The sequence below is a fragment of the Haemorhous mexicanus genome, chromosome 21 (genome assembly GCF_027477595.1).
Source record: "Haemorhous mexicanus isolate bHaeMex1 chromosome 21, bHaeMex1.pri, whole genome shotgun sequence".
NCBI lineage: Eukaryota > Metazoa > Chordata > Aves > Passeriformes > Fringillidae > Haemorhous > Haemorhous mexicanus.
In genome coordinates, this window is record NC_082361.1 from 2,565,377 (window position 1) to 2,702,480 (window position 137,104).

Below are 137,104 nucleotides of genomic sequence, written 5' to 3' on the forward strand. Positions count from 1 at the left end.
TTCAGATTAAAGGTAATAAAACAAACACTTTTCCAGCAGTGCTAATAGGTGCCAGCAGCCCAGCTCAGGGGGAGAACACAGCAGTATTCTGAGATGCAAATTTCTGTTTGTCAATCCTGGGTCACTCCTGCAGCTGGCTGTGTCAGGGAGAGCTGCATCTCACCAGGACCTGAGCACACATGAGCTGGCTGATGAAGTTCCTGCCCCTGTTTCATCACTCTGCACTGACACACCCACAGAACATGACAGCTTTCCTGGTGCTCTGACCCAACACTTAGAATGCAACACAAATAAAATTGTTATGAACACTCCAGATGAAGGAAACTCGTGAATGCCTGCAATACCCTCACTGAATCCATGGCTGATGAAGCACCACAAGCAGCTGGAGATGCTTGGCTGAGAGAACTGGGTTTGCTCAGCCCAAGACACAAAGGCTGAGAGAGGTTTTACTGCTTTCTGTGCCTCGGTGATGAGGGAGATCCATAGAGGTTGTGATTCAAGATCCTGAATATCCTCCTCTGACAAGCAGATTGAACTGGAATCTTCCAGAAGGCTCTTCCAAACTGAATTAGTCTTTGATTGCAAGCTCAAAACCCTAAGAAAGCAGATATTCCACTGTGCAGAGGGAACAAGCCCTAACAAAGCACAACATCATCATCTCAGTGCCTGATCCACCACTACCCCAGAGCTGCATGCTGACAAACTCCCACATCTGTCATTTATTTCTCTTTAAATTTCTAACTAATCTTAACCTGCTGCAGTAGCACTAATAAGCCCTCTTACCTGCCAAGACAACTTTCTGGGTCCTCTTCTTCTCTCCACCATGCTCCACCACTATTAATTTTGCCTTCACACCCACACTCCCCCTCACTAACAAGGAATGGTAAAACCCCCATGCTGGAGCTCGAGTGGGATCAAAATACAAAACGTTCAGCCCTGACATGAGGGACACAGAAAAAAAACTCTGGAAGAGGTCAAAAGAGCAGATAAAAGCAGCACTTGACTGCATTAAGAGCAGGTGATCTGACCCTCCTGCAAGGTTACTTTGGCTTTAGAATTCTGGGACCCATCTCCTCAGGTGGTATCAATTGCCCCTTCTCCTGATTTGCCACACCTGAGCATCCCTAAAACCTCCAGCTTCAGCTGCACCTCACTAGGTCAAACACACACGGAGAATTTCTGAGCAGGGAACAAAGCTGGGCATGGGACGATGGAACGTTGCTGGGGCACTGAAAATTGCCTGAAAGTCAGCAAAACAAGTACCAGGAAAGATACCAACATATCTCTGAAGACATGAGCTTGATCAAGGGCAAAACTACACAAGGCAAAGACACACAACAGAGAAAACCCGAGTTTATTTTAGAAACAGTTGCAATCAGGGAATGAAGGTGAAGAGTCTCTTGCCACAAGCAGAATGTCCCAAATCCCACGTGGCAGGGCCGTCCAACAGGCCACAATCTCACGTGTCACATCTGTCCCACAGGTCACAATCCCTCGTGTCAGGTGTGTCCCTTGCTGCCAGGATCTGGGGGAGCTTCCCCGTTGTCCCCCTGTGCCAGCTGACCTTGGGGCCCGGGCTCTGCTGGGCTCTCCAGCAGCAGCTCCAGCGCTTCCTCCCCAGCCACACGTCTCACCTCCTCCCCTCTGGCTGCCAGGATCTCCTCGATATTCCTGCACGGGGATTTGAGAACCAGCAGTGACACCACAGCAAAGGCCCACTGCACTCTGCCCTCAGCACTGACACCAGGCAGGGAATCACATCACCAGGAAAACCACCCAAAATTAACCACATAAAACCACCCAAACCTTCTGGGACTCCTCTCATCCACTAGAATAAATGATTTAGCAATTACAGCTAAACAGAAGCTTTTAAAGGTATATTGGGAAGTTAGAAATCACTGGAGTTCCACAGCAGATCAATCTACACACTTGAAACATCCAAGGAAACCCAGCAGTGAAGTGATAAAGCCTGAGGAGAACAGCAAATCACCTGCTGGCACCACTAAGGATGTCTGTGAAGTTTCTGCTGCAGCTTCACACCAATTTATTTGGATCCTAGACAGCAACAGTCAAATTATAATGACTGAAAACAGTCTGTGTGTTTTAATGAACTGGATAAAACTTTGTTTTTAGTATGAGCCACATTTGAAAAAAACAAATCACCGAAACAAGGCATCATCTCAGGAAGCTGCAGGAGGGAGCAGGGTGTGAGGAGGATGCTGCTGGCACCCCTGGGAGCAGGGTGTGAGGAGGATGCTGCTGGCACCCCTGGGAGCAGGGTGTGAGGAGGATGCTGCTGGCACCCCTGGGAGCAGGGTGTGAGGAGGATGCTGCTGGCACCCCTGGGAGCAGGGTGTGAGGAGGATGCTGCTGGCACACTCACCTCTTTCCCTGCAGGTCGGAGAACCAGCCCAGGTTGTCGGCGATGACATGGTGGTTCCCGCAGCCGGGGCAGGTCACGATCACCACCCCTCGGTGGTAGGCGGCCTTAGAGATGGATTTGGCTGAGCGGGTCTGGCACACCTGAAAAACAAAGTGGGTTTTATGAGCACTGTAACTGCAGCTCCTGGGACTTTTCAGACAAAAATAATTCTGACATTAAAAGAGTCCTCCCTCCCTCACCTAATTCTCCCCAGGTCAGCTCCATCACGTTAGGATGTCGTGAGTTCAGCCCGGGACACAAAAGCTGAGAGAGGCTTCACTGCTTTCGGTGGCTCCCTAATCAGGAGGATCCATGGAGGCTGTGGGATCTCCACCCTCAGAGATACTCACAAGACCCCGAACATCCTTCTCCAACACGGAGCTTGGACTTCAAACCTCCAGAAGGCTCTTGCACTCTGAATTATTCTTTACAAGTTTAAAACAAAGAAAACAGCTACACAGTGAACCCCAGCGACGGTGCCGTGCCCTCAGAGCGCCCCGGCCCCGCGCCCACCTTGCAGGTGTACACCAGGCGATAGTGCGTGGCCGGCGGCGGCCCGGGGGCGGTGCAGAGCGGGCGGGCCGAGCCCCAGCGCTGTCCCTGGCCGGTGCAGAGCGGGCGGGCCGAGCCCCAGCGCTGTCCCTGGCCGGTGCAGAGCGGGCGGGCAGGCCCGCAGAGAAGCCCCGGGGCGGTGCGGGCCGGACCCCTCCGGCCAGGCGGGGGGCGGCGGGGCCGCCATGACGGCGGCTCCCCGAGCAGCACCCTGAGCGCGCGCTGCATGGCACCGCGCATGCGCGCGCGGCGCGCCCTGAGGCGCCGGCGGCCATGTTGGGTGCGGGCAGCCGCCATGGTGGTGTCGGGCAATAATTAACCCGTAATTAACCAGCCCGGCCCTGTGTCACACGCAGGCATTTAAACCTGTTTATTGACCAAGGGGCCGTCAGAACCATGCAAAAGTGTCACTGCAGCACTTTTCATAAATGGGTGTTTGGATGGCTTTAGAATCTAAAGAGTCCGTTGTGAGTGAAATTGAGGCACCCTGCAGAAGCTGGTATTTCCCTCAGAGATTGGCTCCCGAGGAGCCTGTGGTGTCCGTGTGTCCCTTTCCAAGGGATTTTGGTGCTGTCCCTCTCTCAGGAGCCCTCGGTGTCGGTGTTGTCGCTGCCAGAGGTGTTCTCCCAGTCCGCCTCATGGTGCTGGTCTTTGGGCGCCCTTCTCATTGCTCTTTTTCTGCAAACAACACCACACATACAACTTTCAGAAGGTGTTTTCTGCAAACAACACCAGACATACAACTTTCAGAAGGTGTTTTCTGCAAACAACACCAGACATACAACTTTCAGAAGGTGTTTTCTGCAAACAACAACACCAATCATACAACTTTCAGAAGGTGTTTTCTGCAAACAAGCAGCATTTCATACAGTTAGTATGTATCAGCCCCCTTTGTGGTTAATTTTATGCCCTCCATGGATCAAGCTTGGGGGCAGGAAAGGGGAAATACAAATATAAATACATGGTTATAGAAATACAAATCATGGATATTTCCAGGTCAGCCCTGCTTGCTGCAGCCCAGACCTTCGGTAACGCTCAAAGCAGTCCTTCATCCTCCTCCTCTCCTTCTCTGCCAGCTCCTCGTTGGCCAAGCCACACTCCTTGAAATGGAAAAAAAAAAACAAACCTAAAAACATATGAATTTATTTTTGATCAGATCAGTGTTAACACCAGGTTGCTTCTTGCATCTGCATAGTCAAGTACCAGCAGGTTCTCTACTGTGTGTGCAGGATGGTAATGCTGCTGTTTCACACAGTTTTACTACATTTATTCCCTCAACATCTGTAATTCTGGGAGTCTGTTTTCTGTACCAACAGTAATTCTGCAGACAATTACACTGGAAAACATCCCCACCCAGAGATGAAGGGCAGAAAGTAATTAGAAGAAGATTTTATACAAAGATGGAGAAATGTCCACTGTAAATGTTTTGCTGTTCAGACCTCACACTTTTGGAGGGTGGATCTGCACTAAGTGCTCAGAGTTTGGAAAAGCAGGAGCTGCTGACATGTTTCTCCAAGCCGGTAAATCCATCATTAATGAAAATATTAAAGATCACAAACCCCAGTCAGAGTAAAGAAGAGCCCACAAAGATTCTCTTACACTTGGTGATTTTGGGGGCAGATGGCTCTCTTGAGGGCTGAGTTCCTGGTTTTGTACTTCCAGGCAATCTTCTGAAAGATAAAAAAATCACAGCTTTAGTCAGAGTTGCCATTGCAAAGTAACTTCTCCCTCCAGCAGTTCTTCCAACAGAAGAGCTGTGATGTAACTGCACAGAGTCCCCAGCAGAACTGAAACCAAGCCCAAAGCACTCAGAACTCCATCCTGTCATCAATCACAAGTCACTTCTCATTTTAACTAAGCCCTGAACCTTGCCCAGGATGGTGGGATTCCCCACCACACCCAGAGACAGAGCTTTCCACTTCCAGCTTCAGCAGGAGCAAAACAAACCTTTGCCAAGCAGCTCCTCTGAGGCCATTGTGAGAAATGTGTTAATCATTATTTTATCCATCATTTGTCCCTGCTCCCCAGGTTGTGAATATCATGGCACTTCACACCAGACCCTGTTTTGGTGAAATTCTTTCTGTGGTGACCAGATGTTACAATATATATTTTTGAACTGAGCAAGGTAGAATAATAATAAAAGCCTTTTTTGATCAGTGCTGTTTAGTTTTAGTGAAAATTCTCCCATCTCAATGAATGAAAAGATCATTTAGATCTTCCAGGAGAGCAAAACAGAATAGACCATCCTCTCCAGAGCTCTACTCAGTGTTTCCCCCTTACTTTTAGCTGTCTGTGTATCTTCATCCAGGTGACTGTGAAGAACAAGCTGTGGGGCAGAAAACAGAGCAAGAACATCAGAACTGTCCCTAGATAAAGGAATATAAAACCCAGGACATGCTAGAACCAACCTCTCTCTCCCTGTTGCTCCCAGCAGATAGCCAGGAGTTACAGATCTATTCATGGATTTCTCATCCATGAATAGATCCAGCTTCCTTTGGCCTCATTTATACTTTTGGCCTCCAGACAATGTGACAATCACTCCCTCACTGGAGTTATGAACTAAGTGAAACTCTTTCCTACAGATGGTTCCAGGGTAAGACTTATTTTTGCCTGTTCACACACAAGAGAGAAAAAGCAATTAAAAAATAACTAAATTCCCTTGATTTGCTTAGACTCAACAAATCTTGCTGACTAGTGCCAAAACTGTGTCCTACACTTAGAACTTCAGGACACAGAGGTTCTGTCACTGTCTTGCTGCCTCTGGACTTTTTGACTGAAATGAGCCTGAGCCATTGAAAACTGCTGATACTTGGGGAGCTGAGCACAGGTGAGGAACGTGAAACCATCCCAGAAGAAAGGGAAAGGTAAACAAGGAACCCTACTCACTTCCTGGGAATCTCTGGAGGAGGAATCATCCAGGTCAGAGGTCTGAAACAAAACCAGCATAGATTGATCATTCCTCATGAGCAAGGGAGGGAACATACAGGAGACTTAGAGCTCCACAGAACACAGAACTCCTACACTCCTGTCTGGACACTCAAGAAAGTACACAAGAAGCCATATTAATTAAAATATATCTAATTTAGTTCCAGAAATCTTGGCTCCCCATTTCATCCAGATGGCTCACACCCAGTCTCTAAATAGAGTCACTCTTTGGTGGTTGAGGAACCCCTCACCACCTTTGGAAATGCTCCAAACACGAACACAGGTGGCCTGAGCTTGCATCTGTCCAGCTTTTCCACGCCTGAAACCAGGGTGGGGTGATAGACACCATCACATCTTTCATTTTCTGAACTCAGCATTTGCATGGCAATGGTTTAATTAATTTTGGTGGTGGCTCAGGCAGGTGTTCACTGCCTGATGAGCTGGAGCTGCTCAGGCACCAAGGCCTGGGAACAGCCACAGTCTGACCCCATCCTCAACTTCCCAATCCATCCAGGGGAGGAGAGCTATACCAGAGTGGGCAGCTCCAGCTGCAGTCTTTTCAGCTTGGCCTCAGTGGCCAGGAGCTGGCTCTCCTTCTGGAAGAGCTGCAGCTGCATCTCATCACATCTCTCCCCCAGCTCCCGGATCTGCTTGCGGTAGGCGTCTCTCTCCACCAGGTTCTTGCAGTACTGCATGTGGAACTGCTCTCGGGACAGGAGAGCCTGTGCAGGGGGACAACACGGGGCAGTCACACAACAGCACACACAAGCTGGCACTATCTGCCCAAAAAGCAGTGAAAACTTGTGAGGAATATTTTATCACCTGGTCTCTCTCTGAAGCCACTTCCTCCATCTGCTGCAGGACAGCTTCAATACGTTTTTTGTACATCTGGGAGTCCTTCCTCAGAGATGTGCACTGTAGCTCCAGCACCTCTTTCTCCTCTGCAAACTGCTGAGACAAGATCAAAAGCACCTGCCTGTGGGCAGAGCCCGAGCCAGACTGTCCCCACTCCTGCTCTGTGCCACAGATCGCTCTGGCCAGAGCTCCAGGGGGTGTCTGAGCTGTCACCTGCCACACACGGAGTGCTGAAATACAGGTACTACAGCAGGAGCAGCAGGGATTGCTCCTGAGCAGCTGCTCTGCTGCACAGGCAGGACTCTGCAGGTGCTTCACCTGCCTGTCTGACCCAGAGCCTCAGCAGGGACTGGAACAGCAGCACCTACTTTGGCCTGGAGCACCTTGGCTCGGCGCAGCTCCTTGCGCAGGCTGTAAATGGTGTTCACCAGCTCCCGGCGTTCTTCCATGATCTGGCTGCAGTCATTCTCCAGAGTTTCCTTGGAGAGGCAGTTCTCCAAGTTCTGCTCCCTGGCAACCTGCAGGACCAAGGAAGAAGTGAGACAGGGCCACCATCTAAGTCCGTATCAGTTCTCTCTCCTCAGGGCTCTTGGGCAGCAGCTGATCCCCACAATTGTCACTGCAGCATTGCTGCCCTGGCTGCCACAAATAATCCCTTGAGTCCATGCTCAACCACCCCACCAACCTGGAGAGTGTTTTCCAGCTCCTGGTTCTTGGCCAAGAGCAGCTCCTTCTCCTGCTGGATCTCCCAAACCACCTCGTGGCTGGGGCGCTGCTCTATGGCGTGTTTCAGCTTCATGGTGTGCTTCCTCTCCAGCTTGCAGTCATCCTCAGCCTTCATGAGGCTGTGCTTCAGCTGATCGATCTACAAGAAGGTTCAGAGCTCAGCAGGACCAAGGAGAGAGCTCTGGCCTGCAAAACCAGTTCCCTGCTCCCCAGGTGAATACAGAGCAAGTTTCTCCCCAGCTGTTTTCCTCAAAGTTTTGTGCCCTGGGACCAGATTCCTGCCTGTGTGCTAATGGGTACATGTTCCTGTGCTGCCTTTGTGAGAGCAGCCTTGAGTGAGGGCAAGCCTGGTCATCATTCACAGCACCACTTGTAAAATTCAGGCCTAGGGGGCTGAGCTGGGGACCACAAAGACAAATTCTAGAGAAGATGCTCAGTGCTTCATGCTGGACTGGAGCATCCTTGGCAAAGACGAGGTGCTCAGCCCACCTTCCAGGGTCAGGTGAGAAGGGGAAGCTGTGCCTGACCTCTAGCAGCAGGTCCCTGTTCTTCATGAGGGCCGCGCTCTTCTCCTCGCTCTGCTTGGCGTAGCTCAGGGCCAGGCTGTAGTTCTCGTCCTTGCACTTGCGCAGCTCCTTGCTCAGGCTGTCCCTCTCCTCCTTCATCCTCTGGGCGCGCTCCTGGTGCTTGCGGAGCAGGCTGTCCCTGACCCACATCTCCCTGAGCGTGTCCTCCTTGGAGTGCAGCCACACCGCCAGCTCCTGCGCCTTGCGCCGCTCCTCCTGCACCGCGCTCTGCAGCTTCATGATCTCGTTCATCAGCACCTGGCTCAGGCCAGACTCACCAGCTGTGTCTGTTTGGGGAACAGGGGTCACTCTCTGCTCTCCTGGCTGCTGCCAAGGCACACACAGAGCTCAGCTTCCCCTCCATGTCACTGCGGCCAACCCTGACGGTGTGTGACAAAATTATCCCCGCTGTGCCTCTCTGCTCTGCCTTCCTGCACCACAGAGTCACTGACACAACAGGCAGAAGGAAGAATTCATCCTTCTGCTTCCTCTTCCCCAGTCCAGCCCAGGACACCAGGGCTGTTCTTCCCAGAACCCTTCCACAGCACACGTGGAGCAAGGCAGGGAATGCTCCTGACTCTGCTCAGCAGCACCAAAGGAAGAGCTGTTGTTGAGAACACAAACATTACCTATAATCATGGAGAAAACCCTGCTGGGCTCTTTGCCAGTTATTTTCTTATACAGCTGGGGATAATAAAGCTCAAGACTCTCCATAAATGCCTCAAAGCCCTTGTGTCCTGTTCGCTGAAGAATGTCCAGGAGAACACCTGAAATCATGGCAACAGGATATTCTATTCAGTTATTTCTCTCTTCAGCTGTTTGTAACATTAAAAAAAACCCCAAAAACTTCACTTCCTCCACATACAAAAGTCCCTGGGATCCACTCACAGAATAAATTAGGTTGGAAAAGACCTCTGGGATCATTAAGTCTATGACTGAACCACCTTGGCAACCAGACCATGGCACTAAGAGCCACATCCAGGCTTTGTTTAAACACCTCCGGGGAGGGAGACACCAGCACCTCCCTGGGCAGCCCTTCCAGTGTCTGACTCCCCAGACTACCCCAAACCAATGGCCTGGAAACTCCCCAGAAGGATTTGAAGAGCTCCCACCTGCCTTCCGCTTGCGCATGACCAGGCTGGGGTCGTTGAGCACCTGCTCCTCATCATCAGGGCTGAGCACTTTGCACTGCCGCAGGTACGGCGTGATCCGGGAGGGCTCAATCACTGAGATCAGCTTCACACGGAAGTTCTCCAGGTTATTCCAACAGATCTCATCATTATCCTCTTCCAGCATGTCAGCAGTGAGAGGAATCAGTGAGCAGCGTTGTCCTGTCTGGAAATAAAACACCAAAAAACCAAAGAAGCAGCCCCTGAAGCTCTCGGAGCAGTGTGGCAGTGGTGGTGACACCAAGGACGTCAAGACTGAGAATGCAGAAGTGTCCTAATTAGCTGTTGCCTCTGCTTTACGAGCAGCTCACTCTTCCTTCTCCACCTCCCAGCATGTGAGATCCCTGTGTTCTGTCTGACCACACAGACACCAGATCTAACACCCACAGGAGCTGACACTTTACCTCAGAGCTGTGAAATAAACTTTTATTCCCTGTTAATATCAGCCATTCTGTATCACCAACCTTCACCTCTGCAGTCACAAAAGATTCCTTGGTTCTCCTCCTGTGTCCTGGCTCTGAGAAAACCTGTCTTGGATGCAGCCTCCCTCTGTATTCTGACTAGAGAAAAGATAACTCCAGGAACAAAACCGGTTTGAGAATAAAGAGGAAAATACTCAGCTATACCCTGAGACAGGAAAGGGAAGGAAAAGAAAAAGAGAGATAAATTCAAAAAGCAGAAGCCAGAATGGGTGATGGGGGAGGAGAAAGATGGTAGTGGCATCGTGAGTCAGCAGCAACACATAAGCAGTGATTTTAGATTAATTGTGGTTTTGTTTTCTAATCTGTCCCACTGAAGGACCTGCTAGGGTCCAGAAAGTTTCCTTGTGCGGTGGTCAGAAAGGCTAAAAAGGATGAAAGTCACAGCCATAGGTGTCTGCAGCTGATTGCAGGGGACAAAAACAAGCCACAAAATTAGAAGAGGCTCTTCAAAGGCTTGCCAGCTGTTAACATCTTCCTCCAGGAAAAGTGGTGGCAGCAAGAACTCAGTTTCAGTTTAGACACAGGTCTCTTCAGCTGAAAAGGGTGTGATTTCTATATTGCTGGCTGTAATTTTGGGTGTCCTCAAGCTTCCAGCATAATTATGACAAGAAAGGGAAAGGGAATGAAGTCCTGGCAAAGCAAGGAACATCACCCCTGATTCCCAAATGACAGGCTGTGGCTATGGCAGCAATAAAGGAGCAGCCCAGCAAGCAGCTGGTTGTGTGATAATGCTGATAATGCCATTGTGATGATGCTGAGCATCACCAGAAGACCTGAGCCTGCCTCCCCCCCTTCCCTCAGCCCTGGAGCTGAACTCAGAACTCACACAGTGTTTTTTAAAGAAAGCCTGGAGAGCACACAGGCTCTGATGCCATGGCAGCATGACACATGTTCCCGTTAGCTTCCCACTCCCCTCTTTGTTCTGCTTTCTAAGTTTATTGAGAGTTTTTCCATCTTATCATTAGGAGTAGGGCAGAGATGCTCAGAGATTCTTCCAACCTGTGTTTCTTGTCATTAAATTAGCTTCACACTAAAAAAAGATGCAGCACCTGTGTCAGCTGTGCCCTTGCTGGAGATAATCAGTGTGTCTGTTAATTGACCAGTTTAGCCTGGGAAGGTTTTATTCTAGTGACAAATCAATTTAATCCTGAAAAAGGACAAAGCCAGCCGCTGCTTACGCAGTTTCCCCACAAATAAATGACAAGGGCATCTTTTCAGCAGCATTTGCAAAGGCCAACAATCATTTAGAGCACAGCTAACCTTTCCCACCAGTCCCTCACTGTAACAGCCTGGGCACAGCACCCACAACTCTGCCACAGCTGAATTTCCTGGAAAACTGCTATCGATAGTGGCTTATGGAAAACAGAGTACACTGCAAGAGGAGAGCCTTCCACAATCATTCCTTTTGCTCCATAAAGCCATGACACCAAATTATAGCAACACTGGAAGCCAGTGCCCCTCTGCCCCCAGCTCTGCCTGAAGAGCCCTCGTGGAAAAGCTCCAACTCCCAACTCCCCACTACACTCAGGGGAGTTCAGTCAGTGCAGTGGAATGAAGCTTTCACAGCACTTTACATTTTATCAGCTTTGCCTCAGCTAACCTTGCACCTCTATGCGAGACAGAAATTGCTGGGTTATAAATGAAGAAACAAGTTTTTTTAAAGGGATTTGTGATGTCTGTACAGGGCAGGCTGTGGAAGAATCAAGGAAGAATCCTAATTCAATCCTGCAGTTTTAGGCACATGAATATTCATTTCCCCTATTTTCCCTGGTTTTCATGCAGCCTGAAAACTTCATTTTTCTCATTAGCAATCACTCGCATACACACGTTATTAAAAGCACTATTTACCAGGAAAAAAAAAAACCACACAGAACACATCAGTAATTTTTAAGTGAGAAAAATAAAACATCTGTATTTCAACAAATACTTAAGAGTCATTTTGATACAAAATTAATCTGCTGCTTATTCCACAGTATTCAGTCAGTTACCAAGCGAAGCCACTGTCACAGCACTAAAAACCACCCAATTAACATATTCTGAACATGGATAAGCATTCACATAAACAACACAAGAAGGAAATAAATAACCACCATTGCTTGTTTCCCCACATTTCCAGCAATATTCCCCCTCAGAATCTATGGCAGGTGGGAGTTCCAAAGAGCAGGAGTCTGTGCCTGAAAGATTTCCCTCCAGCCAGTTTCTTCATTTTTAAACTTTCCCTACAGATGCATATTTTGTTGAGGGATGGGAAAATCAATCCAGCATTTTCCTCTTCCCCGGGTCCATCCAGTCAGCATTGGAAGTGCTAAAGGTGAACAGTGCAAAGATTATCTCCTCCTGCCATGCAGGAAGGCAGAGCTCATTCCAGTGACCCCTGTAACAAAGCACAAACAGCTCCCATCAGTCACACATTTCTACAGGGAACTTGCCCTTTTGGAGTTCCTAAAATGAATTTTCAAGAGAAAAAAATCTCCAACCAGTCTCATCTGACCACCATGTGAATCAAACACTGCTCATGTTCATTCCATCCAGTGCACCAAAAGCCTCAGGAGGTATCAGGACATCACCCATTTGTACCCTGCAGAAGGTGACCTGTTATAACTGCACAGAAATGAAGCCAAATAGGGGAAATATACCCCAAACCCCACCAAGTTGCTCAAAGATGAAGTATTAAAGAAAAACTCCACTATCAAGCCTGTAGAATGCTACCAACTAGGTGCATACTAAGTAGGGTTCAGGGCACGAACTAAAAGGCTGCCAAATGTTTGAATTTAATGAGTTTATATATAATTTTATTGTAGAGACATCAATTTCCCTCTCCCCAAAGTATTATCAGCCTTAGGCTGTGCTTGATGGTGGCTGCAGAACTCTGTGTACTTGGGGAACAAGAGCAGAGATCATTTCAGTCCTTTCCTGGGGTCCTGAGTCACTGTCTGAGCTGAACCACAGACAAATGTGGTTCAGCTTCTCAGAAAGATGTACAAACCACTGAGGAGCTACTAACACATCTCCTTCTCATGTCCTCCTCTTCCTCTTCCTGAAGCGGGCACTTCTCCTGCTTTGAGGAGCTCTGCCATCAGCCACAAAAGTGCAGGAGCCCAAGGCAGACTGAGCAGGGCTCTCCTCAGCCCCCATACCCTGCAACAGAAGCAGGAGATGATCAACACCAGAGAATTACAAACAACCCCTTCAGCCACCTTCCTGACTTAGGGAGCTCAGCAAGATTTCTACAACAACCTTTCATGATGCATGGGACAAGATTCCATTACCAGTGTCAGAGAAGGCACAAAACATCAGTTTACAGAGTGAAAACAAAGGCCTGACTTCAAAAAGGCAAGAGCAGATTATAAACAGAAAGGGGAAGGGAGCTTTGATACTCAATTCCGTGAACTGTCATGGCAAATTTAAGGTGCTACACAAACCATGGGATTTCATCCTCCCAGCTGAGCTGCAGAGCTTTGCAGCTGTAGAACTATGTTTATTCAAAAGGACCAAATTTCTGCTACACTGAAGAACAGTGGGGGCTTCCCCCTAGATTCCAGTGCAATATTCATCTGGCAGTAATTTTCTGCTTTCAGCCCCTGGAATCTGTTTTACCTGATTTAGTAACTCAGCAACTTGGTCTCCAGGCTCATTCCCAAGTCTCCAGTCCTCCTTTACTTTTGTTAATTCATTCCCACAGCTCTCTTCCTCAAACATTTTGTTCACGCTCAGCCACTCCTCGTCATCACTCTCCTCAAGTTCTTGCCCCATGGCTGACACAGTTGTTGTCACTCTGGGAGGAGACAGAGTTGCCAGGACAGCTGGGAGTGTGAAGGCTGCCAGGAATCTGGCTTTCAGCAGGAGGTAAGCAGGGTTATCACCCAGTTTCTGCTGCACCAGTTCTCCAATAGCATGGAAAACATCCCCAGTGCCCCCATCCCCATTGGCCTCAGAGGGCAGGAGAGAGGCTGCTTGCTCCTCCAGAGCTGTTTTCTGCAGAAGGAGCCTTGAGAGGGTTTTTATGCTGCAGAGGAAAGGAGGCAGATAAGGCAGCCTGGTCTGCAGTGGTGGCACCTGAACCCCTTGTTTCCCACTCAGCCACTCCTTCACCAGCCCCTGGTCCTCCAGGGAGATGAGGCTGAAGTCAAGGAGATTCTTCTGTGCATGGGAGGTGCTTGGCTGGGGGGGCACGTCAGCAGTCGGTGGTTTGGAGGCAATGGGTCTGTTCCTCCGTGCCTGGGCACCAGAGCAGGCAGAGCTCCCTGGGACGTTGCTGTGAGGAGCTGCAGCTCCTGGCCAGAGCTCAGCCCCTCTCCTGATGCTGCCTGGGTTGGAGGATGATCCGTTTGCTGTGATGGAGTCACTGCTCCTTCCCAAGTTGGTGAGACTGGGCACAGGCTGGGAGTCAGAGCCCTGAGTGCTGGCAGGGAGCTGTGTCTGGGGCAGCGGCATGGCACACAGGGCTGGGCTGGCAGCTGGAGGGACAGCTGGAGCTGCAGAGGAGTCTGGAGCTGTGGAGGAGCCATCTGAACACGCAGGGGTTACAGCAGAAATGCTGGATGTGGTGCATCCAGCACTCACTGGGGTCACAGGTAAGAGACTTGTGGACTGGCCAGCTGCCCTTCCCAAAGGAACTCCTGCCAGCTGGGAACTTGGCCCTTTTGTCTCTGCACTCCTGAGGTGAGGAGGTGGATTTGCTTCAGCTGGTACAGGAGTCCCTCCCAAAGCAGAGACACTGCCATTGGAAGTCACAGCTGTCTGACCCTGGCTTCCCCCAGGAGCAGCTGGCATTCCCTGGGGAACACCCACCACAGTCTGCACGGTGCTGGGGAGCAGACCCTGGGGGGTTACAACCCACTTGAAGGGCAGGATGCTGCTGGGAATCACGGGAGAAGCAGCTTGTGGAGTGACAAGAGCAGGCAGCAGGCTGACTGGCCCCTGCTGTGGCCCATTACTCTTCAGCTCACAGGTGATTGGTGTGGAAAGGGACAATTTATTGGTGCCAGACTCCAGGCCAAGAGCCACCACTGTGATCTGGGGAGGCACAAAAGCCTGGTTTTGCAACACTGCTGAAGCTGAGCTACTGGCTGTGACCTGACCATTGCATCCTCTCTGGTCTGGGGCCTTCTCTGCTGCAGCTGGACTCACACCTGGAGAAACTCTTCCTCCAGGGCTGCTTTTCAGAGCTTCCTTTTTTAGTTCCTTACTTGACTGTAGGTCTGTCCCTTGTGAGCAGCCAGGGCTCTCCCCAGTTTCTGGCACTGCTGAGGAATGGTTTTCAGGCACAGGAGCAGAAGCAGAACTTGCTGCAGAAGTCCTTGTGGGCACTGCTGAACCCTGTACTTGGCTATCTGTCCCAGCAGCTGCTGCAGGTGTGCTCCCTGCTTGTGCAGAGGGAATGATTTGCTGTGCTGGGTGCTGGATTATCAAAGGCCCTGAAAGCAGCACCTGTGGGGCAACCAGCACTGTCCTCTGCATGGCTGCCCTGGCCTGGAACTCCCTCCAACGCTTCTCTTGCAGCAATTCTGAGACAGTTTTGGGCTTATGCCTTTGGCTCTGGGCTGGGGGAGCTCCTGGCACAGCTGGGGCCCAGCTCTCCAAGGCACCAGAGGGGCTGGCCCATGCTCTCAAGGCAGAAGGTCTCCTGACAGCACTCTTTGGGATGCCCTGTTGGGAATTCCTCTGAGAACAAGCTTGGGATGAGTTGCCTGCAGAGGATGAAATGACAATGAATGAACAGTATTTCCAAAAGCCATTTCTCATTAAACATTCTCACAAAATTCCTGTTTGTGAGAATTCCTACAACACTACAGTCCTGATTTATTCAAGCCACGTCCCAACAACTGAACAAAGGGTGACTGCCCCCAGAAATCAGACATGGGCCAGGAATGCACCCTAACACCCCACTGAACTGGTCCAGAGCCACTGGTTCCCCAGCCCTCTGGGGTTTTTTCCAGTCCTTACCAAAGGGGAACATGCTTAAAGATCCAAGAGCTAGCAAAAATGAGCATGACAATGCAGGTTTGTCCCCCAAAGTTCTCCTTCAGTTAAACTGGTTATTAATGTAACAGTGATGAATTATGTGAAAATTCTTGCACATCACAAAAATAAATGTTCTGGTAGGTACCTGAAGAATTCTCTGTATTTTGGGAAGCCTGTAAAAAAAAAAGTATATTAAATTATACTTCTGATAGATTTAAGGATGATTAAAACAGCACAGATACGAATCAAACCCACATCTGCCACCTCCTGAACAAATGGCCATACAGCCAGCATTTTGTTCTGCCTCTGAACCAAAACAAACTGCTCACACATATATAAACTGTGTGGCCACACAATTAAAGTGCTTATTTTAGTCAAGATTTCAGTGGGAAAAGCTTAAAACCACAATACCTGCTGAGGGCTCCTTGCCTTAGCCTTAAGCAGCCCCAACTGCCTCTCCTTAATAATCTTCATACAGCCCTTGGTATCAATCTGGAGGAGCTGCAAGGTGAGAGCTTCATTAACATTCAAATGAGAACAAAAATGTATTGGTGGGTCAGTGACAAAGCAAGACAGATGGAACATGCCTCACATGCAAGATTCTGGGGATATTTTACACTTACAGAAAAAGCCCTGGCTGGATCAAACTTTGGATGTAGGACTTACTTAAGAAACTTCATATGCAAAACATGAGCTAAGATTAGTCCAATAATTAGATGATTTGTTTAAGAAACAAAGTTAAACAATTTATTTAAGCCTCAAATACTGCAAAAGAAAGTTTGAAAGCAGGTAATGCTATTAAGACAGTAAAACTTACCTGAATGAGCAGTGCAAACAGGGGAGTGCTGGTGAGACTGACTGACTTAACCTTCTCATGAATAGCAGCAGCTGGGAAGAAATCCAACATCAAAATCAGCTGGGAAATCCCTCAGAAGTCATCAGAAAGTAGGGACAGAGGGAGGGTGGGTCCCCAGTACCTTTTGTGTGGTGGAAAGCCATCCTGCCAGCCCGCAGGGTGCGGGGCATGAGCACATTGCCCACCCAAGGGGTCACTGCCATCAGCAGCTTCCTGTCCAGGTTCAGCCTCCTCCAGTGCTCCCTGTTCCAGCGCCAAGCTCTCCTGGGAGGTTCCTGCAGCCCCTGGGCATCCTGGCCAACAGCTGCACCCCCTCCAGAGGGCTCGGCTAAAAGCCAGGCAGGAAGTCCCAGCATCTTTAATTGCATGAAAAAATAAACAATTAAGAGTTCCCATTAGGAAGGTTCTGCCATTAGTCCCAGGACAAACCAGGGCAGTCAGGACAAAAAACTGTGAGCTTTTCCTCCTAGGATTACAGTGCAAGATCTGAGATTCTATAAAAATAAATTCCTACTAAGCACAGCCTGGCAGTGCTCACGTCACAAGAGCACACAAGACACAAGAAGGACTCACCAGTTTCCTGTGGTAGCTTGTGTTCTTCTTTAATATTGTCCTCACATCCTCCAGGCTAACCCTCAGCACATGTTTCCCACACTGGGAAGCCTGAAGATGAAAGAACACAAAAAAATACAGAGGGGAAAGTCCCTCAAAAAAATTGTTTTCACTGGATATACACAGCAGGTACAAGTTCTCAACATTCCTGCTGTTGGAGGTATCTTATTAATGAAATCAACTCTGAAGACCTTCATTTTTAATCCTTGTGCATCATCACAACATCATTTCTGTGAAATGCCTATTTCACAGAAGTTTTTGTGTGAGGAATCTACCAAAATCCCAAACCCCAGAATTTACTGGATAATTATCTTCACATTTTTTGACTTAACACACAAGGGAATGAACAGCAAGATGTTATCTGCTCATCACAGCCTGCCCTTACTGCAGCAGCTGCACTTCCCTTCTAACTTCTGATCCAAACTCCCACCCCAGCTCACCTTGGCCATCACTTCTGCTGGATTCTTCACCAGCACATCTGTGGAATGGGCATCTGCAAAGCCCCTCAGCACAGTGTTCAGCTCAGATGATTTATCAGCAGCTCTGTCTCCATCACAGCCTGCCCTGGCAGCAGAGAGGAGGGATTGGGTCTCGTATCTCTCTCTGGTTGCCTCCTGTGTGTCTGTCCCTGTTGGTATCCACAGGTCAATGCTGGGGACTGCAAACTCCTCCTTTCTCGTGGTCACCTTCCCCTCCTCTGAGCTGTCTGCCAGCTCCAGCTCCATGTCCTCCTCACTGCTGCTCTCTGAGGGGCTGGAGCTCTCCTCAGCGTGGCGCCGTCTGTTTGCCCCAGATCTTTTCTTCTTGATCAAAACAAGCACACACAAGTTTTAGTCAGTGTTCACCCCTGGCTTTCAGCTCTCTCAGATCAAGAAGTTTCCCTTTCCAAAGGAAACAAGATTTTGGAAACAAGACCATCTTTAATATGGTCTTAAGCAGTCAGAATTTCTGGCGTGCCTGGGACCAGAACTGGCAACTCACAAGGTACAGACATGAAAACCTACATGTATCCCATTCTTACAGGCATTTCAAGGCAGGAAAGGATTCTGGATAATACACAAACGTACAGCAAATTAACTCCAGCCCTTCAGAACAAAGGCTGCTTTACCCACCAAAAAATTAAACTCTGAAATCCACAACAAAAACCTTGATTGTGTGAAATCAGTGTCAATTTTTTTATTGATTTCACAGGATTCCACTTTTAGTTTAGAGAAACTGAATTGAAGAGCTGGGGCTGTGACACAGCAGGATTCCCACAATACCTTGGAGCCAATCATGAGTGCCCACTTGCTCAGGCATTGGGCACCAGTCCGGTGGGGCAGCTCTGAAGCTATTTTACTCCAGCGACCTGAAAAGGATGCAGAGGACACAGAACATTTTTATCTGTGCCACAAACTGAGCAACAGGCCTTTCAATGCAGCCATTACACAGATGTTATACATTTCCCTGGAGAAGAGACAGAGTTACTGCATGAATAGATCTCAAACCCTTTATACCCACAACACACAATACAGAGAAGTTGCAATCATCAGTACAAAGCAGAGCCTGCAGGGCTTACCATGAAAGAAGAGAAAACCTCAACGACACCTCTAAAGATTAAGCCACAGAAACACCTACCCAGGCCATGCTTTTGAACCAGTTCAATCAGCTGCTCCTCTTCCTCCAAGCTCCACTTGCCTTTCTTTACATCCCAGTGCAATGCTTTTAAATACCTTCCAAATGAAAACATTACAGTCAGGAACATTCAATGCTGCTTGTAAAAATCAGACCATCCCTGCACTCCAAGGCTGAACAAACCCAGCATTCCCAGTCAGAGCTCTCCCTTGAGGAGGGGCTGGTCCCTGAACTCACCGGTCCCGGCACTGGGCGTCGCTCCTGCCCGGCACCTCCCTCCGGATTTTGTACCAGTCCTTCCCCCTGTGCTTCTTAACTGCAGCCATCAGCATCTGTGTGCAGGCAGAGCAAGAGCTGAAATCCTCACCAGGATCAACCCTAGCAGGCCTGAGACAGCAGCAGTTCTGTTTGTTTCCTGTGCAAATCTCTGGACAAAACTGTTTAGGAGCTTCTAAGCGCTCTTGACCTGTGGAGTGCCCACCTTGGTCTGGCTCACACTCCTCAAGCTCAGATCTACAGCCATGCCACTCCTCAGCAGCCCAACATTCCCACCCTGCAATTCCAGGCCCAGAGAACTGAGCTTACAGCATCTTCCTCTGGTGTCCAGGGTCCTTTCTTCAAGCTGGGGTCCACACTCTTCGTCCAGCGGTAAATCAGCTGAGCAGAATCTCTTCCTTCCATGTAATAAGCAACTGGAAATGAAAAGGTTTATTTAGCTCTGCTGTAATTAATGCTTCTTCCTTTGTCTGGACAACAGTTGCAAGCAGTGATTGCCATAAGCAGCACTTTAATCTCTTAAAAAATGGTGCTCTGCCAGTTTCTGCCAAATTTCCAGTATGGATCAAGATTCCCAGAGATACGAAGTTCTTGCTGATATAATGAAACAGGAAAGGCAGAGATCACCAAGGAAAAGAGAATGGGAGAGTGAAGCATTCCAGGTGAATGAAAGGTTTGTCACTTGTGGGCCACTTACTTTTCTTGTATGGGATATGGCTTCCCACTCTCATCTCTTGAACAAGCTCTAAAAGCATCTGATCTTCATCCTTGGTCCATTCTTTCCTTTTTAAATCTTTGTTATAGAGTTGGAATTTCTGCAAGCACTGGAAAGGTGTCCTGCTTGTCTTAATACAGGCAAAACAGAGAGAAGCAGGCAATTAGTTATTTATGAGGATAAAAAGCAAAAGGGAAAAGATAAAACACCAAACCTTTTTGGTACTGTTCTTGGACACTACTCAGAAAGCATTAATTAACACCTAATTAGTATTAACATTGTTTTTCAAACCTGACAAGAGGCAAAGTGAAGCCAGAGTGAACCAAGTTGCCAGCTCAGACTTACCCCCAGCTCCTGGGCAATGCTCTGCCAGTCCAGGTAGCCATGCTCAGCAGCAATCTGCTTCAGCCTCTCCAGCTCCTCCTCAGTCCATTCCTCTTTGTTGATGCTTGGATGTTCCCAGTTTTGCCAAAACCTCCTCAGCTCTTCTGAGCTACGTTGTCCATCAAACTAAAAAAACAACAAAAATATGTTTAGTCTCATAGCTGGGGTTAAGACACCCGGACAAACAGGAAAATCAGTATTTTGTATTCCAAGTATGTCTTACTGCCAAGTTTTCCAGAATTAAATCACCAAATTTAACAAGTTGAGATCACTTAACAGTCAGCTTGGAGAAATGCAAGATGGAAACACTGGATGCAAACCAGATCAGGTGATTCTCAAGAGGAAGGACCCAGACATCAGAAGCAATAAAACAGCTGATCCCCCAACTCACATGGATGTTTGAAATTTTGTCCCAGTCATGCTCATCGAATCTGTCTCCTATTAAGTCACTTTCTGGAAGTTGGCTAAAGCAGAAGGTACAAAGAGAAAGAAAGAATCTTATTAAATGGTTAATTTAACACTTTGTCTTCTTGATCCTGCCTCATCTCAATCCTCCCAGCTGTTCCTGACTTCCCCAAGAACTGAACACTCAAGAGAAACAATTAATGCCACATCCAAACATGTTGCTCTAGGTTTGTTCATGAGCAAAAGCTCAAAAACATGAAAAAAAAAGAGCTCTGCTCTTTGTTGCTAAAGAACCACTTAAAGCAGCACCTCTCCACTGGGTGCAGGCACTTTGTGTATCAAGACCCAAACACATTTCTTAGTAAAGAACTGTGGAGATGAGAGAGCTGCAGAGCCACAACTTTTTACAGCCCAACACCAATGACCATCTAGAAGTAGAAGGAGGGAACTTTTAGAGCTAAATTCTAACACATTTCATTTTTCACCAAGAACATAAAAAGATTTCTTACTTAATTGCCTCTATTTCTTGCTCCAAGTCTTTGATTTGCTTTTCCAAAGTCTCTTTTTCTGTTTCAGTCATGATTTTCTCCAGTTTCTGATTCCAATAATCCAGCCTGTTCAAAGACATTTTTATCACTACTTAAGAGGACAGATGGGAATGAGGTCAATGGCATCAGAAGATCTAGCAGAGACACTTTCCCCATCAGTTCCATTCCTCCCTGCAGGTTTATTTCCCCACAAAACTATTCTCCCAGCTTTTCCCACAAGGCACACTCATCACCATATTTTTGCCCCATCAATGCAAACCCTGACTCAGAGCAGGTTTCAGACAAACCATTTTGGTGTTTACACAGAGAACCAATGGTTGCTGCAGCAGCCATAAGGACTGTGCCAGCTCCAGCTCAGAAATCCCTTGCTGGACACACCATTAGGCCTCACCACACATCACAGTTTCAGCTCCAAGCCCTGCAAAGTATTTTAAGTTACATCACAGTGCCAAGGGGAAGAACAGATGGTAAAATCCCACAAACATAAGCAATTAACACAGGAACTTGCTGGAGGAAGGGGAAATCTGCACCTGTCCCTTCTCCTTTGCCATGCAATGCTCTCAGCAGGAGAAGAGGGGATTTTGGGGCAGAACTCACTTGAGCAGCTTTGGCTGGAGCAGGCGCTGCAGGCGGTCGCTCACCACGGATCTCTGCAGCAGAGTCTTCTCTGCAGCTCTCCCTAAACCAGACAGGGAGCAGCCAGACATCAGTGCCAGGAGACACCCACTACCCCCAGGAAATGCCCTACAGCTCTGCAGTGAGAGCTCCCTGCATAAATCACCACGTGGTGTCAGACCTGGGCAAGGCACAGCCTCTGGCTCAGTTTTACTGGGATCCTCAAAGGGACCCCAATAAAGGAATCACCCTGTGAGCATCTGGAGCTGCAGGTGTCCCTTCAACTTCCCTCATCTGGGCACCTTGCAGCACCTTAGTTGGTTTAGGAGGGCTCACAGGAGCTGATCAGCAGGACAAATGGAAAAGGAGTCATTAATGACTCACTGAAACAATTTACAGAGCACCCCATTCCCTTCTAAGGACTTTTTGGGAGTCAGGCAGAGGTGCTGACTGCAATGTTTAACTGCAAACAGGAACACACACACAAACAATATGAATACATACATCTGTTATATGAATATACACATGTTACAGCTCTTCTGGAGCACTGAACAGCACCCAGACGTACTTACACTTGGCTGAATGCAGCTGTTCAAAGGATTTTATGCCCTGAGCTGCCTTTTCCTTGGCCTCTTCATTGGAAGGAGGGCCCTGGTGAGGATTAGAAGGGTTAGACACACTCAGAGTCACAAAAAATTACTGTGTCTTCTTAAAACTCCAGCATGAACTGCTGTAACAATAACTGGAAACTCAAACTTGTGCAAACTGTCACACTCACACTGCTTAGCTACCTTTGTTGGCAAGAGCTCACAGGTACATCATTTAATTAAATAGAAATATTACCAGTAATTGCTTGAATATATTGATATATGGATGATGATAGTTGACATCTTGGCTACCACAAAAAGCCAATATCTCCTTTTGCTGATGGCCTTTTAAAAACACATGAAAAAAAAAGTACTACTGATTGTTCTAGAAAATATCAAAAATATACAAAATATCAGAAACTGAGAAAACTCAGTTTCACAGACATTCAGATTTCAGTGAGGCTTTAAACAGCAGCATGGAATTTGGTCATGGAAATGAAGACAATTAAGTTAAGTTAAACTCAAAAACATTCAAGCCCCTGGTGGCTGCAGTTCCACTCCTCAGACCTCCCAGGGCTGAACAAACATTTCCAAAAGAGGGAGAGTGACAAGTGAGAGGGAAAAGGTTTCAGGCTGAGGAGTGACAATCAGTTACACACCTGAAATGAGAACAGTTCAAACACATTACAGTGCACAACCATCACTGAAGACACAGCAGGCTGGAAGCTCCTTTTGTTTACTTACAATTCCTGTTGTTTTATCTTTAAAGTATGGCTTCATAAAATGACCCAAAAACACATTTGCTCGTAGATTTCTGCCATCGCTTGCCTTGGTTGTTTTTGAACCATCAAGCTCACCCGTGATTTCCTTCTGCAATACAAGAATGAGTTGAACAGCATCAGTGTCTCCTCCAAAGTGCTGATTTCAGAGAGCTGAGCCCTCACAAACACCCCAGGCAGGGCTCAAACCTGCAGCACCAGACACAAAACCAGCGCAGGAGTCAAAGGCAGGATTTGGAACTTGGTGAGTTTGCACAGTGCAGATGATTTAAAAGCTTAATCAAATACTAACTTGCCACAACAAGCTAAAATATAAGCTGTAAAATGCCCATCTTTTATTGTAAGAAAGCATAGAATCATCAGTTAAATAAACCACCTCAGTCCCGGGCTAGAGGGAAGGAAGGATGGCAAATGGCAGCCCAGAAAAGCCCAGAAATGAACATTTCACTGCTGCTGTGCTCACCTGCTGTGCTCTGTTCTGTGCAATGAGCTGCTCCACCTCCTCAATCTTTTCCTTGATAACATCCTGGTACACATGGTTCATCTGCAGGCAGGTTTCTGGATCCTGGGGCAGGCTTTCAATATCATCATCATCATCATCACTGCTGTCTTCCTCCACTTCCACTTCCTTGAGGCAGAGAAGGCATTTAGGGAGAAAAGAGACAAAAGCAGCTGTTTGAAAAGCAGGTCTGTAACATCAGTGCTGAAACTCAGCCCTTCCTCAGCTGAAGGTGCTGTGTGCCCACAGCCTGTGGGGGCTGCAGGGAGGCCTCTGAGCCTGGACAACAAAGTCCTGGGCAGGAACACCCCAAATCCAAGTTTTACTGAGCACAAAGCCAAGGCAACTGCCTGGATTTTCCCAGAGCAGGGTGAGGTTTCCCTTCCTCCTGTTCCCTTCAAAACTGGAAATATATACTTAAAGAAAAAACAGTTACCATTTCAGCATAAGAATCTTCATCATCTTCATCATCACCATCTGTCAGATAAACAAAACACAAAAATGCTGATTGCAGTAGGATAAAAGAAAAGCTTTAAACCCAAACATTTTCAATTAAAGCACAGAGGAAAAAGCACCAGAGAGATCTCAGACATGACCATCAGTGGGTTTGGATACTGACAACGTAGTCAAATGAAAGTGTATTGTTACAGTCCATTTGTGCTTTGTTTGTTTGTTTGCTGTTGTTCTGCAGAAGGTAAAAACGAGCAGCTCGGGGCAAGCACAGCAAAGCTGAACGGTGCTGCTGCACACGAGCGGCTCCCGGGTGACAGCCAAGTGACCACTCCAAGCCAAGACAGCACAACCTTGGCACCAGCAGCCCTCGGCACGACCGGCTGCGGCACAGGCTGCGGGCAGGGTCCCGGAGCCGCAGGGCCCGCAGGACCGGGGGTGCAGCCGCTCGGACAGCGCCGCTCCCGCCGGCACCGACCCCTCCGGGCTCCGCACACCGAGCCGGGCACGCTGCGGCTCACAGCGCTGGGTGAGCCCGCCTGCGCCCGCCCTTTCACTGCTGCCGGTGCCTGGTGCAGAGGGAACGCGCAAAGCGCCGGTACCGGCGGAGCGCCCCGAGCCCCCCGGAGCCGTACCGGAGCTGAGGCTGGAGTCGGACAGGGCCAGCTGGATGTCGGCCCCGCCGGGCTGCAGGCTGCGCTCCAGTTGCTCGATCTCGCGGCGGATCTTCTCCCGCTCCGCATCGAGGTCCAGGCCCGGAGGGGAGCGCAGGGGCCCGGCCGGGCCCGGCCCGCGGGACATGGCGGCACCGCCGCTCCCGGGGCTGCGCGAGCCCCGCCCTTGCCCCGCCCCCCAGCTCCGCCAATCGCTGCTGCGAGCGAGGGTCAGCTGACCCACCACGTGACATTGCGCAGCCAATCGGGACGGGGCTCGGCGCACGTGCACGGCCAGGGGGCGGCCCCGGGATGCGCAGAGATCGGCCCGGGCTGGGCCGGGAACGGAACCGCGGTACCGGGACACGGCCTTCAATGGCACCGGGACACGGCCACCGGCGGCCGACCCACGGGCCTTTCCCCCTCCGCAGCCAGAGCCGCAGCCAAACCCGCGGTGCTCACCAAGCGCAGCGTGGGGGATGGCGGGTGCCCGGGGAGGAGGGGCCGCGCTCCCGGCCCCGCAGGAGCGGCGCTGCGGGCTGGTCCCTTCCCGGTTCCGGGATCTCTTGGCTGTGGCTGCACCGCGGGAGGTGATGGCAAAGCCAGGTCTGCAGTTTGACGCGTCAAAATGAGGCCAAGTGTCAAAAATTCACTTTTTAGTAATGGTTTGCATATGAAAACAAAGTGCTGTGTGCATCACTCAGTGTCCATCCTCTGACACCTCAGAGATTCTGTCTATGGATTTCAGGAGATCAGCCACGAGCTGCAGGGATTCTGCTCCAGAGAGCAGCTGCCTGAGTGGGAGAGATGCAGTGTTACATGTGGGGACAGGCAGCCAGGCATTTTTGGGAGCATTTCCCCACATTCTGTGATTTATCAAGCAGCATTTCATCAGGACTGGAAGCTCAGAGACTCCCACTTCCCACTTATTCTTACACTTAGAGGAAAACACATCACGGGTAAGAACTCAGAGCGGCTCCTTTGGCACAGAACACAAACCCCTGAATTTTAACCCTAAAACACCCACTGAAGAGGTTTATCTGTGAGCCCAGGACGTGGCCCGTGCCTGGCAGGGTGTCAGGAGGGTTGTCCCAGCGCAGCTGACCTGATGGATGCCCGGGAGCTGGCTGTGACCTGCAGCAAGTGCTGCAGCGCCGCCTCCGCGTTCCGCCTGGCCGCGGCCAATCCCGCCTGGCCCGCCCGCAGCTCCTCCTTCTCCAGCCTGGAACTCCTCAGCTCCGCCTGGGCAAGGGGCAGAATCCATGAGAAACAACCCCGGACCAGCAGATACTCGACAGCTAATGATGCAATCCCACAGCAGCTGATGGGCTGGAATGTAATCACTGACTGACACAAGGGCAGGGAATGCAATAAACAATGCAATAAACAATGCAATAAACAGGGACTGCAGCCCAGAACCAGCTGCCTGCAGGGAGTGTCTGCCCAGAACCACAGAATCAGTAGGGTTGGAAAGACCTCTGGATGTATCCAGTCCCTGCCAGGCAGTGTCACCTGGAGCAGGTGACAGGAACATTTCCAGGTGGGTTTGGATGTCTCCAGAGAGGGAGACTCCCTGAATTCCCTGCACAGTTTGCTCCAGGGCTCTGCCACCCTCCATGGAAGGAAATTCTTCCTCATTTCACTTTCTGGCCATTGCTCCTCACCACTGAAGAGTCTGGCACCATCCAGGCCCTCCCAGCCCCTGCCAGGACACAACTCCCAAGCCTTTACAGAGCCTTAAAACACACCCAGCATTTTCCTCAGAGTCTGCAAAACCCTGGCAATATCCTTTGCACTGGCTCAAGTCTGAGATGTGTCCCTGCAGCCCCAGCAGTGCTGCTGTGTACCTGCAGCTGTGCATTCTCCTGCCTCAGTTTGGCAGCACTGTTCTCAGCCTTGGCAGCCCTTTTCTGCAACAGAACAGAGATTATTGAAATAATAACAATAATAAACTGACTTATTATAGACTAATAATATCATATATTACTATTAATATATAAAAGATTACTTATTATATATATAAAATACATAATTATTATATTACAATTATAATAATATTTATCAAAATTATTATTGAAATTAGTATTAATAATAAAAATAAAATAATAATTGAAAAATTATAATAAACCAGGCAGCTTGAGCCACATGGGAATGAGTGATTCCAGCAGAGAACTTGGAGGGATAAGGTTTGTGTTACACCACACCTATGTTCTGAATGTTTTAGGAGGTAGGAACAGCTCCCTCCTTCCATCCTCACTGCTCCTTTCTGGGATCTGCAGAACCTCCCCACCCTCACAGGGGAGAATTTCTTCCTGACATCTGATCTCAACCTGAAGCCAACACTTACAGTCATCAGCTGGAGATTCTGCTCCACGTGCTGCACCATTGCTTCCAAATCCTGTGCTTCTTTTTCTTCTTTGATTTTGTTTTCCTCAAGCTTCTTCTCAAGCTTCCTCATCCTTAAAATATAAGAGATGGCACACAGTAAGCACTTATAACATTAAATACTTGAGGAGGGAAATTCTGGGAGAGGATCAAGAATCTCATGGTTTCATGTCACAAGGAAAATGAATTCTTCTCACGCACTTGTCTGCCTGAGTTTCAGACAGAATCTGAAGCTTATTGATCTTGCTTCTCAAGATAGCATTCTCTTCTTTTAGCTAAAAAAAGAAATAAAAAATTCTTATTAGAATAGAGGTTCATTTTTGCAACAATTACAACAATCCAAGATCAACAGCAGAATGTTCAGCCTTGATGCTGGAAATCCCTGTGCATTCTAATACATTCAAGCTTAATTTTACCTTCAGTTTACCCATCTGGAAACCACTGTGGGGCACAGGAACGTGGCACTGAACCACCATTGTAAATGTGACTAATTAATGCCACCAATTCTAAATGAACATGACCCCAAGGAGCGGGAGCACGAGGAAGTCACCCGGGTCATGCGCAGGGCAGCAGGACAGAGAAAGAACGGGACCTGACCGTGCTGAAAGGCACATTTCCCGAGCTAATTCTCTTCCTCAGCAGCTCTCGGTGGCGGCAGGCTGTGCCCAGGCCGAGCTCTGGATCACGCCCGGCTCAGAGCTGCTCTCCCCGCGCGGTGCCGGAGGGCGGGCCGCGCTCACCTGCTCGTAGCTCGGCTGCGGGGCGGGGACCCGGCCCGGCCCCGGGGCGGCTCCGGCGCTGCCCAGGTGGGCCTGCTCCACAGCCAGCGGCCGGTAGCTCTCGCTCCATTCCTCCTCCTCATCCTCCTGCTCGTCCCCCGACTCTGCGGGCACGGCGGGCAGCGGGGGCACGGCGGGCCCGGCCCAAGCCGCCTGCGGAGGGGACAGCGGACTGACGTGGGCGGCGTGACGGGGCGGATCCCGGCCGCGCTGCCGCGCACGGCCTTACCTGTGTGTCAGCGCCCGCGCCGTCCCCGCCGCGGGATTTGGAGCGGACGAACTCGCGGAAGGAGAAGGGGTTGGGCTCGGCCGGGTCCCCCGGCAGCGGCTCCGCCACAGGCAGCGCCGGCGCCGCCATGGCCGCCAGAGGGCGGGGCGGGGCGGGGCCTCACCGCCAGAGCGGACCAATGAGCGCGCGTTTTCCGCCGCCGCACCCGCCCCCGCGGCGCGGCCCCGCCCCCTGACCCCACGCTCCCGGTGGCGGCAAGATGGCGGCGGCCATGGCGTGGCTGCGGCGCGGTGCCTGCGGCCCGGCCCGGCGGTGAGCGGGGCCCGACACCGCGCGGGGGAGGGCACGGCGCCGGGGACAGCGGGGGAACAGCGGGGGGACGGGCGGCACCCGCTCTGGGGGGGGATCGGCGCTCGGTAGCGGCCTTGGCGGAGCGGCGCGCCCGCAGCCCTGACGGTGTGCCCGGTGTCCCGCAGGTGCGGGCTGGCGGCCGGCCGGAGCTACAGCGGCGGCGGCGCCTACCCCAGCGTGTCGCTGACGTGCCCGCTGCCCGGCGTGCCCAAGGCCGTGTTCGCGGCGGCCGAGAGCCGGGAGCGCTTCGAGACGCGGGTGACGGTGCTGGAGAACGGGCTCCGCGTCGCCTCCCAGAACAAGTTCGGGCAGTTTTGCACCGTGGGCGGTGAGCACCGGCGGGGCTGGGGGCAGCCGCTGTCACCCCAGCTCCCCTCGAGCCGGGGCAGGTTGTGAGGAGCGCGGGTGTAAAAGTCACGCTGGTTTGCTGTCTTCTTTACTCCAGTTCTGGTGAATTCGGGATCGAGACACGAAGCGAAATATCTCAGTGGTATCTCGCACTTCTTGGAGAAACTGGCGTTCTCTGTGAGTACTGCCCTGGGCTCCCCAGATCTGCACGGAGCAGCCGAGGAGGGCTGACCCACGGGGCTCTCTGCACCTCAGCTGTTAAACAGTGGTGACAGCATCTACAGAGTCACAGAATCCTAATTGCTTATTAATTAGCATGACTGTAATTACATTTTAAAAGCCCTTGTAGTTTTATCTCCAAGGCTGGCATGTAGTGCCTTCAGTTGGACTGAAAGAATGTCAGAGAGGCTCTGGGTTACACTGAAGGGTTATAAACAGTTATTGCTTTACTAATTAATAACACTGGTATCTTCTTCCTTAGTCCACAGCTCAGTTTGGCAGCAAAGATGAAATTCTCCTCACCTTAGAGAAGCATGGAGGCATTTGTGACTGCCAGGCATCAAGGTGGGCTGCTCCTTCTGCTCTTACCTGGGGGTTGCAGCACAGACAGCACTTTGAATCCCTTTTCCTGGTGTGGGGCAGGAAAAGCCACTTTTTGTTCCCAAGCAGCAGAAATCTGTTTGTCTGGGCTGCTGGGAAGCTACAAAAGTGAGTCTGAAAGGATTATAAAAGTCAGATCTATTTCATTTCAGAAGCATTTAATGGATAGAACAGCTTCATCTGTGATTTCCTTATACTGAGAAGACACTGAGTGACCTCAGAAGTGATGTCTCAGTGCAGAACCTGGTTGTGTGTTGCAGGGACACCATCATGTATGCAGTGTCTGCTGATGCCAGAGGCCTGGACACCGTGGTCAACTTGCTGGCTGATGTAACCCTGCAGCCCAGGTTATCAGGTCTGCCAGCACAATCCTCTGCCTCAAAAAAAACCCCATTTCCACCACATGGCTTGCTCCTAAGAGCTCAGAATTCTCTCTGGAGTGACCTTGCTGCAGCTGGGTATTCTCTGTAGGGGTTGCCATGCCTTGTTTTGTCTCATTGCAGATGAAGAAATTGAGATGACCCGAATGGCCATCAGGTTTGAGCTGGAGGATCTGAACATGAGACCTGACCCAGAGCCTCTCCTGACAGAAATGATCCATGCGGTAACTCTCTGGCAGTTCCACCCTGCTGCATTCCTCCTGTGTTTTGGCAGCTTCAGGGTTTATTTTAGACTGTTCTAAAACCAGATTTTCTGTGATGGGAGAATTTGGCTGTCCCTTCACTTCGAAATCCAGCATTCTCCACATGTGGAAGATTCTAACCCAAACTAAAAAATAATTCTGTTTGTAACTTCCCTTTGTTGATGTGGGTGACAAAATGTTACTGAGTTGAATTCTCAGCTTTTCCTCTCTCAGATGTGGGCTTAATTCCAAAGCAAAAAGAGGTTTAGAGAGGGGTTTAGGGAAAAATGAAGTATTGTTTGTGACTTCAATGTGTCTGTTACTTTTTAGGCAGCCTTCAGAGACAACACAGTGGGACTGAACAGGTTCTGCCCTGTGGAGAACACGGACAAAATCGACCGGGCTGTGCTGCACTCCTACCTGAGCAGTTACTACACCCCAGACAGGATGGTGCTGGCTGGGGTGGGCATTGAGCACGAGCACCTGGTGGAGTGTGCCAGGAAATACCTGCTGGGGGTGGAGCCCGTGTGGGGCTCGGGGCAGGGCAGGGCTGTGGACAGGTCCGTGGCTCAGTACACCGGAGGCATCATCAAGGTACGTGGTGGAGGTGGCAGCCAGCAGCTTGCTGGGATTTGTTGATTTCTCTAGAGGCTTTTGGTTTTTTAAGTTACATTTCATGAGTATGAGCCTCAAACTGGCCATGACAGCTGTTAATTGGGTGGTGTGGTGATTATTTGGAGTATATCAAACTGTGTCCAACAGCTGTGAAAACTGGTGTTAATGATCTGTCTGCCCTTGCCACAGGTTGAAAAAGACATGTCAGATGTGAGTCTGGGCCCTACTCCCATCCCAGAGCTCACCCACATCATGATTGGGTTAGAGAGCTGCTCATTTTTAGTAAGTATTAACCTGAAATCCTTCACTTTGTGTGGCCTATACTTGGAGTACCTGTTCCTTGGAGAATCCCAGGAACCCTGCCTCATTCCACAAACATTGACATTTTTGCTGCTGCCCATAAAAACAAGCAGCATTTTCCACAACACTTGGCTGAAGGTTTTGCCCTTCCCACTGCTCTTGTGCTGTGTTTTTCCCCCCACCTTTACTCACCCCAGACCCTCGAGAGCTCTGCCATGACCTGAGTTTGTTGTTCCAATGCAGGAGGACGATTTCATTCCTTTTGCTGTGCTGAACATGATGATGGGAGGTGGTGGCTCTTTTTCAGCTGGAGGGCCTGGCAAGGGCATGTTCACCCGGCTCTACCTCAACGTGCTCAACAGGTGGGTTTGTCTTGCTGCTGAAGGGCTGCCAGAAACAATCCTGTAGCAGGTTTACATGGAAAAAAAAAAAAAAAGCAAAGCCCACCAGTTTATTCTGCTTGGAACGTGGGACTGGTGTGTCAGTTGGCATTTTGAGAGGGTGAAAGTAAAGGGCAGAAGTGACCAGGAGTTGTGTTTTCTTCTGCTAGCCCTGTCCATGCTTTAATCAGGGAATATTAACAGGATTGTCTCTGTATTGTCCTGGATTCAAGGATTCAAGTGGAGAGAAGGGAGTAGATGCCACAAGCATAAATTGTCAGAAGCAGGGCTTGACAATTCTCACTGCACTGCTGAGAATCCTGAGAATGCACCAGGAGGGTGCTCACAGTCCATGTTTAACTTTTACATTGTAAATTCTGGGTTTTAAATTTTCAAATACTGTTTTATACTCACAGGCACCACTGGATGTACAATGCCACCTCTTACCACCACAGCTATGAGGACACAGGTCTGCTGTGCATCCATGCCAGTGCAGATCCAAAACAGGTACAGAGTCCTGTACTCAGAGACAGGAGTCCTTAAACAGTAACCACATCAGTACCAGGGTTCTGTGGGCACGAGAAGCATTGTTCTGATCTTCTTTCCATGATCTGTTTTCCCCAGGTTCGGGAGATGGTGGAAATCATCACCAGGGAATTCATCCTCATGGCAGGAGCAGTGGGAGAGGTCAGCAGCACATTTGAGTTTGCAGATGGTCTTTGAGCTGAAATAATCCCTGGAAGTGTCCAAGGCCAGGTTGGACAGGGCTTGAGCACCCTGGGATAGTGGAAGGTGTCCCTGCCCATGGCAGGGGGTGGCACTGGATGCGCTTTAAGGTCCCTTCCAACCCAAACCAGTCTGGGATTCTGGGAATGCATTGCATTGACTGTGCTAGAATGGATTGTTAGAGATAATTTTGTTATATATTTCTGTAAAAGAAAACAGCAACATTAGCAATGCATCCACAAAGAGAGGTATTTGCAGAACTCTTCCATGTTACCTTGTGCTACAGAGCAGGAACAAGATTTTTAAATTTCCTGCTCCTTCACAGGTAGAACTTGAGAGAGCAAAGACACAGCTCAAGTCCATGCTCATGATGAACCTGGAGTCTCGGCCAGTGATCTTTGAAGATGTGGGGAGGCAGGTTTTGGCAACAAACACAAGGAAGCTACCTCATGAGCTCTGTGACCTCATCAGTGAGTAGACAATGCTTTGCCTTACCTTGAGGGAACTGTGGGTACAGTTAAAATATTCCTGTAGGACTGATGAATTACCCCTGAAAGTACTACAGAAATACATTTGAAACTGAGCTTAATTGCTTTCACAATTAACAGCACAGGGCTTGTTTTAGTCAGAAGGAAGGGAAAACAAGAATCATGGTAGAGAAGATACGGAGTTGGTTTTCTGAGCATGGGCCTAAAGCTGCTTTGTGCTGTTCACAATGGAGGTATCACAGCTCTGCTTTTCTTCTGCCTGCAGGTCAGGTGAAACCCAGTGATATCAAGAGGGTGGTGACTAAGATGCTGCACAAGAAGCCAGCAGTGGCTGCCCTGGGTGACCTGACAGACCTGCCCACGTACGAGCACATCCAGGCCGCCCTTTCCAGCAAGGACGGGCGGCTCCCGCGGCTCTACCGCCTCTTCCGATAGAGCAGCACCTCCTGCCTGGCCTCAAATCTCTTCTTTTTTAATGGTTTTTTTTTCATTCTCATGTTGCTGTACCACCCTCCCTCCCCCCAATGCTCCCAGGCATTCTGTGCAACCACGAAGCTGAGCAAAGCTGCTTTGGAGAACTGGACTGTGAAGAGCTCGTGTAAGGAGCCAGCGCTGCCCCTGGAGGAGGAGTTTGAGAAGATGGGTGTTGAAACCCTTCCCTTGGCTTTGGGGAGAACAGAGCAAGCCAAAATGTTCATCACTACAGTGAAAGCACATCTCTGAGCAGCCAGCCACTGCCTCTTCATCACCCCAGCAGTGGAAGTGGGGCTGTCACATGAGGCCCCACCGTGCCCTTCCTGAGGAATGTGTGGCACCTTAAACAGCTTGGCTTACGTGTCTGAATTCAGAGAATATTTATAACTTACCAAGGTGAACTAAAACTTGGTCAAACTGAATTAGGAAAAGAATAGTTACTGTCCCTGTAAAGTTAGTCAAAAAGTTTCCTTGCAATCCAGATTTTGTTACAAATCATGGATCCATTTCATCAGCATAATTCACCATCTGACAAGGAATCACCCACCTGGGCATAACTTCACCATCTTGCAAGAGTTCCAAGGAAAGCAGCCCCATGACAGAACCAATTTTCTGTGGAGTTCTCTGCAGAGGTACTGTACATAATGGACACTTACTTGAGAATGAGGTTGATCCTATTCTTTAGGTTTTTCACTTGGACATGAACTGTGCTAAAGAATTAAAGTTCTTTTCCTCCAGAGTTGCTTTACAGTTATTAAAGGAGTTGCTGCTGCCGCACCTTAAACTCGTGCCTCATTTCCTCAGTGTCACCCAGATGGACTTAAGGCCTTGCAAAAGGAAGACACAATCAGTCTCATAGCAGAGATGTGGCTCAGCTGGAAGTCAAGATAACAAAATCACAACATTTAGAAACACAATCTTGACTGACACCACGTCACAGAAAGCCAAATGCCACATGTGTGGCATGCTAAAGAAATGGAGACTCAAAAGAGGAATAAAACACTGGATTTATGTAACCCCCAATAGGTGGGTTTTAAAACACAAAACAGCTGCACTGCAGCTCTTCACTGCTAGATGTGTTTGGTAAGGAGCAATGCAGCTGGGAGCAGAGCACTGTGAGGCTGCTGTTACCTGCTTTACCCCATCCTTTCCTCATGCAACTCAAACGTTGCACTGCTTCCTGCAGAGCCCACAGTGTGGAAGTTATGTTCAGTTGTTGTGTATGCTTGTGAGGAAATAAAGAGACCTCTGAACAACTGAGAAGTAATAAGAGTACTGAAATTCATCTGCCAAGTGTTACCTGAGCTGGCCAGTGGAGCATGCTCTGTTCAATGCAAACAATTACAGAGAAATCTGTCCCACCCCTCCAGCTGAAGCCATGGCCCAGGTCACCCAAACACACACCACGCAAAGAACTCTGGTTCTGACAACAATAAGAGCTGGTTCTTACTTATGGTATTGCATTAATTTATTTTTATTCCTTTAAAAAGAAAGGAAATCCAAATACCTGATGGCTACAGACAGGTCAGTGCCATAAATGTACCGCAGAACAGGAGCCTGTCTTGGACAGGTTGCATAGTCAGCAGCACTTCCTCCAAGGTGTTTGCATGATGTTTTAGGTCCTAAGGTGATTAATGATCCCATCTGTCCCCATGAGGAGTTCTTAATTATTAGCTGTACTTAACATTTTACCAGTGCCGTACTGGTCCTTGTAGTATATGTAGCCTTAAGACAACACTACCTCAGAAATAGCAAGTTATTCACAGTTTACTGATCTGGAAAAATAAAACCAAAAGGAATTGACTGTGATTGGAGGTAATGGAGCTGTGTGGAGCTGAGTGGCTGCAGTTGCTCTGCAAACCTCCCTGGTGCACTCACTTGCATCACTTTGGTGAAGCATCACACAGTGCCTGTTCTCAGATCAACTCCAACTCCTGCTGCTGAAGGCAGGTAGTGCTTAATCAGCCCTGGGGAGGACAAGTGAGTTCAGGAAGGGATGGCTTCAAGCAGTCTCAGCAGACAAATATATGGCCTGAGAGTTTGGTATTTACCCCCTTAGTAAGAGAAGGCCTAGAGAACGATTATTGAAAGGCAATGTTTCTACACATCAATGTACAGGAGTACATTCACAAACAATTTGCTGTAGAGGACCCAAAAAGCCCAACACAGGAGCACCATCCATACACACAACTGCCATGAACTGGTCCCTGTTACTCCTTGTACAGAATACCAACACTTGGCTACAGAGAAGGAGCAAACCCAACCCCACACTGGATGAAAGTTAATCTGACCAAACCAAAGAGACAAACAAAGAATTCACCTTTCTGCAGGTGTTTCTTACGTCTCCTGCTCTGGGTGATGCCAGTTCCAGCAGCTGTGCCCCTGCGTGGAGGGGAACCAAGGGTCTGCACCCAGTGGCTTCCCAAGATAGTTTGGTTAAAAATAAATCAATTACACCAGTTGGGATGGATGTCTTAAAGAACTGACTCCTTTTCTTAGGCAGAAGCACTTGAGCTACATGGATTAGCTCATGCAAATGAATCCAGGATGAGGTTTAAGACATTCTTCACAAGCCGCAGCGACTGCCAGAGGTGCTTATGCAGACAATTCCCTGCAGAGTTTGCCATGGTCTGAAATCCTCTTTTAGGGCACCTCTACCACAAGCACTGCAGACCTTTCAGCTCAAGAAATGCTACATATGCTGCTGGATCTTTGGTCCTTTTGTTCCCGGCGTCTCAGAAGTTCCCTTGTGGCCCGCCTCCTTATTCCGATTAGATACAGATCTCTGTCAAACAGCCCTGCAGCCAGGGGGATGCTGCAACAGGAACACAAGCCAGCAGGTCAGGGAATAAAAACGTTCTTGTTTGCCCAGCATTTCCCTACTACTTCATACAACAAAGGCCACAAATCTGATTTTTACTTTCTTAAGGCATTCAGCGACCGCTGTGGGAGAAACAAAAATGCTGGTTGTAAAAGGGAAATGTACTTTAAATTTTAGTATGAACTCACCTGCTTTCATATATAGAGGATTTTCTTAATGACTCTGAAGTAAAACCCACTCATTTGAAAAGCTACACCAGGTTACTGCTAACTTGGTGTACTCACTGGTGTGGTTCATCTCAAGAATTCTTACCTTGGTCTGTTTTAGAGAGGAACCTGAGCAGCCCATCACACACTGCTATTTAATGGGTATTTAATACCCAGAAACAAAAATTCCCATTGTAATTGCACTGCTGACCAAATACTTTGTGGAATCACTTTTTTAGATATTCAGGTCTTGAAATCCCTGACCATGTTACTCACAAAAAAAGAGAATAATTTCAAACCAAATTTCCTAAGGAGTTCTACTAATACAACAGCCTACAACAGCCTATGTAGGACATTAAGGACTTGGAGGATCTCAAAATACTCCACTGACATCCAGCTGTGCTGAACTGCAGCCACCAGTGGGGAGGGAAAACAGAACTGAACCTAAACAGGGAAAGAGGAAGAGAAGAGGAAAGCTGCCCATGCTGATAGGGAAAACAAAGAGCTGCATCTCAGATAAAACACAGATTTACATTCAATTCCAGTGGGCTCTGTTTATCCCCCTCAGAAGGATTAAGAGACCTGGCAGCAGGGATTTCAACTGTCAGGGCAAGGTTTAAGCTCTTACTGCTCTGACCACCAGCATGTACTGGGTAAAATCCAAACAGGCTGCAGGGATAGACACAGGAGAATCTCCTTAGGGTCACTGGAGCAATCAATCATGTGGAGCTGCAGGAGGTACTCACTTGTCTCTGCCAGGCCTCACTTTGACACGAAACAAGGCAAACACAGGTCGGTGGTCTGAGGTTTTGATGACAGGACAAGAGGAGTATTTGACAGCCTGGATGTCATCCTTGTAGCGGCTGCGGAACACGACCCGGTCCTGGAGGCAGGGGTAGAGGGGACAGGGAGGGTGACAGAGGGTGACCCTCTGCACACCACCCACCCTGGAAAGCAGCACTGCTTCACAGGAGACAAATCCATTCATTCATCACCCTCCACTTGGTGAAACTAATATGGCCTTGGATGGGGATCCATTCACTGTCTGATCCCACCAGTTCTGTGCCAGCTCTGAGCACAGGGGAGAGCCCACTCAGACAGGGAAAATAAGGTTAACAGCCTGTGCCAAACTCTCCCTGTGCTCACAGATTCTACAATCCTTTCTTCCAGAAGTCTCAGCTGCCCCTAAGCAACAAATCTCAGCACAACTGAATCCCCTTTGACTCCTGAAATCATTCCTTACCGTGTAGGAGGGAGTCCTTTGCTTGGAGGTGGTGTCATAGCTGTCCTTTCCTATGTCAAACTTGTAGGAAGGACGGAAATGGATATCAGCCTCTTGGAATCCTTTGAAAATAGACCCTGTAAGGGAAAGGGAGAATGGCATGAACAAACTCCTCCCTCCTTAGAACTGTGTCTACCAATGCTAGCTAGAAACAACAGCCAGGTACATCCCAGAAAAACCTGGGCTTGGGTTCCAGAAAGGGAGCAAGCTCCAGTCCTGACATGGAGAGGATAAAAAATTGCCAGTGCCTGTTTAGTCAGTGGTCAATTAAACAAAGAAGAACTGGTCCATGCACTTCCCCTTCCACTGAAAGCTCATGCTGCTTTGCAAATGCTGTTCAAATCTAAATTCCCTGGACACTGGGACAGAAAGATGCCCAGGTTATGGAAGAGTCAGATGAAACAGCAGCAAATGGCTTGGGAGGTTACATTAAACAGAACAAAACTGCTACAGCAACAGGTCCCTTGACACACTGCCAGTGTACTTGACAGCTGCTGACTCCCTTCTTTAGGGAACTTAATCAAAAAAAGCAGGAAAGGTCTCCAGGAAATGGGGACTGGGCTGACATTACTCCAGTTTGTTCCTGGAGAGGATGGAGAGGAACAGCTGCCCCTTACCCCGACTCATCTCGCTGGTCAGCTGGTCATACACCAGGAGCTTGGACACGTCTGTGTCCGGGTTCTGGTTCAGGATGGAATCCACCGTCTCCCGATCCTTATTCAGCCGGAAGTTGAAGTCCCCAAACCAGAAAACTTCATCGAACCGAGTTGTGACATCACCTGCAAATTCACAGCACAAGGTTCAAGGGATGCTGCTGAATGTGTTAGAGGAAGAAATTCTTTCTTTTCACTACCTGGAGATGTGATATTGAGTATGTTTTCTACCTGTGATCACCACTGAACATGGGAATTAACAATCCAAGAGAAAACAGAACAGAAATGTTAAAAACCATAGAAAAAGCTGAAAAGAGACCAAACTATCTATAGGAGCTAACACCAGAGGGAACACAAAAAGCTAATGCTACACTGCAGATAAAGAGTATATTAAATTTCCTTGTAAAAGGAGCTAATTATCTATGTAGGTATCAAGTTGTCAGCACAGTATTAGGAAACAACAATGGACTTTGGCAAACAATGCTCTGACCAGTGTACATGCAAAATGACACAAGGTTTATTCTCTTAAATTTGAAATAAAGTAATTCCTAATTGTTCTAGAAAACATCTGGAAAGAGAAACACATCTGTAATATTAATAATATTAAACAAAAATTACCATATTGCTAAAAAAATGAATCATGTAAAAAATCCCCTTTTGAATTTTCTCACTTCCATTTCAATTTTTTTCTCAAATTCCCAATTTCAAGTTAAAAAAAAAATCATGGGAGTAATAACCATCCTCAGATGAAAAGAGCTGTAGTCTCTTTTTACAGTCTCAAATGATCACTCTTCTTGTCTCTTTCCCAGTGCAGACTGAGACAGAGCCCAGACTCTGCTGAGCTGGGCTCTCCCACACTCGTGGTTTCACACTTACTGGAACTGGATCGATATGGATTTGTGTCCGGAACATTCTTGGGAAGTGTAAGGGCTTGAATGGTTTTATTGTAGTCCAGTTTCCTCTCGTTCACTTTACTGTCCCCAGCTGCAAGACAGAAACCCCATTACTGCCAACAGTGACTCATTTTCATTCAATGATCATTTTTGGTTACACCAGGAGCTTCCAAAGGGTATCAGACATTTTCCACATACAAAACATGACACTCTGGGAGTGTCTGCACTGAATAATGATGGCAGAAAGTGTGGGAAAAGGGACACAATGGTGCAGAATTCGTTCCCGTCTCCATAAACACAGTTCTTTTGTAAGTTTGTTACCAAACAAACCTCTTCCCTTATCCTTCTCAGCTCAGCAATCCTGAGCTTTGGCTTCAGCCTGTCCTGCTTTTTCACCTCTGAACAGCTCCCTCCCCTCCTCCCTCAACCAGGACACTCATAGCAAGATTGCAAATGTCTCACATGTGAAGTGGGAGGTGATGAAGAGAAAGGAGGTCCCAAAAAACGTGAAGCTGATTCCCAGAGCCCCCTTGGTTTTGATCTGAGACACGATTCGAGTTGTCACCGTGGCATACTCCACCTCTGGAAGGAGGTAAAAAAGATGCTGTTACTGAAACGCTTCTGACAGTGAGCAGGGAGGTTAGGAGAGGGAGAAAAGGGCAGGGCACAGGCTGGCACAGTGCCCTCAGCTCCCCACACACCTGAGCAGAACCAGATGAGGTCCCTGCGGATGAAGACGGACATGTAGAGCACGCCGTGCGCAGCCGAGTGCAGCAGGACGTAGTGGGGGCCCAGCGTCTCCTGCAGGCGGATCTCCCACTCCCTCCTGCAGGAGAGAACAACAGTGCATCACACAGCCAGCACAGCAGACAACAACAGCCAGGAGAGCAGATCAGCCTCGTGCACACACAGCAATCCCTCTCACACACAACATCAAGGCTTAAGCTAAACCTCCCTGCACTCAGCGAAGGGGTGGCTGCTGAGGTGCCACAGGAATCAGCAGAGCTCTGCCATCAGGATGAAATTCTGTATGCACAGAGAAGCTGTTCCATCCCTGGGAGTGTCCAAGGACACGTTGGACAGGGCTTGGAGCACCCTGGTCTAGTGCAAGGTGTCCCTGCCCATGGCAGGGGCTGGCACTTCATGGACTTCAATGTCCCTTCCAACACAAACCATTCTGGGATTTTATGATGTACAGATCTCTGTGACTTTTTCCTCTAAATCCCATTTCCTCTGGTGTTCATGCAATAGAATTCAGTCTTGTTAAATGGGTTGATCATTGAAAATATTAGGAATATTTTCAATATCAATACAGGAAAATATTAGGAATACAATACAATACAGGTGACTATTTCTAGTCTAATTTAAATCAAAATGATTAGTTGACAATAGAAGAAGATGCTTCATTACATTGTTTTTGCTACCTGTCTGGACAGCCTTCTTGAACCCCAATGACATACATGTCCTGGGCAAAGTCTGGATCTGTTGGCAATAAGAAGTCATCCAGATTCACTGGAAGTTCCTATTACACGAGAAATTTAAAACAAAAGGGAAGAAAAGAAAAGAAGTATTAGTTATGCAAAGATTTTACTAGAAAAAATACCTTGTAATTTAAAAAATATGATTGACAAGGAACATAGTCTTGAACAGAAAAACATCACCCCAGTCCTCTCAGTAGAGCTGGGGTAACTTAACTGCCAAAGGACCTGTGCAGACCTCTGTGCACCTACCTTCTGCCCCTGCATGTTCCAGGTGGCCACAAAGATTCCCATATTCCGATCAGGGAAATATCTGCTGAGTTCTTCTGCTCCCATTAAGGCACCACTTGCCAGAAGGCTGCCTTCCAAATAGCTCCTGTGAACAGAAGACCCAAAACCAGCATCTAAGGAACAGGCATGGCAGCTGGGATATTGATGTGTAATGCTTGAATCTTGAAATAATCAAGAATATGCCTTTAAGAAGACAGAATTTAATATTTATAAAATGTTCTACTTGTGTGAAGTTCCTTCCAAAGCCAGGACACGAGGGTGATGGTGAGGCTGATGCTGCTCAAGCTCTGTGATGAGAAGGCTGAAGCCATCCAAAGTCTTCAGCCCCACTAAACTCATCCAGATACAGAACAAAGAAGTTGGTTTGATAACCTCAGGGTGCCCAGAGCAGCTGTGGCTGCCCCTGGATCCCTGGAAGTGCCCAAGGCCAGGCTGGACAGGGCTTGGAGCAGCCTGGGACAGTGGAAAGTGTCCCTGCCCTGGCAGGGGTGGGACTGGATGAGCTTTGAGGTCCCTTCCACCCAAACCATTCTGGGATTCCATTAAATGTGAGTACCTTGAAGCAGCTCAGTTTACCCCAAACATAAAAACAGCTCCACCATTCCCAATGTTCTGGCATCAGGTTTCTCCTAACCAAAAACTCAAACTCACATCCTTCCTTCAATTCAGCTCATCAAACCAGCTTCAAGAAAATAATTTATTGAGCCTGAGGTCCCAAAATATTCCCTTTGGGAAGGACAGATGCATCCACAGCACCTGCCTCTCTGAAGGACATGCTTACAGAGGTGAGGGATGCTGGCACAGGGACTGCATGTTGAATAAGCATTTTTAATCTTGCTTAAGCTCTGCAAATAATGATGAGAGAATAACGCTCCAGCTGCTTTAGGGAGGAATGGGAAAGAAAACCCTTGTGGCAAACAAGTAACAATCTTTCTTTGGGGCTTTTTTACCAGCTAGTAACACTTTAATTTATCTCAGAATTCTTTCCCCTCTACTACTGACTCCCACGCTTTGGATCAATGATTAGGTTTTTCCCTCCTGCAGAGGAGCTCCTGTGGGATACTGGAATAGCTCCCAGCACATAATTTGTCCCTGCCAGAAACCAAACAAGTGCAACCTCTGCTCAGCACCTCACAGGACTGTGATAATGCTGCATGACAATCTCAATTTAAAATACCTGGTGTTATTTTTTTCTGTTATTTATCATTTTGGTTCAAGCCTAATGTACTTTTAGATTTTTTATAAAAAGCAGTTTTCCCAACTGCTGTCATGCACAGCCACCGCTTCTGAATTCTCAAACCAGATTATGTAAATATTACAAGCAAACTGACAGCAAACCAGACTCGTATTTACGAAAACACTTAGCTAAAAGGAGCAAATGAAGAGTATTTGTACTGATCTCTTCATCTTTCAACTCTCTTCACAGCAGGTTAAATATCACAGAATGGCTTTTGAGCTCAGAAGCTCCCTGCCCTTGCCCAGAGGGATTCTCCTCCCTGCTGACACCCCAAAAGCAGGAGAAACCTGGGGGAGCCCTACCTGCTGCGAACATCCTTGGCTCGGATGGGAGTGAGCACGCTGAAGGTGGATTTCATGGAGTCTGTGGAGCAGTTGTCATAGAGAGTCCCATTGCCCTGCAGCCGGGAGTCGCTGAGGCTGCTGCTCACCCTCCCAAACTTGTGCTGAGAATAATGTCGGTAATCCAGACAATCTGAGTCGATCCTATTAGCTGTCCTCAGGGAGTGCGAGGCCACGTTGAGCTCCATGGGGGGCAGGGGGCGGGCCGGCATGATTTGGGACAGCCGGGGTTTGCCCCCCGCGAACCCCTTCCCCCGCAGGAGCCCCCCAAAGGCACTGGAGATCTCGGAGGCTCGTTTGCCCAGGTCCGAGGCGCTTCCCCTGCTCTTCCCCCCGGGACTGGCTTCCAAGGCGTCTGGTGAACTGTGCAAGGAGTCCTGCGGGCAGCAGGGGTTGCAGGGGCTGGCCCTGCCCCTGGTGGGAGGGCTGGGCGACGCTTCCTGCAGGGAACCGTTGGAGGAGCTCGTCTCGTTGGGATCAGTCAGACTTTCCTGGCTTGTCCTAAATCGTCTCCACTTTCTCCAGCTCTTTTCATCCAGGGATGCAGCACGTTCCAGCCGGGGCTTCCGAGGGGGCCTTGGAGTGATCGATTTAATTTTCATATTAGCTTTGAGTTCTTCTGGCAGAAGCTTTAAGGTCTCACTTATGGGCGTGCCTATTTTCGGAGGTGTCCCATCACCCCCAGGCTCCTTTTTGGCTGCTTTTCCAGCTTTTTTTGCCTGCAGGTCCTGTACTGCTCCACCCTCCACGCTCCGAGTAAGACACACCCTTGAGTGCTGCGGAAATCCATTTGGAGTACTCATTGTCCCTCAGGTACCAGCTGTGGATGCTGCTCCAGATGAAGAGTTCCTCAAAGCATAGTTTCCTTCCCTTTATCACCCTGTGGGTTTCACAGGGCTTTACTCAGCCAGCAAGGCATGGGAATTGCAGACAGCTCAGCTTTTAGCTGGGAATGAAGGGCAGGTGAATGTGCAGGCAGATGCATTGTCTGCAAAATTCCAAGACGTGGGGTACCTGGATTCCCCCAAGAGAAAGATATAAGAATGAAAAGTTATCGAGCTGCAAACTGTACTCTCCCATCAGTAAGCATCCCTCTGGACCTCCCTCTAGCACAACTCACACCTTAACGTGACCTTGTTAGAAAATCACTGTTCTTTCCCGTTTTTTACCCCAAAAGCAGAGCAGAGACCTCCTGTACGGCTGTGAACACCCTTCTTTAAGGAAAGGCAGCGTGCCCTGTTAGCACCAGAGGGAATTTAAGCTGCACAGAAAGCACAGCTCGTTGTCCTTGCTGTACACAGGCGTCACCAGCACGACCAGCCCGCAGCACCGGCCGCCCGAGGCCAGGAAATTTCCAGCGATCCCACAGCCACAGGGAGATCGCTGCCGCCCTTCCCTGCCTTGCACCAACCCCGCTCAACCAGAAAACGCCCCAAGGGTGGCTTTAGGGTACGGCACCGGGCTCCCAGTACATTTCTCCAAGGGGGAAGCACCTCGTCATTCTGCGGCTCCAGCGGACCAGCCTCCCCCGGCCCCGGGAGGGCAACACGCGGTGAACGCAGCCCCGAGCTGGGGTTTGGCACCGAGGGGCCGCCGCCCGCATCCCCCGGCCGGGCGGGAGGGCCCCGGCCCCGGCCCTCACAACGGCCGCGCCCCCCGCCCGCCGGGGCCGCCCCTTCCCCGCCGCTGCAGGCGGGACGCAGCCCGGGCCTTACCGGTTCCTCAGGCTCCTCGCCGGTACCCGTGGTGGCAGCGTCGCCGCCGGTGCCCGTTTCGGTCCAGGTGCCGGTCCCGCTGCGGCCGCCCCGGCCCGGCCGTGGCAACGGGGGCAGCGCTGGGCCGGGCCCGCCCCGCCCGCAGCGCCCCCGGGCGGCCGGAGGAGCGCCCGGCAGCGCCCGCGGGAAGTCGCGGCTGTCACGACACGGGCTGAAGGTGGCGTTTAAAAAACAGCTTAAAAATAAACGTGTTACCCTTGAAGAAATTTAGAAGTTGGCTATATTAAGCCTAAAGCTTCAATTTTGAACATTTCAGTACAAACACTGATCACTGGGGGTGGTAGGCACCTTAAGATCATCCAGTTTGCAGCCTTTGCCATGGATACAGACACCTTCCACCGGCTCCAAGCCCTGTCCAGCCTGACCCTGGACACTTCCAGGGATGGGACAGCCACAGCTTCTCTGGGCAACTGTGCCAGAGCCTCTTCACCCTCATGGGGAAGGATTTCTTCCCAATATTGCATCTAAACCTGCACCAATGAAGCCGTTCCAAACATCAAAAACTTCACTTTCCTCAGATCATTCCCAGAAAAACAGGAAAGGTTCCTTTACCCACCTCATTAAAGCAATAACCACAAGAAGAAAGTAAAATGTGAAAGTGCTCCAGAGCGCAAAATATTTTATTTAAGAATTTACAGTGTCAAATCTTACACTTAGGAAAGACAGCTGCTCCCAGCTCAGGGGGAGCCTCCTTGAATGAAGTTGTTTGGCAGTCTCTACTGAAAGGAGAAAATAATCAGCAGCCTGGCTGGACTAGAGGAAAGCCAAGTGTCTGATTAGGTTTCAGTTATAGAAAAGTAAACCACACTGACTGCTGCTGTCCATGTGGGGAACTGAGAATGGACAAGCACACAAAGGTTTCTAATCCCCCCAAATAGTGTTTTACTTGGGCTCCATACAAACTTTTTGGGACATAGATAAGGCTATCACAATCTTAGAAAAGTGGTGTTATTCAGGAAAAGAAAAAAAAAAATTAAAAAAAAAACCAAACCAAACAAAAAACAACTGGGGACAAATACTGGCAATTTCACATTCGTATTACTTCTACTCCTGGGCAGAAATTCAAGTAAAATCAAATAGTTTGGTGGCAAGTTCTAAATAAAATATGGCCTAATGATTTAATAAATATTTAAAGTTTATTTCTCTCTTTGCACATAATTCAGATTCTTCAGTGAATATAAATGCTGCATACCATGGTTTTCAAGATTTCCTATATTAAACCTAAAGATTTTGAAGTCCATCTGTAGAGGTCTAATCCACCTACTTTTAGAATGAAATTTAGCTGTTAGCTATTTAAGACCTTGGTTATTTTAGTAAGAGAGATTCAAGAACGGATTATTACACTGATTCTGGCACTCCCAAAAGGAAAAAATAAACAACTTTCAAGCTGTTACCCCCCAGGTGCAGAGTGCCAGCAGTTTGAGAGAAAGCAAAGTAACCGTATTGCACTTAAACAAACACTCACTCGTCAAGAGAACAGCGTTGGCTATGATACAGAGCTCCTTCCCACTATACACTTGGCTTTACAGGTAGTCTAAACCACAAACTACATACAGACTAGGAAAGATCCAAATCAAATCAGGATTAGATTACAGTCACAGTTTTCATTCAATATAAGTCAATTTATTTGGATGAGCTGTGGCCCCCTCCCGCCTCCCAAAAACCAAACCAGCCCCTGGGTGAGCCTCTCCCAGGGGAACTCCTCTGGTTCCACACTCTGGCTGATTGTGCATGGTCCTCTTAAGGCCACAGTGTTATCTTACAATGTGGACATGTTTGTTGTTTGTTTTTTTTTAACCCCCTGCTGGGAGGGGAGCATCCTTCAGAAATTAAGGAATCCCTGAAACTGTCTCGGAAGGTCACGCAAGTAAGGTTTAAAATAAACTTAAGGAATAAATTGCCTATGCAATTTACAAACAAGTTTTGTAACAGACAGCAACTATTTCCTCTCTTGTGCCTATTCTTTATCACAGCAAAGCTATTTCTAGCCAGGTTTTGAAAAGGAAAAGTTACATATATTTCATGTTTGGTAATGGTTTGCGTAGATGAGGTGCAAGCATGAAAAAGATCACCCATCATCAGATTTCTGTCCTGTCAACTGCAGCTGATACCACGTGCCATAAGGCTGAAGAGTTCTGTGCATACTCAGAACGTGAGTAAGGACTCAAAATACAAAGCCATTGTATTCTACTTCAAAGTTGGATACTTCCTCTGTCCAATTCTTCCCAGTCTTGAACTTCCAGTGGCTGCAGGAGACTGAAAAAAGAACAGGGATAAACAAAATGTTCTGTAAAAGTCCCATGCTGGAGACAAAAATTCAAGAAATCTGGAATAAAGTTTGGAATGGGAACTTGTTAAATTGAACAGGTGCCAGACTGATCTTTGTGCACATTTAACACACTGTGTGCAACAACCCAGATTAAGCTGATAAAGCCCAAAATCATGTTTTGTTCAAAGCCCACCACATTCCACCCCCTGCCATGGGCAGGGACAACTTCTGCTGTCCCAGACTGCTCCAAACCCTGCCCAGCCTGGCCTTGGACCCTTCCAGGGATCCAGGGGCAGCCACAGCTTCCCTGGGAAATGTTGGATAATAAGGATAAAGAAAAGGAAAGATGGGGCCTTCACTCACTTGTGCAAATTGAGAGGGGTTGTAGAACTGTACTGCCCCTGCTGAAGGTGCCCCCGAGGGTGGAACAGCAGCAGGCTGGGAAGAGAAAACACTGAAATTAGACAAGGGCAGAGAGGAACTCCAGAGCCTCTCAAATGTGGTCTGCTAAGTTATACAGAGCAAATATTCACAGGAATAATGCCAACAACATGGAGAGCGCAGCCTATTGGAACAACTCCAGAGTGCTGGTACAGTTTGCATCCAGATCTAGAACAGGGCTGGCTGAATGTAGGAACTGGCCAAACAGTGGCACATGCATCAACTGCAAATAGCTCTGCAGGTCCAAAGCATGCAAAACCAACACAAGACACCAGTGCAACTCCACTCAATTAGTACCTTCTGCCTTTGTTAGTACACACCTCAGGACTTGCCCCAAAATAAACATTCTACGTCAGGTTTTGCTTTATTACAAAATATCAGAAAGGTTTGTGTCACCCCTCTGTGGTGACCCCACAGCTCTGGAACTTCCAGCAGAGATGAAGCATTCCTTTAATTCCTACAGGGACTTTTGCAAATGGTTTATTACCAATTTGAGACTGGCAGCAGCAGAATGACCAAGTTTTACTTGTATTGAGACTTTTTAGGAGGTTGGTTTGGTTTTGTTGGAGGCTGTTTGGTTTCTTTTGTTTAAAATCAACTGATTTCTTTAGTATCCCAGAAATAAGATGATGAAATTATGTGAATCTCTTAGGAACATAAATAAAAAGCATGCCTGGATTACATGCACTCCCATAAATACACAAAACTGAAGACCCTGTTTGAGTGTAAAAAGGAACACTACATCATGATCTACTTTTAATGACAATTCTGTGAAATGAGGGGGAAATGACTAAAGGTAGCATTAGTATTTGAGCAAATGCAAAATAAAGAGGGGAGGGGGGGAAAGTAAATAAGTTAACATAAATGAGAATGGCCAGCCACATGTACCTGATTAAAATGCTGGCTTACTTCACGTGATAATGAACTCATTGAACTAGAGCGCGAAAGCTACAAAACAGCAAGAACACACAAATACAAAAAAACACAAATAAAAAAAGTCGTCATGCATGTCACTGCCCCAAGCTTTCAGTTGTTTTATTTCATTGTCAAAGTCTCACTGCCAAAGGTTAAACCGACTTCAAGTTAAAAAAAACCAAAAAACAAAAACAAACATAAAGCCAGAAGTTAGTTTAAATCAAAAGGACTTCTTAAAGCACAAAATTATGTAGGTATAGAAAACATTTAGTAGGAACAAAGGTCATGTTACTCTGCCTGGCACACAGCAACTTGTTCTCCTTGCATCTTGCACTTAATATTAGTGAAATTATATGCATGCATGGAGGCAAGAAGAGACCGTTCAACTGTTATTGATATTTTACTCTGAAAAAGGCTTTTAAATGTACTTATACAGGAAAAGGAGATCACAGATTGTAGGACATGGAGGCTGAACTTCTCACATGGGCTTAGAGGTCTTTTCTGTATAATTCTGGAGGCAGTCATATCACATCTTGCCTACTTATCAGCAACAGGATCAGTTTACTGGTTGTTTTAAATGGCCCATTGTAAGACCACTACAATTAACTGTAAAAAGTCATTCATTAAATACTTTTCATCGAGCCTTACCTCGCCTGACTGGGAGCCATCAGGGTTAGGAACAGGAAGTCCAGATCCAGGAGGAAGGGCTGCAGGGTTTAAGTACTGAAGGAAAACAAGGCACTTCTGTTTATCATCATTACTACAAGGCTATTCCACATTTCCCTTAGAGATCCCACAGGGGCAGAACAATGTTACAGCACACCAGGCAGGTGTAATGTGCAGTGCAAGACTCCTCCCATGTCCTCAGTCCCTTTCCTGCACCCATGGAAGCTGCAGCCCTGTCAGATTACGAAATGCAACCTCCCACTTCCATTTTCACTTGTATTTCTCTTTTCCTGTGCTTTAAGTAAAACATTAAACCACAAACCCTATAACAACATCATGCTTTATGGACTGTGGCTGTCAAACTGCTGCTCAGAATCCTGAGGGGGTTTGAATCAGAACTTTGGGTTCTGTCTGCAAGACATTCCTGGAACCCACCTCTGGTTCCACAGCTGCAGCAGGGTCTGTGTTGGTTTGGTTTGCAGCTGCTGTGTGCTCTGCTGCTCCACTCCCTTCCATGGGCTGGGATTCCCCTGGAACTACAGAGGAAATGGGATTTAGCCAAACACACCCCATAAACAGCCACAAAACCTCCCCACAATCCTATGCACACACCTGAGTTTGGAACAAACACGTTGGCAGGAATGGGCATGGGTGCCAGGGGGGCAAACAGGTCTGATGGTGCAGGAACAGCACCACTTGCCTTGGTTCCTCCTGGATTCAGGACATCCACATAACGGGCTCTGCTTCCAGCTAAACCACAAACATGCAGAAAAACAGAAAGAACCCTTGTGTTTATCATGCCTGTGTCTACTCTGAACAGTTGGCTGGTTAAAGCATCTTTCAGGATCAGGAAACAACACCCCAGGGATACAAACAGTAATACCCAAGTCATGGTACTGTGACAGCAGTGCAGGAGCTGGGCACTAGCAAAGCCAGCAATAGCCACAGCTCCCCTGAGCTGCCAACTGCTCCCAAACAAGCCAGGGAAAGTCAGAACTTCTGCCTTCATATTTTATGCAGGAGAAAGTCTTCAAATATCAGTGCTGGCTGTTACCTGCTCTCCTGGAGAACACATTGACAGAGGCACCAGGTGGGCCTCCAGGCCCAGGGGGAGCAGCCTGAGCAGCTTTAGGAAATCCTGTTGGAGGGGGTGGAGGAGGTTTACTCTGGAAGGAGACAAAAAAAAATCCAATCACATCATTGTCTGATGTAGCACATTTTAATCCAAATTCAGTAAAAAGCAGCTCTTAAAAGACAATCACAGACTAAAGAAAATTGTGTGCCAAGTGCAGATTTTTGTTTTCCACTTTGAGAAATAATGAGGACTTGGATTTTTACCTCTTCTTCTGGTTCATCCAGATTAACCCAACGTTGTTTCTGCTCATCCCAAACAATCTAAAAGAAAATCACAGTCAAAAACAAAGAGCTCAAAGCAAGCTGCTAAAAAGTTTAAAATAACCATAACTTTTAGAATAAAAATAATCTTCAAAGTTTTACAATCATCTGTTACTCATCAAAACAATGTTCATCTGTCATCCAGGAGAACATTAGGAACAAATTCAAGTATATAAAGGTTTTTGTGATTCTTGGGGCCTTACTGATTTATTCTTGTCATCTGGCAGGTGAGCCTCATTCTTTCCTTTTCCCATCAGCCAGCGAAACCAGGTTCCACCAGTCTAAAAACAAATCAAACCTTCTCAGTTAATTCTTCTCTCACTTCACAGGCAAGTTAAAACAAACTTTCATGCAATAACACATTTTCTGTCAGGGACTTCAACTCTGAGCCCAGAGTTGCAACTAATAAGTAGAAATAGTTTAGTCAGGACTTCTTAGGTACAGTGAACCAGGAGTTACCACATTTACTAACAAATCTCCTCCAGCTGTAGGTACCTTTCTAAGAAAGTTTACCTTTCTGGGTGCTGCCTCCTTTTTTGTTTCTTTTTTAGTGTCTTTCCCTGCAGGAGCAGAGGGAGGAGGAGAGGGTTGCTTTGCTGCAGAGCTGGATCTCTCTCGTCCCACAGAATGAGCAGAGGACTCTGAGGTTGTTCGGGACCTTTGCCCATAGCCCTGGTGACAAAAACACAGGAAAGCAAAAGTTGTCACTGCTGCAGTGATGGATCACATTCCACCTTGCTAAAAACAACCCTTCTTTGAAAAATCCATAACAGAACAGATCTAAAAGTTCATACAAAATAAACCCTAAGATGGATCTTTGTCCAGCTGTCTGGTTAGATATAAAGCCAGGACATAAATGCATAATAAACAAGCAGATAAATATCTGACACAGCATTAATTTTTTATCAAGATTTTCCACACAGAGACATTTAATCTGGTTCTTTGGGGACTTCTAAAAACCAAGCTTCAAGTCTTGCTGAAGAGCAATACAGAGACCCCAGATCCTCTTGTGTTTGCAATGCAGCTGAAGAAATGTGTGGAATAACAATACCATGTTAGCCATCCTGCCATAGAAATCATCTTCTCTCTGTTCAGGGAAGGAGTTTTGTGAAGGAGACTCTGGGGCAATTCTCTGCATTCCTTAAAAGAAAAAAAACAGATTCTGTTAGCAGGGACACACACCAACCAAAACACCAAAATAAACACCAAAGCCCCTGAGCCCCACAATTGTTTTAAGGCAAAAGTTTTCACCAGTTATGAGTTTTCTTCTAGGGAGAACCTGGTCTTTTAAAAGAATGAGAGCTGCAATTGCTGTGATTTTTTTCCTCTCCTGTCTGGGTTTGTGTTTTATTCTAAACATAAGCCAGAGCAGGCTGAGGGACTCAACATTAGGATGGAGCAGTTAAAGGTTCCTCACATCTCAAACTCTGTCAAACTTAAGTTTCCTTTCCTCCACATGTGTCAGGCTCTGCTGTCACAGAGTTAAAACTTACTAGGGTCCTAGAAACTCATGTCCAGAGGCAAAAATTCCAGATATCCCTTGGAAACAGAACTGCCAATCTCACTGCACTCAGGGATTACCTGTCAAGGTCTAAGTCATGCATGATCTGCTGAGTCTGACAAATTTCATTACCCAAAACATGATTATTTTTTAAATACTGATATATTTTGAATTATTCCCTGAAACACTTTATTCCCTCCTAAGGAAGGAAAGCTGTTTATTAAGATCCCAGACCTGTTTCCAGGTTTGTCTGCTCTTCTGGCTGTGATTCCACTTCTTGTGGTGGCCCTCCTGGGGGTAGTGTTGTCCCTAAATATAGTGGGGATGGTTCAGTTCCATAGGGGTTTGAAAATCCTTGAGGTGCAAAGCCAGGTCCTGGGCCAAGAGGCTGAGGAGCCACTGGGTAGAAGGGGACACTTCCCTGGTCACCAGGAGGAACCATGGCAGCTGAGCCATCAAGGACAGCCTGAGGTACTGCAGCATGAAGAAAAAAACACAAGAGTCAAAATTAAATGTGAACCTTTTACCCTATGAATGATACAATGCAGAAGTGAAATCACCCTGCTCCAACCAGCCTCTCAAGTGGTTTCTTGTATCAGAAACCCAAAACCTTTGTTTTCTCTCTGTCATAAAGGATATGAAACACCAACCTGAAGGCATCAGCTGCACGCTCTGCATCTGTTGAGCCATATTGGGTAACAAGGATGCCAGCAAGGCATTTTCAGCACCTGGCCCCACGTCACGGCCACCTCCCCCATCACACTGACTGGCACGGTCCAGCTCTGAGCTGGGAGTGCTGCATTCATAGGGAGGGGGGGTGGATCTCTCTGTGTTATAGGCTATTGCACCCTCCTGCAGGAAAAAGCAAGATTTTAGTAACTCATCTCTACCAGACATTCAGTTCAGAACCAAGGGAACACAAATCAAAGGAAATCTTAGGTGTGAAAATGGTTTTTTAGTGTTCAAAGAAAAATGAGTTATCAGCCATTTATAAGCCAAGATCAACCAATAATTTGAAGGGTTTATTTGGTTTTAAATTGAAAACCAGTTAATTACTTCAGGGTTCCAATTTCTAACACATCTCTTTAAATAGACAATAATTATTTCCACTGTTATAATCTAGCAACACCAATCCACACACGAGATATTTTCATGGCAAGCAGATCCCCTGATTACTGCAACCTAATGAGTCCTGCAGTTCTCCTTGCATTATGGTATTAAGAAAAACCTGTCTCATATAACTTTAATTATTCTGTACTGAATCTCAGGGCACTGAAGTGTGGTAAATTTGCTTGGTTTACACCATAACATTTGCTATTTAGGACATGAATATATAAGGTCACTTCCCATGTTTCTGTGATTAGCAGTGTAAACAAAACCATTTTAAAAACTGGATTTACGCTAATCCTTTACAGGGAGTAATTCATGCTGCAAAACACACCTTGATCTGTCCATCCACATGTCGAAGGGTCACTAACCAGGGGGGTTCAATAAAAGATTCCTGTTCTGGTTTTTCTTTAATCTGAGGGTCAAACAGGCGCAGCTGGGAGGACATCTGAGGAAAGGAACCATTGCAAAGTGTGAGTTCATCAGCCACAGCTTCCCACCTACAATATCCAGCCACAAACACTTCATTATTCCTCATGTTACCTGGATTAGCTGGCCAATCAGCACAGGGGAATAGTAATGTGGGTCTTTGAGGACAGTTCTGGAAATCACTTCACAGTAGTGGAAAGCCTGGGCAGCAAGGCCCATCTCAGCCAGCCGACAGGCATAGATGAACTTGAAAACCTGGGGAGGCAAGCAGGACAAATAAAACAAGTGATCACAACACTCTGGGGGGCAACAAATAAAAGGCAGTCTGACATTTCAGCTGAAAGCTCAGACATCTCATTATCACATCTGAAATTAAAGGAGAAAGCATTCAATTGTCCTCTTCCACCTAATGCATGAAGTAGAAGTTGTCTATTTATCTACAGCTAGTGCCAGCAAATTCTGCTGGATTTTTCTTCTGGAATACAGAATTATAAAGTTAAAATTCAGAAGTTCAGAATGCAGAGATGAAAAAAATGAAAATGAAACAACTTCAGGAAAACAGCTATATGGCATTACTATCCATGAACATTTCATGTTATAAGAGAAAATATTTGACTGACTACAGCACATAAGAGATTAAAAGCATGACATCTGCCAAAACAGAAACCAAACCACAACAGGAACAGCTCCTCACCTGGAAATTGGGCAAGCAGCCAGGCTGACTTCCTAGTGACTGTGCATACTCATAGGCTTCTGTTCTTTGAATGGCTTCATTGGTGGCAAACTTTAAAAATGGCAAGCTGTTTCAAACAGGAGAAGAAAAATATTATTTGAGCTGACAAACAGATATCTGTCACTGTCAGACACACAGCTCTGTTAGACACAAAATATCAAACACTTCTACCAGACAGGACACCAAATAGTTATCTCAAAACCAGCTAGTGAGGATAAGGGGAACAGTGCAATTCAGTCTTTCAAACTTTCATTTTTGCATGGAGAAAATTGTGTTTAAAAAGAAAGCCAAACCTGTGATTTGATCCAATTAGGACAAGCTTTGTTGTTTTCCTTGTGTAAACTCCAAACCCAACTTGGGCCATAAGATAACAAAAATGAGCAGCATCCAGCAGGCCTTTAGAAGCTGTAGAGAAATAAAGGACAGAGCTCAGCATATTTCAGTGGACATTCAGTGTCCTGTGTTGTTTGGCTTTGCATTCAAATGCCTTCACAATAGAGACAAGCCCACACAGAACTGCTCCACTTTATATTTTATAAAGAAATTGCCTGTTTTCAAAAACATAGGTTGAGCAATCAAAGCTTTTCCTTCAGTCACCACCCTGTTCATTTCCCCAAGAGTTACCAAGAGTGTCTCCCATGGTTGCAATGGTCCTGGATTCCAAGTCCACATTATTGGTCAAGTTGGATAACACCATTGCTAGATGAGGCCTCCAGTCTCCCCATTTCTCATCTCCACAGCACTAAAATTAGAAGAATTACTAGGTCAAATCAATGACTGCAGCTCTGCATGGATAAGTGTCTCAAACTAAAAAGGACCAGAACAACTTCTCTGACATTCTGGGAAAGATTTCTGTTGGGAACTCCACTCCTCCCTGTGAATCTTACCGTGGATGCAGCTGGCATCCTTCCAGACATGAGCTGGTAAACAGTCTGCAGAGGGTCATTAATTGGGAGACTGTTGGCAAATCTACAGAGACATTGCAGAGAAAAACAAAACACAGACGTGGGGTAAGCAGTTAAAATGTACTTCAGCTCTCAGTGGCAATTAATCTAACCTAGCTCAAGAGAAGGAAGTGCTGTGTGAAAATACTGCACTGAAGAGGAAATTATCCAGTGGATGGTGTTCAAAAGTAAAATATTACCAGTAAAATATTAACAAAATTGACAGTTAAGTTTTTGCAGTTTTTTCCAAGCAAGGCCACTGATGACATTGCTCAAATACTTCTTAAATGGATCAGGTGGCAGGGAACAACTTCTCAGGTCTAAATTTATACCCAGAAGATCCCAGAATAAAAAGTAGTAATTAACAAATAAATACACAGGTGAAATTAAAGCATAAATAATAGTAGTTCTTGCATGAACTAATACAGATAACCCATGATTTTGACATTCTCCACCTCGTTAGCAGAACAGGCAGCCAAATTTCACTAATCAAAAAGCAACCCAGTACCTGGTCATCACTCTGGCATGTGTCCTGCTGTCCATTTTGCTGGCAAGGAGCAGAGCATGACCCCACAAACCATGCTTCATGGCAGACTCCAAAGCATCCTAATAAACACACAAATTAGTTTCCTGGGAATTGCTTCGCATATTATACACAAAAACCAGTTTTACAGCAGTGATTTGTGATCAAATCAAAGTATGTTTACACAAAAGCTAACACACTATATTTTGCTTTAGATTATGAGCTGTAGGGTATAAATTTCTGTATCAGAGTAATACAGTGCCACAAAACACTGCATGCACTACAAAAATAAGTAGCAGCACAGGCACTCACTTTCTTGCGGCCATAAAGCAGCAACTCCCTGAATCTCTCAGTCTCCTTCTCAAAACTGTCAACTGTGGTTACAAGATTATCAGTGAGAAACGAGAGCTGGGCTTCACCAGATTCCTCTTCCACTTGTTCCAAAGCCTCATTAGTGAAATCAATCAAATTTGCTTCGTTAGGGGACTTCCCAGGAAGCCACACAGTTTTGTGATCTCGGAGCAGAAGTTCAGCCAGGTCTGTTCCCACAACAGTCTGGGTGTGTGGAGAGGAAACAAAAATTGAAAATTTTGTTATTTCAACACTGTCTGCATTTTATTTGGCACTTCAACAGCAATATGAGAATATGAGCACCTCTGAGCAGCTGAGGGTGAGTGCCCAGTTTACACATTCCTTCAGTCTGTGCCATATTCCAAGATCAGTGACTAGAACACAAATTCCAGATCTCTGCACAAAAACTATTTGTGTACAAAACACTTTAAGACAGATAAAAACTCCAGCACTGAGACATACCCCATTCTGCCTGCACAGCAGCACAATAAAGTCCCAAAGAAGACTTGCAGATTCTTTGTCCATTAAATTTTCATTCTTAAAGCACTGTGCAGCTTTACTTTGTGCAAAATTAATAACATCCACTTTATGGGTCTCATCCCTGAAAAAAAAAAAAGAAGAAGAAAAAAGTTTTTAATGAGACAAATGTAAACATTCAGGTCACTATTTGTGATTACTCTGAGGAATAAATTTAAAGCTCATGTATTATTTAAGCAGGTGAAAAGCCACAAATATTTTAAGTCAGTTTAAATCCTGTAATTTGCAATGAAGAAATAATTTCTGAAAGTATGAAAATTATTTCTGAAAACTGTAGGAACATACTTAGCAAGAGGACCAGGAAAGGCTCTCATCTCTTCTTGCTCTGGAGAATGTTGTAACATAGTCTAAAACACAAATATAATCCATAAGAAATTCTTGTAACTCTAAATTTTGCTTTTACTGATAAAACCCCCAGAGCTGAACATGACCCATCATGTAATCAAGCCTCTTAAGCAAAATTTAAAGGTTTGTCACAACCTGCACAAGGATGATAAATTATGAAATCTACTTTACACACAATTACACTGAACATCTTCCTGAACAAAATTATAAGGATCTGGATGATCTCATCATGACTAAGTCATCTCTCAGAGGAAAGGAACTTTTAAATTTACTGCTTTACTTATGATTACAGCCCAAACAGATACAGATACATGCACTGACATAAAAAAAGAGAAATCAGGATGTTACAGATTCAAGTTCCCCATTTCCCTTCCAAAAGAAAGACCTTTATTCCATTACTTCCCATTTTTCCTCCTAAACTTTACCTCCATGCTGTGGATTTCAACCAGAGCTGGCTGACCCTCAGAAGGCAGGTTTGGCAGTGCTTTTATTAAGAAGCCCCCAGGCCCAAACCTGGCACAGATATGAGGCACTGAAAATTTCTCAGGTGTTGAGGGCCTTAAAGGTGCTGAAATGGGGAGAAAAGATAAAATAAGAACAGGTAACCTGCCCTGCAGCTAAGCAAACTTGCTGATGTATTTACCCAATTCAATAATCCTGCAGGGTTAGGGTAAAACATCCCATTACTGAATTTGGCTGAACTTTGTAAGAAACAATCAGTTCCTTTATAATCCTAAAGTCCCAAACCTGAAGATTTGCAATAACTAGAACAAAACTAAACTGCAGAACTCTAAAATCCATGGGATTTTTTCAGAGTAGGGGTTTTGATAGTATCAGACACATTCCCGTCATCTCTGTACATTTAACACATCTTCAAAGAGCTAAACTGACATCAACACTTTGGCAAAGCTTTTCCAGAGGAAGTGTTTTGTATCTATAGCAAGGCTTTCCCTCCCTCCCCTTGCTCCATACCTTGTTCCACAGCTGACCAGCCTGTTTCAGCAGGGTAGCCATAGTCTGGGAAGGGCTGCTGTCCATCATAGCTGGGCTCGTACCCTCCGTAGGGATAATCTGTGCGCACTGCCTGGGCAGGGGGTTCGTAGGCACTGCCTGAGAGATCCTGATTGCTCCTGTACAGCTGGCTCTAGGCAGGGCACATCAGCCAGGTTAGCTGGAGTTACACACAGCAAGCAGCCCTGCACACAGCCAGCATTTCTTTCTGACAGCTTCCACTCCTGTGCAACAGGCTGACTGTACCACGGCCTTGCAGAAAGCTCCTCTGTGAGATCCTTCTTGGATAATTAATCATTCTGCCTTCTCCCCCAATGTTTTTACCATCATTTGATCTGTTCACATCCAAGCATGTTCAGTTCTCTCACAAAAGAATTTCTATGTGCTTGTGTGAAAAGTTAAGATTATAGCACCAGCTCTGTTACCAACAACTGTGGGTCAGAATGAATGTTCACCTCTGCTGTATCAGACAGAAAATCCCAACTGAAAAACCCCAACAAATGCCAAATGACAGCAGGTGCCTAAAGATTAATGCCTAAATGATTTCCAATACTGCTTCAAACATTACTAAATTAATTGGAATTTGGACTGGAACAGTACCTAAACTTCCAAGAAACATGATGAACCAAGTACAGGTGAAATGACCCATTACATCAGTAAAAATTGTACCTCAAAAATTAGCCAAATATTTTCTGAGCTTTGCACGTGTCTGTATTTGTGGTCTAAGTGGATGAGTAATCAGTTAGCTTTGGTTTTTGCTTTTAAAGCCAAAATACCATCATACTATTATGAGTTAGTCCTTTAATACATCCCAAGTTCAGTAACACAGCCAAGCTTGTGATGAGAAAAATGACATGACACAAAGCCAGGCACAGGGACGGTAATGTTCTCACAAATAGCAAATGGATTCAGTAGAGGAAATTTTCCATTTCTGTATTTTCCATTTCTGTGTGTGTGGCAACTTGCACAGCTGAGTGCTGATTTTACCTAAAGTTCTCCTGACAACTGCGACAAACATTAATTTCAAAACTAAACCACAAAACAGCCTTAGCTTACGAAACTTTTCAAAAACAAAAAAGTTTTCATTCTCCGTGCTAAGCCCTGAAATATTTTCTTATTAGAAAATAAGAAAGCCACACCCAGCAGAGCAGGTGGCAGGCTGTGTGTGCAGCTGGAGCTCACCTGCTGGGAGCGGGAGCTGAAGCTGCTGTGGTGGCTGTGCACGCTGCGGGAGCTGCGCAGGCTGTGGCCGGAGTGCTCGCTGTGCACGCTGCGCCGCTCAAACTCGTCCCCGTAGGGATCCCGCTGCGGCTCCGCGTCGTCGTCAAAGCTGCCGGTGAAACGGGGGTCGTACCTCCAGTTCTCCTCGTATCGCTCGCTCCTGAGGGGCACACACAGCAGGAATGAGCTCACACACCCACGTGGCTGAGGGAGGAAAGCTGGACCTTGGTGCAGTTGGTTTGGGGGATCCCCGGGGCGTCCCCTCAGCTGCGTGTTCGCTGGTAGCAGCAGGCAGGCAAGGAGACTCCACGCGGCTTCTGAGGGTGCTGACTAGCTGAGGGTTTATTGGGGGTCCCACCCCCGGGAGCAGCATAGCTTCTGAGGGAGAAGGGAGGGAGGGGGAGCCTAGGGAGAAAAGGGCCAAGCAATTTGGTCTCCCCTGCACAGCTTAACAGGGAGATTCAAGGTGGGCGCGGAGTAAGACCTGGGCCAATGGGATTACAGATCCATGATAGTGCAGGGGAGGATCACAGGCTTGGAATAAACCCTACATTTTCTACATTTTCAAGGGGTGAGACAGAGCACACCATTTAACTAAAATGTAACACCACAGGACCTCACTCCAGAAGAGCTCTTAAATCGGCCTACACTGAGGTTGTTGTTACAGTAAACAAACTGACATTCCTTCACAGAGTTCATCCAAATTATTCAAGATCAAGACCAACTTATTCTCAGAGTGTGCTCTAAAAACCCACGGGGTGTTCAACTGGTCTAAAAACAAGTGCTGCTACCATCAATCCCTCTCTGAGAGTGATGTGACAGCTCATCTGGTTTCCCTCAATGACCTGTGTTAAAGCTACAGAAAGAACTAGCAACACACACACACACACTAGCAACTACACTGTGAAATATGTGTAACACTGCATTTTAACAGCCTGCTCCAGAGAATCTGCTGCCCCAGCTCTGGAAAGAGCACTGGGAGAACGTGGATTGACTGGACAAACCTGCTGCCATAAGGATATGCTTCTCTCTTCTGGTAAGGGTTGTGTTCAGCATCATACCAGTACCTCTGGTCATAACTCCTCGGGTCTCTGTACCTGGGGTCATATGGGTATCGTTCCCAGCGACTTGGATCTTTGGGAAAGAAAAAGAAATGGTTCACATATTGGTAGGTTTTGCCTATAATCTTTTTCTGCTCCTTTCTCTCTAATCACAAGCTGGCTTGGTCCTGAAGCACACAGCAAGACCAAAGAAATGTACTTAAAACAGCATAAATATGTCCACTCCTTTTTATTTTAAAAAAAGCTTAAAAAACCAATTTCACACCTTTCAGAGAAACATGGCTGTTAGAGTTAGTTACTCCTGAGGGGTCAGTGCTTGCCATCAGATCTTTTTAAACATCTTTAAAACTCAATCCTACTATTTGTTATGAGAGTCACAGAATCTCTGTGATCAGTCTGCAGAGTGCCAAGCAAAACATCTTAGGATGTGGACAGATGTTGCTCAAAACCCTCCCAGGCACTACACAAGCAATTACCTCCAGACTCCCAACGCCAGCATGTCTCAGTGAGCACTTAGATAATGATGGACAAAACCAAAATCCAGTTGTGAGTCAACTTCTGTTTACACCCACCTAAAATTCACTTTACAGGTCTGCCTCCAGGTCACACACCAAGGACACACCCCAGTGAAAGGCAGCCTTGCAACACGTGGAAAAAAACTGTTCTGTACCCTTACAATGGAGGGTTTGCACAAAGGAAAGGCAAACTGAAGGCTTGAGTGAGGAAAATCTACGGAAAAAAAATCTGAGTTCTCTTGGACACCTTACCTCCATAATCATAGGAGTTTGGGTAATAGCCTGAATAATAATCACTCCATCCACCTTTTCCATAATAATCTTCTGGATACCCTTGCCTGGAAGAAAGCACACAAGTACAAAAAAAGTTTTTTATTCCTCCTTATTCTCTTCTAAATTCAGCAGGAGGTAGGAAAAACTCTAGGCCACAACTGATTAGACAGAGTTGCATAGGTAAAATAATGCATTTCCATGAAACCAAGGAGTCACAAAATTAAGACTTTACAACCCAATACACCACTGAATTGTTGTGTGCCATTGAAAGCTGACAGCCCTTAGCATACAATAATTTAGTGGCTTTATAAACTGCTTTGGTGATAAGTTTAATTACTTACAGACAATTAATCACAAAAACTACTGCTATAATTAGCATCCTTTGAACTGTCTCAACAGAGAAGTTGATAATTTAACAATTCATTAAGAAATAATAGCTCCCCCAGATTTAACAGTGTTTTATTATACAGCTCATGATGAAGAAAATACTCATTTAGAGAGCTGATTGTCCACACAAGCACAAAAACCTGGCTAAAACCAACACAGCAAAGTAAGAGTGAGTGCATACAAAAAGATGATTTCTTCTGATGAAAAAAAGAAAGATGTGGCCATTATCTGAAATATCATGAGCCTTTATTATACAATGTTTTCAGGTCATCATCCTAGAATTTCTGAAAAAAGCCAGAGGATGAATGTTAGATGAAAAATGCAGAGGATGAATGTTAGATGAAAAATGCAGTGCCTACATGTATGTGCACACATATAAATGTATATATATGTATACATCTACATATGTTTGTACCTACACAGGTGCAGGAATCTCACAAACACACCTGGGCACACACAGAGCAGTTGAAAGTATTTAATGCCAGTTTGGAGTGATGGAAACTTCCACCTTTCCCTACAACTGGTCCTACAACTCAGAGTGCAAACTCCAAAGTGGCCCAGCGAGTCCAGGAGTGTGGGAAGCCTGCTAACATAGCACTCACTCTGCAGAGGAGGTCTGATCTTATCAGATCAGGTTTAGCCACCCAACCAGTCTCCCCAGTCTCCTCCAGAGAGATGTTACTCCTTTCTCCAAGCAGAGTTTACAAAGCTGCTGTGCCATCACTGCACATTCAGGGCAGTTTCACACACACACAGCTCTGCTGCCCTGCAGCTCCACACCACAGTCCCTGGCTGACTGCACTGGCACTCACACAGCAGCTCTGACACAGCCACTTCTAACAGGCTTTGATCTGCCCACTGCCACGTACAGAAACTTCAACCCCTTCTAAAAATAGCACCTCAGGAGAGTACACACCAGGAAGTGTTACTAGAGGTTATTATCTAATTTCAAGAGCTTGCAGCACACTTAAATTCACTTAAGAAAATTGTAAAAGTTATCACATGGAGCTACAGCTATTGTTTTGTTCAAGACCAAAATACACCTATAATCTTCTGGAGATGGCAAACAAAATGTGGTATTTGTAATTTGATCACTGTGAACTACCAACAACAGACAAACACTACAAAGGGCTTAATCATTTCCAGACAGGTAGCAGGAGTTTCTTTGTTAGAAAATGCAAACCCCTCAGCATTTTGTCATTTTGTCATTAATTTGAAGTTCATACAAATAACTTACACAACTATCATCAGAAAGCAGCAATCTCTTCAAGGCAATTTGCTGCTTCTTGCTTGAGTAGAGATTTAATCCTGCTTTTATTTAACATTTTCAAGTAGCATCTGAACACATTATTCCCCTCTCTCAAATGTCTTTATTTTATATTAATCAGACAGATCAAGGCTTTTAAGTTTCCCTAATCAAAATCTGCAGTGAAATGAGTGGGTGGGACATGCCCACACAGCATCTCTGCCACCCAGACCACATTCTGGGAGCTTTGTGAGGAAAGCTTATCCACAGCTGAGGGAACTGTCACACAAATGGACCTGACAAAGCACCAGGATGTTGTCACCTGACTCACCACTCTCCTCTGAGCACCTGAACCACTGTGCATCCATGGTGCTGCAAGGCAAATCCCACCCAATGTGCAAAACTGCCATTCATTAACAGACCAAGGGGCCCCTGATTAAGTGCAAGGCAGAAAATAAATGAGTATTGATTAATAACCCCATGACCAGCACTGTTTTTTCACAGCAAACATCAGCACTGAGGCTATTACAGTGAGTTCCTGCCTGGCAGAAACACCAACAACCCCCAAAGAACTGAATGAAAGGAAAAACAAGCAAGAGAAAAGGCTGGGGAACTGTATCCTTCCCAGACACGGCACTTGATACCATCCATCCCTGGGGCAGCCCACAAAGGTTTTGAATTCCTCCCTGTGGTTTATGCTGTAAAACTTCAACAGGCACCACCACACTCCCTGATTTGGGGTACCCAAATCTTGACTCAGCTGAGGAATCACACACCTGGAGGCAGGTCTGTCAGAGCAGTGGCTGGCCCTGGAGCTGGGTCGCTCTGGCTCGGGGTAGCGGTAACTGCCGGGCTCCATGTAGGCAGCGCCGCTGTCGTAGTGCCGGTACCGGGGGTCGTACTGCCCATAGCTGTCCTCCTGCAAAAGCACAGGCAAGGGAAAAGGCTTCACACCTCCCCAACTGACAGTTCAAACCAAAAAACATCACCAATCACACCACAGCAGTGACCCACAGCTGTCCTCCTGCAAAAGCACAGGCAAGGGAAAAGGCTTCACACCTCCCCAACTGACAGTTCAAACCAAAAAACATCACCAATCACACCACAGCAGTGACCCACAGCAGTCTTCCTGCAAAAACACAGGCAAGGGAAAAGGCTTCACACCTCCACAATGGACAGTTCAAACCAAAAAACATCACCATTCACACAGCAGTGACACCTGAAGAGATAGAATAAACTACAGCTTAACTTTTATTACTTTTTGTGGCAGAAGTTATAGTCAAGTTATTAATATCTTAAGGGAAAAAAACTCATTATGTCTGGGCTAAAGGCATTTCAACCTCTCTTCTAAACCATCAATAATTTAGGCAGCAGATAGGAACCAAGTCTGAGCACCTGGACTGCCAACTTTTTCCAAAGAACCAAACAAACTGCTAAGAGCTGACATCTGTGCCAACTGGAATTGGTATCAGCAACTAAAGTTTCCACAATCTTTGCAGTGTCAGTTTTGTTACTGCTGTCTGGATTTTCCGTACACTTAAACACTTAATGTGAATGCTCTGCTGAATGTTGATCGTGACACGACTGCTTAAATTCATAACTCAAATATGAAAATGAGTAACAAGGGGGAAGAAAGGGAAAAATAGAAACTTACCATGTAATAAAGGTGAGCTGCTGTCCTGGGGTCTGCAGGAGGATAAGGTGGTGGATATGGGGCCTGGTAAGCATCGTAAGGATGTCTGTAGTAGTAGTAAGGGTTCTGGGGTGGACCAAAGGCTTCCTGAGGGGTCTGAGGAGGAGGTGGACGCTGCAGGTCCTGCTGCCCATTGGGTGGCACTGCCTGAGCAGTGGTGGCAGGAGGGGCTGGGGCAGCTGGAGCACCTGGAGGCTGTTCCGACACCGGCTGCTTCCCAGGACTCGTCTGGTCGTACCTTGGCTGGGCTGAACCTGCCTCTTGGGGCCCCCCAGGCTGGGGACGGTTACCCAGCACCTGGCTGTCCCCCTGCTGCATGGCCTTAGCCCCTGTGGAAATCTGGGAGTCTGGAGGAACTGAGGACTGCCCAGATGTTGGTGGCTGCATTTGAGCTGCTTGCATTTGTGGCTGGGGTGGCAGCGCTCCCTGTGCAGCTCGGTCTGCTGCAGCCTGGTGCTGCACATCTTTTGTCACCTGTTGATAGAAATGTTGTTTGTCAGGCACCTCGGGACGCACCTGACCAGCACCAGCTGCCTGTTGGACTGGAGCACCAGAGGGTGACTGATTGTGCACCTGGACAGAATTACTTGTGCTGCTTTTCTCCAACGTCCGTGGCACTGTGAAGTCCAGCACGCCAGCAGCTTCTTTGCTACTTGATTGATTTGCAGAATTATTAGCCTGTGCTATGGAATTAACAGGGGGGACCAGGCCACTTGCACTTCCACTGGGAAGATTTGTCCCAGGAGCAACAGATGAGTTAGACCCTGGCTTGCTAGCAAATTCAGGAACAAGGCCTTCCACATTAACATTCTTTTGCCCTTCTGGAGTCAAATTAAGAGGCGTTTTCATAAGCAAGTTTGCAGGCTGATTAGAAGCAGCATCAGAAGAATTAACAGGACTTTGTAATAAATTATGTTTTAACAGATTAGTATTTGGAAGTGCATTAACTAATAGAGATCCAACTTGCATCACAGGTAACGGCATGTTTTCCCCACCAGCATGTGAACTTTGGGGACCCATCGCAGGCTTGTCCCCAACTCCAGAGTCCTTCATTGGCTGATTGTTTTCATTGCTGCTTAGCTGATTAGATAGAGAAATAGAAAAATTAATTGGCTGAGCCAAGTTATAGCTTTGATTAGGCTGAGCAATCAGGATAGGCTGATTTTGCAAAGACTCTGTAGGTGGAGAAGACAATAAACTTGCATAACCAGAACTTGCCTGAGACTGAAGTGCTTCCTCTTCTCCCATTTTGGGAGGATTCTCAAGATTTTCAAAAGCTATATTTCCATCCTGGGAGTGCTGCACAGCAATAGTCCCTGGTTTACATGGCTGCTGATTAGACAGGCCTTCTTCTGGTGGCTGAATGACTTCCACAGTCTGTTTGGCAGGTACATACACTGCAGGAGCAGCAGGAGCTAGGAGAACATTTCCCCCAAAATTTGGTAACTCATTGTGAGCCCATAAAGTCGTTGCTGGGCTATCACACTTCTTAACTGCTCCCTGAGCTCTGGTTGAGGAGCGTCTCTCAGATACTGATTGTATATTTTCCACAACAGGTCCAGAGTGCAGAGTGTTGCCAGCCTCCCCAGCGCCTGCAAGAGGCCCTGGGTGTACCTGAGGCATGTAAATTGTTTCCAGATTATCTGGTGGCTGTTCAAGATTGCCAGGGGATGCAGCAGGCACTGCTGTGCTCTTCTTGATATTCTTTTGGTTTGAGTGGTTCTCTCTTAATTCAACCACCATCTTTGCCTGGTCAATCTCTGCAGGTTTTATACCAACTCCATGGGACCTCACAGGTTCAAAAGAACTATTTGCACTTGTCTGAAACACTCCTGTAGGCTTAGGAGGACTTGGAGTGGGAGGCTGGGATAGATTGCCATGGTAGTTCTTGCTGAGGTTTAGCTCACCTGAATCACCTCCCAGAGGAGAGGAGTCAATCTGTTGGAAGAAGCTGGCAGAGGATTCCTCATCAGGCTTCCCAATTTCCTGCTGGATAAATGTACCGACTTGCTCCGGGGGCCGTGCAGAGCTGGAAGTGCTCCTGTGGCTGATGTTGCTGTAGTTGGAAGAGACGCTCTCTGGTCGGCCAGGGTGAGGTAAGGAGTCAGGTGCCTCCAAGTTTGGTCCTCCTTCAGCATGGCTCACAGCAGCATTCTTGGGAAGCACCTGACCCGGGAAGGATCCGTACCTGTACGGATCGGGACCAGCAGCAGGGGAGGAAGCGCTGATGTTCTGTGGTTCACTTGGCAGCACTTCCTGATTCTGAATGCACTCCAGGTTCTCCACATTTTCGTACTGGGATCCAGCAGCTGGGTCACCTATCTGTGCCTTGTCATCACCAGCAAACAGAGAGTGCTTAGCAGCCTGTGCCTCCTGATGGCTGATAAGTTTAGGGAAGTACTGGACATCCATTCCTTTCTGTACCATCTCACCAGCTGTACCCAGCTGTGCCTGAGAGAGAATATTGTTTGCCACCTGCTGAGGATGCACAGGCTGGTGATACAGGGACGCCGAATTTTGCTGACAGGCATCAAACTCTGTTTTCTCCATTCCATATTTTTTTTCAGATGAAAGTATTTCTTCATTTTCTGCCTCATCCCCTTTGAAAAACATGGAGAGAGTTCCTGGATCTCGATCTGTGGGAATAGATCTATTGGACGTTTCAGACATAGCTGGAGACTGGTTTTTGGGGTTGTTTTCCTGAGCTGTGGGAAGGACGAAACCAGAGTCTTGCAAAGGTGGCTGTGGGTAAAACTGTTCCTGGTAAGGTTGGTTTGACCAAGGGTTAGTCATGTCTGTGTTCTGCCTAAACACATTTCCAGGCTGGATGCTGTTCATGTGATGACCGCTGTTTGCAGGGCCATTTTTGCCATTCTTCTCACAACCAGCGGGTAAAGGCGCTTGCATGATGTTTGGTGGAATTCCTTGGTGCCCAGGACCCTGTGGGACATTTGTGTGTGGAGGAGGGTGAGAAGTGCTGACAGAAGGCTGAGAAATGTTATGAACGTCAGTCTGAGGAGACGGCTCAGGATAGGGCACAAAATTCCGAACTGGAGACTGCAGATTCCCTGGGACAGGCCTCCACTGGGGCCCAGGCTGCTGGGGAGGTGGTGGGAAGAGTGCTGCTGTGTTGGGTGCTGAAGCTGCATCATTTGGATCTCTGCCAACATCCTGTCTAGCTCCAGGTTTGTTCGCTGCAGACACCACTCCAGGATGCACACTGAAAGAATTTTCCACTGCTGCTCCTGGGTTATAATGCAACGGCGCTGCAGGCCCACGGAGTCCAACATCAGCGTTGGGATGCCCTTCTGCAGCACTATTTATAACATACCCCGGGGACGGAGAAGGAACTGGAACATTGGAAAAGCTACTGGCGCCTATCCCTGCCTGAGACACAGGAGCTAGCAGAGAGGTGTGTGGTCCGTGAGGGCTGTCCCCGGCGCGGGCGGGCGGTGGGTGCACGAGGGCCGGCTGTGGAAACGCCGGTGCGCTGCCCTTGGGTGGATGATCCAAGGGGGAGCCCTGCGGGGTTTGCCTGCCGAAGGCAAACGGGTCTGTCACGGGCTGCACCGGCGCTGCCGCGGCGTTTGCCCGCCTGCTGAGAGGGCTGTTCCTCCAGTACATGTTGCGAGCCACGCCGGCGGGAGGAGGAGGAGCCGCCCCCGCAGGGACAGGCTGCGGTGGCTGCTGCATGGTGGCCTCCTGGCAGGGTCACACGGTGACAAAACACGCCGAGGCAGTGCAGAGGTTTCTTCTTCTGGCCTGCTGGGACAACACAGGTACAAGTCAGTTGCCTTTCTCACAATATGTGCAGTACTTAAGCAACTTTTATTATAGAAACAAAATCACTTGAAGAATTTGAAGTGGGAAATATCTCCCTTTTCTTCAGAATGCACAAGGAACTGAAAGACTCCATTGTATTTCTAAATCCAGTCCAGCACTAATGAAGTGTAAGGCTGTGTGGTATCAATGCACATTATTTAACAATTCTATTAAATAGATCCAAGTAGACTAATGAAACACAGTTCAGACCCATACTAGTGTCAAACCCTGCAGTGGCATCCCACGGTTACATTTCCCAGAAATCTGCATCACAGACAGGACAGCAACCAGGCTGGAACAGAGCCTGCAGCACCATGCCCTGCTCAATTTAATTATGAAGAGTTGAGAAGTCATTATCTAACTCTAATTCTGTTAGAGATGATCTTCAGCCCTGCTGCACTGGCACTCCATGTGACTGGACCTTTTCACAGGTAAGATGAGAAGCATCCCTAGAAGAAATTCATCAGATGTTATCACCCTTAAACTTTTGGTTTAACCAGGAAAACATCGTGTGACACAGTACTGTTATTTATTTTGAGAAAGGCAATTGCATCTTCATCACAAATATTCTCTCTTCTAGATGAATGCTGCATAGCAAAAGTGCACTTAAGGATAGAAAAACAATCGACTACCCCCACCTATCAATGACCATTCTCACTTTAACACCAGTGGGACTTTGGCACAGTATCAGGGTTACAGCTGCACTTCAGGGTGGAAAGGACACGCTCAGAAGTAATCCAGCCCCAGCTCCAAACAATACCAGGCAGGAATCTGGTGCACAGGAAGTTCAGTAAATTCATCAGGGTGTCTTTTTCAATTTTATCACCTCTTAACAATCTGGGGAGGATGGAGGCTGACAAACCAGAGAAATTAATCAATTTCCAATGGAGCTCAGTGAAGCCTTAGCAGCATATGATAATCTTGTTTTCTCATAGTACAAAACAAATATTGTTTATAATATGCAGAGTGAAGTACCCACAGCAGTTGCTCCACACCAGATGCATTTCTGCTTATAAAAGAAAAAAGCTGTGCAATTCTTATTTGTAGTTCTTTTAAGATTCAGCATCTTGTCATTAAGAGTAATAAAACGAGAAGCCAGAAAAGTCAGATGTTTGTAATCAGAACAAAACTGTAATAGTTACAGAGAAGTTCAAATGCAAAGCACTTCTGGTTTCTTGTTATCAAAAACACTACATGAATTTCATGAAGATTTATACCTAAAAAATCCCAATAAAAAGCACACTGAAGTACCACAGCCTTTACTGGACAGCAGTACAACTTCTCCTAAAGAAAAATGTCTCCAACACCCTCTGTATAACACAGGTCCCTCTTTCAGGGTTAACAGAGATTCTCAATTTCTCCCCCATATCCACTCTAGATATTCCACAACCATATCTAGAGTTAAGACTCAACAAATTTGTGTTTTATTAAGATGGGAAGGACAACACCAACAGACTTCAACAGAGGCATTAGAGCTCCATCAGTTTCATGCATTACTTGCATGTGCCTTCACCATTCTTTTCAAAGCACAGCTGCTGAATTCCATCAAGGAATGCTTACAGAGAGCTTTCAGGACTTTGCAATCTTTTCTCCTGTTACAATCCTGAGGTGAAGGTTTTCCAGCTGGCCATGCCTACCAGCCTTGCTGCCAACCACGTTTCCAGGAAATCCTGCCTGAACACCCACCCCAATTTCCACATGCTTAAGGAACCTCTGGCTGTTCTGGGCATCCTCATTTCTTTTCCATCATGTTCTTTGTTGTATTAACCAGATTTCAAAAACTCCTCTCTCCCCTCCAAATAAACACATGGATTTATGCAGCATACTTTGGGCTGGGGAGGACATGAGCTAATTAAACCATCTGCCAAGGCATTTATGTCCTGGAAAGCACAAACTTCACTGACTAAAATATTGGTATCTACTAAATAGCTCTGTTTTTCATAGAAAAGTTGTTTCTGAAATGCAGCTGAGCACAAAAGCCAACTCAAATACCCACTTCCAAATGTCTAATGTGGACTTTACTCCTTGCAGTGTCTTATTTTAAAAAAAATCCTAATACTTCACCATATTTTTGTAACAGCCAGCATTATCAATTAGCTAATAAAAATAAGTGTAAAGTCCTACTTTAAGGCAGAACTTGCCATTCCTCTAACAAGATCTTTGATGATGCATGACAGAAGTTCAATATGAGAGATCAGCCTCCTCAGAAGCCAAGTTAATATTAACAGACTGCACACAGTAGTAAAAGCAAGCAAGATTTGAGGAACTGAGTCCAAATAAAATGAACGTGTCCATGTCAGGTAATTTAAACAGAAGATAACTCAGTGCTACTGACCCTCCCTTGTGCCTTATCCAGGATTAACAGAAATGCTGATTTTAAGGAATTTAGAAATAATTACACAAGTTAAGAGCAATCCACCTCTGCTTTGTATAGTTTAGAAATTCTCATATTTCAGCTGGTTTATTAATTGATAAAGCAGGGCAGCCTGCTAAGCATGAGTCACCAGAAGTAATAATTGCAGAAGGTGTTTCCAGGTGTGCCAAAAAAACATTGCAAAGAGGAAAAAAAGATTAAAACCCTCTAGACAAGGCCATAAAAGTAAGTTCATCAGATGAGCTCTACAGCCTCATCTATAATGAAATAATTCCTTTGAGGGCAATTTAATTTAAACCTATCTAAATAAATTACTCTTAAACAGAATAACTATGCCCATAAAGCAGGTTACAGAGGACTAATATTGACTCTCATCCTCACACATGAAGCAAACAATAAATAACATATTCACATATACAGACTCCTAGTAAGAACGAAGTGACCAAAGAAAAAATCACCAAAAAACAACCCACTACAATCTCAAATACAGAACAGCTGGAAAAATGAGATTTGCAGCTTTAAAATCAGCAAGTACTTTTTCAGTTTTATCTCATGTAGACAGCTGCACATCTGCACACATGTGGGTGACAGATTGAACACATTCTACATCATTCACTCTCCTGACAGATTCCTACCGGGCTTTTCCTCAACAGCAACCAGAGCTACAAATGTTATTCTGTTAAAATGTAGCAACAGGACAACTTTAAACAGGCACAGGGCAGGTTTAATGAATTATCAGCGGGAAAAAAAATCCTTCCCTGTGAGGGTGGGGATGCCCAGAGCAGCTGTGGCTGCCCCTGGATCCCTAGAAGTGTCCCAGCCCAGGCTGGACAGGACTTGGAGCACCCTGGACCAGCGGAAGCTGTCTCTGTCATGGCAGGGGATGGAATTTGATGATTTCTAAGGTCCCTTCCAACCCAAACCAGTCCGTGACGCCATCAAAACAGCTCTTTGGGAACCAAAAGCCCAGAAGCAGCACAAAGCGTTCCCGTTTATTCTGAAAGGAGCCTGGCTGCCAGCTCTCCAGCCCAGCGGTGCCGAGGCTCTCCGCAGCCGCACTCCTGAGTCAGCACCAGTTGCACCGACCCGGGGAACCTGAGAGCCGCAAAAACAGCCCTGACCCGGGACCGGCGCTGTCGGAGGGGATACGCGATAGCCACCATCAGTCGGAACCTTCTCCCTGCCGCACCCCACGGAATAACCCTCGGAGCCCCGCGGAGCGTCCCGGTCCCGCCGCCCCGCTCGAAACCGCCCGGAGCAACCCAAATCCTGCGGGAAAAGCCCCGGGCAGCGCGGCCCGCGACTGCGGCAGCGCCTTCGCCCCTCCTCGCGGCACCACGGCCGGCCCCAGCGGGGCCGGGGGCCGAGCCCGGGGCTGCGGGACCCGCCGGCTCCCGGCGCTGCGACAGCCCTGAGGCCCTCGCTGAGGCACAGCGGGGTGGGCACCAGGGACACCGGGGCCCGCACCTCAAGCCCGGCGCTGCTCGCACAGCCTACCCACGACACGCGGCCCTCCCTCCGGGCGTGCCCCGCGGTACCTGGCAGCCCCCGCCGGCCGCGGCCCCTCAGCAGCGGGCGCGGGCGCCGCCGCCCCGCACGGCCCCAGCACCGGCCGCCGCCATCTTGGCACATCCGGCTCGGGCTTCCGCCGCCGCCGCCGACGTGTCACGGCGCGGCGCGCGATGACGTCACGGCGGCGCGCGCACCCGGCGGTGTTGCCGTTCAGCGGCGGGAGGGGCCGAGGGTTCGAGTCCCGGCTGGGGCGGCTGCGGGATCGAAGATCGCGGGTTCGAGTCCCGTTCGGGGCGCTTCGTCCCGGTGCCTCCCCCGTGCCTCCGCGGTCTCACCCCTGGGCCGGGGAGTGGCGGAGCGCGGCCCCGTGAGGGTTCCGTGCAGGTCCCGGTGCCCCCGGTTGGCCGGTGCGGGTGCAGTGGCGCGGGTGGCCGCCAGGGCGGGACAGAGCTCCGCCGCTCCGGTGCCGCTCCCGGGGGAGCCGCTGCCCATCGCGGGCCGGGGGCTGCTGGAGCTGAGAAATCCGAGATTATAGACACGGGAAATGAGATTCTGCCTCTCAGAGCGAAGCTGTGGCTCGCTGCAGGGTGAGGTCCTGTCCTGCACGTCCGTGGGGGCCTAATTAGGAAAGGCACATTAATTGGGGAAGGCTGGGGTGCACGTGTCCAATCCCCTCCTGAGCCTCCTTTTCTCCAGGCTGAGCCCCCCCAGTTCCCTCAGCCGCTCCTGGTGCTCCAGACCCTTCATCAGCTTCACTCCGTGAATTGCAGCTTTATTTAACACAAACACAAAGCTTTTTTAGGGGGGTGAACCCCCGTTCCAGCCACCAGAAGAATATCTATCATTCCCCGTGCTGACACTGTCACACCCTGCAGCCAACAAGGCTTGGAGAGGAAAACACAAGGAGCTAAACAAACATCTTAATCAAGGGTCGTTATCAGTGCAGAGCTGTTCCTGCACTCCGCATCATTAAAGCAGGGGAATATCCTCAAAGCCCCGGCCAAGCAGGGGAAGCAGCACTTTGATGCTGGTGTGGGAACCAGAGGCAGCACTGTGATTTTTAAGTGCCTTTCATCTCCCTCTTTTGTAGGAACATTCTTCTAAACCAGCTTGTCAAATACAATTTCCCTGCGCAGGCATGAGTTGCAGATAAAGCCCTGGTTCTCCCTTGATACTTCCCCCAACAGGTGTAATCTGAGGAAACATGGTTTTAATTAGCCTGATTGGTTTTTTTTGTGTGCTAAATAGCATCAGTAGCTCACGTCTGTGTCTATAGTTAGATATTTATGTTACATATTTAACCCCCTTATACAGGGGTACACGATGCAAACACCAACAATGGGTTCTCACCTTTGCTGTTCTCCTGATAAACGTGTGATTATAAAAAATTTCCACATTAAATCATTCAATCCCTTTTTTACCTGAAGTTTTCTTGCTGGTTTGCTGTACTCAGTACTAGTTCTGGACTTGGGTGACCCATTATAAATTAATTAAAACCTTTGCTATTGAGAACAGCGTTTGTCCTTCTCTCCTGCTTCACAGAATCACAGAATGGTTTGGGAAGGACCTTAAAAATCATCCAATTCCACCCCCTGCCAGGGCAAGGACACCTTCCTCTATCCCAGGGTGCTCCAAGCCCTGTCCAGCCTGGCCTTGGGCACTGCCAGGGATCCAGGGGCAGCCACAGCTGCTCTGTTCCTCAGCTCACCTGGGATACCACACAAACGACTCTGACCTTTTCCTGGTAATTTATTCAGTCTTCAGGTTGCACACAACAAGAAACACAACCTTGCCCCACGGGCTTGCTATGAAAAGGATCATTCTTTGAGTTTAGAAACATGGAAAATGCTAAAGGAGAGTATCTCTATCCCTTACCGGTATTCTGCACCGTGTTGGCCAACTGGAAAATCTGAGTTTTATTTATTTACTCATTCAGTTGCTGTGATTATTCAGACTAGCCCAGCCACATTAACCCCTGTGTGATTTGAGCGAGGCTAAACCCGAGATGAATTTGGCTCCTTTTGCACATTCTCCAGAGGCTGATTTCAGCTGCAGCAACAATTCCTCAACCAGGGCTGGAGCAGCTGCGAGCAACTTTGTGAGCAAACACCAACACAGCCCGGAGGGAGAAGCAATACAGAGTAGCAGTTTCTAAACGTCCCATCTAATTGAGCAGGAATAATGAAAAAAAAAAGAGTGGAGAAAAAAAAAAAAAAAAAACAACCAAGCCCTCCAGCATGTAAACAAATAGTTCAGGTGCAGGGATTCCTCTGACAACGGCATACCTGCCCTGGCAATAGCCAGTGCTAATCGTGTTTAACTCCTGAACCCTTCCCTCGGGTGTGAGAGGGATGTGTGGGGTGTGATTTTGGTGCTTCTCAGCCTTTTTCACCTGGAATGCTGAGACAGCTGGGCTTGCCATGATCCATCGCTCCTCGGCATCTTCTAGTGCTGGGAGAGCTTCAAGTTCAGCTCCCAAAAATCTTCATCCACACGAGGTGAAGATGAGCTTGTGGTGGGTTGGTTGGTGTAGGAAGAAGCCTTAAATGTGAGAGTTTGAAGCTGGGGCCATTTTTCTCATTTCTCCTTTCCCTAAGCCTCCATCCCAGCTGGATCTGTGACAGCACAATCATCTCCAACCCACAGGTTGGTTGGTCACCAGATGCCTTCATAAATCAAAGTCATTCGGGGCTAAACACTTAAAACCTAAATTTTTGCATCCTTTCTCCTCTACTCCTTAAAAACTTTAACTGACTTCTAGTTTGAATTACCCTGAGGACAATTAATTAGTATCTATCCCTTTGCTTCTTTCCATGGTATTTAGCCCCCTCTTTCCTCATCCTGTCCCTCTGACCATTCCTCATGGAAAATCCCATGATTGGCAGCCCCTCTTGTTGAAGGAGCCCACATGTGTTGCCTCTTGCAATGTCACATTGCTTTCCATATCCTCATAAACCCCTTTTTTTCATCTATTCCAGGCCAAATTCCTGCCTTGCCTATCAGTGACTCGGTTTGACAGTGGACCAGGCAGGAGAGGATCTTTCTAATGCCACCTCCCTTTGGGATGAGCCTGTCCCAGCCCCATGGCAGCACTGGGGCCATGCTGGGATGGGATTTTGGGATGGGAATTTGGGATGAGCCTGTCCCAGTGCTGTGCTGGGCTGGTTCTGGGATGTGGGAGAAGCCTGGAAGGCTGGGCTGGCTGGGATTCCTGAGCAGCTCATGTGTGAGTCACACTGCAGGCAGACAAACTCCATTTCATGCATTCCAGATGGGATGCAGCCACAGGCAGGGGGTGACACATCCTGGGAAGCCCAACTCCCTCCAGGATGTCCCTCTGGCTGCTGAGATCCTCGCTGGTGACACGTTCTGCAGGGGGAAGAGGGGTTTGTTCTCCCTTGAAATGCCCCTTTCCATGGAGTTTGAGGCTCCCTTTCCTGGAATGTCACCCCCTGACCTCTGAAGGTGCATCTCACTGCTGAGGGTGGCACATAAATGCCACTGTCACAGCACCAGGAGGTGACCAGTTGTACAGCAGGTGTTTGGTGGCCCTGGGTCTGTCTGGGGCTGGACACACACAAACCCTCTCCCTCCCCAGCCAGAGTGGAAAATACCAGCATTCCAGGCTTATGTGATTTGGGAAGAGGTCAATGGCTCTGCTATTTATATCCAGTTATTTTGGGGACTTTGCAGCTGCATTTGCACTGCAGAGCCCCTGTGGGGTAGAGAAAGAATGAAAATGAAATTAAATTAAATTACCTTAAAAATCTTGAGCACAGCAAGGACAGCAAACATTTCTGGGTGGCACAAGTAAAACTGCCCCTCTGGTGCTGCTGTTCCTGGCTTTTTGGAAGATGCATGAGGGACATTCTTTAAAACAATTTTTCCATCTTTCCCCTTTTAGATCTTGACCCGATGGCCTGGGGATATCAGAGCACCCACAGCAGATAAGGAGCTACCTGGGCAGAGCCCCCCTGCCTTGCTCAGGTGTCTCAAGTCAGTGAGAGTTTAGCAGAAGTTAAAGAGAAATCTTCATTGTCCAAAGCTCTTCTCTGAGTTTTCACACAGAGAACAAGGTGCTGAGGAAGCTCCAGCCCTCTGTGCAAGGAGCAGCTCTGAGAGAAAGGTGTCAAATCCAGAATTCAACTGACCCATAACAAAAACACCAAGTTGCAGTTTTAGTAAAATCTAGATGCCCAGAAGCATCATTTATTGCAAATCAGTTAACCAAAAAAAATACATCATTTTTGCAAACTACAACTTTGCATGTAGATAACTTTATTACAGAAGATATCTTTTCTTAAACTACACTCTAGTTTATAAAACATAGGAAGATTCAACACCACGTGATGTTTTTATCACTCATATTAGGCGTGTCACAATAACAATGGTCTGAAATGTTAACTAAGATGAGTGCTCAGCAAGGCACTGTGCCTTGAGAAATATCCATTTTATTTGGTGTTCTAACAGAAAGGAATGAGGAAAAGGAACCCTTTTCTTAGGTTTTTCTTGATTAACTGCTCTCTATCTGCCTGTCCCATACACATTATCTAGTCTTAGGGTGTCTGCTTGCCTTTGCACCCGAGTGAGTGATATTCCAACACCTCTACAAGGTGATATATTTATGATATATTTAAGACTTGCTCATTTAGATTTTTGAAACAAAATCCACCTTTTCTTGAATAAAGAAAAAAACAAAACCAAAACCAAAAAACCCCCATATTTACAAACATTAAATCTGCCACAGGCTTATACTATATTTTACATGATACACAGAAAGAGTGCACATCAATATAAAAAAAGATGCATCACTCCAGGCTAAGGTCACAGAACAAAATGTCAACGTTTCACAGCACAGCTGTGCTGGCCCCTTGCCCTCCAGTTTGGCCAGTCCAGCCTCCCACCAAAACCAGCAGCACATCCCACTGGGCACCCAGTGAGGGCTCTGCCAGAGGAGCACGTGGGGGTGGCAGTGTGATAATGCTTTGTAATCTCACTCAGGGTGTCTGCACTGCCAGACACACCTTCTTCTAAAAAATAGGCAGGCCATCCTTAAAATAAGGATGTGGTTTACAAAGTTTATATTGGCATTTATTTCTTACAACAGTTACTCAAACACGAAAACAAAACAAAAAAATCAGTAAAGATATTCAAAGTAAAATTAAGCCTCCTTTTTGTATATACTCCATAGTTATGGGCTTGCTCTCTTGGAAGTTTGGTAAATACATTTTTCTTTTTGATGGGGGACAGTATTCATGTTTTGTAGGGTTTTTTTTTTAGCTTAGAAACTGTTCTTACAGGTCTATAATCCTGATTCTCTTTTTCTTTTTTTTTTTTTTTAGATCATAAAAATCATTTAAATATATATATTTTATATATATAAAAAACAAGAGAGAACAAAAATTTCTATTATCAAGACAAATGTACAACTATATAATACTGAAATTTAAACAAAGATTCGTGACTGGTACCATAAAATGTCCTCTCATATAATTGCAAAGGAAACATTTTAAAGTACATTAAAAAAATTTGTCCATACTTAATTTTTTTCCCCTTAAGGAGTGGTATTTAGTCAATTTTTCCTTCCCCTCTTCTTTCTCACCTCTCTTTCTGAGTTGAAAGAGAAAAAAAAATAAATTAATGGCATTTCAGAATCACAAATCGTTGCTTATAGCTTTACATAAACATTTCCTCTCAAATCAAACACAATGAACCCCCCCAAACAAAAGAGAACGTCCTATAAAAACCTAATTTGTTGATTTCTCGAAACACAACTGGTGTCCCACACTGAGTTCTTAACAATAGAACATATAAATAAAAAGGCAGTGTTCTCATGTAAAATAAAAAGTACATAAATAAATACTAAAAAAAAAAAAAAAAAAGAATTAATTCGTCTTTTTCTTGTCTTTTTTTTTCTTTTTTATAAAAACATATTTAAAAAGGATCCTTTAAAAAAAGCATCCGACGTCCTTTTAAAAAAGAAAAAGATCTCCCTCGAGCTTCTGGCTCGCAGCGAGCGTCTCTAAAACTCCATTTTGTTTCACTTGAAGGCCTCGGGGATGTGTCCCATCTGTGACTGCATACTCGTGGGAGGGCTGGAGATGCCCTCGGACCAGTCGGACACGTTGGAGTGAGGAGAGGAGCTGGACCACTGGTCTGGCGACTCCGGCGACGGCGTCAGGAAAGGGTGGTCGGGCACCTGCAGCTGGTGGCTGGGGGTGTTGTCCAAGGGGGAGGAATAACTGTGCTGGGAAGGAGGGGTCAGGAACTGCGTGGTGGTCATGGGCTGGGCGAGGGAGGAGGGCAGGGAGGTGGGCAGCAGCTGGGAATCCTGCGGCAGGATGGTGTGCACGGCCATGGCGCTGCCGCTCACCGGCTGCAGCTCGGGCTGGCTCAGCTCCGTACCGAGGAAATTCTGGCCCAGGTTGGAGCCGTTGGGGTTGTGGTGCTGCTGCGGCTGCTGCGGCGGCTGCTGGGGCTGCTGGGGCTGCTGCTGCTGCTGCGGCGGCTGCAGGCTGGGCTGCTGGAGCTGCTGCTGCTGCTGCTGCATCTGCTGGAGCTGCTGGCTCTGCATCAGGTGGGGCTGGGATGCCAGCCGGGTGTTGGGCATGGCCTGGTAGCTCATCATCTGCGACAAGCTGGTGGTGGGCAGCCCGTTGTGCAGCGAGGTCATCATGCCATGCTGCAGGTTTTGGGGCTGCTGGTGCGCCCCGGGCTGCAGGTTGCCTCTCAGGGGGTTGTACTGGCTCTGCACCATCCCGTTCTGCAGCCGGGTGAGCCAGTCACACTGCCCGTTCAGGCTGGCCCCGCTGCCCACCGAGAAGCTCATGGGGGCACTGCTCATGGCCGTGCTGGGGCTGGACACGGGCAGGTGGGACAGGCGCGGCGGCACCGAGTCGAAGCCCATCCTGCTGGAGCTGCCCATGGCCATATCCTGCTTGCCCGCCATGTTGAGGTGGTTGATGCTCAGGTGGGCGTCGGGCATGCCTGGCAGGTGGTTCAGAGGCATGGAAGGGGACTGCTGGAACGGAGAGGTCATCAGCGGGGGAGAGGCCACGTCCGAGAGGTACCCGTGCGGCGACTCCAGGGAGTCCACCGGCGACAACACCCCAGAGTTGTCAAGCAGACACCCTTTTCCATCCTGCGACTTTTTCCTCCGGGCTTTGAGGTCTTTGGCGTCCTTGCCGTTGCAGCTCAGCCCCTTGGTGCTCGGCTTCCTGGCCTTCTTGCCCTGCACGGCGGGTTTGAGGTTGCCGATGTAGCTGCTGGGGGAGCAGAGTGGGGGGGACAGGGTGGGTGCCCCCAGGGGGCCGTTGTGCAGCGTGGGGCTCCGCACCAGGTTGTACTCGTCCAGCAGGCGGACGATGTCGTGGTGCATGCGCTCCTGGGCGATGTCCCGCGGCAGCCGGTCCATGTGGTCCGTGATGTCCCGGTTGGCAAAATGGTCCAGCAGGACCTTGGCGGTTTCGTAGCTCCCTTCTCTGGCTGCCAGGAACAGTGGGGTCTCCTCCTGCAAAGCCAGCAAGGTTTGGTTAGGGTTGAGTTCACAGATTCTCCTGGCTAGCGCTGCCCTGAGCTCCACACCCATGTCGTTGGGTGGCCACCATCTCTCCTCTGGTAAGGGTTTGCTCCTTCTTTTTCCTACCCTGCTGAGCCATGTCCTTGTACTGGTACCAAACCAGGAAGCCTTTGAGTGACCCAGAACATGCTGGAGGTGGCCCCAAAGACACTGCTCACCAGGCACTGCATGGCCCCTCAACATCACCCCTACAACCAAATCCCACAGTGCTCCTTTGAGCTAAATCCAACTTCATTCACTGCAGAACAACCAAATCAGAGTCTCAGTGGCAGACATTTGTGTTTTAGCCAGAAATTACTCTTTAACAGACTCCCCAAATGGTTCTTCACTCACATATATCAGCCTAGGAGATCCTACCTTATTATTCTGCATGTCCTTATTGGCACCATTCTTCAGGAGGACCATTGCAGCTTCCACATTATTCACAGCAGCTGCCCAGTGCAGGGCTGACTTGCCTGGAGAAGAAAACCATGAAATACAACACACATTAGAGAGTGCTGAGATCCACAGCAAGCAGCCCTTTTGTCCCATGTCTGGGTGAGCTGGTGGTTTAGCTGCCTCAGTACCTAAATCATCCACGGCGTTGACGTCAGCGTGGCAGTTGATGAGGTCATCCAGCATCCCCTCCACAGCCAAACGAGCAGCCAGGATCAGGGGAGTGGTCCCGTCATGCATTCGGGCATCCAGGTCTGTCGCCCTGTTCCTAATCAGGATCTGTCACAAGCAGGGCCAAAGCAGAGGGAACACAAGCATTAGGAGGGGCAGACAGCAGGGCACTCCAGGACTCAGGACCTGCAATGCCCTTTCCAAAGGTTCATCTCTCCAGCTCTGCTCCCAGTCCAGGGCTGCTGCTGTGGGGTTGCTGCTTTGCTGTTCCCCAATATAACTGTGCTGAGAAGGCCTCGACAAAGGAGGAATGATAAGGAGGATTCCATCTTATCAGAAGGCTAATTAATTAATTTATTATACTATTTATTCTATACTATATTACATCTCTATTACATCACATCTAAACTGAATCTGCCAAGCACTCAACCCTGCACACACTGCACTCCAACTGCACAGAATCTTGTGACTGTCAGCCCACAGTGCCCACACACACACACACACAACTGGCCCTGATAGGCCAAGCAAACAAAACACCATCACTTTGGGTAAACCATCTCCACATTGCATTCTACTTTGGCACAAACACAGGCACAGCAAATGAGATAAGAATATTCTTGGGAAGAATTGTGCCCTACTTTTCTCTGTGAAGAAGAGACACCGAGACAACAGGGGCTTCATTTTTTAAGACTGTCACCCCACACCTTGCCCAGGTGAGCAGGAGACCCTGCGATAAGACCCTTCACATAGCACCACCATTACCCCCAAAAACCCCGAAACCAGCTGGGTTATTTTTAAAGCATGGCTTACCTGGAAGACTCCTTGCGCGTCGGCAGAGACGGCGGCGTGCAGTGGCGTGCGGCCCATGTTGTCCTGGATGTTGGCATCGGCGCTGGCCTCCAGCAGGCGCTTGGCAGCGTCCGAGCGCGAGTACCTGGCGGCCAGGTGCAGGGCGGTCTCGCCCGTGCGGTCGGTCTGGTTGTGCAGGCTGGCCCCCTGGTAGATGAAGTCGGAGATGACGGCGGGAGCGTCGTCCTCCTCCTCGCTGTTGCCGGTCTCCAGCCCTCCTCCGCTGCACGAGGCGATCATGAGGGGGGTGAAGCCATCTGAAAGCACAGGGGAGCCCAGGATGAAAAAGGATTTTTGCCCTCTGTAATGCAGGAGGGCTCTGCCAGATGCTCTGCCTGCAATAGATGCTTATTCTCCTGGGCACAGCCGAGACTGAGTTCCTGACTAGTTCTGAACATCAAACACGAATATGCTTCCTCTGATATGGATCTGAAATTCCTTAGTGGTATCTCACTGCTTTTCCTATTCCATCTGCTCCATGTAAGGTGCAGTTTGTAAGGAAGGCTGCTCAAAGCAAACAGAGTATGGAAAGTACCTTCATTATTTCAGAGGACAGTTTCACAGACATGGGGAAGACCAAGTGTTGGTAAGAATTTAAAAAGCTACTAGCCATTGTAAAAAACCTTAATGGAAGGCTGTGAAATGTACAAGTTGGGTGGGAGGAGAAGAATATAGGAGCAGCACAGAGATAACCTGGGTGATTTAATAGGTACTTCTGCAATTTCCACCTCAGTTACTGAACAAAAGAGCTCTCATGGAAAGCAAAATGTGACAGGGCCTCTCTCTAAATCACACACAACAGCAACAGTGACTCTGCACCAGCAAGGGACAGGGAGGGCTGTGGGGCTGCTCCTCTCTCTGCAGGGGCTCAGGGAGATTTCCACATGAACTGCCAGCCAGTGCAGACGTGCAAGGGGTCCTTACCCGGCCCTCTGACGTTGACATCCATGCAGTCAGCATCGATTTCCCCCTGTGGGGGCGTCGGGGCCATGGAGGAAATGCGCAGGTCAGCGGCGTCCAGGTGCTGCTGCGTCCACTGCCTGTGATCCGTCTGGTCATCCGTGTCCGGCAGCATCGCCTGCTCCTCGTACTGAGGGAAACAGCAGGGACTGAGCTCTCAGGAAAGCACCCTGGGCTGAGCTCTAGCCTGAGAAGCTCTGCGAGCCTCCAAGGTGTGTGTTTGTCACAGGCAGGTTTGCCAAGGAGCTGAGAGCAGCAAGGAGGGGCCCTGAGGGTCCCTCTGCTCCTTGAGTGACAAGCCCAGGAGCGACTGCCTGAAGCACAGGCAGGGAATGTGGCAGAGGGCTTACCCTGAACTTCTTGGTGTCCAACGTCTCCTCATCACCCCACTCATTCTGGTTGTCATCCATCAGCGTGCCGTCTGAAGCATTTTTGAGGGGTCTTTAAAAATAAAACCACAGAAAAAGTTATCTCCCCTGCAGGAACTGCTTGTGATGTTTGTCCACGTACAGGCACAAACTGAAAGAAGAATCAACCAATATCCAGGAGGTTCCTTCCCCTCAGGCTGCATTTCATTTTTTACCAAGTGCAAAAATATTAAAAAGCACAGACCATATGGAACACTGCCTTTTTCCCCATGCAGAACTTTAGGACCTGTGATTCTTCTCCTCCCTGCCACACCACTACAACGCACTAGAGACCAAAACTCCAGCAGGCTCTCCCAGCAGAGCCCTGAGCAGCCCTGCTGCCCCGTGCCCATCGTCTTAGCAAGCAAATTACTCACTTCAATCCAACAGAATCCTCCCCGAGGGGCTCCCGTCGCTTCTTCTTGCTGGACTCTGTCACTTTGAAGCCCTCTGGGAACCAAAGCTGCCCATGCTCCCTGCGGCGCTTGCGGTTCACCAGCACTCCCAGCCCGATGAAGGCGAGCAAGACCAGCGCAGCCACCACCACGTACATAGGATACAGCTGGGAGTTCTTCGTGGGCTCCGCTGTCTCACCTGCAGAACAATGGGGCACAGAGAGATGCTGAGACATTAAGCTGCATAGCAAACCAGGGACGGAGTGGAAATGAAGGAAAATTTGTTAATAGAGGTACCTAAGTCTGATCTAAATCAGCCCCCCACCCCCCCAAAAAAAGGTCATTTTATACGCTATTAATCAGAATTGCAAACTATCGGCAAATTCTCGGCTGCACAAGGCAGCCTGCACCAGGAGACAGCTTCACTTTTTTCTCCTTTAAGGAAAAGGATTAGCAAACTTCAAATCGTTGCGCTTGCATTGAGCTGTTAAGACAAAAGGATTTAGGGGGGATTTTCAAGATACAAACTTCAACTCCTTGCATGTCACTGATTGATTGGAGCTGCTTGGGTTTTCTTTTTCTTTTCTTTTTTTAATAACTTTTAGAGTGATAATGATTTTGAAATAAAACCTGGAATAAGCAAAAATAATAAAGTGGGCTTGCAGTTTTTTTAAAGAAAAGACTTAAAGGAAAATATATATATATATGTGAGGTTATTAAAACCAGACTGTGCTCAAGTGCAACCAATTGACAGCTAACTAAACTCAGGGAGGGCTGGAAAGTTTTGGCTGTCTCTCCTCCTCTAGTGACCAGCTGTACTTACTTTTGACAGCTTCTATTTTGTAGGGTATGTTCAGGTTGCCAAGGGAGGCCAAGGCTCCCAGGAATGCTGCCACATCAGTGGCACTCTGGAAACACTGGGAAGATGACTGGATGCACTGGCGGTTATCAATTTCCAAGTAGACAATGGATCTGTGAGAGAGAAGAGTCAATAAGGAACAGGGAAAGATGACCACACCGAGGACACGGGCAAGCCCTGTCTCCCTTCCCTCTTTAACCCCCATCAATGGGAATTAGAAGGTGGGAACTCATCTCCTTGCTCCCCTGTGGCCCAAAGCCTGCAGCTCACACTCATGGTCTGTTGGATTTGCCTTGGTGAATGCTGTAAAATTCAGCTCTTTATCTACAGAAATTGAAGGGAGTCTCTGCTTCACAATGTTTTATAATTACCCAGACACTACAGTATCTTAAATAATGCTGTTTGGGAGCCTTCAGATGTTCTCATATCAGTTTCCCCGCTCTAACTCCTTTGCTTTCAGAGGTTTTTGATTGAGTCCATGGAGAGGGAGCAGGTTAGATGTGTATGTTTACACCAAAGATCTCCAAACACAGATTGCAGTAATTGAGTTTTACAACAAAGCTCTAGAAAGCATTTCCCAGGGAGAAAATGAGGCTTAACTTAATGACTTCCTGAAGTCAGACAGTCAGTCAGGCCAACCTCTGCTTCCAGGTCCCACCCAGCCCAGCCCTGGCTCCCAACAATGCCCAGGACTCCTTCAATCGTGAGAGTCAGGCAGCATTGTATCAGGGACTCCTGAATGATCACTCCATTTTCCCACATGAGAGCAAAATCCGGTTTCTGTTCACACAGAAAGCAACATCTAAATACAATTATCTGGCCTACATCCTTCCCTTCCTAGCTTGTTACTATTACCCACACAGAGAACACACTCTGAGTGCTGCTCAGAGAAAATGGAACCCTCTTACCCTCTGATGTCCATCTGATCGAGCTCCCTTTTCTGCCTCCTGCCAGCCCTGGAGTAGAGGCTGCTCTTCACCTTGTTGATGACAGCACTGGACATATCTGACCAGTCCTCTGTGGACCTCTTGATGTAATGTTTTTTCAGCTCCTCCTCATTGCCATAGTATGGGAAGATCATATACTCCCCCTTGGGGTTCTTCTTGAAGACCACGTTGGTGTGCAGCACACGGCTCAGCTCCCGCAGGAAGTTGAAGGAGTTGTTCTTCAGGTTCTCGGGGGTGATGAGGACCACCACCACCAGTGTGCCATCTGCCAGCTTCTCTGGCATGTTGTTTGCACAGTCCAGACCATCCCACTCGCACTCAAAATTGTTGCAGCCCTGGTCGCAGTGTCCATCCGAGAAGTGATCTTTGCAGTACTGGTCATACAGAGGGCTGGGTGGAGGAAGGAGCAAGGCAGAAGAAAGAGTTAGGCCAAGTAGTGCAAATAACACCTTTCTGCTGAGAAAAGCAGTGGTGGTCTCTCTTTTGTATAAATATTCTTCACCCTGACAGACACTAAACCAGTTTACATAGAAAGCAGCTGTTTCGTGCAGCACTGTGAAGCATTCACCGCTGTAGGTGAGAGAGAGCAGCTGTTAAATTATAAAAGAAAAAGGGACAAATTGCTGTGACTCAGAGAAGACATGGGGACACAGAATAGTTACTAAGACCACAGTTGGTCCAGGAATCTGGGACTAAGTTCCTGCTGTTGCCAAAGACAATGTTTGGGAAATGCTTGGATGTTAACATCATCATGTTTCCTGGCTGCTTTTCCATCTGGGGTCTCCCTGCCTTGAAACTGTCTGTGTTATTGCTGTGAGTTGGAGAATTCACTTCTGTGGAGTGATACAAGAAAGGACAGGGAAGCCATCTGCAATGAGTCAAACCCAGAGAGCTTCCAAGTAGATGTAAACTCAGAAGGACCACAGGGAGATGTGGTTGCTTGAGTTGCTGTCTCACAGGCAGCAGAAGAGAATGTTGGGAATGAACAGCAGGCCTGAGTCTAGGAGTTTTACCAGATACAATCAGAACAACCAGAGGGTCACCAGAGATGCTGACCCTGATAGGCTTCAAAACAAGAAGGTTTTAAAGAAGCCACTTACTTGCACTGCCCCTCGTACTTCTGGCAGTCAAACCCATCGTAGAGGCAGCCAGCATTATTGCACTGAGAGTCACACTTGCCATCATTGAAATACTTCCAGCACTGCAGGGACTGGGAGCAGTTCTTCCAGGGGTCGTTGAAGTTGAGGGAGCAGTCGCCCCCGTCCCAGCCGCAGGCGTGGTTGTTGCATTTCCCGTCGCAGATCTTGTTGCCGGCGTAGCCCGCGCACACGGCGATCTCGCACTTCTCCTCGATCTTGGGGGGGATGATGTCCTGCCCGATGCCACCCTGGAAGTCGAAGTCCAGGATGTGGCAGTTGAGGCCGTTGAAGTTGGCGGGGCAGTTGCAGCGGTAGTAGGGGGCGGCGTCGCTGAAGAACTCGCAGGTGCCCCCGTTGTAGCAGGGGTTGGAGGTGCAGGGGCTGCTGGCCGGGTACTGGCACTCGGGGCCCGTGAAGGCCGGCGTGCACATGCACTTGGAGCTCTTGTGGATGGAGATGCAGGTGCCACCGTTCAGGCAGTGCAGGTTCCCACAGGTGCGGGAGTCGTTCTCGCAGGTGGCACCCACGAATCCCTGAGGAAGGGGCACAGCAAAGAGGGAGTTAGAAGCACTGATGCTGTGCTATGAGGAGCATTAACATACGTGTGTTCTGGGAAACTAAACCCACCCTCTAAAACTGGTGATGGGCAAGAACAATCTTGAATGTAAAGCTCGTTAGAGCATCCCCTCAAAGTGAAGGGAGCTCTTCTCCATAGCTCCCTGTCCCATTTTGTGTGGTGCAAATAACATTCAGCCTGTTCTACCTTCAGGCCTGAGCCATCTTCTCCTTAACTCTATTGCAGCATCCTTGCAAGCAGGGAGGGTGCACCTTTATGGATGCACCCACAGAAAAGCATCCTCCCATTCATGCCTGTCCCAGCAGGGGAAGCCTCAGGGACTAAACTGGCCTCTTGACCACCCCTCATGCTCATGGTCATTCCCTCCTCCTGGAGAGGAGCAGGCACCTACCGGGGGGCACTTGCAGATGAATCCACGGCCAGTGTTGCTGGCAACAGCACAGGTTCCCCCATTCCTGCAGGGTTTGCCCTTGCAGCCGTCCACCACGGTGTCACAGCGACGGCCTGCGAGGGAGAGGAGCGTGTGAGGAGCAGACGAAGGCTTGCAGGGATGCCTGGGGGGGCTGGGGGCTGCAGGCTGGGCCCTGGGAGCAGAAGGGATGCAGTGCTCACCTGCATAGCCAGGTCTGCACTCGCATTTGTAGTCGTTGACCCGCTGCACGCAGTTCTGGGTGCCGCGGGCGTCGCAGGGGTTGGACAGGCACTCGTTGACATCTCCCTCGCAGCGCTCCCCTACAAAGCCAGGGGGGCAGATGCAGCTGTAGCCACCTACCCGATCCTTGCACTTGCCATTGTTAAAGCACTTGGGCCCCAGGGTGACAGGATCAAAGAAAGGGCTGCAGTCATCCACATTGATCTCACAGTGCACCCCTAGAGAGAGGGGGGAACAACCCACACAGCTCATCAAACAGTATCGGGGGGCCCGCTGCTCCCTTGTGTGAGCCTGCCCTGCCCAGGGGCTGAGCCTGACCACGTCAGTGGCAGCCTAAGCCACCTCTGGGGCAGGAGGGACACAGCACCAAGTGGCCAAGGTCGCATGGCCTTGATGGCTAAGCCCACGAGCAAACACAAACCTCGCCCGCTGCGTTTGCTGCTGCCAGCCCGAGCAGCTAATGAGCAGAATCCAAGGATATCTGCACTCAACCCACTAATGCCCCAGCCTGGGGAATTAATTTACCTTGAGTTCCTCTGGGGCAGGAGCATTTGTAGGTATTGATGAGATCGATGCAAGTTCCTCCATTCTGGCAAGGGTGGGACAAGCATTCATTGATCTCCTCTGAGCAGTTAACTCCATGATAACCAGCCACACACTGCAAGGAGGAAAGAGAGGAACTATCAGAGAGGTTCCTTCCATTCCCACACGGCTCTAGGAGCATAGCCAGCACCCAAATCTCCAACTTGGTAAAGGGGCATCATTCAAGGGCAGCAGAAAAGCAGTAACTGAGCCTTTTCTCCTGGGAATTCCTGTCTCCCAGGTACCCACCTCGCAGGAGTAGCCTCCCAGGTAGTCTGTGCAGGTGGCTCCGTTCTGGCAGGGGTTGGGGGAGCATTCATCCACCTGCTCCTCGCAGTAGCTGCCGGTGTAGCCGGCTTGGCAGCGGCAGAAATGAGTGTTGCCAGTGTCAACACAGAGCCCCGAGTTCCTGCAGAGATGTGCTACATCGATACCTGTCAGGGAGAGCAGAGTGAGATGCAGGGACTTTGGTGACACCCACACACCACAGGGCCATGTACTGGCCACCACACATCCCACAGGGAATCACAGCCTTGGGTGTGCATTGCTAGAGCAATTCCTGAGATTGCTGTCCCAGAGATTGCCACCAAGAGAACTGTCACATCCCTGCTCAGCGCCCAGCACAGGGGACACTTGGGACCCCAGCCTGGCCCTGTACACAGGGCAGGGCCTTACCTTGCTGCTTAGCAGCCACCTCGCAGGACACGCTGGGGACATCGCAGTAGAGCCCTGTCCAGCCGCTGTTGCACTCGCAGTGGTACAGGTTGCTGGTCTGCCAGCACTTGCCTCCGTTTTTGCAGGGCGAGGAGTCACACCAACGCACCAGGTTCTGGGGGAGCAGAGCAAGAGAGGAGGGTGAGGACCCAGCAGGGCTCCTGCAGGAGTGGAGACTGCAGTGACCCCCAGATCCCCACAGCAGCATCCACCCAAGCCTCCTGTACCTGGCAGTTGAGGCCGGTGTATCCCTGGGGACAGGTGCACTTGTACGTCCCGTAGCTGTCCTGACACGTGCCCCCATTCAGGCACGGCTTGGAGTCACACTCATTGATGTTGTGCTCGCAGTAGCTGCCCGTGAAGCCGGGCAGGCAGACACAGGTGAAGGTGTTGATGCCATCCACGCATGTGCCACCGTTGAAGCAGGAGCTGGAGACACAGACACCACGCCCCAGTGAGCCACAGCTGGTCGTGCCCCACGCCAATGGCCCCACACACCAACCCAGGGCTATGGGATGGCACAGGGACCTCAGCCCCGTGTTCCAGCTGGCAGGACTGTACCTCTCTGTGCAGTCAGGGGTGTTGTTCTCGCAGTGGATGCCACTGAAGCCAGAGGGGCAGGTGCAGGTGTAGCTGTTGACGCAGTCAGTGCAGTTGGCCCCGTTCTTGCAGGGGTTGCTGGCGCACTCATTGATGTCCTCCTCGCACTTGGGCCCACGGAAACCAGCCAGGCACTCACAGAAGAAGGTGCCAATGCCATCGGAGCAGGAGCCACCATTGTGGCATGGATCTGGAGAGGAGGGACGTACATGTGAAGATGTGATGGGTCCAGCTGTGGTGCTGCAGCCTAGCCCGGGAGCTGCCTCACGGCACTGTCCCCATACACATTCCCTGGCCATATGGAGCTATGGGACTGAGCCCATGGACTGGGCAGAAGCCACACCAACCCCTCCAGGAAACTGGGCACAAGGAGAACCCATGGCACACATTGTCCCCCCCCTGCCTCCTTCCTCCTGACACATCTCAACAGGGACATGCCTGAGGTGGCCCAAAAGCCAAGCAGGGCTCACAGCACAGCCCAGGCCACAGTGGCAGCAGGGCTGGTCCATACATGGAGAATCCCAGCCCCAGGAAGGGTGATGAGGCCCGGGCTGGGCTGGGTGCAGGCAGGGGCAGCCCCTGCTCTTACTGGGCTTGCAGTCGTCGATGTCGGTGTCGCAGTTGCGGCCGGAGAAGCCGGTGCGGCAGGCGCAGCGGTAGCTCCCGTTGGTGTTCTGGCACGTGGCCCCATTCCTGCAGGGGCTCTTCACACACTCATTGATGTCAATCTCACAGGTCTGACCTGGGGACACAGCAGGACAGGGATTGTGTGGGCTGGGGGTGCTGGTGAAAGCCCTGGGGTGACAAGGGCATCATGGGCACAGCTCCTACCAGGGCAGAAGCCAAGGGATGCAGGCAATGGTTGTGTCCTATCCACCCAGCTGAGCCATGGGCCAGGTCAGAACCCTCCCCAAGGCCTGGCTCCCTCCCCTATGCCTTTCCCTTCCTGAGGGGAGTGGGGGGGGTCTAACCCCCATAAGGGCCATGTCCATACCTTGCCAGCCAGGAGGGCAACTGCAGGAGAAGCTCTTGTAGTCCTCTGACTCCTGGCACTCGCCACCATTCTTGCAGGGGCTGCCAGCACAGGGGGCCAGCACATCCTCACAGGTGGCTCCTGCACAGGCACAAGCACCCGCTGACACCCTCCAAAAGGACAGGTGGCCCAAGACCCCACTATCCCTGTCCCCTGTTCAGGGCTGCTGCCAGTATGGGGAAGGCTCTGCACTTCCCCAGCACCCAGGGCAGCCCAGTTGGGGCTGTCTCCTCCATTCTGGGTCACACATGACCCCGAACCCCCACAAACTTTTAAGCCCTGGCTATCTGGGCTGCATGAACAGCACTGTACACTTCCTTTGGCAGGGAAGTGCTGCTCGGGGTGTCTTTTCCCCCTTGCACTCCCTCCCCCCTTCCCTCTCCGCTGCTTTTCCTGTTTACGTCCAGCCAAGGGACACGTTCCCTCCGAACCCTTATCTTCCCTGTCAGCCAATATCTCCTGAACTGGCCTTTGCTATTTTCCAGAGCCTTCCCCTCCCCGCCTGCCCAGTCCCCATCCCCCCCAGGGGTTTCTATGGCCACTGGAGAGGGCAGGAAACAGCTCATGGCTTCCTGCGATTGTGCTGGGCTGCGCGGGCGGAAGCGCAGGGCCGGCAAACAGGAATCGGCTCAGCAGAATCCCCCGGCCCCTCGGCCTTGGATCGCCCCTTCCAGCACGGGCATCGTGGCTGGGGATGCTGGGGTGTCAGTGGGGCAGCCCCCGGGTGCTGCTGCCCCCGAGCCACCCTCCAGGAGGAGGAGGAAGAGGAGGAAGGGAGGAAGCTCCTGCAGATTTCCTCCGGCTGCGCTGTGGAGAGGTGAGCTGTGGCTGCGGGCAGCCCCTTGGCAGGGCAGAGGGAGGGAAGCCTTCCTGCTCAGTGCCAGCTCATGTGCTGGGGACCAGTTTGGTGTCACACGTGAAGCAGAAACTCCACAGGGTTGTGGTGGGGCACGGGCTGCTCCCCTCACCTGTGTAGGGCAGGAGGCAGTTGCAGGTGTAGCCAGCAACGTCATCAATGCACGTGCCCTGGTTCAGGCAGGGGTTGGAAGCACATTCGTTGATATTGGTCTGGCAGTTGGGGCCTGTGTTAAGAGAAATAGACAGAAGTGGCTGTGATGGAGGTGTGCTGGTGGCAGGGGGCTGAAGGCACAGTGGGGACATGGTGGCAATGACAACAGCACACCCATTGCCCTGGGAAAGCCTGCTGTGCTCAGCTCCAGCCCTGAACTCTGCTGAAGGTCTCCAGGAGGGCTGCACTGCCACAGCTCCCAGCCACACCTGAGGCTCCACTGTCCCCAAAATGAAGCCTCCAGCTCACCCAGCGTCATGGAACACCCACCTACAGCTCCCACCCTAGCCTCAGTGTGGGGGAAACATGGCAGCATCCCTGGCTGCACCCTGAGAATCATGGAATAACAGACTTGTTAATGCTGGAAAAGCCCTCTAAGATCACCCAGTCCAACCATTAACCCAGCAACACTATGTTCCACATCCACACCCCCTTTGAAGACTTCCAATCCTGGTGACTCCAGCACTTCCCTGAGCAGCTACCTCCAGTGCCTGACCACCATTTCCAGGAAGAAATTGTTCAGGATATCCAACCTAACCCCCCACTTACCACTGAAGCCCTCCCTGCAGGTGCAGATGTAGCCACTGGTCATGTCCTTGCAGGTGCCACCGTTCATGCAGGGGTTGGATTCACACTCGTTGTTGTTAATGTCACAGTTTGTCCCACTCCAGCCAGGGTCACAGTCACACTTGTAGCTTTGGAGAAAAATTGGGGCATAAAGATCTGGTCCATCCCAGCCTTCTAAGCTGCATCAGCCATCATTTATCCAGCAAATCCTGTCCCTTCAGGGAAATATCCCATGGCACTGGCTCAGAGCATGGACAAGCACCAGCTCAGGGGACAGATGCTCGCCCTCCTCTACCCTGACTTTGTGGGGACCCTTTGGTCCCTGCAGCCCCCCAGCAGCCCCTGCACCCTCCAGCCTACCCATTCAATCCATCGTGGCATTTCCCATGGATGCAGGGGTTGCTGTTGCACTCATTCACTTCAGACAGGCACTTGGGGTCGTGGAAGCCCTCGGGACAGAGGCAGGTGAAGCCATTGATGCCATCCTTGCAGGTGCCCCCGTTGTGGCAGGGGTTGCTGGCACACTCGTCGATGTTGATGTTGCACATGCGCCCTGGCAAAGGGGGAGCAAGGAACAGTTACCCCATGAGCATGAACAGCACAGCCTGGGGAGTGCACCCACCAGGCAGCTCCCCCTCCAGCCACCCAGGGAGTGTCTGCTGGAGGCTGGCATCTCTGCACACCCTGCATCACCTGCCTGCCTTCATTAAATGGGACTGGGAAGAGGCCGTGCCCTGGGCTGCTGTGGCCCAGGAGGGAACACCAAAGGGAGGAGGTTTCAGCCTGTAACCCAGGGAGGAGGTTTCAGCCTGTAACCCTACCTGCCACGGCTGACAAAGCCAGGCTTTATTTCAGCTCCCGGCAGGCCTGAGGACAAGGGGCCGCGCGAGCGGGGAGCGGTGGGGGCTGCTCCCATCAAAGCCCTCCACCATTTCCAGCAGCCATCAAACAAACCAGTTGGACAAGGCAGCAACCTGATACCCATGGGAGTGGGCGCAGCAGGAGTCGAATTCGCAGCACCAGACACCCCTTTGATTTCGGACTGAGCCGGGGTCACCCTCCTGAACAAGCAGGAGCGCTGGAGGGTGTAAAACCTCCTACAAGCAGGATGGCAGCATCCCCCCTCCTTATTCCACCCTTGTCCTGGTTTTGTGAGGCACCAGCAGCTGCAGGTCCCCAGGGTGTGAGGCCCTGCTCTCACCTGTGTACCCCGGCTCGCAGGTGCATTCATAGCCATTGATCTTGTCGATGCACTTGCCATAGTCACAGGGGTTGCTGGCACAATCATCCAGGTTGATCTCACAGTTGGAGCCTGGGGAGGAGAGGGGGGATTGTTAGGGGGTCCCCAAGAGGAGAGGGATGTCATTAGGAGGTCCCCAGACCCGTCAAAGCAGTAAAATGAACCCTGCTGGCACCAACTGCCACCGCCGCCCCACAACAAAGCGCCTCCGCCATGGGCAGCCCCTGGCTGGGGTGTGGCTCCTGCCTGAGCCGGGCACCAAACTGGGAGAACTCGCCCTCACCCAGGATGCCCCAGGCCGGCCCTGGCACCAGGGTGGCTGCTGGTGGTGGCCCAGGGCCAACCTGCCCCGAGAAGAGGACGGGAGTGGGATGCTGCACCAGCACTGCTGACCCATGTGGAGCCACAGGGGTTCCCTCCTGCTCACCCGTGGTCCCTTTGAGGCAGATGCAGTTGTAGGCGTTGTTCCTGTCCTGGCAGGTGCCCCCGTTTTTGCAGGGCTGGCTCTGGCACTCGTTGATGTTGATGTCGCAGCGGTGGCCCGTGTAGCCAGGCTGGCAGAGGCAGGTGAAGGAGGCGATGCTGTCCTTGCAGGTCCCATAGTGGCACGGGTCAGGGTCACACTCATCGATGTCGATCTCACAGTGAGCACCTGTGAAACCTGCCAGCAGCAGGACAGACACAGGGTGAGGATGGGGGACAAGGGGTGGGGATGGGGGACACTCCTTCCCACCCTCTCCAGGTGTGAGGCAGCGCACCAGGGTGCCTTTACCTGCCCCACTGGGATCTCTGAGACCCCCAGGAGCGGGGTGCAGGCAGGGAGCACCCCGATGTGCTGGTGGGGGGGCTGGTCAGACCCCAGCCCGGGGGCTTTGTCCCGGGGTGCACAATGACCTGCATTAAAGCAGCCTGGGCTGCAAGCGGGGCCCCGCGCTCGTCCCGGCGCGCACGGGGGGGGGGGGGGGCCGGCCGCAAGCACCCCCCAATAATAACCCCCCCGGCAGCTCCTATTCTCCTGGCCAGCTCCCTCCCCGCCGGGTTTGGGGGTGGAGAGCCGAGGACAAAGTACAGCTTTGACTAGACCCCGCCAAGCCCACATAGCAGCTTTTCATCGGAGCTTGGCATTAGCAAGACACTAATTAGAGGCCATTCAGCTGGAAGATTTCTGGCGGGAGCTGCTCCACAAAAGAGCCACTGTTTGCCACCAGGGCTCAAGTCATCATTTTGTGCAACTGCTCCTTGGGTTTCGGTCGGCGAGCCCCCGTGGCCCTGCACCTTGCATCCCCATAGAGGCAGCTTTATTCCTTCCTTCCTGCCTTCCCCCTCGCTGCCGCCTCGGCAGGCGGGAGCACAGTGGGACGGCTGCTGCGGGGCCACACCTAAGGAGTGCCAGGCTCCACACACCTGGCTCCGGGGATAGCAGGCTCCAGAGCTCGACTTGTTCTGCCAACACCAGGGAAAGGGACATCGTGCCTCACAAGAGTCACATCAGCAGGGACCAACCTCACTGATGGATGGCTTGGTGACACCTGCCACAGCAGGTGCTTGCAGAGGTGGGCACTGAATGATTTGTCAATGTGGTTTTATAGCACATCACGGGGCAGGTGATCCCCACAGCCCACCAGGATCCCCTCACCTTCAGTGCACTCGCAGCTGTAGGTGTTGGGGCCATCCACGCACTTGGCACCGTTCTTGCAGGGGGTGCTGGCACACTCATCAATGTCAAACTGGCACAGGTGCCCGTTGAAGCCTGCAACGGAGGGAGAAGTCACGTCCCTGCACACGGCTGTACCCGCCAGGCACCCCTCCTTGCCAGGCTCCCCTCCTTGCCAGGCTCCCCTCCCTGCCGCCGGGCAGCTCCCGCTGGGCCCCCCCCGCCCCGCTCCCGCCGGCCCCCCGCATCCCGGCTGGGGCGCCGGGTTTCCATGGGGACGGCTGCTGGGGGCCCTGAATGCGGGGCTGCGACCCACCATTGAGAGCATCTTATTTACATCTCTAGAGGAGCAAAGTCTCTGAACTTCAAAACCTCCTTTCACAGATTAACCGTCTCCCCATTCTCTGCTCCACCCCGTGACTTTGACACCGCATTCAAAGCCGCTGGTGCGGCCCCCCCAGCCCCCAGCCCTCCTTCCCAAAGAGGGGCCTTTTCAAGTGCAAAGCCGTGGGGTTTAATCCTCCTTCCCCTCTCCCATGGGCGGGAGCTGGAGCAGCATGGCCTGCACGGGGCTCAGCCCCTCACTGCAATTGGAGAAGCTCCCTCCAAAGCACCAAGAGGTGCTCACTACGCTCTCCCCATTTCGGAGGGCTATGAAATTTAAGGAGCTCATTCTTGGCTCGAACCAGGATGCATCCTGGCTTTGTTTCCACCACAGTGGCAGTGGGATGGCTGCTGGCAGTGGGAGGGTGCCACGTACCAGTGGGGCACTCGCAGTGGAACTCGTTGATCTTGTCCAGGCAGTTGCCGTTGTGCAGGCAGGGGCTGCTGGCGCACTCGTCCGTGTTGATCTCGCAGTAAACCCCCTCGTACCCTGCCGAGAGACCCAGCACTGTCACAGGGCTGACACGGCCCTACTATGGGTTTGTTACACCCAGGCACACCTGGATCTCCTGTCTTTAAAAGGCAGCTCAGGGGCTGTTCTACATGTGGTGGGATTTGATGCACAAGCTGCTCCTCGGATCAACAGGTTTTGGCTCAATCCAAGCCAAGGTTGGCAAGAGGAGGAGTTCAGTGTAGGGCTGATGGTGCCCAAATCTCACTTCTTGTGCCCCCACCACTCAACCTTTACTGAGCTCTTTCTTTTCGGTGCCATCCCCAGGCACACAGGAGATGCTGACCCAAGCCCACACTGAGCTGAAGCTCAGGGGCACTCAAAGCCCTCCCACTGCCCACCCCCAGCACCAAGGCTGAGTCCATGGGGCTGCCCACACACCGGGCATGCAGATGCACTGGAACTCCCCAATCTGGTCCAGGCAGGTGGCATCATTCTGGCAGGGGTTGGAGAGGCACTCATTGACATCAATCTCACAGCGAGGGCCTGAGTAGCCCTGCAGACACTGGCACTGGAAGGACCCCTGAGTGTTGATGCACTTTCCTGCATGCTCACATGGGTTGGCTCCTGTAAAACACAAGCACAGCTCTCAGGACTCGCTCCTGGCTGTGCCAGAGCCCTCTCCAACCATGCTGCTGTCCCCCATGTGAGCTCACCCAGCGAGCACTCGTCCACGTCCTGGTTGCAGGCTGGCCCCATGTACCCCGAAGGACACGTGCAGATGGCTTTGCCATTGACGGGGTTGGTGTCGCAGTTGGAGCCCTCGTTGCAGGGATTGCTGATGCAGGCATCATCCAGGTGGCACAGCAAACCTGGGCACCCAAAGGCACGTCAAGGATGATGGGCACACGAGTCACTGCCAACCGAGACCGCACCAAGGAGCCAGGGGACATGCAGGGCAGGGGACAAGGCGGGACAGGGCCTCACCTGTGCGGCCGTGGGGGCACTCGCAGTAGAAGGAGGCCACGCGGTCGTGGCAGGTGGCCCCGTGGAAGCAGGCGGCCATGGCGCAGTCGTCGATGTTCTCGCTGCAGTCCTCGCCCGTCCAGCCGTTGACACAGACGCAGTTGTAGCCGCCGTGGTTGTTGTGGCAGGTGCCACCGTTCTGGCAGGCGTTGGGCATCAGCTGGCACTCATCCACGTCCTCAGTGCAGTACTGACCTGCCAGGGGACAGGGCACCTGCATGAAGCTGGCAGTGACTGCTCCTGATGTGAAGCAGGATGGCTCTGCCCACACTGTGCCCAACATCCCCCCCGAGCAGGACCCCTCCTCGCAGCCCAGCCCTGTGCCACCATCATTCCTGGCATTACCTGTCCACTCAGGTGGGCACTGGCAGTTGTAGGTGTTGACGCCATCCACGCAGGTTCCCCCATTCTTGCAGTTGTTGCCTGGGCAGTCATTGATGTTCTCCTCACAGTTCTGACCCGTGAACCCTGCGCAGAGGAGATGCCTGCCATGATGCCAACTCACCCACAGGCTGTGTCACCACCGTGCCCCTCACCACCCCCCACCTGCAGCAGGTTCATTATCAGGTGCTGAGCGTGTGCCAGGTGGCTTTGAAGCAGATGCCTGGTTTGATCTTCATCCCCATTCCGCCTCTACTGGGGCCTGGCAGGCAGCAGCTTCCTCTGCACAGGGCAGGCTGTCCCTGCTGCCAGAGCCTCCAGCCCTGGAGACGCTTGCCCTGAGCAGTGGAGGATCTGACTCCACACAAGCCAGAACGAAGCAGGGCTGCTCCCACGAAGGCTTGTGGCACCCAGTGCTGAATCACCGGGGTTTAATTTCACTTGTAAAGAGCCTCAGCAGCAGTGCTTGCCCCTGAGGGACATCCAAGTCCCTGCCAGGGCGAGCCAACGTCCCACACGGCCCTGGGCTCATCCCAGCCCACCTCCTGCTTGGGTTTGTTATCAGCTCCAGCTGATAGCATGGAAACCCTGCCACCCCCAGCCTCTGCAGCAGGAGCACAGCAGCCAGGCCCTCCTCAGGACATCTGCCAAGCCACCTCTGACTGACATTTGTGTTAAAAGCTGCTTTTACAGTGCGACCCTCAAAGCTCTCGACCCAGCTGCTCGGGGTTTGGGATGGCAATGCCAGCCCGCAGTGCCAGTGTCCATCTGCAGCTCCCTTAGACTCCCCAGGGCATTCTGCAGGTCCATACCAGGCTGCTCCCCATCCAGGCACCAAAAAAGGTCACCTGCACAGGTAATTACCAGGTGCCCAGACTCATTCTCTGTGGGACCCCAGACCCTGGCCCAGCTGGGAGCTTTCCCCTCACTCTCTCCACGTTTTCCTCTCCTCATCTCCATCACATGGGGAGCAGCCACAGCTTTTTCTGATTGCTGGTAGGAGCCCAGAGCAGATAACATTGATTTGCACCTCACTTTTAAGCAGTGGGGCTGAGCCTGAGCAGCCATAGCTCACAATGTCCTAGACACCAGGATTAACTCATTTTGAACCATCCAAATGAGTAATTAGCACGGCAATTACTTTAAACTCAGGGTTACATTCTGCAGCGATGGCACGATAAAACAGCCAAGATTAGTCTAACTTGAAGAAACCCGGTACAGCCAGGCCTCTCCAGGAATGAAAAGGGGACATTGTTCCACGTTTGCTGCGCCACATACCAGCATATCAATCACCCCCTTATCACGAGCAGCAGCCCCCTGTCCCTCTGCTGCAGTGCAGCTCCTGCATTGTGTGCACTGGAGGAGCTGTTGAGGGACCCCCTGTTCCCCGGGGCAGTGGCTGTGCCACCCCACGGGAGGTGAAGCAGCTCCTGCAGGATGCAAATCTCCTGGAAGCAGCCCACGGAGCCGCAGCTGGGTGTGACAGCGCCGATCCTGCCGGGAGCAGGGCTGTGCCCCGGGCTGTGCCTCACCCCGCCGTGCAGTGAAAGTGCCTCGTCAGCAGAACGGCAGGGCAGGGCACAGCTCCTCCTGCACCTCCACCCGCCCATCCCTGCGAGACAGGGCTCGGAGCTGCTCCAAAGGAGCATCGCTCCCGGGAGCTCGTCCTGGAAGGAAAGGCTTCCTTCCTAGCACTGCTGGCTCGGTCAGCCCCACACCTCCCTGTCCCTAAGGACAGGAGCTTTGCTGCAGCCTGGGTGAGCTGTGGAGGGGGTGAGGCAGGAGATCCTGCAGGGCCCTGTCTGTGCTGGATGGCTGATGAGATTCCTGAGGTACTGCAGCTAAAAGCTTTTGAAAGGGGGTGGAACCTCTGAACCTGTGTCAGACATCACGACAAGATCCCCCAGACAGATCACAGGGATCACTTATCTGCCTTAACCCAGCAGGGTGTGGGTGTCTGTGCCATCTGGGAGACCCCATGCCCACCTTGATGCCACGTCCCCAGCAGAGATGGGGCAGGAGCTACAGGGAGGGAGGCTGGAGCTCCCCATGGCAGTGCCCAGCCCTGCCCAGGGTGCAGAGCAGAGAAGTCACCCAACCCTCATCCTGCTCTGGCCACTGCTGGGCTATGGGTGACCAAAGGATCAAACCAACCCCACAAGAGACTCCTCAGGCACCACAGTGCTGCCCACAGCTTCCTTCCCAGGGACAGAGTGGGTGCATCCCTTCCACATCTGCCACAGCTGGCCAGTGTGGCTGGCTCGGGTGAGGACAGCACTCAGCCCAGGAAACAACCTGGGCTGAGCGTGGCTCTGGGCTGAAACTCCAGTTTCATTTCTCCAGCTGACCCAGTGGGAGAGCGTGGAGCTGCTCAGTTCCTTCTGCTCTCTGCCCTTACTGCACTGCAGACCCACTGTCTGAGGGCAGAAGCGAAAGGGCTTGCTGGGGTCAGGGAGGCCTTTCACAGCTGCTGTACTTCTCCAGGGTTTGCAGAGTGCCAAGCTCCTTTCCAGGATGCCAAGATCCCTTCCAGGGCACTGAGCTCCCAGGACAGTGCCTACCAGGCCCCTCCAAAGGACTCCTCCATGCCAGAGGCTGCAATCCTGCTCCAGAGTTTGCCAGAGGGAGCAGCAGCGAGCACAGAGAGGGTCTTCCTTCCCCAGCTCCATGAGCACTCGGAAACTTTCCAAAATAGCTGTTCCGGGCTAATTATTCCATTCTGGAAGTGGATTAAGCTAAAGCGGAAAAAGGCACTCTTATTCTGGAATATGAGCATCCGCACAGGGGCCTCTGCTCAAACAGTTGTTTTGGAAGAGCTATTTTGGTGAAGCACAAAGTATATAAAGCCCCCAGATGAACTCTCCTCCTCAGCCATCGCTGCCCAACGTCTTCCCTAAAGCACACAGCACAACCAGCCCGCAGCCAGAGGGTTTGGCTCTCCCACGCTCACAACCTGCTGGGAATTCAGGCACCACTCATTTAGGGTGGTAGTCCCCATGCCTTCCCCTCCCTACCTGGCAGGCAGGTGCAGTCGTAGGTGGTGTCCCCAATCTGGCGGCAGGTGCCCCCGTTCTGGCAGGGCGACGGGTTGCAGGGCACGTAGAGGTGCTCGCAGTTCTGCCCAGTGTAGGCTGGCTTGCAGGAGCACTGGTAGGTGCCCACCTCGTTGGTGCAGCTGCCCCCGTTCTTGCAGACAGGTGGGGAGATGTTGCACTCGTTGACGTCCTGCTTGCAGTTGGCGCCGTGGAAGCCGGCGGTGCAGCGGCAGATGTAGTGCGCTTCGAAGGGCACGCACTGGCCCCCGTTGGCACAGGGGTTGGAGGCACAGGGGTCGGCCTGCTGGCAGGTCTTACCTGGGGAGGGCAGGGAGGGAGGGTGAGGATGCAAACAGCAGCTCAGCTCTTAATGCCAGAGATCTACACCGGGGTGCAGACCCGGATCTGGGATTGGTTGTACCTGATCCCCCTAACTCAAACTGCCACCCCCCAGATCTGGGACTGGTTGTACCTGATCCCCCCACTGTGCAGTAGAGTCGCAGTTCCCTCAGCTGCCATCCACCCACCCCCAACCACCTTTGCAGACCCCCCTCCCCACCTCCCCAAAACCAAACTCACAGGCAGCTCTCCACCCCTGTGGCAGCCCATCCCTCCCCACCGGGCCATGCCCCCGGGTGCCACCCCTCACCTGACCAGCCGGGCGGGCAGCGGCACTTGTACTCGCTGAGCGTCAGCAGGTCGCAGGTGCCGCCGTTGCGGCAGGGGTTGCTGAGGCAGACGTTGTCGCGGGGCGTCAGGCACAGCTCGTCGGTGAAGCCCAGGCGGCAGGCGCAGCTGTAATCCACCGTGCTGCCGCGCACCAGCGCCGTGCAGGTGCCCGCGTTCTTGCAGGGGGAGCTCAGGCAGGGGTTGGGCAGCTGGCACCGCTCGCCCACGTAGGCACCGCTACACCTGGCAGGGGCGAGACGCGCCGTCAGCGGGATGGCCCCGAGCGGCCCGAGGGCACTGAGAGCCCCCGGGACCGGCCCAGCCCAGCCCCGCACGTCTGCTCCGGGCTGGGAAGGGGAGGATGAAAGGTGCTGGGAACAAAGGCGTCCCCCATGGAGGGGCCTGTGCTGACTTGCACAACCGCAGCCGCGGCGCTGACATCCCGCGTCTCATCGCAGGGAGATTCTTCTCCCTCCCCTCCCTGCTGAAGGGGAAATCGAGGCACAAGGGACACACAGCTGGGGCAAGAGGAGCATCCCCATACCCACACCAAATCCACGGGGCCGGGCAGAATGGGGACAGCCCTGCTCCCTGCCCACGCTGGAGTCTCTGCTGCACCAGGGCTATTTTTATGCTCCCTCCCTCCTAAATCACTCAAACACAATTAAGCAGGGGCTCAGCATTGGCTGGCAACAGGTGGGACAAGTTCCTGCTCCTCGAAGTCAGCTGAGAGCTTCCCCAAAGCCAAACCCTGCACAAGGAGGCTGAGTGGCTCTGGCTGCTGCATCCCTCTGCGTGGGGGCCCTGAGAAAAGAACCCCTGATGCCACCACCAGCTTCACCATCTGTCACCACTGGCCACCTGGGCACCAGAGATACGCCCTGAGGGCAAACCCCACCAGCCATCCTGGTGGGCCTGGGCAGGATGTGTGGCTGGCCGGACCCTGCAGAGGGGGCAGGATGAGGATGGAGTAAAGCTATGCACCTGACACTCAAAAAAAATCCCAGGGATGAGGCACAAACCCCCCTGCTTGGGGGTAAGGCAACCCTAGCTGGAGGTGATGGGGAAGGTGACAGCACTTGGGGGTACCCAGGGTGCTGTGGCAGGTCAGGCTCAGGGCACCACAAGCTCACACCTGTTGCCATCAGATCTGGTGGGACATCGCATTCCTGAGCCTCCTGCACGCCTCCAAGGCTCCTGTGGCAAGGGGGCGGGCAGGGGGGTCCCAGAGGATGCTGCAGAGCACAGCAGTCACCTGCAACCTCCAAAACAAGCCCGTGGGGCTCCTCTGGGGAAGCACAACCAGCAAACCCCACCCTCAGCCGCCCCAGCCCGGAGCCACAGCGCTTTGCCGGCGGCAAGACCACGTTTCAGCCGCGCTCCCCCTCTCCTCCTACTTTTTTTTTTTTTTCCCTTCTTTTTCTTTTTTTTTTTTTTTTTTTTTTTTTAACCCAATTCTGATTTCATTGTTGAGGATTGTGTGAGAATTTGTCAGGATTCGGAGACATTTTGAGTTAATGAGACGGCATTATCCAGGCCAAATGAAAAAGAAAATGTGTATAATAATAAATCAGGGCATCTGCTCGGCACACAAAGGGCGGCGGGGAGCAGGTGTGCATCCTAATGAGGCTCAGCAGCTGCCGGCGCCCGCGGACGGTGCCCGGCTCGCCGGCGGCTCCGAGCCCCGGGCGCCGCGGCCGCTTCTGGGTGGCTGCGCGGGGGAATGCGGAGCTTGGGGCCGCCTGAGAAGGGCTCTTTGTGCGGGGCCGGGCACGGGCACAGGGACAGCGAGAGGAGCAGGCTCAGGCACGCCGCTGGGCTGTGCAGTCATCTGGCAAAACCCCGGCCCGGCCGCACCGCACACGCTTTTTTTCTTAAAACAATCCCCCCGCGCTGTGCGGGGCTGGCGGACAGCGGAGGCTCCGATGGGAGGGAAAGGAGGGGGGAAAAGGGGGAATGAGGAGAGGGGGAAGAAAAAGGGGAATGAGGAGAGGGGAAAAAAAAAGTTGATGCTGGACAAAGAGGTGCGGTGGCAGCGCGGGAAGCGCTGGGCGCGGTGGTGCCACCACGGGAGAGGGACACGGTGATGCTGGGGGACCAGAGGGGATGCTCGGCATCCCCGGCCAAGGCTGGAGGCCAGGAGGGCTCTCTGGAATTGGGGTTCCTGCGCTGTGAGGTCGGGAGAGGGACACACAGCCCGAAGCCCTCCCACCGAATGAATTGTTGGACCGATTCTGATTCCAGCGCAGGCAAGTGGGGGTTTGAACACATGGATGGGAAACCAAAGTAAATCCCAGCCTGAGTCTGGGCGGGGTTATTAGCCAGGAGGTTAATTAGCGATGGGAAGAAGAACCCTGAGGGACAGGGAAGCCCCTGCCTGAAGGCACAGGGTGGGTTGGGGTCAGTGGCAGTGCCCGGGCTGGGGCTGCCTCACTCCTGCTCAGGGGCTTTCCAGGCTTGTGCTTCAGGAAACCCCTCAAGTTTCAGGGAGTTGGTAGATTATTTTAAAATTAATTTCGATTTGTTTAAGAGCTGATTTATGGCCACAATCAACTCCAGAAGTGAGAAGAGTGCAGCAGATGGCAGGGAAGAGCTCAGCTTGGAAGGGCTGAGATGGGCACAGGTGGGCCATCAAGTCCAGAGTACATTCATACTCCATATTTCTCCTCCCAAAAGGGGCATTCCCATCAAGTTTTCAGGAAAAAAGCACCACAGCACAGGCATCCTTCCAATCCAGCAGTCACTGCTCTAACCCAAGGAGGAGTTTCTATCATTCCACATGGGGCTGTGCAGCACAGACCCTCTGACCTGCCCAGCAACTCCCAACCTCACACACCCACTGCACACACAGCTCCCAGCACGGGGAACCTCCCAAATCTTTCCATGGTTTCTAAGTCATCTTTGTGCCCAGGACATCCTCCTCCCTCACACCTGGTGGATTCCACACTGCTCCTGCATCTTCTGTAGAAGCCTCAGCAGAGAACGGGGCTGTTCCTGCCCTCTCTGCAACAGCAGGTCTGGGACAAGCAGGGAAGAGCACATTCCCAGCTGTGGATGGAGCCACAGGATGAATTTCACTGTTCCCTCTCCTCACCGGTCCCAGAGTTCACTCACAGACAGAGACTGGAGCTGCATTTCAAAGCCCAGCCACCTCAGCAGATTCAGAGAGTCCTGGTTGCAGAGGAAAGCCTGGAGACAAGTCTCACATGCAAAGCAAGAGATCAAAAACCATGTGAAGAACCAGGGCAATCCAAGTTGTACTTATTTTCCAACTTTTCCAGGTCTGGAAAGCCTGGATTCAGCAGAACTAAGTTCAACTCCCAGCTCTGTTAAAACCTCACCATGCAGCCACCTATTTCTCCAAGGACTCAAAACCTCTCCTAAAGCTCAGCCCAAGGAGCTGAGCTTTATTTTCTGTAAAACACATGAGGTGGTGTCAGGGATTCCAGGAGAGCAGACGTGGAGGATGCGACGTCCCCGCAGGCTCAGCCAGGTGAAGATCACCCTGTGGTTTTTCCTTTGGCATTTCCCAAGCCAGGGCTACCCAAAGCAAACCCCAAGCAGCTCATGGAAATTAGCATAGGAGACATTAAAGCTCGGCTTTAATTACAGGTATACCTGTTGGCAGAGGACAGGGCGGGTGCTGCAGGATCAAAACAGCTCAGCAGGGCCATTAGAAAGCAGCTCTGAGGCACTGAAATGTGGCCAAGCTGCCTGGGGTCCTGAGGAGCCTCTGTGAAAGCCTCAGCTAGGCTGGTGTGGTCACAGTCCCAGCTCCAGGCATGACGAGCACCCCATTCCCAAACCAGGCAGGAATGGCTAAAAATACCTCTGTGTATCCCTCACTGTTTCTGTTGACTCATTAAGGTGCTCAGGAGACATCAAGGGCTCCACTTTAGCCACTGATGGAGGGTGATGGCATCCCCATCCCCATCCCAATGCTCATCTTCATTCCCATCCCCATCCCCATCCCCATCCCAATCCCCATCTTAATTCCCATTCCCATCCCCATCTCGGATGGCCAAGCCCTGCTCCAACACACATTTCCCTCTCTCCCAGCACCATTCCAGCAGGAAATCTCACACCTCTACACTTCTGGGGTGTGTTCTACCACGGGAGCAGGCAGGACAGGGGACAGCAGCCAGTCCCCACCCCTGTGGATGAGGGTGTTCCTTGCAGGGGTGAACACACTGATTTACACTCCCCTGGGTGTCTGGGGCTGGCCATCCTGGTGGCTTTTTTTGTTTCTGGGGGTCAGGCAGAGGCTGGGAGCTGGATTCCCACAGCACCAGGCTGGGATGTGTCTTCCCCCTCGGAATGAGCATCCGAGTGCAAACTGTGGTGAGGGGGGACAAGATTAATAATGCACTGAGCTGCTGGCCATAAATCTGCATGATTCATGGCCAGTGTGAAGGGTGATGGAGAAGGCCTTGTCCAAGGTCAGACAGCAGTCCCTGGGGACAGCCTGGGAACAGCAACAGCAGCTCTGAATTCCCACTCTGCTCCCACCACCAAGCCTGGGCCAAATCTGGATCTGCTCAGCGTGGGCACGTGCATTTGTTGTGTCTGCTGCACATCCTTGAGGAGTTACAACCAGAGGCCCAACGCTGCAGCTATTCCAGCAAGGCGCCAGGAGAGCTCAGCAGATCAGAAAATCAACAGCAGGAATGAGCTGCAGGAGTGTCAGAGCCAACTTCTGCCTCAGCTCTGCCCCACACCTCTGCTCGCTGCGCTGCCACAGCTTCCAGGCAGAGGTGTCAGAGCTGGGGTGCCCATCCCAGCCCCCCAGCCTGGGGTTTCTGCTCTGGGTGCTCCCTGCGTGTGGCTCTGGTGCTGCCAGCCCTTTGTTGGCTCTGTGGGGCTCAAGGCTTTTCCTCCAAGCCACCAGCAACAGGTTTTGTCCCTCTGCAGCAATGCGGGCACTGAAAGCATCCCGAGGCAGATGTTTCTGTGACCTCTGACCCAAGACTAATGTTTTCCTCTCTGCACTGAGCTGCCATCTGCCACGGCCAGCACAGATGACACCCAGCCCGCATGGCAGCACAAGGGCTTTGTTCAAACTGGGGATGCACAGCCCTGCACAGGCACAGCCCGGGGCCAGGTCGTGTCCCTGGGGTGCTGCCTGCACGGGGATGTCCTGGATGTGGCATCACCCCCCAGCTCACACCACTCACTGCTCTCCTGCCAGGCCACAGCGTGTCCTCCTAAGGAATGCTGAGACCGTGGCAGGGCTGGAGGTAAAACCCACTCTGGGCTTAAAATGTACAAAAAACTCCAACAGCAAAGTGGAAACCAGGTGTAAACTGGAGCACATGCACGGGCTGTCCCCCATGCCCACCCTTTGGAGGGGGAGGTTCAAGGGACAGCCCCACACTGCAGGAGGGGACAGGGGGCTGGTGGGGAGCCCCACATCCAGGCTCCTCTTATCTGCTCTGCTATCACCTAACCTCTTCCTCACCCTCAGCAGCTGGAAGCATAAACGGCCGTGGTTGTTTTCCCCAAGGTATGAGCAGCGTGGGAAAGCTGAGCAGGGCAGGCTCAGGTCTTTCCTGAAGCACCATTTTGGGGGTACTTGAGACTAATGGGACCAGGACACTCCCTGGTGCTGAGTGTAGGGACTCCCACCATGGGGAAAGACCCCCTCCCTGACAGGCTGGGCTGGGGGATGCCATTCTCTGCTCCTGTGGCTCAGAACAGCCACCTCAGATCAGCCCCAGAGTCTCAGGCAGAGCCACCCCAGCACAGAGAAGGTTCAGGAGCACAGCTGTGACCTTGAGTGGTGCAGAGGGTCCCCCCTTGGGACCTTCACACCCCCAGAGCCCTGTGCAGCAGCAAATGTGCTGTGTGACCTGTGGGTGGCTGTGCCAGCGTGGTCGGGACCCCATGGAGTGAAGCAAGTGGCTGAACGTGAGCAGGACACTCAGATTTCACATGTTTGCAGGCAACAGCTGAGGGAAGGAGAACCAACCCGCAGGAGAGCCTCCCTTGGCTGCACAAGAGCCCAGAGGCAGTGCAGGCTGCTCCCAGGTGCAGAGCAGTGACACAGCCCTGCACCTCTTGGGGTAACTGTCACCCCAGGCTGACAATGGGAACCACAGCCTCCTTCCCCTGCGCCCCAGCAGCTGCACGGCCCAGGCAGCAGGGAGCCTGCTTGCCAGCAGGCTGCCACACACAGGAGTCACCTTTCCAGTTGTGCCAGTGGCTCCCTGCCTGGCACAGCCTGGGAGCAGCACCCCAGCTTTCTCCTGAAGTTACACCCTTTCCCGTAAGACACGTTTGCTCACTGCCAGCCCAGGGAACCCTGAGCTCCCCTGGCTCCAATCTGACCAGAGAAAAGGCCAGTGCTTGGGGATATGTCTCCCTGAGAGAAGAAACCTGCTTCTTACTCCAGCTTATTCCATTCATTCTCATTGCACTGCCTCCCCAGGAATCCCTCCCGTGATGCATGGAGCAACAGGTGCATACTGGGGTCTCCAGGAGGGCTTCCTGCCCTGGAAACATCCTGCTGTCACAGGAGCACACTCTGGAGCCAGGGGAAGGCAGGGAGGTCAGGAAAACCATCCTGCTGGGGAATCAGAGCTCAGGACCCTGCTCTCTGCCCCAATCTCCTCGCTGGCATCACCAGGAGCACACAGAAGGAAGCGGGTGCAGGGAGATGAGGAACACTTTTGGGTGCTGCCCTGCCCTCCCTGGAGCACGTGGGGCTGTGGATGCTCCCTGTTCCCTGGGGCTGGGGGGCTGCTTGAGCCCTCTCTGGTTCCACACCTCACCTGCAGCTTTGCTCGGCGGCTCCTGGCACGTGTGGCTGTTAACAAAGCAAAGGCTTCACCACAGCTGCCAGGAGAGCCAAGGCATGAAGGCAGAGCTGCCCTCACCCATGTGGGGCACCACGACTGGCTGGGGCACCCTAAAGCTGCCCCGGCGCCAGCTCAGCCCCACAGAAACCTCCAGCAGCCACGACAGAGCTCCCAGTACCAAAACCCAGCTCAAGACCTAAGTGTTGGTTTTTTAAGAAGTCTCATCCAGGTCTTGCTTTATTAAACACTCTGGGACACCAGCCTGGGAAAAAAGCAGAGTTTCACACAGGGAGGTGGTTGGCAAAGCAGCAGGTTACTCCAAGTGACATCAGGTTAATAAAGCAAGAGCAGATCTCCATTCTTGTTTAATTAAAAAAGCAAACTGCAATCCCAAGTCTTTGATGTGTTTTTTTTTTTTTCTCTTGTTCCATTTCATTTTTGACCTAGCCCAAGTCATCTAATTGAGATTTTAAGATCCAGACTTTCATCTGGAGAGAAACTAAAGGAATTCCCAAAGCTGGATAAACTCGTGGACAGGAGTGGGGAAAAAACATGCTAGAGCCCTGTTCCTCCTATGAAGGAAAAAAATGGCTTTGTTTCTTAAGCAGACATTAGTCAGGACAGTTTGGGAACCAAAGCTCCCATTGTAATGAAAAACAATATAATCCCATTACTAAGCAGAGTGGCCAGGCTATTCAGGGGTGGTAACTGGCTACCTGGGAAGGAGCTGCCTTTCAATGCAGCTTCATTCACAACAAACATGAAAGATGTCGAAGGAAGAGCCCAAGACAAAACTCGCCCCATTCCCACCCTCAACAATGGCTGCTATGAAATATTTGTTTTCCCCAGTGGATGTTTTTTTATATCCTCTGCCGGTGCAGAGCTGCACAGCCCCATTGTTTGTGGGAGCCCAGCTCACTCTGCTCACCCTGGCCCCTGCTCCTGCTCTTGCAGGAGCCCATTTATGGGGTGACCACAAGGATGTGCTTCCAGCAGAGGATCCTCAGGGAACACAGCCTGGGCTGGGGCTGGCACATGGGCCCATCACCCACCTGTGTGACATTCCTGGGCAGGTCCCCCTAAGAGCACCCACAGTGCCCATCAGTCACTGGAACAGCACCCGGCCCCTGTGGCATCTGAGAACACCCCCTGCAACTGCTCCCTGCTTTCGCCCTCTAAAAATGTGATATTCTTTAAGCCAGCAGAAGAAAAAGTCAGAATTTGGGGGAGATGAGGAATTTCTACCTCCACAGGCTGCCGGCCAGCCCAGCATTGCTGGTGCCTGAGCTCACTCTTCCCTCACCACCCTTTTGGGGGTAACTTCTGGTTTTCCCCTGCTCTGGACCCAGCACTTGCTGCCCATGCAGGCTGAATTCACTCTGCTGTGCTCTCAGAGCTCTGGCACACACACAGCCCAAGTAGTACCATCTCACTCAGTGATGATGGACTCCCTCTTTTTTCCCCTTTCCCCCTCAAACCAAGTTTTGGCTAAACACCACACTGCCCCAGAGCCAAATATGGAAAACTCCCACTCGTGACCCCACCATCCCACTCGTCTAATCCTGAACTTCAAACCTACGATTAGGATCTGAACAGCCACCAAAAGTTTAAACAAGCTAAATTTAGCCCTGATATTTATAAACAAGGAGGAGAGGGGGGTTTTGCAGAGCACACGGGTGCCCCGTGGCACAAAGCCAACCGAAAGCCAAAGAAATTCCTGCTGGGGACGTTTCAGTGCGATGGGGAGTGGGCAGAGGTGGCAATGGCCAGACAGGGATGGATCCAGCTCCCCTCAACCTCACAGCCATGGAGCTGCTGGTCTCCCTTTGCAAGCAAAACTCCCAGAAATAGTTATCAGCAACAAAACCCTCGCCCGCTTGGAAACCATGTGCTCAAGGAGCCGCGAGCAGACGGGTATCAGCTCCTGGGGTCTGTACCCCGGGATTTCTGCTGCTGCCGAGTTTAACCAAGGAAACAGCAGAGAGGGAGGGAAGCCTCTGCCTCCTCTGACACCTTTTGCCGGCAGAAATCCCTGTGTCAACATGACGCCCTCGCCGAGGGAGCGGGGACAATGGTGGCGGCTCTGCCCTCCGGCCGCAGCCCGCATTCCTGCCCCCCTCCCCTGGAAACCCCCCTTTTGTGGGGAGCAGCAGGCCCTGTGAAAGGGCCGTCTGTCGCCCTGCCTTTTGACTTGGAGGTCTGTGCCTAACATTTTAATAGGGGCTGGGGGCCGGGGACAGCCACCCCTCCCTCCCCGTCCCTGCTGCTCCCCCGTGGGGTCACTCTCCCAGCCCGCCCCAAAGCATCCCAGAGGACAGGCACATTCCTCCACCTGCTCCAGAGGAGCCAGCCCATGGCTTAACCAGCCAGGAGTGCCTTTGGCAGGGTCTCATCCTGTTCTCCCCAAGCAGGGATGCTCCAGCAGGGCAGGAGTGCTGGGGACATGCTCTCCTCCATGGCTGCTCACTGACAGCAGAAAATTCCTTAAAATAAACCATGGGACACTCACAAGTGCTCCATCCCCAGGCAGTGATGCCAGCAGGGAGTGTGTGGCCCTTGAGGTCCCCATCACCACGCTGACAAAGCCAAAAGCCACAGTGCCAAGGGCTCCTTGCCATGCTCCTCTTGGGGACAGGTGTGACAGCATCACATCACACCTCAGAGGATGAGGAGGAATTGGCAGCAGGAGGCCAAACTCAGTCCTGACAACAGGTCCTGCACAGCCCAGAGGGTAGAAGCAAAGCTGGCACTGCCACTTTCAGCCATGGTGACATTAAATCAAGCCCAAAGGCACAGGCTGCCCACCCCTGGGTGCCCCTGTGGCACCCAGCCCTCCCAGCCCACCACCACCAGGCCACTTGCCTGCAGGGTGCCCCTTCTATTAAATAAGGGCAACGTTATAGCATCATTAAAACTTAATAAATCCATTTCCCATATAAATACCATTAAATCCAGGTTTTGGGGAAGGGAATTAGGGTGAAAACTTGTTAAAAGAAAATTACTTCGGCGCAAATAAATTTTTGCAACTTGACTGAGCATGAAAGTTTCCCATTAAAATGCGACTCGGTTCCCTTTGCTGGAAATGTGCAAGAGCCTAATAACCATGGCCTAAACATTAACTGTTTAACTGGCTTTTCCAATATTAACTCCAGGCTGCCACGGGGGGAAGGGGAGGACGTGACGGGTGAGAGCTTAAAGCAGACATTAATTACTGCTGTGTGAGGGAGGCACACCCTGAGCTCAGCAGCATCCTGCTCCCGTGGCACACACTGGGATTTGGGGGTTGTTGTGTGCAGGGCCAAGAGTTGGACTCAATGATCCTTGTGGGTCCTTTCCAGCTCAGGGTGTTCTGGGGTTCCCAACAGAACAGATTTTGGGTATGGCTGGCTTGAAGCACAGCATGAATTCTGCTGCATGTGAGGTGGCAGGCAGGAGTTGGACTCAGTGATCATGGTAGGTTCCTTCCAACTGAAAATATTCTTTTTGGGGCCAGAGCTCCCCATATAGCCCAGCCAAAGATCTCTCACCCATCCCCAGCACCTCACAGAGGTTTTACTCCTGCATCTCTCACACCTAGCACTGCATTTGCCAGTGGGAACCTCCAGCACCATCGGGGTGCCCAGAGCAGCTGTGGCTGCCCCTGGATCCCTGCAAGTGTCCCAGGCCAGGTTGGACAGGGTTTGGAGCACCCTGGGCTGGTGGAAGGCGTCCCTGCACATGGCAGGGGGTGGAACGAGATCTTTAAGGTCCTTTCCAACCCAAACTATTTCACAGTTCCATGGTCACCCTATCAGCCACCAGCAAATTGCCTGAGATATCTGGAACCCCAACACCATCCTGTACCACAGACCTGCCCATGGGGGACCTGCCAGCATGAGGAGGTGAAAGAAGAGGACCTGACCCACCAGATGTGCACGAGAGGAAGGCAGAGTCCAGATGTGGGTGTCCAGGTGTGAACAGGCACCATCATACCCGGCCAGAGGCTCAGTTGGAAGCAGCACTGAGCTGCTCTACCAGCAGAAGGTGTTAAACCCTGGGGAGTTCCCAGGTGGGCATCTCTAACTGTCCTGGGGAGCTGCCATGGTCTGGAGTCACTGGGACCAGCAGGGTGCTGCAAAGACTTCCCAGCATCACCCACAGGAGCTCTGCTATAAAGCCCAGTCAGCAGGGCCTGACCCTCACACCTCTGGCTGCCTCCACACTCAGAGACCCAAGAAATCAAAAATGCAGCATTTCCCCTTGACACCAGAGCAGCACCTCTGTCCTTATTCCAGAACTCTGGCTGCAGCAAATCTGGGCTCATGAGGGCACCCTGCAGCAAGGCAGCATCAGGGACCAAAGGGATTTGGGCACAGCTACTTGGATGGGGGGATGCAGCACCCCCCTTCAGGCATGGGGCTCAGCACCACGTGCCAGGGGCATGTCATGAGATGAAAACACCATTTGGGAAGAAACTGGAATCATCCCAAACCATCACTTCTCCAGCCTGCTGGCCTTTCTAACTCCAAACACAAAGCAGAGCTGCAGGGTAGCCCAGCTTGGGGAGTGGTGAGTGAGCAGCCCAAGTGTCCCCTGGTGCTGCCCCATCCCAGGCAGCAGAAGGAGCCTGGCAGGTCCTTAAGGATGCCTGCACACAGCCCTGAGTGCAGCAGGGGACTCTGAGTACCTTCCTGGCCACTGGGAAGAAGGCAGGACTCAACCGAGACCCCACAGCAGGTCTGCTTTCCCAGGGGGGTTTAAGTTATATCCCAGAGGCTCTTCCACTCTGCAGCCCCAACAGATGGTGCAAAACCTTCACCTGGCAGCACGTTAACCACAGAGAAGTCTCCATCCAGAACCAGAGCTCACCAGCTCTCCCTAAGTGCACCCTGGGGCTACTCCCTCGTTAAACACGCTGATGCTCTATAAAATTCACATTCCACTCATGTACACACGCTGCCACCACTTGGGACACCAACCAACACGAGCAAAACAAGGGTCACCACACCTCCAGGCCTGGAAAAAGCAGGTTAATTTCCAAACAATGTTATTTTAAAACTTGCTAACTGCCTCCTGATGATGTTGTCCGAGCCCTTAATTGGTGAATAGCCTGGTCTAGCAGTGACTTATACGTGTCACCCTCATGCTACATACAATAAACCATAACAGCCTGGGAGGTGAGGCCAGGCGTGAGGTATCAGCTGGAACAAATGGACGTGTTGTGGCTGCCAGCAGAAAGGAGGACAGCGAGTCAGGTGTTGAGATGGAAGAGATTTTGGTGGAATAAAACATACCCCATACCATGGAGTGAGTGACCTCCAGCCCCAGGGAGCAGAGCCCCGTGCACTGCTTCACACCACGAGACCATGGGAGTTGAAGATGTCCCTGCTCACTGCAGAGGACCTTTAAAGGTCCTTTCTGACCCAAACCATTCTGTGAGAGCACAGCTTGAGTGCCTGGTGGGGAACAGCCCCACTCATGTGAGGTGATGAACACCACTGTGAGTTCCTGACCCCCTCTGCACCACCCCATCTCTCCTGCTCATCTCTGTGCTCTGGGACCTGCTGAGAAATCTCCTCTCAAACACATCCCATGTTTGTCACACAGGACAACCCTCTGGCCACCACAGGTATCCAAGCCACGAGAAAAACCAAGCAAAAAAACCTCAGCCCAAGCAATAAAACCCCAAGGACACAGAGCAGAAGTGAGTGGGACCACCTGAGACTACTGATAACCATCGAGACACCTTGCAGAGAGTAGAGACACAAACAGATTCTCTTAGACAAGAGCTAAAACCCCCACTGCTGTCCCAATGACCTCAGCAGCTGGGCTTCAGTTTCTATTCCACTGGAATCCGCAACAGGTGACACTTTGGTATTTTTAATCTCCCCTCTTACCCATTTCCACCTTGTTCTTTCCGAGAATGAGATCAGACTCGAAAGAGCCAGCAAGAGTTCTCAACATGGCTGAATCACTGCTCCTCTACTTCTTTAAGAGCTTCCTCTGGTTGATTGTTCAACACTCCACCCTCTTCCTCTCCAGCACCGAGACTGCATTTTTTCTTTGTTATTATTTCATGGAAATAACGTTGGGTTAAAGCACATGAGAAAAACCAAACCAGAAGGAAACTTCCGCCCTTTACAATGAGATAACAATGACTGAGCAGTTGAATAACTTGAAGGGCACAGAAACTCGCGGGGCTCACATCACTCCTCTGCCTTCCTGGTTGTCCCCTGAAAGCGTTTTGAGCTAAAATAATCACCTCTTCCCACTATGGTCCCCTTCAGAATGTTTCTTCCCATGTTTCTGGCCCGCTGCCCGTGGAAGCTGGTGGTGGCAACGGGCACCAGCTCAGGAGCCACTGCCCTGGCTGAACGACAACGCTGTGCTGATTCATAAACAGAGGAAGTACTTTTGCAAACCGACTTTTCCCCCTTTTCAGCACAAGCCCAGTGATTAATTTAACTTATTCTCTCCCTCCACCATCTCTTTTGCTTCTCTGAGCAAGAGGAGAACCCAGGCACGGCTCCTCTGGCTTTAATGGTGAGAGGCTGGTGGAGCAGGGCTGGAAGCTCAGCCCTCTTTCAATGCCATCTGCTTTTAACTAGCAGAGCAAGGGAGGTCCTGGGAATAAATGTCACATGGCACAGGGAGCTAAAATCAGCCCGACTCATTTGCAGGGATGCCAGTCAAAACCAGGGTTATCCAACAGTCTAATTAGGAGCTATCACTAGAAGTCAAAAATGACCTCTTGGAAAAACCTTCTCATTTAGTCTGGGAAAATGCTGCAGTCCAAGGCAAGGGCCTTTTCTGGAATGCCACAGCTCCCCAGCACCACAGAACCTCCCACCAAGCCCCGCAGCAGCCACCAACTCCAGCCTGGACCTTTTAAAGCTCCAGCTCTGGGACAAAAACACCCAGAGCCTTCAGCTGGGGTCTGTGCAAGACCCACAAAACTGCTGCTGCTCTGCCTGCACTGAAAGACCCAGATAACCCTGCCAAGATGGAAAGCAGCTCCTAAGGAGCCTAATTAGGGTGCTTCTGTCTCAAGCCCTCCAATCCAATGCTTAGTCCCTCCACTCAGTTAAAGCCCTGTGTGCCCTGCACTGCCTGGCAAAGGGACAAGCAAGATAAGGCACCTGGAGCTTTACAAACTACCCCTGTAAAATAATAAAAAGCAGAGAAAGCTCCTGGTCTTGCACTGGCAGTTTCCTTTCCATAGCAGGGCTGATAACCTGGGCTTGGAGTTATCAGAGTTGGCTCCACATAACCCAACGAGCTCTGTCCTGCCACAAGTGCCGGGACACTCGTCCTCTGGAGCAGCATCCCCCTCGTACACTATTTATTTCACTCCACTTTCTAATTGGATTTGTGGGGGCAGCACAAAGGGGCTTTATGGCCAAACTTTGTTAAGTGCCAGGCCGAGCAGAGATGTGGCCAGCAGCCAAAATGGTGCATTTCATGCAGGCGCCAAAGGGCAGTGCCAAGCTTTTCTGTGTCTGCTATCTTGTGCTCTTGGCTCTGCTTTGTTTAAGAAGCTTGCAAGCAAAGCTCCTCGTCAAGAGATACTCAAACAAAGTGAAAAACCAGGATTTTGCGAGTCGCTATCAGGTAATTTGGGAAGTTGCACCTCCTTCAGTCTGGCTGTACCTCCAGTATCTGCCCCCATCGCCCTGCACGGGACAAGAGCTTTAACACACCCAGAGCACACACCTTGTGCTCCTGCAAGAATAACTCACACATGCTCACAAGGCATCTGCAGCCAAGAGAGAAGTGGTTATTCACAGCCAGCAACCAAGAACTTCTTTAAAGTTAACTTTTTCTCTTAAAAAAACCCCAACTCATCCCGAGCCTACTTTGGAGGCTTCTCCAAATAGAGCTCGCACACATCAGATCTAATTAGATTCCATCACCATCTGCACATGAAATGTAAATCAGGAGTTGCAGAGACTTAAGAAAAAAAGCAAAGAATGACCACAAGGAAAAGGAGGGGTGTAAGGTTGGGGAGGGGGTGGAGGGTTGGGCATTCTGGGAAGCCATACATGATTAGTCACACAGCATTAATCTGCCTCCCTTAACAATAGCTGCCGAATTTCGACCGAATCCCAGCTGTCGCTCTTTGAATGAAAGAAAACAAGATTTAGAGCGTCAAGCGTTGGTAAGGGCTTCTGTGCAAAAAAAAGTGGCGTGCATTCATTAGTGCCTCACAAAGGGACCCAGCCTTTGTCCATTAAATTGCTCATGTGCCTGATTGATTTGCTGATTTATTTGCACCAAAGGGTTGGGGGGCTCAGCTTGGAGAAGGGGGTGGGAGGTGCCCGGCTACTGGGCAGAGTAACGGCACCCAGGCGGATTTGCAAAAAAGCAACACACATTGTCAAGGGAAACTGCCATTCAACAGGTTGGGATTGGAAATGCCTTCAGGTTCCTCCGCCGAGGACTTCCTATTTGGAAATTTGGGGTGGGTGGGAACGTCTCCCCGCCTGCTCGCAGCTCAGGCCATGTTCAACAGGCAGAGGGGAAATCTGGCCGGAAAACAGAGCCTTGCCCATTCACATTTCTTTTATGGAATAGTTTTAAAAAGGGAGCTGGAGTCTTATTCATTTCTCTTGGTTATTGTTCCCTGGGAGCCTGGAGTGAATCGGCCATCGCTGCGGTGGGTCGGTTGGTCCTTCAAAGAGTCCCAACGCTTTACACATCCGTTTCCCCACAATCATCTTGGAGAAAGACCCAGTCTGGGTGCCAGGTCCCACCAGGAACGCCAGCCTAGACCACAGCTTGGCACCAGCACTGGCAGGGCTGCAGGAGGAGGTGCCCTGCTCCCCTGGCGATGCCTCATCAGCCCACGTACACCACCGGGGCAGCTCCAGCAGCCAGAGCCATGTCATGGAACCTCTCTTGAGTGATTATTGGAGTTGTACTGGTCACCCTAGTGTGCAAGGGACTGAAAGGCAATGCTTCGGAGCCAGGAGGGAGTAGCTGGAAAACAGAGAGACAGACAGCCACCCTCCCCGCCCGACGGTCCAAGGAGCGCCGCAGGCTGGCCCTACCTCCTGCTCCATCAGCAGGGCAGTCTGCATAGGCTAACACCAGCAAAACATGGCCCTTTGCCCATGTTTTTCCACCCAGCCAGGAACAAAGCCCGATCCTGCCAAACTCGCGGTGACTCCTACACAAGCAGGTTATTCTTGCCACTCAAGGAAAGAAAACGCATCTTGCCCTATTAAATCCAGAGCCTTCAAAGCAAAGTCAACATGAATGTCAATAACTTTGGTCGGGGGAGATGAAAATCCTCTGGCTGTTCCATACTTACTGGCACACCTCCGTCCCGTTGGGAAAAGTTTCACACTTGCCCCCGTTGAGGCAGGATTCGGCAAGCTGCGAGCACCGTAAACCTGCAAACAGAGGGACAGCATTAGCCACAGCTCAGGGCCCTGGTGGCAGCAGGGGGGCTGCATCCCCTGGTGTCACCCGGGCTGGGGACAGGCTCGCTGAGACCCCCAGACCCCCTGTGCCTGCAGAGCCTGGTGAAGCGGGGTCCAGCACCCCACAGCCCTCACCTGCAGGGTGATGGACGGGGCAGGGACTGTGCGGCCCCTGCGCTGAGAGGCTCACCTAAAAATAAACCCAGGGTGGGTTGGAGGGTAGGCTGTGCCTGCTCCTCCAGCAGGAGGACTGACAGAGAGAAACCCCAGATCAGGCCCTTGACTGACAAATGCCATTTGGGAAAAAACATCCAGCCCGGGGCCCATTAGTTACCACGAGCTCGGTAACGAAATGAGTCGCCCGTCATAACTTGCTATGAGTAAAGGTTTCATTGTCTGGCCCTCAGAGCCAAATTCTGCAGAGTTACCACAGCAACTCGCTGAAAGTACCAGAATCGCTTCCGATTTCCACCCCGGCTCGCTCTTCCCCTTCTCTGCCCGCTCGCTCTTCACGGTAACTGGTTCTGCGACACGCGTGTGCAGCCGGGCCAGTTTCACATTGAGCGACTGCAGCTTCGCACCGCCACCGCCACAAGCCAGATCCTGCCCTGGATGGGTGCCGAGCCCACGCAGCCCCGGGGTCACCCCGCTGGGGCTCCGTGTTCCACGGCACACGGACTGCGGTGCTGGGGACCGCTCCAGATGGGGACCGCTGCGGCCGGGCACAACTTTCTGCAAACTTCGCCTCCGAGGACTCCCAGCCCTGCTGTGCGAGCAGCACCGCTGCTTTCACACCCCAAAATGCTCTCAGGGCTCTCCAGAGGGGGCTACTAGCTCGGTCCCGGGGCAGGGGGGCACTGCAGTGTGCCGACCCCCCGGGGTGGGCTGCTCCCCGCTCCGTCCCGCACCCCCGGCCGCTTTCGGGGCTCTTTTCCCGTGCCCCGACCCGCTGCCCCCGACGGTCCCGCAGCGCTTTGCGGCGAAGCACCCAGACCCGCCCCGGAGGGGGGGCCCCGGGGGGCCCCGACTTTCAAGAAACAGGAAACCGAGAAAAATTTGCAAAACGGTCAAAAGCTCTCGCAGAACAGCAACAGGAGCGCGGCCGCCCTGCGCGCCCCTCCGCCGGACCGAGCCCCGGCTTCCCCGGCACCGAGCTCCGCTCCCCACGACGGCGGCGAGCGCGGCTCCCCCGGCAGCCCCGGGCACCCAGCTCCGGCTCCCGGTGGTCCCGAGCGCCTCCTTCGGGGCACCGAGCCCCGGCCCCGCCGCGCTCCCCCGCGGCGTCCCAGCCCCGGCTCCCCCAAGCTCCGGCTACCCCCGCGGGGCTCAGCCACGCTCTCCCAACACGGTTCCGGTCCCGGTTCTCCCGCTGGCAACGAGCTCCGGTTCTCCCGCAAGAGCCGAGCCCAGTCCCGGCGCATCCCGCGGCACCCCGGTTCCCACGAGGACCCCGCGCCCAGACCCCCCCGAGGGCGCCGCGCTCCGGTCCCGCCGCAGAAGCCGAGTCCCGTTTCCCACGGGAACCTCCCGGCCCGGACCCCCCCGAGGGCGCCGGGCTCCGATGCCCGCCGTGCCCCGCTGGGCTCCGGTGCCCGCCGCTCCCGGCCCCGCTCCCGACAAACTTCCTGCGGGGCGGCCGGTGCGGGGCCCGTGGCGGCGGCCCTCACCTCGCGTCAGGGCGGGCAGCAGGAGCACCAGGAGGCCGGGCGCCAGGAGCCGCTCCATCCCGCTCTGCTCCCGCCGCTCACAGCCGCATAGATCCGCGGGGCCTCGGCCGAGCCGAGCCGAGCCGGTGCCGGTGGCTGTGCGGGTCCGCGCCGCCCCGCCGGGAGCCCCAAACACAGCGCGCCCGAGCGCAGCGACTCCGAACGCGGCGCCTCCCGCGGCTGCTCAGCCCCGGCGGGCCGGGCCGGGCGGCGGGGGGCGGGACGGGACGGTGCGGGGCGGGCCGGGCGCCACGGGACGGGAGGGGATGGGACGGGACGGGCGAGACGCTCCTCCCTGCCCAGCCCGGGGGGCCGCCGTTGGGAACCCCCTTCCCGCCACGGAGGGTCTGCGAGTGGGACGCGAGTGGGGCTGCGGGGTCCGCGCAGCCCCTACGGACAGCCCCGGGGCAGCCGCGTCCCTCTGTGCAGCCACCGGGCACCCCCGGTGCAGCCTTCCCCATGCAGACACGGATGCACCGGGTGCAGCTCCTTTTCTCCGTGCAGCCACTGCACAGCCCCGTGCAGCCTCCCCCTGCAGTCCCCCAAATCCCACAGGGCAGCCCCCCATTCCCAGTGCAGCACCAGCACAGCTCTGGACACCTGCGTGCAGCCCCCACAAGCTCACACATTTCCCCAGCGCAGCTCCGGACACCCCCAGTTCAGCCCGCACCCCAGTATTGATGCAGTCCTCCCCCATGCACACCCTACACAATCCCAGTGCAGCTCCTCCATGGTCCCAGTGCAGCTCCTGCGCAGCTTCCCCAGTGCAGCCCCCCAGTCCCTGCACAGCTTCCCCAGTGCAGCCCCCCAGTCCCTGCACAGCCCCTGGGGCCGCAGTAGCCGCTGAGTGTGTCCATGCAAGGACCTGGGGCACACAAACCACGGGGCACACGGCAACGGGGTGGCTGTCCTGGGGGACCAGGACATGGACTGACCATGCTCTGGGTGCTGGGAAGCGCAGTGTGGGGTTCCCCTTCTGAACCCACCAGGACTCAGGTGTGTGCAGGTACGTGGAGACGTTTCCCACCCAGCTCCCCCGCAGGTGCCGGCAGCTGGGTCGGATGTTGTTTGTTTTGTGCTGTGAACTCATGAACTCCCAGGCAGAGCCTGGCCAGCCCTGTGCACTGCATCCACAAATAAACAAACACTCTGGGGGAAGCCAAACCCAGGGGCAGCCCCACAACCCCCATGTGTGTGCAGGTTTCTGTTAGAGCAGTGGTGACAGGGGGTCCCAGTGCCCTCAACCCCAGAGCTCCGCTCCTGCCCCAGCTGCCACCAGGCCACAGTGAAGCTTGGAAAGATAAAAAGCCAAGCTGGAATGCCCCGCCTGAAATCCATCCAGGCCTTGAGCCCAGGACAGGTTGAAGCCCTTAACCCAGTGTTTGTGCATGTCTCCTGCAAGCAGTGGCTGCAGGGGGTGCTCAGGGCTGTACCCACAGAGCACCACTGATGGGAACAGCCTGTGTGAGGGCGCTTAAAAATGATGTTTCCTCATGGGGCTTTGGAGGCCAGCCTCGCTCAGTGAGGCTGCAGTGCCTGCAAAATTCAGTGTGGAGAATTTGGGGTACCAGTTCTTCCAGGGATGTAGGTACTTAAATCCCATTGGACTCTTGTCTCTACCTCAAGAGCTGTTGGAGGCTACTGAGTGGCTCTTTTACAGCTCCCAAACATGAGGACATGGAGGGATGGCTGCCAGCATCTGGCTGAAAGCTTGGGAAAGAGGAAGGGGAAGGAGGATCAGCAACGGGTTAATGGGAGGGAGGTGACACTGTGGTCATCTGTGTCTCTCATCTCAGGGTACCTCTCCACCAGCCCCCAGGCTCATCCCATCCCATGCCAGCCCTGCTGTTATCCCACTGCTTCCTGTTGTAAACTATTTCCAGAGCAAGTGTGAAACAATTAAACAAACTGAAGGGCAGAGTCTGCTCACCAGATCAAAGGGGTGAGCCCTGCAGCGGTACCTCGCTCCCGCGGCTCCCTCCTTCCCTGCTCCTCCTGCCTTCCCCACTCTGGGCTCTAAAGCAGTGCCCTAAATGGGGCTGGGGAGCCAGGGCCCTGTGTGGGGCACTCAGGGTCCAGGTGCCCCCGGTAGCTCGAGCCTTGAACAGTTCCAGAGGGTGGGTGCAGCCCGTTCCATCCTCCCTGCAGACACAAGTAGGGTGACAACAACTGGGCAGTGCGATGTGACCCCAGCTGTGCCACCACAGCCTTGTCACCAGCCTCAGCTTCATCTGGAGGTGTGAGGACAGTCTGTTTCTCCACTTGGCTATCCTTAGAGATGGAGACTCTGTGCTCTTTGTCCATCTCCCCCTTTCCCCCTCTCTGTCAGAGCCCCCGGAGCAGGGAGCATCTCAGCTCCACCTGCCTGGAAATGCCGGCCGAAGCTTTGCCCGGGCTTGTTCTCCATGTGCAGAAAGCACCGTACACTCAGCTCAGCTGTGCTCTGGGACTTGATCCCTGAGATTGGGAGAGACCCCCCTGCCCCTCTGAGCCACCATGGGCATGCCAGGGGACACGGGGCTGTCAGGTTGCCACTCCTGTGCCATCTGGGTGGTGCGGAGGTGGTGATGCTGAGGGATGTGCAAGGTGGTGGAGACACTGCATAACCCCGTGTCCCAGGCTGCTCCTGGAGGTGCTGGACTGGAAGGGCCCATGGGAAGCCAGGGGTGAGCCCTGGTCCCGGGTTTCCTCTGTGGCTGGAAGGGTCTGTGTGGTGTCCACAGCATAAACACAGCCAGACCGGGCGTGCGGCCGCGCAGCCGCGTCGCCTCGTCCCCCGAGCACAGGAGGTCAAATACATCTATTTATTACCATCACCCTGGGGCTCTGTGACCCCGCAGCTCTGGGGCTCTGCTTGGGGAAAAGGCTCTGCTGGGAGGGAGCTAAAAGGGTCCTCTGTGGTTTCCCATGGAAGCCTGAACACGAGGATGGCTCCTCCAGCCAGGCGCTGCGGCGAGATGTCCCGCTTTAATCTGGTTCCATCCTTCCCCTGGTACTGAGGGATCTGCTGCAAGATCCTCGTGGGGAACCTCCTCAAGTTTCCTTCTCCCAGACACCTCCTCCAGAGACTCCTACCAGCAAAAGTAAAAAAGGGAGGAAGGCAGAAGTAAGCGCCCAGCATAAATCTTTTTGCAATAAGAGGTGAATAAGACATAAATCCAAAGAAACTTTTTCTTTTGAGTGGTCTTCAGGGGTTAAAAATAATGGGATTTTAGGTCCTTTTAAAAATAGTGTTTGTAAAAGGCTTTAATAGAAACCTTGGCAACTGTCCATGTGATTAGTGATTTAAAAACATGAAACCTCCACACATGTTTAAAAGTTTTAATAAGTTAAAATTAAATGAGTGAAACTCTGGGAATATTTTTTTGTTACTGCAAGCTAAGAAAATCATGTCCGTTAAGCAAAACTTAATACAAATATAAACAGGTAATGCACATCTGTAAATTATTTTCATGTCTCCAGGGGCTGGAAAAAAACCTAAGTGAGACCAGCATTCTTATATATATTTTGCCTTGACAGCTCAGGAAAAAATTTGCCAAAAACCAGAGTTAGAGCACTGGGCTGGCGTGGGAAAGTTGGTTTAGTGAGAAATTTGCCCGAGGCTATTTAAATAAAAACAGGCGTTTTTCTTTAATGGCAAATGCCTGTTAAATACAACCAAGGCGGCTTCCAATCGCCTGAGTAACTTGTGTGCCTATTCCTTCTTGACACTTTCATCTCTTTATCATCACAATCAATATTTTGCTCTTATACCTTCGGTGCAATAAAAATAAGACTGATAAGGCAGACATCAAACTGGATCTCTCCTGCTTTCCTCACCGTGCTTGGCTTGGCATTGCTCTGCCTCCTGGATTTTGGAGCAGCATGGAGGGTTAGCCCTCCTCATGCTGGTACATGCACCCCCACCCTCCCTCATGCTCTGAAAATACCTAATTTTTAGTAATTAAGTGTGAATCAAAGCAGGTAGAGCATCCTGGATAGTCTGAGCAGATAAAAATGCACTGGTCAAGAAGTCTGTGAGGTAAAACTATCCTCAAACTTCTCCATAATGGGATTAAGGCATGATTCTCTGGGGCACCAGAGAAAAGAGGCTGGATTTACAAGAATGGTCTAAACCCTTATTTGTTTTAATCTTATCTTTCTTAAATAGCTGAGTGGAGGATTGTGCCTGAACAGTCACAGGTTAAATCACACCGAGTGCCATCCCTCTGCCACAGTGCTCTGGCATCACATGGAGGACGACTGTCCTCCCACCAGTGCAGTGGGATTTGGTCCCATCAGGATGTCCAGGGCTGGGATGGGACAAAGGACAATCAGTCCCTGCTGCCATGGGCAGAGATTGGTGCCATGTATGTCCCTGCCCTGGCACGGCTCCTGTGCCGGGCTTGGCACCCGCTGAGTTTTCCTCCTCACGGGCTGCTGAAACTGGTTTTAATTGCAGGGTTGCTCCTGGCCATCATTTCTCAGTGTGTAAAGGCAGCTCAGGAACTCTCACCCAGGGATTAGTGACAGGCGGGAAGACGTCCCCGAGGAGCAGCTCTGCCTGCACCGTTTGTACCTGGGTGAAAGGTGCTGCTGTGGAATTGCGCTATAAAATCTGTGTCATATTTAAAATAAAATGTCTTTATGAGCTGTGAGGGGAGAGCAGGTGCTGGGCAGGCATTGCTCAGCCTGGCCCTGGGCCCTTGGTCCCTGTGCTGTTCCTATCCACCTCCATAAAACAACTGAAACATTCTGTGTTGTGTAAACAGAGCCTGCTGGGGTTTATGGGGCTGCGAGTGACAATGTGCTTGTCCCCAGGCCTGTCCCAACCACATGGGCTGCTTGAAATGCAGCTCTCCCTGTCCTTTGGTGCATGTCCCTGTTCCCTCCATGCTTGTTCAAGCCTTTGTCTGCACCCTGGTGCTGCAGACCCTGTGTGTCCCTCTCCTGTCCCTCGATTCCTCAGGGTGTCACAGACACCCAGCTCAGGGATGGGGGCAGCTCTGCACACCACAGAGGAGATGCAGGGGGTGACCCTGACTCTCTGGAGTGCAGACCCCAGCCCTGCTTTGTCCTGGTCCTGGGGACATGTGGGACACGTTTGTATTTCATGTGCATCTTCCTTCAAGGCCATCCGTTCTTTGCTTTTTCTTCCATTCCCCCTTTTCCTGCCGAGGCAGTTTTCATCACCTCAGCGGGTAAATTGCTCACCAGAGTGTGTGGAAGGGCCAGGATCAAACCTCCTTTGATATCTCCATTAAATAATCGAAAACCATCGCTCACAGCAGTGAAAACCCAAGCGTGATTCTCTGTGCACAAGTCCGGGCATGAACCTGATACTGGATTTCTGGACTATAGTGCAATGCCAAGCTCATCCAAGTCACGCTGGCATCCCCACAGTTTCACCCAGCTCTGTGCTGCTGGGATTTGCCTCTCTCAGGGCACATGCTCAAGAAGAACATCATGCCATGTGGACACTCGCCCCGCAGAGGTTTCGGGCAGGTTTTCTGGGAGACATCACTCGCAGAGATCCGGGCGTGCCCCTTCTCGCTGTGCTGGCCCGGGGGCTGGGCTGCAGGGTCCCGGGATGCCACTGATACCAGCAGGGATTTTCAGGGGTAGTTCAGTGCCAGCTCTGTTCTCACAGCTCTGGGATTTGGGACTCCTGTGCTGGGATGAAGACAGCTGAAATTCCTAAGCGATTACAAAATGAGAGCAAAAAAGGATTTTCTGCACCGCAGCCTTCGCTGATGCTCCATTCACGGGCACTCCCACCCACCGCCCCCTCTTTCCTTCCTCATGGAAACGGGAAGGCTGGGAGATGTTTCACTTTCCAGAAGGGCTGCAAAGCAGTCCTTTGCCCCCTGAAACACACGCAGGGAGGACCACACGCCCTCTGCACTGATGCAGGGTGTGCTGGGCTGCTGCACTTGCAATGGCAGCCCCGTGCCGGGGTGCTGGGGGTGCTCCTTTGTCCCCCCCTGCCATGGCTGGGCACATGTGTGAGGGCTGCTGTCAGGGAACGCTTCCCACCCAGCTCTGACCTTGGTGCCTCCCAGCAAAAACACCTCCTGGAGAGGGGCCAAACACAATAGCCAGTTCCTTCTACTCCCTTCCTTCCCAGGCAGCCACATTATCACAGGGCTCGGCCGCGAATCAAAGCCAGGCGCACGAAGTCGGGAACCAGGAGAAATCGGCCCAAAGATGCCATTTCCTCTCAGAGAGCAGTGGCTGCGGGGCACAGGGTGTCCCATCACAGCCTGCCAGGGAGGGAGGACCCCTAGAAGCCATTATTGGGGTAACCAGGAGCTGCAGGAAACCCCCGTCATGCCCAGTGCACCCCCTGGGCTGGGGCGCTGGGGATCCCCTGCCCTGTGCTGGCTGTGGGGTTTGGTGGTGCCACAGCTGGTTCCAAAGGGTTTGGAGGAGCCCCTGAGCCCATTCCTGGACCTCTGCTCATGGGCAGCTCTACGAGAGAGATTTCTTTCCCAGAAAATCATGGTGGGTTTCACAGAATCACAGAGTATGATGAGTTGGAAGGGACCCGTCAGGCTCATGGAGCTCAGTTCCGGAGCCTGTACACGATTCTGTTAGAGATGGTATCAAAAGCTTTGCTGAAGTTCACAGTGATTACATCTACTGGCTTTCCTAGATAACTATTGTTTTTCTTTAGCTTTAGGCTGAAAAATCAATTTAACTACAAGTCCCTGCGATGCCAGAATCCTTTGTCTCCCCGTCACGGGGAGAGGTCACTCCTGTTCAGTGCGGCTGCTGCCTCTCAGGGGATGGGGGCTCGGTGTTCCCTGGCTCTTCCCCCATCTGCAAGGACGGGGTGGCTGCTGCCGTGGCACGCTGCGGGCACAGCCCGGTGGCACGGGCCGGCCGTGTGCCGTTCCACCCCCGGCAGCACCTCCGCCTGCGGGTGGCGGGCTGGGAACCGGCCGGCCGGGAGATGCCAGCAAGGTGTGATCCCTCCTCTGCCGCCCGGAGCCGCCGACTTCAAAGCCCTGTGACCTTTCAAATGCAGCAGCTCCCGCACAGGGCGGGGAGACTCCCAGCCGGGGAGGAAGCAGGGACTGTAAGAGGGAAAGAAACCACACGCACCTGGAGCCCAGGATGGATGGGACCGACCCCCTGTCCCAGCACACGGGGACAAGGTGATGCTGCCTGGTGGGACTCGCGTGCCACCACCAGCTCCCCATTCCTGGCAGGATTTTATGCCTTTGGAGTCTGTTCCTGGCACAGCTGGGCTGGGCTGGTGCTGTCACCTGGACTTTGGAGTGCAGAAGCTGCCGAGGGTGGCGGTGTCCTGCTGTGGCCCCTGGCTGAGCCGTGCCCCTGTGGCACTTGGGTTCTGCCGAGGCCTGGATGGAGCCACGGCCGTGCCCCACGGAGCAGGGAGCTGCAGGAGCCCGCGGGACCACGCTCCCACAGATGTCCAGCAGCATAAACACATCAAAGCGTGTCCTGATGGCAGCGAGTAAACAGGAAGGGACAGAAACACAAACACTGCTCCTCGCAACTGGCCGGGGAGAAAAACAACTCTCTCTCCAGGCGGGAGAAACTTTGCTGCCCGCTCAGCTGTGACCCCGTGGAGAAATGAGCCAAATGAGCCAAATGGGCCAAATGAGCCAAAAGGGCTTGGGGCCACCTGCTCCAAATGCTGTTGGGTGGGTGCCTGTGGGGGGCTGAACCCTGCCAGGGGGGCTGCAGGGGTTGTGGATGCCCGTGTGCCCCTCGCTGCCCGTGCATACCAAGGCATTGTGCTCAGTGCTCTGAGCAAAGTGGATTTGGGAGAACTGGTGGAGACGGGGCGGAGCGGGATGGTGGCAGCGCGGGGTGCCGCAGGCTGCTGCCTCACCCGCTGCTTCCCCGCAGCCCAGGCTGGTTCCCAGGGCTGCCCCACAGGGCTGCGCCAGGATCCCTAATGGGATTAAGGGCCTCCTTGCCGGTCATCCCATCCTAATCCCGCTGGGAGGCGAAAAGTCAGGCTGGGACAAAAGGCATTAGCTGTCCGCGCCTGGCCGTGGCCGCTGACTCCTGCGCAGCGGTGGGGCCGGGGCAGCGGCCACAGACCCCTCACTGCTGCCACGTGGGTGGTCACAGCCACCGGCCCACTCCCTGGACACTGCTGGCGACACTGCTGGGGACACTGCTGGGACACATGGGGACCCCAGCCATGCCAGCCCTGGGCGTGGGAGCGCGGCGCTGGCACGGCTCTGCTGGGCGTCAGTGGGACGAGCTGATTCACTGCCCAGGAGCAGCTGCTGTCCAGCAAAGTTCCTGTTTTTCAGTGAAATCCCTAACTTCATGCCTGGAACAAACAAATGAGAGTGGAGCAGGTGCCTGGCCCTGTGCAGGGTGGCTGCAAGGGCACAGCCTTGGCTGGCTGTTGAAAACACAAACTCTGGAGCTGGAGTGGTCCTCAGTCAGAAATTGAGGAAACAACTCAAAAAAATCTCCAAAGAAACCCCAGACTCAGGGGCTTGGGAGGGAATCAAACCCTCCTGCTTTGGGACAGGAGACAAAGTGAAAAGGTGAGAAAATAAAAACTAAATTTTCCCTGGAGAGGGATTATCCCTCCCCTCTATCTCATCCCTGCTGCCCCCAGGCAGCCCAGCAGGTGCCCCTCCTGCAGAGTCCAGGGCAGAGTGACCAAAACCACATCTGCACCTATGGGAGATGACTCTAAGGATCAGACCTGGGCTGTGCTAAGTGTTCAGGGGTTTTAAATTAAAACATTATTTAAATGAAAGCATTAATGTGTTTCTCTGCTCAAGCACAGCAGTGCAGGAGCAACATGCAGTGCTCAGGAAAGGAGAGCTCATCCCACCCCACAGCACTCCCTGGGGAGAGCCCAAGATGCCTCCAGCACAGGGAACACGGGGGTGAGGGGCCCATCCAGGCTGTCCCTGCCCCCCAAACCACAACCATGCCGGGGTGACACCCAGCACAGCCCCAGGGGACAGCGGGCGGGCAGGGGGGCAGCGCTCCCCCGTGCCAGAGCGGGCTGGCTTGGGTTTGCTGAGAGGGATGTTTTCAAACCTGCTCCTGAGGGAGGAGGTTTGCCAACGGAAATATGTAACTGACTGTAAATAATGGCTTTTATCTGCAGTGAAATGAATAAGCTCCCAGCAGCAGCAGGGCAGAGCCAGCGGGGCTATGCAGGTGACAGCACAGGGTGTTGGGTTACGGGCTCCCCATCAGCACCAGAGCCCCCCGATGGCTTGTGACAGGTTCATAAGCTGAGAAATGTGATGCTTTGCAAGGTTCAGTAAATATTAGGACTACTCCTCCCTCTTTCTGGTGCAGGTTTAATTGTGAGGATAATTCATGAGAGCACAAGGAAGGAGAAAAAAAATAAAACAACTGGGAAAATCGGACCTGTTAAATAGAATCCATTAATAATGAAATGATTGTTCCTCTGCATGTGATTCAGACAGCTGCCTAATTGTTAATTACCTCGATATGAGAATAACAGGTAATTACGGGGCTGCATCACGAGGAGCTGACTTTTTTTTTTCCCTGCTCTTTTCTGTTGGTGAATGCAGAGCCGGAGCGTGCCCCGGCAGGTCACGCCAGGACTCCGAGGAGAGGCACTCCCCAGGCAGGGCTGCTCCTGAGGTGGAAGCTCTGGGTTCCAGCCACGTCCTGAAGCTATTCCTGCTCTTGGACATAGATCTCAAGACACACAGCTTTTCCTCAGGGTGCTGGGGACCAGACACCCCCCTCAGCCATGGGGCCCTGCCTGGGCAGAGCCCAGCCCTGGCTCCACACTGAGCAAACAAGAACCAAAAGTCATTGGTGACCTTGGCTGTCAAATTCCCCAAGATTACTTGATTTAAGAGACATTCTTGAAATATTTCATTCCCATTTGTCTGTTGCAAAATGTGCTCTCTACACACACTCAAACCCAGAGGCACACACACAGGTGGGTACTGAGCAAGCACCTGGCAAAGACAGAACTCTGCTTTAAGTTTTTCTGCACCAAGAAACATTTCTGGGTCCCAGTTTCTAGAGGTGAGAGGATGCAGAGACAGACAGGCACTGCTGGGGGGCTGATAACATCTGTGCAATTAGTGACGCTGCTGCTGGGGATTTGCCATTGATGGTTCCTGATTCCCTGCAATTTTTGCCTTTGGCTTCTTCCAGGGAAGTGATGCCAGCCAAGACACAGCTGAGCAAGGAGGCAGTCAGGACAGAGAGAGCTGTCTGAGACCTGATCAGAGGAGGAGGCAGCCCCAGTGGTGCCTCCCACGCTGGCTGGGCTTCCCAGGCCTCATCCAGGAGCTGATTTCAGTCCTGCAGAAGGCAACACATCTATTCCACTAGCTGCCCAGTCAGAGGGTGTTGGGGAGCATGACCCCCAGTGGCTCTGGGGTCACCCACCACAGGCTCTATCCCAGCCATTCCCATCACCTGGAGATGATGGGAAGCAGCCTGGAACCCTGCACCCTCTGCCAGAGGCAGTCCTGGCCCTGGGCACGTCCCACTGCCAGCAACGTGCTGGGGAGGGAGGGATGCTCTCCTTCTCATCCCAGCTTCCTGAAGGCAAAAATAGCCCTGGGTTCCTGTGCATGTGGTGTATTTATAGTGTGAGAGGCTCAGGAGTGCTGCCCTACTGGCTCTCACCTGCATTTCAGGGAGGAAACACCACCTCCCTGCCGTGTGCTCATGCATGGCTTCCACACCAGAGAGGCCCCAGAGCTTCCCATGGGCACAGCACGAAGCAGGTCCCACCAGTGGGACCTTTGTGACCCTGTCCCTGCTGAGGGGACAGTGCTGGGCCCAGCTGGGATGCCAGGTGGGATAACCCACTTGGCACAGGGATGTGGGAGACATGGAGGGTGCCTGGTGCTGCCCTCAACACCTGCACAGTGAGGACAAAGTCTGCAGGATGGGTGGCAAGATCCTTCTGAGGAGCAAAAGAGAAGGAAGCCTGGAACCCAGCTCCCAGCTGTGCTGTCCAAGAGATCCAGGGCTGAGGGCTCCAGCTGTGAGGTGGGCGATGCCTCCCAGCACTGGCAAGGGCAGGGCTGGCACAAATCACCACCCACAGCAGTGACAGGAGCTTATTTTTCTAAGCATATCACCAAAGAAGCTAAATATACATTTTCCATTCAATTACCCAAAGCAGCGATAGCCCAGAGCCTAAAAATAAATCCCTTTGGATTGTGCCTGGGCCAGAATTAGACTGCTTTCAGACCAAACCCTGCTCAGCTTCATCTCAGCCTGAGCCTCTTCTCTGCCCCTAGGCTCTCAGTGGCACAGGACAGGGTGGCTCTGTGTGCCCCCACCTCCTCCAGCTCCAGCCCTGTGGTGGCACATCCCAAGGAGTGGTGGTGAGCTGAAGACTCCCAGTGGCTGCTGCTTGTTGCAAGGCTGATCTGCTGGAAAAATTCATGTTTTGCAAGGCTTTTCCCAGCCCAGGGTATGCCAAGTGTTGGCCCAAACCCCAGTGTGTTCCCCATCCCACCAGCCTCCCACCCTGGCTGCTGCCTCAGCATCAGTTGCCCATGGCTCACCTCCCCACTTCCAACTCCTCTCCAGCCCTTATTTTAGCTCCTCTCCACCCCCACAGGTTTTTCCTGCACCCAAATATGCAAGCGGGGTCACACTGCTGCTCCTGCATGTGATGCATGCCCACTTTGGAGAGCTCTGGGGACACAAGGGGCCAGGCACTGATCCCTTGGCCACCCCAGCCAGACCCAGCTCATCCTTCCCTGTCCTGTGTAACTCATAACCACTGCTCCAACTCAGTGAAATAACACATTTGAAAGAAACAGGGAGAAAAAAAAAAATACCCCAAACCCTGTAAAACTGAAATTGTAGTTCTCCCGGGATGCAGAGTCTGAAATATTCCCACAACCTTTGCATAATGCATTGCTCATGTCAGACCTCGGGAGACAGAAATTAATAGCTAACAGCAAGCAGGCATGGCACACACGTGGGCTTCCCTTCGTTCCCTGCTCCCAGGGGCTCCCTGCTTGGGGGATGCTTTTCCTTTACATTCAACTCAAATAATTCTCATTTAAAGACCCGAGAAGAAAAAGGCTGTAGAGGACTCGCGGAGAATTTGTGCCAAACAGGAAATATTCAATAAATGTTTATCCTCTCGCACAATGGTGGGGTTTCAAAAGTTTTCTATGGATGAGATTTAAGGCTGGAGGGGTGGAAGGGCTTTTCCTCCCCCTCCGGGCTCTGGATGAGCGGCAGATGAGTTTGGGTTCTGCCTGTGGCACCAAATTCCTTGTCTGGGCAGCTGCTCCTGCTGATGGAAACGGGATCTGGACTGTGCTGTCCCCCTAATTGCATTGAGGGCAGGAGTTAAAGGATTTAACTCCTGGGGCAGGAGTCAGAGTTCACTGTCAGCCAGCACACTGCCCTGGTGGGATGCTCTGTGCCTCAGTTTCCCTGCCAAGCCCTCCATTCCGTGCAGAAACGGGGCCATGCTAACCAGACCCCTTTCAAATCCTCTCCTTTCCTGGTCCCGGCAGCTTTTTCCCAAACCTTCCTCCCCTCCCCCCCAAAAATGTGAAAAAATAGCTCCATCTGGATGCTGTTTCCACCCAGGCACAGGCCCCGGGGCCGGGAGCCAAGAGAGCAGCGCCTGTGAACGGCAGACGTGGGAGCTGGGGAGGATGTGATGGGGAAGCTGTGAGAAAAGCCTGAGGTCGGCAAACCTTCGGCCTCGCCGTGGGAGCCTCTCCCTCTCAGAGAGGGCTCTGGGGCAATGCCAGCCTCTGCCCCAAGGGTGTTGGCTGTCCGGGCTGGGGATGGCATGGCGAGCCACACAGGGATGGAGAGAGGAAGGCCAGAGCTGCCCAGCTGAGCCACAGCCACCCCATTTCCTTCTGCTTCAGAGTGGGACATCCCATGGGAGCATGGCTGGTGTGGAGCAGCCTCAGGGATGTTGCATCACTCCTCCAGCAGCAGCTCCAGACTCCCCGGCCTCAGCCAGGGGAGGGGATGGGCTGGCTTCCCGCTTCCCAGACTTCCCACGCCAGCACGTGTTATTTATGACCCGCAGGTTTTCAAATTAAACAGAAATTAGCGGGGGCGGGGGAAGCGGGGTCCCGCTCGTGGCCACCACGACCTCGCTGGGGACAGGGGGGACAGTCCCAGCTGGCATGGCAGGAGTTAAACTGCCGGCGTGGGGAAGCCACCTCCATCCTCCAAAATACAATCGACCAGGAAATAAACAGGAGCTTGTGTTTGTTTCAGTGCACAAGTGAAAAATAAAAGGATTTCCTGTGGGCCAGGGCGCCCGGGGTCCTGCAGCCCGGCCTGCACCCATTGTTCACCCCAGCTCTGCCTTGGGGACATTGTTCCCTCGAAATGTCCCATCAGATAAAGGAGCTGTGCTGCCCATGGCCACCAGCGCAAGCCCGTGGGGTTTATAGAGAATTTGGGAGCAGCACCCAACTCATGTCCTGCCAGCAGAGAGGGAGTCCCACCCTCCCTTCCAGCCCAGGGCTGGGGTGCCAGGCAGGCAGTGACACCCTGGCGTCTTTGTGGGTGTCCTCCCCACCCCAGGTGTGGCTTCACGTGGACCAGACCCTGCTCAGATTTTGGGGTCTGAGCAGTGGAGGCCTGCAGGGTGGCACATGAGGGCTTCACAGCCTGTCAGAGAGGGTTTCTCCCTTCCCCTTTTCATCAGCCGAATCTCACTGAAGCAGTAAAACCTCACGTTTCCTACTGCTCAGTGATATTTGCTGACTGCAGTGTCACAACAACCGTACCGGATGAGTGCAAGAAAAAAAGAGAAACGTTAGAAAAATAACCCTGCGTGGAGGCACGTGGGAATGCTGAGCCCTGGCAGCCACAGGAGCAGAAACCCCTCGCTGGGGCTGCTGCTCCTGGAAAGCAGCAGAGTCCAAGGGAAACCTTCTTGCAGCCTCTGGCTGGTCCCAGCGCTGGGATCTGGGGCTGGTGGCGGTGCTGGGGATGACACAGGACTGCACACTTGGGTGTGAAGTGCTCTGCGGCAGCGCTGCCCACGCTTTCACTGCCGGCCTCAGTGAGGTGTTAAGAGCATCTGAAAACAAGGGAGATTTTGCATTTCAAGTCATTCCCCACGTGCTGACCCTGAAAGGGGTGAAAGCAGGGTCAGGGATCCACCTGGGGCTCCCTAGGAAACCCCCATGCCCCAGCAGGAGGCATTTCAGTGGGAAAATGAAGTAACAAAAGTAAATGCCATGTGGAGGCGGCCATCAACCTTTGCTGCTTTTGCTTTTGAGCAGCCTGGCCATGCTGGGGTGGGTCTGAACTCCTCTGCACTTGCCTTGCAACACTCAAGGGGGCTGGACTCAGTTTTGGGTGCCCAACCAACCCCTCCCCAGCTCCTCTGGTCGCACGCGTGAAATTTGGTCTCCCACTTAACCAACACTCAGCCTGCTCTGCTGAGACACTGCTGGTGGTGACAGCTTGCAATGCTCAAGAACCACCTGGAAAAGCTGGGAACCACCACCTGGAAGTGGGGGAACCACCACGGGCACCACTGCAGCCTCTGGGAGTGCTGCACTCTCCAGCCAGGACACCGGGGCAGAGAGAAGGTCCCCGAGGGATGAGGGAGCCAGGATTGCTGGGAGAGGGTCCCTGAGGATGCAGGAGCCAGGATTGCTGGGAGAGGGTCCCAGAGGGGTGTGGGAGGCAGGATGGCCATGGCAGCTGCAGCAGCTCCAGGATAAATTTGCCAGGAGCCGAGCACTTCCTGCAATTTGGCCCTCGGTGAATAAAGAACCGCACAGAGCAGCGAAGGATCTCGGGCAGAGTAAATATAGTTCATAACTCCTTTTTCTTCCTGCCTTCGCTCTGATCCCAAGATCTGTCTGTTTGTACTCTTGCCTTTGTTTTGAGGTTTTTTTTCTGCTGTGTTTTTTTAACCAGCGTTTGATGGCAGCTTCCCAACGACACGTTCAGGCTGCTCAAATGCCTCATTTTGCTGTGGCCGGGGCAGCAGCTTTCATTGATGCTTCAAATCACCAGGCAGGCTCTGGGTTGGAAAGAGACAACAATACTACAGCACTCAGAGGTTTTTCAGAACAAAACTTGCCAAAAAGGGATAAAAAGAATGGTTCAGGCTTGACTTTTTTTTTTTTTTTTTTTGCATTTCACAACTGTAAACTAAAACCACTCTGGGTCAGAATCACATCTGGGCTGGTGGGAGCACAGCTCTGTGGGCAGTGCTGGCAAACCTCTGTTGGATATTGCTTTGCCTCTCTGGTTTCCAGCTCACCAAACCAAGCACCAAACCCAATGCCTGGTTAACCAACACTCAGCTGGTGTTTGAGGATGTTTTCCTGGGAAATGAACCTAATTGTCACACTGGTGCAGCACTTGCTGAGCTCTTCCCAGCACTCCTGGCTGCAAACTGCAGTGCCTGGCTTTGGCTGATTCATTTTCAGGCATTTCCCCCTTCCCACAGGCCCTTTGGGGGTGTTTCTTGGTTTTCCTCATCAGCAAAGCTAAAAGTGGAGAGGCAAAATATTTCCGAGGTGATGGCCAGGTGATGGGACCCTTCCTGATGTCCCTCTTGGAGGTTTCTCCTGGGAATTCTGCAGGATTTGGGGGGCAATAATGGGGTGTGCAAGATTCTGGCATGAGGGCTTGGTCTCCTCAGGCTCATGTTCCAGTACAAGTGGGGTGTCCCAGGGATGGCTGGGCCAGAGCTGTGTCCACATGGATTGTGCTGGGGGCAGCTGTCCCAGCTGCTCTTCACAGGCAGGCGAGACATTTCTCATCCCTGGGCAAATCAGGGCCTCCAGGGGGGAATAAAACCACCCGGAGTGCTGTCACCTGTGGGAATGCTCATCCCAGCAGCTGGAGCAGCCCCTCTTCCCTCTCCTGCACATCCCCTGCCCCCGTGGGACCCCAGCCCAGGGTGGGAATGTGCCCTTCCTGGGGCTGCCAGCACAGACAGGTGGGGAACAGCCACGCTCTGCTCAGGGCAGATCCCAGGAGGAACTGAAACCTGGCAGTGAAACGCTCCTGTCACGGCAGCACAGCCGCCACCAGCCCTCCTGCCCCTCGTCCTTCCCACAGCTGGTTCCTAGAAAACCAGCTCCCAGACAGTCCCAGAAATTGGATTTTGCCCAGTGCAGCTTTGCAAACAAACCCAGGAATGATAATAGGGAAGCAGCCAGTCCCTCTTTGGTGTCATTTTGCTTTATTTTCCTTGCACAGTCTGGCGGTGGCTGGAGGCTGCATCAGCCCCTCTGACTGAAAGGTCTCCACATCAGAGCAGAGCAGCACCAAATATTGTGTCAGGTGCTGTGAAACCGAGCCTCTTCTGCCCTTCTGAGATGCCACTTTTCCCCTGGCATGGGGTGGGACAGATGTGCCAGCCCAGAAGTTCAGCAGCCCCTCACCTCGAGCCTGCTGGTCCCACCAGGGCCTTGTTGCACCACCTGGCAGGTGAGGAAATACCTAAAGATGAGCATCATGGCAGGGAAAGGGAAAAGTGACTCTAACACATCACACAGATAACACAAGAAATCTCCTGGGACAGACGTGGAGGAGTGGGGGGAGAGGAAGCCAGGGGCATCCCCATGGGAAAACACATACATGTTTGGGCAGCGAGAACAGAAGTGCTCATTACTCATGAAAAAAACCCCACAGAAGTTCTTTTCAGGCATCAGCTTCCAGTAACAAAGCCAGATTGATGGAAAAAAAGTGCTTTTATTTTTCATTCGCCAACGGAGAAGCTAAAAAAAAAAAAAAAAAAGAACGCAAAGAATAACTGGGGGAATAGAAAGAGTCAGCTGAGGGAGCTGGGTCCCAGGGGCACTCAGACAATGCCTCCTGCCCCCGGGCTTTTAATTATTGTGCTCAGGAAATCAAACAAGTGTGCTATTATTTATTTGGAGGAGGCATTGGTTTCCGTATGTTTTACAAGGGTTTGCCCACGGGCACGGAGGAACGATTCCTTGGGGCATGAGGAGGGACCGGCCAAACTGCTTTTGGGTTGGCACTGGGCAGGGGGGAATGGCAGAGCAGCCCCCCAGGCTCCCCAGGCAGGCAGCACGGGCAGTTTTGGAGTGCTGAGGGTGAGCAGAGCCACGCGTGGTGCCGGTGCAGCCCCAATCCCAGCGGCTCAGGCGCTGCTGGTGGATGGCCATGGAGTGCTTGGGGCTGCGGGATGCTCCCTGTCCCACCTCCACATCCCGGTGCCCGGTGGCGTGTCCTCCCCTCTCCGTTCCCTCCTGCTCCCCATCCTCCCCTGCTCTGCTCTCCCCCTCCTCTCGCCCCGCCGAGCCCCGAAAGGAGCCCTTGGTATGTTGTGTGAGTTGCAGCTCAAGTGAGTTTTATTCAGCTCCACTAACCTTGGCAGACAGACCCCAGGGAAAGGGACAAAAGGACAATTGTTTGCAGCAATTTTGCCCTCAATTGGTTTCCCCATCAGCTTGCAGAGCGGCACAGCCAGCCAGGCACTGCCTGACTAACAACATTAAATTCAACTCGCGCTGCTTGCGAGAAGGAGGGGGGGGGGGGCGCGGAGGAAATAAAACTTTTGGGGGCCGCTTCTTTCCTTCCCAAGCACAAAACCCCAAACTGCGGCAAGGAAAAGCGGGGCAGCTGAGCCGCTCCAGCATCCCCGCTCTGCGGAACAGCAGCTGCGGCGCCTCTGTCCCCAGCGCCACCGCTGTGTCCAGCTGTGCCACCGCTCCCCCCGGGCCTCTCCGGGGCCGCCTGCCCGCACGCCGGCCGGGCCGCGGGGCGCCGGGCTGCTCTCGCTCCAGCTGGAGCCATCCCAGCCCCGGGGCAGCGAGCCGGGAGCTGCTCGTGTCCCCGCAGCCGCCGGTTCTGCTGCGCCCCAGCCCCGCACCCGCCCCCGCGCCCGCCTGGCTGCGGCGGGGGATCCCGAATGCCGACAGGGTTTGCGCTCCCAAGCGGAGTCACCTGGCAGAGAGACCCTTCCCAGGCTCCGGGGAGTCTTTCCAAAGCCTTGGCTCTGGAGAGGCCGCTGGGGTAATTCAAGCCGCCTTCCTGCACGCCCCCGGCTCGCCGCCGGCCCCCCGGAGCCTCCCCAGGGCTTGAGCAACCGGCACGTTTGTGCCAAAGGCGTTTGGTGTTTAGCGTAAGGGTCCCAGCGGAGGGAGGGTTTGAGATGTCTTTCCCTGTTCCTCATCCCAGCCTGAGCGTTTCCTGCGCTCTCCCTGCCACCACATCGGGCTGGGGTTTGGCTCCTGAGGATCCCCACGGGATCAGGAGTGCCACGAGGCTGTCCTGGGAGCAGCCCGGCCCTGGGGAGCAGGAAATCGACTCCCATGGCTAAATCAGTGCAGCCCCACCCGCTGTACTGCCACCAGAGCCGTGACACCGCAGCTCCGGAGCTGGCTCTGGAAGGACAGCGGCTGGGGAGGGCAGGAGCCGTGGGTTTGGGCATCCCCCCTCCGCCCCGGGCCCGGGGGTGCTGTAAAGCCCAGCCTGAGATCCGGACTGTAACGAATGGGTTGGTTTTGGCTGGGCCCCAGCTGGAGCCCTGCCTGCTCCATGAAACCAGCGCGGCTCGGCCAGCTCAGGGACCTCTGGCACCCTGCACCCCCTGCCCACCTCCACGGGCACCATGGGGAGGCCTGGCCATGCCGGGGTGAGGGGTGGCTGGAATTATCCCAGCTGGGATCCTTCCTTCCCAGCTCCAGAGGGTTTGTGGAGCTCCCGAGGGAGGCACGAGGACCCCACGCGAGGGCGAAGTGTCGGCACAGTCCCCTGTGCATGTGCCCCAGGACATCCCTGCACCTTTGAACTCCAGCAGAGCGAGTTTTGGGTGGCTGCATCGAGGTGAGGAGGATCTGCCCGGGCATATCCCAGCAGTGGCAGGGTGTAGGAAGCAGCCGCCCTTTGTCTCAGCACCACGGGATAGGGCAGCAGGTGGATGTGGAAGCACCTGTGGAGCTGGGGTGCTGCATCCCAGGCTCCTTGGACCCACATGTCCCACACCCCACAGCGGGGATGTGGGTGTTTGCAAAGCTCACAGATGTGAAAGGAACCTGGCTGCAGCAGCGAGGAGGAATCCTAAATCACATGGCCCTGCAGGCCAAAATCCTTTCCTGGCCCTGGCGGGTGGGAGTTGAGCTGTTGCCCAGCTCAGCAGCAGTGCCCCTTGCACAAGGCACCCCAAAATCGACCTGCTGTGCCATGGGTGGGCTCAGAGGCTGCAGGGATCTGACATCCAACACACTGAAGGGCCCCCAAGATGCTCTCTGTTGTTTATCTCCAGGGTAATTAGGTAATTAACAAAGCAAATGAATTTCGGTTTCTGTCTTCAGGGCTGGATTTGGCATGGTGCTTGCCCTCATTTTGGAGCTCTGTGAGGAGCACAGGGTGGACCAGGGTGTGTAAATGCTCCCAGCCATCCCTGCCATCCTTCCAACCCCTCCCTGCACTGCAGCAGACACCGTCTGTGGCTGGGGGTGATCCCAGGAGCTGTGGGACAGCTCAGCATCCAATAAAACTTCCTGATTTTCCATGAGGGAATCTTTTGCTCCAGCACAGTGGCTGCAGGAGGGACAGGTCCTTGGGACAGGGCAGTATTTCCAGAAGCCCAGGTGCCCTGAGCTGGGATTCGGGGGTTTTTTGGGTCATCAAGACTTCCAGCACGGAGTCTTTGAACAGTTTGTTCCCATGCCTTGGGAAGCT

The 137,104-nt window shown here is 51.4% G+C and overlaps 8 protein-coding genes across 15 annotated transcripts; 1 reads left to right on the top strand and 7 right to left on the bottom strand.

The window, feature by feature from the left end:
• Positions 1-1,337: 1,337 nt before the first annotated feature.
• On the bottom strand, positions 1,338-3,286 carry DNLZ (DNL-type zinc finger). The gene is made up of 3 exons (XM_059865179.1): positions 2,936-3,286; positions 2,384-2,523; positions 1,338-1,671 (listed from the first exon to the last, which is right to left on the bottom strand). The coding sequence occupies exons 1-3, from the start codon at positions 3,269-3,271 to the stop codon at positions 1,500-1,502; spliced, it is 648 nt and encodes a 215-aa protein (XP_059721162.1). The 5' UTR covers positions 3,272-3,286; the 3' UTR covers positions 1,338-1,499.
• A 43-nt stretch (positions 3,287-3,329) lies between these two features.
• CARD9 (caspase recruitment domain family member 9) lies at positions 3,330-9,831 on the bottom strand. 3 transcript variants are annotated; one of them, XM_059865176.1, is made up of 13 exons: positions 9,680-9,831; positions 9,159-9,381; positions 8,676-8,813; positions 8,008-8,333; positions 7,440-7,619; positions 7,123-7,272; positions 6,722-6,850; positions 6,430-6,621; positions 5,861-5,902; positions 5,255-5,300; positions 4,574-4,644; positions 3,998-4,074; positions 3,330-3,652 (listed from the first exon to the last, which is right to left on the bottom strand). In XM_059865176.1, the coding sequence occupies exons 2-13, from the start codon at positions 9,340-9,342 to the stop codon at positions 3,556-3,558; spliced, it is 1,632 nt and encodes a 543-aa protein (XP_059721159.1). In that variant the 5' UTR covers positions 9,343-9,381; positions 9,680-9,831; the 3' UTR covers positions 3,330-3,555. The 3 variants fall into 3 exon arrangements, with proteins under 3 accessions (XP_059721159.1, XP_059721161.1, XP_059721160.1); XM_059865178.1 differs by lacking the exon at positions 9,680-9,831 and having other exon boundaries at positions 3,998-4,071; positions 9,159-9,636; XM_059865177.1 differs by lacking the exon at positions 9,680-9,831 and having other exon boundaries at positions 6,722-6,847; positions 9,159-9,632.
• A 1,747-nt stretch (positions 9,832-11,578) lies between these two features.
• SNAPC4 (small nuclear RNA activating complex polypeptide 4) lies at positions 11,579-24,843 on the bottom strand. 2 transcript variants are annotated; one of them, XM_059864972.1, is made up of 23 exons: positions 24,637-24,843; positions 23,988-24,028; positions 23,516-23,680; positions 23,018-23,143; positions 22,259-22,337; positions 21,669-21,750; positions 21,033-21,137; positions 20,510-20,582; positions 20,080-20,244; positions 19,717-19,864; positions 19,329-19,435; positions 18,981-19,075; positions 18,747-18,841; positions 18,392-18,477; positions 17,570-17,929; positions 17,091-17,180; positions 16,639-16,873; positions 16,479-16,549; positions 16,073-16,162; positions 15,807-15,834; positions 13,295-15,387; positions 12,702-12,835; positions 11,579-12,071 (listed from the first exon to the last, which is right to left on the bottom strand). In XM_059864972.1, exons 1-22 carry the CDS (start codon positions 24,800-24,802, stop codon positions 12,713-12,715), a joined length of 4,623 nt encoding a protein of 1,540 aa, XP_059720955.1. In that variant the 5' UTR covers positions 24,803-24,843; the 3' UTR covers positions 11,579-12,071; positions 12,702-12,712. The 2 variants fall into 2 exon arrangements, with proteins under 2 accessions (XP_059720955.1, XP_059720954.1); XM_059864971.1 differs by having other exon boundaries at positions 17,570-17,932.
• Positions 24,844-25,295: 452 nt separating this feature from the next.
• Positions 25,296-28,195, bottom strand: ENTR1 (endosome associated trafficking regulator 1). The gene is made up of 7 exons (XM_059864973.1): positions 28,048-28,195; positions 27,780-27,971; positions 27,241-27,314; positions 27,002-27,113; positions 26,502-26,564; positions 25,760-25,896; positions 25,296-25,448 (listed from the first exon to the last, which is right to left on the bottom strand). Exons 1-7 carry the CDS (start codon positions 28,174-28,176, stop codon positions 25,355-25,357), a joined length of 801 nt encoding a protein of 266 aa, XP_059720956.1. The 5' UTR covers positions 28,177-28,195; the 3' UTR covers positions 25,296-25,354.
• A 110-nt stretch (positions 28,196-28,305) lies between these two features.
• On the top strand, positions 28,306-34,208 carry PMPCA (peptidase, mitochondrial processing subunit alpha). The gene is made up of 13 exons (XM_059864949.1): positions 28,306-28,359; positions 28,524-28,726; positions 28,844-28,923; positions 29,228-29,310; positions 29,607-29,701; positions 29,850-29,950; positions 30,299-30,562; positions 30,773-30,865; positions 31,127-31,245; positions 31,680-31,770; positions 31,888-31,950; positions 32,315-32,459; positions 32,743-34,208. Exons 1-13 carry the CDS (start codon positions 28,307-28,309, stop codon positions 32,910-32,912), a joined length of 1,560 nt encoding a protein of 519 aa, XP_059720932.1. The 5' UTR covers position 28,306; the 3' UTR covers positions 32,913-34,208.
• A 186-nt stretch (positions 34,209-34,394) lies between these two features.
• INPP5E (inositol polyphosphate-5-phosphatase E) lies at positions 34,395-43,996 on the bottom strand. The gene is made up of 11 exons (XM_059864948.1): positions 43,869-43,996; positions 42,115-43,167; positions 40,537-40,660; positions 40,231-40,328; positions 39,508-39,632; positions 39,269-39,388; positions 38,790-38,897; positions 37,878-38,039; positions 37,222-37,337; positions 36,725-36,861; positions 34,395-35,766 (listed from the first exon to the last, which is right to left on the bottom strand). Exons 2-11 carry the CDS (start codon positions 42,954-42,956, stop codon positions 35,634-35,636), a joined length of 1,965 nt encoding a protein of 654 aa, XP_059720931.1. The 5' UTR covers positions 42,957-43,167; positions 43,869-43,996; the 3' UTR covers positions 34,395-35,633.
• A 523-nt stretch (positions 43,997-44,519) lies between these two features.
• On the bottom strand, positions 44,520-71,351 carry SEC16A (SEC16 homolog A, endoplasmic reticulum export factor). Of its 4 annotated transcripts, XM_059865256.1 has the most exons (32): positions 71,226-71,350; positions 64,710-67,256; positions 63,453-63,965; positions 62,575-62,717; positions 60,145-60,230; positions 59,321-59,450; positions 58,278-58,476; positions 57,057-57,228; positions 56,510-56,652; positions 56,025-56,086; positions 55,665-55,803; positions 55,164-55,406; positions 54,837-54,934; positions 54,272-54,353; positions 54,009-54,126; positions 53,678-53,789; positions 53,346-53,451; positions 52,766-52,906; positions 52,557-52,670; positions 51,766-51,967; positions 51,350-51,589; positions 50,666-50,754; positions 50,128-50,286; positions 49,818-49,895; positions 49,558-49,614; positions 49,274-49,385; positions 48,832-48,969; positions 48,655-48,755; positions 48,202-48,276; positions 47,527-47,586; positions 46,561-46,635; positions 44,520-46,184 (listed from the first exon to the last, which is right to left on the bottom strand). In XM_059865256.1, exons 2-32 carry the CDS (start codon positions 67,182-67,184, stop codon positions 46,116-46,118), a joined length of 6,531 nt encoding a protein of 2,176 aa, XP_059721239.1. In that variant the 5' UTR covers positions 67,185-67,256; positions 71,226-71,350; the 3' UTR covers positions 44,520-46,115. The 4 variants fall into 4 exon arrangements, with proteins under 4 accessions (XP_059721239.1, XP_059721236.1, XP_059721237.1 ...); XM_059865253.1 differs by having other exon boundaries at positions 63,453-67,256; positions 71,226-71,351; XM_059865254.1 differs by having other exon boundaries at positions 63,453-67,253; positions 71,226-71,347.
• Positions 71,352-75,375: 4,024 nt separating this feature from the next.
• On the bottom strand, positions 75,376-117,664 carry NOTCH1 (notch receptor 1). 2 transcript variants are annotated; one of them, XM_059864914.1, is made up of 34 exons: positions 117,443-117,664; positions 115,664-115,745; positions 99,555-99,817; positions 98,885-99,223; positions 95,835-95,957; positions 95,451-95,684; positions 95,180-95,335; positions 94,905-95,090; positions 94,389-94,502; positions 93,611-93,724; positions 92,402-92,635; positions 91,936-92,046; positions 91,095-91,287; positions 90,717-90,862; positions 90,067-90,180; positions 89,060-89,179; positions 88,655-88,807; positions 88,027-88,255; positions 87,693-87,894; positions 87,427-87,580; positions 87,001-87,185; positions 86,695-86,827; positions 86,130-86,249; positions 85,909-86,021; positions 84,902-85,473; positions 83,763-84,191; positions 82,819-82,967; positions 81,978-82,194; positions 81,544-81,634; positions 81,158-81,323; positions 80,195-80,490; positions 79,345-79,492; positions 79,136-79,233; positions 75,376-78,709 (listed from the first exon to the last, which is right to left on the bottom strand). In XM_059864914.1, exons 1-34 carry the CDS (start codon positions 117,498-117,500, stop codon positions 77,240-77,242), a joined length of 7,512 nt encoding a protein of 2,503 aa, XP_059720897.1. In that variant the 5' UTR covers positions 117,501-117,664; the 3' UTR covers positions 75,376-77,239. The 2 variants fall into 2 exon arrangements, with proteins under 2 accessions (XP_059720897.1, XP_059720896.1); XM_059864913.1 differs by having other exon boundaries at positions 86,130-86,387.
• Between the last annotated feature and the right edge of the window lie 19,440 nt (positions 117,665-137,104).

Coding starts and splice junctions, on each gene's coding strand:
- ENTR1 (XM_059864973.1), bottom strand. CDS start 28,176: ATGGCGGCGCCGGCGCTGCCTGTGGCGGAGCCGCTGCCGGGGGACCCG. Junction 27,315..27,779: donor CGCAGCCGAGCTACGAGCAG/GTGAGCGCGGCC, acceptor TTCTTTTTTTAG/CTAAAAGAAGAGAATGCTAT. Junction 26,565..27,001: donor AGAATCTCCAGCTGATGACT/GTAAGTGTTGGC, acceptor GTTCTGTTGCAG/AAAAGGGCTGCCAAGGCTGA.
- SNAPC4 (XM_059864971.1), bottom strand. CDS start 24,802: ATGTCCCGCGGGCCGGGCCCGGCCGGGCCCCTGCGCTCCCCTCCGGGC. Junction 16,550..16,638: donor GGCTTTCCACCACACAAAAG/GTACTGGGGACC, acceptor ATTTCTTCCCAG/CTGCTGCTATTCATGAGAAG. Junction 15,835..16,072: donor AGGCAAGGAGCCCTCAGCAG/GTATTGTGGTTT, acceptor TTTTTTTTACAG/GCTTCCCAAAATACAGAGAA.
- INPP5E (XM_059864948.1), bottom strand. CDS start 42,956: ATGAGTACTCCAAATGGATTTCCGCAGCACTCAAGGGTGTGTCTTACT. Junction 38,040..38,789: donor TCCATATCGATCCAGTTCCA/GTAAGTGTGAAA, acceptor GTGAATTTGCAG/GTGATGTCACAACTCGGTTC. Junction 35,767..36,724: donor GTGAGGCCTGGCAGAGACAA/GTGAGTACCTCC, acceptor TTCCTGTTGCAG/CATCCCCCTGGCTGCAGGGC.
- PMPCA (XM_059864949.1), top strand. CDS start 28,307: ATGGCGGCGGCCATGGCGTGGCTGCGGCGCGGTGCCTGCGGCCCGGCC. Junction 28,727..28,843: donor GCAGTTTTGCACCGTGGGCG/GTGAGCACCGGC, acceptor TCTTTACTCCAG/TTCTGGTGAATTCGGGATCG. Junction 32,460..32,742: donor TGAGCTCTGTGACCTCATCA/GTGAGTAGACAA, acceptor TTCTGCCTGCAG/GTCAGGTGAAACCCAGTGAT.
- SEC16A (XM_059865253.1), bottom strand. CDS start 67,184: ATGCAGCAGCCACCGCAGCCTGTCCCTGCGGGGGCGGCTCCTCCTCCT. Junction 50,287..50,665: donor ATGGCAGGATGGCTAACATG/GTATTGTTATTC, acceptor TTTTGTCACCAG/GGCTATGGGCAAAGGTCCCG. Junction 46,185..46,560: donor ACCCCTCTCAATTTGCACAA/GTGAGTGAAGGC, acceptor TTCTTTTTTCAG/TCTCCTGCAGCCACTGGAAG.
- DNLZ (XM_059865179.1), bottom strand. CDS start 3,271: ATGGCGGCTGCCCGCACCCAACATGGCCGCCGGCGCCTCAGGGCGCGC. Junction 2,524..2,935: donor GCCTGGTGTACACCTGCAAG/GTGGGCGCGGGG, acceptor TTTGTTTTTCAG/GTGTGCCAGACCCGCTCAGC. Junction 1,672..2,383: donor TCCGACCTGCAGGGAAAGAG/GTGAGTGTGCCA, acceptor ATCCCCGTGCAG/GAATATCGAGGAGATCCTGG.
- NOTCH1 (XM_059864913.1), bottom strand. CDS start 117,500: ATGGAGCGGCTCCTGGCGCCCGGCCTCCTGGTGCTCCTGCTGCCCGCC. Junction 81,635..81,977: donor GAGGATTCTGTTGGATTGAA/GTGAGTAATTTG, acceptor TTATTTTTAAAG/ACCCCTCAAAAATGCTTCAG. Junction 79,493..80,194: donor ACGCGCAAGGAGTCTTCCAG/GTAAGCCATGCT, acceptor TGCTTGTGACAG/ATCCTGATTAGGAACAGGGC.
- CARD9 (XM_059865176.1), bottom strand. CDS start 9,342: ATGCTGGAAGAGGATAATGATGAGATCTGTTGGAATAACCTGGAGAAC. Junction 8,334..8,675: donor GGTTTTCTCCATGATTATAG/GTAATGTTTGTG, acceptor TTCCCCAAACAG/ACACAGCTGGTGAGTCTGGC. Junction 3,653..3,997: donor TGCTTTGAGCGTTACCGAAG/GTCTGGGCTGCA, acceptor TGTTGTTTGCAG/AAAAAGAGCAATGAGAAGGG.